Genomic DNA, 144179 nt, shown 5'->3' with positions numbered 1-144179 from the left:
GAAAGCCGTACTTGACCTAGCTTGTTGGGAACACAAAGATTCTTTTCAGTTTCAAACTCCAATCCATACATATATATGGGTAGGTAGTAGCTCCAACTCGTTTTTCCAGTGAAAACTGCAGGAAATTCAAACCGGCTCTAGGAATCAGGCTGAGATACCAGAGTAAATGTTTCCCCTTCAACCCGTTCTTTTGGTGCTAGATTAACTAACGTCTATCCACATGCTCAGTTCTGAGAGGTAAGTGTGTGTGAAAACCGTGCTTCACCTAGCTTGTTGGGAATACAAAGTTTCTTTTCAGGTGCAATCTCCACCCTATGCATATATAGGGGGAGGTACAAGATCCTACTCGGTTTTACAGTGAAAACTGCAGGAAATTCAAACCGGCACTAGGAAACAGAGTGAGAAAAAAGAGTAAAAGTTTATCCTGCAACCCTTTCCTTTTGTGCTAGTTGAACGAACTTCTCTCCACATGCTAAGTTCTGAGAGATATATGTGTGAATACCGTCCTTCAACTAGAATGTGGGGAACACAAAGATTCTTTTCAGTTGCAAACTCCACTCCATACATATATATGCGGAGGTACTAGCACCAACTCGGTTTTACAGTGAAAACTGCAGGAACTTCAAACTGGCACTAGGAAACACACTGAGAGACCAGAGTAAAAGTTTCTCCTGCAAACAGTTACCTTGGTGCTAGGTGAATAAACGTCTCTCCACATGCTCAATTCTGAGAGATAATTGTGTGTGAAAGCCGTCCTTCACATAGCTTGTTGGGAACACAATGCTTATTTTTAGATGCAAACTACAATCCATGCATATATACGGTGAGGTACTAGATCCAACTCGGTTTTACATTGAAAACTGCAGGAAATTCAAACCGTCACTAGGAAACAAACTGAGAAACCAGAGTAAAAGTTTCTCCTGCAACCCGTTCCGTTGGTGCTAGGTGAACGAACGTCTCTACACATGCTCAGTTCTGAGAGATATATGTGTGAAAACCGTACTTCACTTGCTTGTTGGGAACAGAAATTTTCTTTTCAGTTGCAAACTCCACTCCATATATATATGGGGAGGTACAAGCTCCAAATCGGTTTTACAGTGAAAACTGCAGGAACGTCAAAACGGCACTAGGAAAAAGACTGAGAAACCAGAGTAAAAGTTTCTCCTGCAACCCGTTCCCTTTGTGCTAGATGAACGAACGTCTCTCCACATGCTCAGTTCTGAGAGATAAGTGTGTGTGAAAGCTGTCCTTCACCTAGCTTGTTGGGAACACATAATTTCTTTTAAGTTGCAAACTCCACTCCATAAATGTATAAGGGGAGTTACTAGCTCCAACTCGGTTTTACAGTTAAAACTTCAGGAAATTCAAACCGGCACTAGGAAACAGACTGAGAAACCAGAGTAAAATTTTCCCGTGCAAACCGTTCACTTCGTGCTAGATGAACGAACGTCTCTCCACATGCTCAGTTCTAAGAGTTAAGTGTGTGTGAAAGTAGTCCTTCACGTAGTTTGTTGGGAACACAAAATTTCTTTCAGTTGCAAACTCCACTCCATACATATATATGGGCATGTACTAGCTCCAACTCGGTTTTACAGTGAAAACTGCTGGAAATTCAAACCGGCACTCGGAAACAGACTGAGAAACCATAGTAAATTTTTCTCCTGCAACACTTTCCCTTGGTGCTAGATGAACGAACGACTCTCCACATACCCAGTTCTGAGGTATAATTGTGTTTGAAAGCCGTCCTTCACGTATCTAGTTGGGAACACAAAGTTTCTTTTCAGTTGCAAACTCCACTCCATACATATATATGCGGAGGTACAAGCACCAACTCGGTTTTAAAGTGAAAACTGCAGGAACTTCAAACCGGCACTAGGAAACAGACTGAGAAACCAGAGTAAAAGTTTCTCCTGCAACCAGTTACCTTGTTGCTAGGTGAAAGAACGTCTCTCCACATGCTCAGTTCTGAGAGATAAGTGTGTGTGAAAGCCGTCTTTCACCTAGCTTGTTGGGAAAATTAAGTGTCTTTTCAGTTGCAAAATACACTCCATACATATATATATAGGTAGGTACTAGCACCAACACGGTTTTCCAGTGAAACCTGCAGGAAATTCCAACCGGCACTAGGAAACAGACTGAGAAACCAGAGTAAAAGTTTCTCTTGCAACCCGTTCCCTTGGTGCTAGATGAACGAACGTCTCTCCACATGCTCAGTTCAGAGAGATAAGTGTGTGTGAAAGACTTCCTTCCCCTAGCTTGTTGGAAACACAATGCTTATTTTCAGTTGCAAACCCCACTCCATGCATATATAGGGGGAGGTACTAGATCCAACACTGTTTTACAGAGAAAACTGCAGGAAATTCAAAACGGCACTAGGAAACAGACTGAGATATCAGAATAAAAGTTTCCCCTGCAACCGGTTCCCTTGGTGCTAGTTGAACGAACTTCTCTCCACATGCTCAGTTCTGAGAGATATATGTGTGAAAACCATCCTTCACCAAGCTTGTTGGGAACAAAAATTTTCTTTTCAGTTGCCAACTCCACTCCATACATATATATGGGGATGTACTAGCTCCAACTCTGTTTTACAGTGAAAACTGCATGAACTTCAAACCGGCACTAGGAAACAGACTGAGAAACCAGAGTAAAATTTACTCCTGCAACTCATTCCCTTGGTGCTAGATGAACGAACGTCTCTCCACATGCTTAGTTCTGAGAGATAAGTGTGTGTGAATGCCGTCATTCACCTAGCTTGTTGGGAACACAAAGTTTCTTTTCAGTTTCAAACTCCACTCCATACATATATATGGGGTGGTACTAGCTCCAACACAGTTTTACAGTGAAAACTGCAGAAACATCAAAACGGCACTAGGAAATAGACTGAAAAACCAGAGTAAAAGTTTGTCCGGCAAACCGTTCCCTTTGTGCTAGATGAACGAAAGTCTCTCCACATGCTAAGGTCTGAGAGATAAGTGTGTGTGAAAGCTGTACTTCACGTAGCTTGTTGGGAACACAAAATTTCTTTTAAGTTGCAAACACCACTCCATATAAATATATGGGGTGGTAGTAGTTCCAACTCGGTTTTACAGTGAAAACTGCAGGAACATCAAACCGGCAATTGGAAACAGACTGAGAAACCAGAGTAAAAGTTTCCCCTGCAACCCGTTCACTTCGTGCTAGATGAACGAACGTCTCTCCACATGCTCAGTTCTGAGAGATAAGTGTGTGTGAAAGCCGTCCTTCACCTAGCTTGTTGGGAACACAAAGTTTCTTTTCAGTTGCAAACTCCACTTCATACATATATATGGGTAGCTAGTAGCTCCAACTCGTTTTTCCAGTGAAAACTGCAGGAAATTCAAACCGGATCTAGGAAACAGAATGAGAACCCAGAGTAAAAGTTTCTCCTGCAACCCGTTACCTTTTTTCTAGGTGAACGAACGTCTCTCCACATGCTCAGTTCTGAGAGATAAGTGTGTGTGAAAGCCGTCCTTCACCTAGAATGTTGGGAACACAAAGTTTCTTTTCAGTTGCAAACTCCACTCCATACATATATATAGGTAGGGACTAGTACCAACTCGGTTTTCCAGTGAAAACTGCAGGAATTTCAAACCGGCACTAGGAAACAGACTGAGAAACCAGAGTAAAAGTTTCTCCTGCAACCCGTTCCCTGGGTGCTAGATGAACGAACGTCTCTCCACATGCTCATTTCTGAGAGATAAGTGTGTGTGAAAGCCGTCCTTCACATAGCTTGTTGGGAACACAATGCTTATTTTCAGTTGCAAACTCCACTCCATGCATATATACGGGGAGGTATTAGATCAAACTCGGTTTTACAGGGAAAAATGCAGGAAATTAAAACCGGCACTAGGAAACATAGAAACCAGATTAAAACTTTCTCCTGCAACCCGTTCCCTTGGTGCTAGTTGAACGACCGTCTCTCCACATGCTCAGTTCTGAGAGATAAGTGTGTGTGAAAGCTGTACTAAACCTAGCTTGTTGGGAACACAACAATTCTTTTAAGTTGCAAACTCCACTCCATACATATATATGGGGAGGTACTAGCTCCAACTCGGTGAAAACTGCAGGAACATCAAACCGGCTCTAGGAAACTGACTGAGAACCCAGAGTCAAAGTTTCTCCTTCAACCCGTTCCCTTGGTGCTATGTGAACGAACGTCCCTCCACATGCTCAGTTCTGAGAGATAAGTGTGTGTGAAAGCCGTCCTTCACCTAGAATGTTGGGAACACAAAGTTTCTTTTCAGTTGCAAACTCCACTCCATACATATATATAGGTAGGTACTATCACCAACTCGGTTTTCCAGTGAAAACTGCAGGAACTTCAAACCGGCACTATGAAACAGACTGAGAAACCAGAGTAAAAGTTTCTCCTGCAACCCGTTCCCTTGTTGCTAGGTGAATGAAAGTCTCTCCACATGCTCAGTTCTGAGAGATAAGTGTGTATGAAAGCCGTCCTTCACCTAGCTTGTTGGGAAAATAAAGTATCTTTTCAGTTGCAAATTCTACTCAATAAATATATATGGGTAGGTACAAGCTCCAACTCGGTTTTACAGTGAAAACTGCAGGAAATTCAAAACGGCACTAGGAAACAGAATGAGACAGCAGAGTAAAAGTTTCTCCTGCAAAACGTTCCCTTGGTGCTAGATGAACGAACGTCTCTCCACATGCTCAGGTCTGAGAGATATTTGTGTGAAAACCGTCCTTCACCTAGGTTGTTGGGAACACAAATATTCTTTTCAGTTGCCAACTCCACTCCATACATATATATGGGGAGGTACTAGCTCCAACTTGGTTTTACAGTGAAAACTGCCGGAATTTCAAACCGGCACTAGGAAACAGACTGAGAAACCAGATCAAAATTTACCCCTGCATCCCATTCCCTTGGTGCTAGATGAATGAACGTCTCTCCAAAATCTTAGTTCTGAGAGATAATTGTGTGTGAAAGCCGTCCTTCACATACCTTGTTTGGAACACAAAGTTTCTCTTCAGTTGCAAACTCCACTCCATACATATATATAGGTTGGTAGTAACTCTAACTCGGTTTTCCAGTGAAAATTGCAGGAACATCAAATGGGCACTAGGAAACAGACTGAGAAACCAGAGTAAAATTTTCCCCTGCAACCCGTTCACTTCGTGCTAGATGAACGAACGTCTCTCCACATGCTCAGTTCTGAGAGATAAGTGTGTGTGAAAGCCGAACTTCACCTAAAATTTTGGGAACACAAAGTTTCTTTTCAGTTGCAAACTCCACTCCATATATATATTTGGTGAGGTACTAGCTCCAAGTCGGTTTTACAGTGAAAACTACAGGAACTTCAAACCGGCACTAGGAAACAGACTGAGAAACCAGAGTAAAAGTTTCTCCTGCAACCCGTTCCCTTGGTGCTAGATGAACGAACGTGTCTCCACATGCTCAGTTCTGAGAGATAAGTGTGTGTGAATGCCGTTCTTCACCTAGCTTGATGGGAACACAATGTTTATTTTCAGTTGCAACACCATTCCTTGCATATATAGGGGTAGGTTCTAGATCCAACTCGGTTTTACAGTGAAAACTGCAGGAACTTCAAACCGACACTAGGAAACAGTCTGAGAAACCAAAGTAAAACTTTCCCCTGCAACCCGTTCCCTTGTTGATAGATGAACGAACGTCTCTCCACATGCTCATATCTGAAAGATAAGTGTGTGTGAAAGCCGTACTTCACCTAACTTGTTGGGAACACAATGCTTATTTTGAGTTGCATATTCCAATCCATGCATATATAGGGGGAGGTACTATATCCAACTCGGTTTAATAGTGAAAAATTCAGAAAATTCAAACCGGCACTAGAAAACAGAATGAGAAACCAGAGTAAAAGTTTCTCCTGCAAACCGTTCCCTTGGTTCTAGATGAACGAACGTCTCTACACATGCTCAGTTCTGAGAAATAAGTGTGTGTGAAAGCCGTTCCTCACCTAGCTTGTTGGGAACACAAAGTTTCTTTTCAGTTGCAAATTCCAATCCATAAATATATATGGGGAGGTACTAGCTCCAACTCGGTTTTATAGTGAAAACTGCAGGAACATCAAACCGGCACTAGGAAACAGACTGAGAAACCAGAGTAATAGTTTCACCTGCAACCCTTTCCCTTTGTGCTAGATGAACGAACGTCTCACCACATGCTCAGTTCTGAGAGATAACTGTGTGTGAAAGCCGTCCTTCACCTAGCTTGTTGGGAACACAAAATTTCTTTTCAGGTGCAAATTCCACTCCATATATATATATGGGGAGGTAGTAGCTCCAACACGGTTTTACAGTGAAAACAGCAGGAAATTCCAAACGGCACTAGGAAACAGGCTGAGATACCAGAGTAAAAGTTTCTCCTGCATTTTTTTTCTTGGTGCTAGATGAACGAACGTCTCTCCACATGCTCAGTTCTGAGAGATATGTGTGTTTGAAAGCCGTCCTTCAACTAGAATTTTGGGAACACAAAATTTCTTTTCAGGTGCAAACTCCACTCCATATATATATATGTGGAGGTAGTAGCTCCAACTCGGTTTTACAGTGAAAACTGCAGGAACATCAAACCGGCACTAGGAAACAGACTGAGAAACCAGAGTAAATGTTTCTCCTGCAAAATGTTCCCTTTGTGCTAGATGAACGAACGTCTCTCCACATGCTGAGTTCTGAGAGATAAGTGTGTGTGAAAGCCGTCCTTCAACTAGCTTGTAGGGAACACAAAGATTCTTTTCAGTTGCAAACACCAATCCATACATATATATGGGTAGGTAGTAGCTCCAACTCGTTTTTCCAGTGAAAACTGCAGGAAATTCAAACCGGCTCTAGAAATCAGGCTGAGATCCCAGAGTAAAAGTTTCCCCTTCAACCCGTTCTTTTGGTGCTAGTTTAACTAACGTCTATCCACATGCTCAGTTCTCAGACATAAGTTTGTGTGAAAGCCATGCTTTACCTAGCTTGCTGGGAATACAAAGTTTCTTTTCATTTGCTATCTCCACCCCATGCATATATAGGGGGAGGTACTAGATCCTACTCGGTTTTACAGTGAAAACTGCAGGAAATTCAAACCGGCACTAGAAAACAGAGTGAGAAAAAAGAGTAAAAGTTTCTCCTGCAACCCTTTCCTTTGGTGCTAGTTGAAAGAACTTCTCTCCACATGCACAATTCTGAGAGATATATGTGTGAAAACCGTCCTTTAACTAGAATGTGGGGAACACAAAGTTTCTTTTCAGTTGCAAACTCCACTCCATACATATATATGCGGAGGTACTAGCACCAACTCGGTTTTACTGTGAAAACTGCAGGAACTTCAAACTGGCACTAGGAAACACACTGAGAGACCAGAGTAAAAGTTTCTCCTGCAAACCGTTACCTTGGTGCTAGTTGAACGAACGTCTCTACACATGCTCAGTTTTGAGAGATATATGTGTGAAAACCGTTCTTCACTTGCTTGTTGGGAACAGAAATTTTCTTTTCAGTTGCAAACTCCACTCCATATATATATGGGGAGGTACAAGCTCCAAATCGGTTTTACAGTGAAAACTGCAGGAACATCAAAACGGCACTAGGAAACAGACTGAGAAACCAGAGTAAAAGTTTCTCCTGCAACCCGTTCCCTTTGTGCTAGATGAACGAACGTCTCTCCACATGTTCAGTTCTGAGAGATAAGTGTGTGTGAAAGCTGTCCTTCAACTAGCTTGTTGGGAACACATAAATTCTGTTAAGTTGCAAACTCCACTCCATAAATATATATGGGGTGTTACTAGCTCCAACTCGGTTATACAGTTAAAACTGCAGGAACGTCAAACCGGCACTAGGAAACAGACTGAGAAACCAGAGTAAAATTTTCCCCTGCAAAACGTTCACTTCGTGCTAGATGAACGAACGTCTCTCCACATGCTGAGGTCTGAGAGATAAGTGTGTGTGAAAGCCGTCCTTCAAGTAGCTTGTAGGGAACACAAAGATTCTTTTCAGTTGCAAACACCAAACCATATATATATATGGGTAGGTAGTAGCTCCAACACGTTTTTCCAGTCAAAACTGCAGGAAATTCAAACCGGCTCTAGGAATCAGGCTGAGATACCAGAGTAAAAGTTTCCCCTTCAACCCGTTCTTTTGGTGCTAAATTTACTGACGTCTATCCACATGCTCAGTTCTCAGAGATAAGTGTGTGTGAAAGCCGTGCTTCAACTAGCTTGTTGGGAATACAAAGTTTCTTTTCATTTGCCATTTCCAACCCATGCATATATAGGGGGAGGAACTAGATCCTACTCGGTTTTACAGTGAAAACTGCAGGAAATTCAAACCGGCACTAGGAAACAGAGTGAGAAAAAAGAGTAAAAGTTTCTCCTGCAACCCATTCCTTTGGTGCTAGATGAACGAACTACTCTCCACATGCTCAATTCTGAGAGGTATATGTGTGAAAACCGTCCTTCCACTAGAATGTGGGGAACACAAATTTTCTTTTCAGTTGCAAACTCCACTCCATACATATATATGTGGAGGTACTAGCACCAACTCGGTTTTACTGTGAAAACTGCAGGAAGTTCAAACTGGCACTAGGAAACACACTGAGAGACCAGAGTAAAAGTTTCTCCAGCAAACCGTAACCTTGGTGCTAGTTGAAAGAACGTCTCTACACATGCTCAGTTCTGAGAGATATATGTGTGAAAACCGTTCTTCACTTGCTTGTTGGGAACAGAAATTTTCTTTTCAGTTGTAAACTCCACTCCATATATATATGGGGAGGTACAAGCTCCAAATCGGTTTTACAGTGAAAACTGCAGGAACATCAAAACGGCACTAGGAAACAGACTGAGAAACCACAGTAAAACTTACTCAGGCAACCCACTCCCTTGGTGCTAGATGAACGAATGTGTCTCCACAAGCTTAGTTCTGAGAGATAAGTGTGTGTGAAAGCATTAATTCACCTAGCTTATTGGGAACACAAATTTTCTTTTCAGTTGCAAACACCACTCCATATATATATATGGGGAGGTACAAGCACCAACTCGGTTTTACAGTGAAAACTGCAGGAACATCAAAACGGCACTAGGTAACAGACTGAGAAACCAGAGTAAAAGTTTCTCCTGCAACCCGTTCCATATGTGCTAGATGAACGAACGTCTCTCCACATGCTCAGTTCTGAGAGATAAGTGTGTGTGAAAACTGTCCTTCACCTAGCTTGTTGGGAACACATAATTACTTTTCAGTTGCAAAATCCACTCCATAAATATATATGGGGAGTTACTAGCTCCAACTCGGTTTTACAGTTAAAACTTCAGGAAATTCAAACCGGCACTATTAAACAGACTGAGAAACCAGAGAAAAAGTTTCCCCTGCAACATGTTCACTTCGTGCTAGATGAACGAACGTCTCTCCACATGCTCAGTTCTAAGAGATAAGTGTGTGTGAAAGCCGCACTTCACGTTGTTTGTTGGGAACACAATTTTTCTTTTCAGTTGCAAACCCCACACCAAACATATATATGGGGATTTACTAGCTCCAACTCGGTTTTACAGTGAAAACTGCTGGAAATTCAAACCGGCACTAGGAAACAGACTGAGAAACCATAGTAAAGTTTTTCCTGCAACAATTTCCCTTGGTGCTAGATGAACGAACGTCTCTTCACATGCTCAGTTCTGAGCTATAATTGTGTTTGAAAGCCGTCCTTCATGTATCTAGTTGGGAACACAAAGATTCTTTTCATTTGCAAAATCCTCTCCATACATATATAAGGGGAGGTACAACCTCCAACTCAGTTTTACAGTGAAAACTGCAGGAACCTCAAACCGGAACTAGGAAACAGACTGAGAAACCAGAGTAAAAGTTTCTCCTGCAACCCGTTCCCTAGGTGCTACATGAACGAACGTCTCTCCACATGCTCAGTTCTGAGGGATATATGTGTGAAAGCCATCCTTCAGCAAGCTTCTTGGGAACACAAACTTTCTTTTCAGTTGCAAACCCCACTCCATTAATATATATGGGGAGGTACTAGCTCCAAATCTGTTTTACAGTGAAAACTGCAGGAACATGAAACCAGCACTAGGAAACACACTGAGAAACCAGAGTAAAATTTTCTCCTGCAACCCGTTCCCTTGGTGCTAGATGAGCGAACGTATCTCCATAAGCTTAGTTCTGAGATATAAGTGTATGTGAAAGCCTTCCTTCAACAATCTTGTTGGGAACACAAGTTTTCTTTTCAGTTGCAAACTCCACTCCATACATATATATGGGGAGGTACTAGCTCCGACTCTGTTTTACAGTGAAAACTGCAGGAACATCAAAACGGCACTAGGAAACAGACTGAGAAACCAGAGTAAAAGTTTCTCCTGCAAACCGTTCCCTTGGTGCTAGATGAACGAACGTCTCTCCACATGCTCAGTTCTGAGAGATAAGTGTGTGTGAAAGCCGTCCTTCACCTAACTTGTTGGGAACACAAAGTTTCTTTTCAGTTGCAAACTACAATCCATACATATATATGGGGAGGTAGTAGCTCCAACTCGGTTTTCCAGTGAAAACTGCAGGAACTTCAACCCGGCACTAGGAAACAGGCTGAGATACCAGAGTAAAAGTTTCTCCTGCATTATTTTTCTTGGTTCTAGATGAAAGAACGTCTCTCCACATGCTCAGTTCTGAGAGATATGTGTGTGTGAAAGCCGTTTTTCAACTAGAATGTTGGGAACACAAAGTTTCTTTTCAGTTGCAAACTCCACTCCATACATATATATGGGAAGGTACTAGCTCCAACTCGGTTTTACAGTGAAAACTGCAGGAACATAAAACCGGCATTAGGAAACAGACTGAGAAACCAGAGTAAAAGTTTCTCCTGCAAACCGTTCCCTTTGTGCTAGATGAACGAACGTCTCTACACATGCTGAGTTCTGAGAGATAAGTCTGTGTGAAAGCCGTCCTTCACCTAGCTTGTTGGGAACACAAAGATTCTTTTCAGTTGCAAACTCCACTCCATACACATATATGGGGAGGTACTAGTTCCAACTCTGATTTACAGTGAAAACTGCACGAAATTCAAACCGGTACTAGGAAACAGACTGAGAAACCAGAGTAAAAGTTTCTCCTACAACCCGTTTTCTTGGTGCTAGGTGAACGAACGTCTCACCACATACTCAGTTCTGAGAGATAAGTGTGTGTGAAAGCCGTACTTCAACTAGCTTGATGGGAAAACAAAGTTTCTTTTCAGATGCAAACTCCAATCCATACATATATATGGGGAAGTACAAGCTCCAACTCGTTTTACAGTGAAAACTGCAGAAAATTCAAACCGCCACTAGGATACAGACTGAGAACCCAGAGTAAATGTTTCTCCTTCAACCCGTTCTTTGGTGCTAGATTAACTAACGTCTATCCACATGCTCAGTTCTGAGAGATAAGTGTGCGTGAAAGCCGTGCTTCCCCTAGCTTTTTGGGAATACAAAGATTCTTTTCAGTGGCAAACTCCAACCCATGCATATATAGGGGGAGGTACTAGATCCTACTCTGTTTTACAGTGAAAACTGCAGGAAATTCAAACCGGCACTAGGAAACAGAGTGAGAATAAAGAGTAAAAGTTTCTCCTGCAACCCTTTCCTTTGGTGCTAGTTGAACGAACGTCTCTCCACATGCTAAGTTCTAAGAGATATATGTGTGAAAACAGTACTTCAACTAGAATGTGGGGAACACAAAGTTTCTTTTCAGTTGCAAACTCCACTCCATACATATATATGCGGAGGTACTAGCACCAACTCGGTTTTACAGTGAAAACTGCAGGAAATTCAAACCGGCACTAGGAAACACACTGAGAGACAAGAGTAAAAGTTTCTCCTGCAAACCGTTACCTTGGTGCTAGGTGAATGAACGTCTCTCCACATGCTCAATTCTGAGAGATATTTGTGTGCGAAAGCAGTCCTTCACATAGCTTGTTGGGAACACAATGCTTATTTTCATTTGCAAACATCAATCCATGCATATATAGGGGGAGGTACTAAATCCAACTCGGTTTTACAGTTAAAACTTCAGGAAATTCAATCCGGCACTAGGAAACAGGCTGAGAAACCAGAGTAAAAGTTTCCCCTGCAACACGTTCACTTCGTGCTAGATGAACGAACGTCTCTCCACATGCTCAGTTCTAAGAGATAAGTGTGTGTGAAAGCCGTACTTCACGTAGTTTGTTGGGAACACAAATTTTCTTTTCAGTTGCAAACTCCACTCCATACATATATATGGGGATGTACTAGCTCCAACTCGGTTTTACAGTGAAAACTGCTGGAAATTCTAACCAGCACTAGGAAACAGACTGAGAATCCATAGTAAAGTTTTCTCCTGCAACAATTTCCCTTGGTGCTAGATGAACGAACGTCTCTCCACATGCTGAGTTCTGAGGTTTAATTGTGTTTGAAAGCCGCCCTTCACGTATCTAGTTGAGAACACAAAGTTTCTTTTCAGTTACAAACTCCACTCCATACAGATATAAGGGGAGGTACTACCTCCAACTCGGTTTTACAGTGAAAACTGCAGGAACATCAAACAGGCACTAGGAAACAGACTGAGAACCAGAGTAAAAGTTTCTCCTTGAACCGGTTCCCTTGGTGCTAGATTAACTAACGTCTATCCACATGCTCAGTTCTGAGAGATAACTGTGGTGAAAGCCATGCTTCAACTAGCTTGTTGGGAACACAAAGTTTCTTTTAAGTTGCAAACTCCACTCCATGCATATATAGGGGGAGTTACTAGATCCTACTCGGTTTTACATTAAAAACTGCAGGAAATTCAAACCGACACTAGGAAACAGACTGAGAAACCAGAGTAAATGATTCTCCTGCAACCCGTTCTTTTGGTGCTAGTTGAACGAACGTCTCTCCACATGCTCAGTTCAGAGAGATATATGTGTGAAAACAGTCCTTCAACTAGAATGTGGGGAACACAAATTTTCTTTTCAGTTGCAAACACCACTCCATACATATATATGCGGAGGTACTAGAACCAACTCGGTTTTAAAGTGAAAACTGCAGGAAATTCAAACAGGAACTAGGAAAAAGACTGAGAAACCAGAGTAAAAGTTTCTCCTGCAAGTAGTTACCTTGTTCCTAAGTGAATGAACGTCTCTCCACATGCTCAGTTCTGAGAGGAAATTGTGAGTGAAAGCCGTCTTTCACCAAGCTTGTTGGAAAAATAAAGATTCTTTTCAGTTGCAAACTCCACTCCATACATATATATGGGGAGGTACAAGCTCCAACTCGGTTTTACAGTGAAAACTGCAGGAAATTCAAACCGGCACTAGGAAACAGACTGAGAAACGAGAGTAAAAATTTCTCCTTCAACCCGTTCCCTTTGTGCTAGATGAACGAACGTCTCTCCACATGCTGAATTCTGAGAGATAAGTGCGTGGTAAAGCCTTCCTTCACCTAGATTGCTGGGAACACAATGCTTATTTTCAGTTGCAAACTCCACTCCATGCATATATAGGGGAAGGTACTAGATCCAACTTGGTTTTACAGTGAAAACTGCAGGAAATTCAAACCGGCACTAGGAAACAGACTGAGAAACCAGAGTAAAAGTTTCTCCTGCCCCCCTTTCTCTTTGTGCTAGGTGAACGAACTTCTCTCCACATGCTCAGTACTGAGAGATATATGTGTGAAAAACGTTCTTCACCTAGCTTGTTGGGAACACAAATTTTCTTTTCAGTTGTAAACTCCACTCCATACATATATATGGGGAGGTACTAGCTCCAACTCGCTTTCACAGTGAAAACTGCAGGAACTTCATACCGTCACTAGGAAACAGACTGAGTAACCAGAGTAAAAGTTTCTCATGCAACCCGTTCACTTTGTGCTAGATGAACGAACTTCTCTCCACATGCTCAGTTCTGAGAGATAAGTGTGTGTGAAAGCCGTACTTCACCTAGCTTGTTGGGAAAATAAAGTATCTTTTAAGTTGTAAACTCCACTCCATAAATATATATGGGGAGGTACTAGATCCAACTCGATTTTACAGTGAAAATTGCAGGAATTTCAAAACGGCACTAGGAAACAGACAGAGAAACCAAAATGAAAGTTTCCCTGCAACCCGTTCCCTTGGTGCTAGATGAACGAACGTCTCTCCACATGCTCAGTTCTGAGAGATAATTGTGTGTGAAAGCCGTTCTTCACCTAGCTTCTTGGGAACACAAAGTTTCTTTTCAGTTACCAATACACTCCATACATATATATAGGTAGGTACTAGCAACAACTCGGTTTTCCAATGAAAACTGCAGGAAATTCAAAACGGCACTAGGAAACAGACTGAGAATCTAGAGTAATAGTTTCCCCTGCAACCCGTTCACTTCGTGCTAGATGAAAGAAATTCTCTACACATGCTCAGTTCTGAGGAATAAGTGTGTCTGAAAGCAGTCCTTCACCTAGCTTGTTGGGAACACAAAGTTTCTTTTCTGTTGCAAACCCAACTCCATACATATATATGGGTAGGTAGTAGCTCCAAATCGGTTTTCCAGTGAAAACTGCAGGAACTTGAAACCGGCTCTAGGAAACAGACTGAGAACCCAGAGTAAAGATTTCTCCTGCAACCCGTTCCCTTGGTGCTAGGTGAAAGAACGTCTCACCACATGCTCAGTTCTGAGAGATAACTGTGTGTGAAAGCCGTCCTTCACCTAGAATGTTGGGAACAAAAAGTTTCTTTTCAGTTGCAAACTCCAATCCATACATATATATAGCTAGGTACTAGCACCAACTCGTTTTTCCAGTGAAAACTGGAGGAATTTCAAACCGGCACTAGGAAACAGACTGAGAAACCAGAGTAAAAATTTCTCCTGCAACACGTTCCCTTGTTGCAAGGTGAATGAAAGTCTCTGCACATGCTCAGTTCTGAGAGAAAAGTGTGTGTGAAAGCCGTACTTCACCTAGCTTGTTGGGAAAATAAAGTATCTTTTCAGTTGTAAACTCCACTCCTTAAATATATATGGGGAGGTACTAGATCCAACTCGATTTTACAGTGAAAATTGCAGGAATTTCAAAACGGCACTAGGAAACAGACTGAGAAACCAAAATGAAAGTTTCCCTGCAACCCGTTCCCTTGGTGCTAGATGAACGAACGTCTCCCACATGCTCAGTTCTGAGAGATAAGTGTGTGTGAAAGCCGTCCTTCACCTAGCTTGTTGGGAACACAATGCTTATTTTCATTTGCAAACCCCAATCAATGCATATATAGGGGGAGGTACTAGATTAAACTCGGTTTTACAGTGAAAACTGCAGGAAATTCAAACCGGCACTAGGAAACAGACTGAGAAACCAGAGTAAAAGTTTCTTCTGCAATCCGTTACCTTTGTGCTAGGTGAATGAACGTCTCTCAACATGCTCAGTTCTGAGAGATAACTGTGTGTGAAAATCGTCCTTCACCTTGCTTGTTGGGAAAATAAAGTTTCTTTTCATTTGCAAACTCCAATCCATACATATATATGGGGAGGTACTAGTTCCAACTCATTTTTACAGTGAAAACAGCAGGAACATCAAAACGTCAGTAGGAAACAGACTGAGAAACCATAGTAAAAGTTTGTCCGGCAAACCGTTCCCTTTGTGCTTGATGAACGAAAATCTGTCCACATGCTCAGTTCTGAGAGATAAGTGTGTGTGAAAGCTGTTCTTCACCTAGCTGGTTGGGAACACAAAATTTCTTTTAAGTTGCCAACTCCTCTCCATACATATATATGGGGAGGTACTAGCTCCAAAACGGTTTTACAGTGAAAACTGCAGGAACATCAAACCGGCACTAGGAAACAGACTGAGAAACCAGAGTAAAAGTTTCCCATGCAACCCGTTCACTTCGTGCTAGATGAACGAACGTCTCAACAAATGCTCAGTTCTGAGAGATGAGTGTGTGTGAAAGACGACCTTCACCTAGCTTGTTAGGAACACAATGCTTATTTTCAGTTGCAAACCCCAATCCATGCATATATAGGGGGTGTTACTAGATCCAACTCGGTTTTACAGAGAAAACTGCAGGAAATTCAAAACAGCACTAGGAAACAGACTGAGAAACCAGAGTAATAGTTTCCCCTGCAACCCGTTCCTTTGGTGGTAGTTGAACGAACGTCTCTCCACATGCTCAGTTCTGAGAGATATATGTGTGAAAACTGTCCTTCACCTAGCTTGTTGGGAACACAAATTTTCTTTTCAGTTGCCAACTCCACTCCATACATATATATGGTGATATTTAAGCTCCAACTCGGTTTTACAGTGAAAACTGCATTAATTTCAAACCGCCTCTAGGAAACAGACAGAGAACCCAGAGTAAAAGTTTCCCCTGCAACCCGTTCCCTTGGTGCTAGGTGAACGAACGTCTCTCCACATGCTCATTTCTGAGAGATAAGTGTGTGTGAAAGCCGTCCTTCACCTAGAATTTTGGGAACACAAAGTTTCTTTTCAGTTACAAATACACTCCATACATATATATAGGTAGGTACAAGCACCAACTCGGTTTTCCAATGAAAACTGCAGGAAATTCAATACGGCACTAGGAAACAGACTGAGGATCAAGAGTAAAAGTTTCTCCTGCAACCCGTTCCCTTGTTGCTAGATGAACGAAAGTCTCTCCACATGCTCAGTTCTGAGAGATAAGTGTGTCTGAAAGCCGTCCTTCACCTAGCTTGTTGAGAACACAATGCTTATTTTCAGTTGCAAACTCCACTCCATGCATATATAGGGGGAGGTACTAGATCAAACACGGTTTTACAGTGAAAACTGCAGGAACTTCAAACTGGCACTAGGAAACATACTGAGAAACCAGAGTAAAAGTTAATCCTGCACCCGTTACCTTGGTGCTAGGTGAATGAACGTCTCTCCACATGCTCAGTTCTGAGAGATAAGTGTGTGTGAAAGCCGTCCTTCACCTAGCTTGTTGGGAAAATAAAGTTTCTTTTCAGTTGCAAACTCCAATCCATACATATATATGGGGAGGAACTAGCTCCAAATCGGTATTACAGTGAAAACTGCAGGAACTTCAAACCGGCACTAGGAAACTGACTGAGAAACCAGAGTAAAAGTTTCTCCTGCAACCCGTTCCATTGGTGCTAGATGAACGAACGTCTCTCCACATGCTGAGTTCTGAGAGATAAGTGTGTGTGAAAGCCGTCCTTCACATAGCTTGTTGGGAACACAAAGTTTCTTTTCAGTTGCAAACTCCACTCCATACATATATATGGGGAGGTGCTAGCTCCAACTCAGTTTTACAGTGAAAACAGCAGGAACATCAAAACGTCAGTAGGAAACAGACTGAGAAACCATAGTAAAAGTTTGTCCGGCAAACCGTTCGCTTTGTGCTAGATGAACGAAAGTCTGTCCACATGCTCAGTTCTGAGAGATAAGTGTGTGTGAAAGCTGTCCTTCACCTAGCTGGTTGGGAACACAAAATTTCTTATAAGTTGCAAACTCCTCTCCATAAATATATATGGGGAGGTACTAGCTCCAAAACGGTTTTACAGTGAAAACTGCAGGAACATCAAACCGGCACTAGGAAACAGACTGAGAAACCAGAGTAAATGTTTCCCATGCAACCCGTTCACGTCGTGCTAGATGAACGAACGTCTCACCACATGCTCAGTTCTGAGAGATAAGTGTGTGTGAAAGACGTCCTTCAATTAGCTTGTTGGGAACACAATGCTTATTTTCAGTTGCAAACTCCACTCCATTCATATATACGGGGAGGTACTAGCTCCAACTCGGTTTTACAGAGAAAACTGCAGGAAATTCAAAACGTCAGTAGGAAACAGACTGAGAAACCAGAGTAAAAGTTTCCCCAGCAACCCGTTCCCTTGGTGCAAGTTGAACGAACGTCTCTCCACATGCTCAGTTCTGAGAGATATATGTGTGAACACCGTCCTTCACCTAGCTTGTTGGGAACACAAATTTTCTTTTCAGTTGCCAACTCCACTAGATACATATATATGGGGAGGTACTAGCTCCAACTCGGTTTTACAGTGAAAACTGCAGGAACTTCAAAAAGGTACTAGGAAACAGACTGATAAACCAGAGTAAATTTTACTCCTGCAACTCATTCCCTTCTTGCTAGATGAACGAACGTGTCTCCACAAGCTAAGTTCTGAGAGATAAGTGTGTGTGAAAGCCGTCCTTCAACTAGCTTGCTGGGAACACAGTGTTTCTTTTCAGTTGCAAACTCCACTCCATATATTTATGTGTGGAGGTACTAGCTCCAACTCGTTTTTTCAGTGAAAAATGCAGGAACATCAAAACGGCACTAGGAAACAGACTGAGAAACCAGAGTGATAGTTTGTCCGGAAAACCGTTCCTTTTGTGCTAGATGAACGAAAGTCTCTCCACATGCTCAGATCAGAGAGATAAGTGTGTGTGAAAGCTGTCCTTCAGCTAGCTTGTTGGGAACACAATATTTCTTTTAAGTTGCAAACTCCACTCCATCCATATATATGGGGAGGAACTAGCTCCAACTCGGTTTACAGTGAAAACTGCAGGAACTTCAAAACGGCACTAGGAAACAGACTGAGAACCCAGAGAAAAAGTTTCTCCTGCAAACCGTTCCCTTGGTGCTAGGTGAACGAACTTCTCTCCCCATGCTCAGTTCTGAGAGATATTTGTGTGTGAAAGCCGTCCTTCAACTAGAATGTTGGGAACACAAAGTTTCTTTTCAGTTGCAAACCCACTAAATACATATATATAGGTAGGTACTAGCACCAACTCGGTTTTCCAATGAAAACTGCAGGAAGTTCAAACAGGCACTAGGAAACAGACTGAGAACCCAGAGTAAAAGTTTCTCCTGCAACCCGTTCTCTTGTTGCAAGGTGAATGAAAGTCTCTCCACATGCTCAGTTCTGAGAGTTAAATGTGTGTGAAAGCCTTACTTCACCTAGCTTGTTGGGAAAATAAAGTATCTTTTCAGTTGCAAACTCCATTCCATAAATATATATGGGTATGTACGAGCTCCAATTCGGTTTTACAGGGAAAACTGCAGGAAATTCAAAACGGCACTAGGAAACAGACTGAGAATCCAGAGTAAAAGTTTTTCTTGCCACCCGTTCCCTTGGTGCTAGGTGAACGAATGTCTCTCCACATGCTCAGTTCTGAGAGAAAAGTGTGTGTGAAAGCCGTCCTTCACCTAGAATTTTGGGAACACAAAGTTTCTTTTCAGTTACAAATACACTCCATACATATATATAGGTAGGTACTAGCACCAACTCGGTTTTCCAAAGAAAACTGCAGGAAATTCAAAACGGCACTAGGAAACAGACTGAGAAACCAGAGTAAAAGTTTATCCTGCAACCCGTTCCCTTGTTGCTAGATGAACGAAAGTCTCTCCACATGCTCAGTTCTGAGAGATAAGTGTGTCTGAAAGCCGTCCTTCACCTAGCTTGTTGTGAACCCAATGCTTATTTTCAGTTGCAAACTCCACTCCATGCATATATAGGGGGAGGTACTAGATCAAACACGGTTTTACAGTGAAAACTGCAGGAACTTCAAACCGGAACTAGGAAACAGACTGAGAAACCAGAGTAAAAGTTTATCCTGCACACGTTACCTTGGTGCTAGGTGAATAAACGTCACTCCACATGCTCAGTTCTGAGAGATAAGTGTGTGTGAAAGCCGTCCTTCACCTAGCTTGTTGGGAAAATAAAGTTTCTTTTCAGTAGCAAACTCCAATCCATACATATATATGGGGAGGTACTAGCTCCAAATCGGTATTACAGTGAAAACTGCAGGAAATTCAAACCGGCACTAGGAAACAGACTGAGAAACCAGAGTAAAAGTTTGTCCGGCAGACCGTTCCTTTGTGCTAGATGAACGAAAGTCTGTCCACATGCTCAGTTCTGAGAGATAAGTGTGTGTGAAAGCTGTTCTTCACCTAGCTGGTTGGGAACACAAAATTTCTTTTAAGTTGCCAACTCCTCTCCATACATATATATGGGGAGGTACTAGCTCCAAAACTGTTTTACAGTGAAAACTGCAGGAAAATCAAACCGGCACTAGGAAACAGACTGAGAAACCAGAGTAAAAGTTTCCCATGCAACCCGTTCACTTCGTGCTAGATGAACGAACGTCTCACCACATGCTCAGTTCTGAGAGATAAGTGTGTGTGAAAGACGACCTTCACATAGCTTGTTAGGAACACAATGCTTATTTTCAGTTGCAAACCCCAATCCATGCATATGTAGGGGGTGTTACTAGATCCAACTCGGTTTTACAGAGAAAACTGCAGGAAAATCAAAACGGCACTAGGAAACAGACTGATAAACCAGAGTAATAGTTTCCCCTGCAACCCGTTCCCTTGGTGCTAGTTGAACGAACGTCTCTCCACATGCTCAGTTCTGAGAGATATATGTGTGAAAACCGTACTTCACCTAGCTTGTTGGGAACACAAATTTTCTTTTCAGTTGCCAACTCCACTCCATACATATATATGGTGATATTTTAGCTCCAACTCGGTTTTACAGTGAAAACTGCATTAACTTCAAACCGGCTCTAGGAAACAGACAGAGAACCCAGAGTAAAAGTTTCCCCTGCAACCCGTTCCCTTGGTGCTAGGTGAACGAACGTCTCTCCACATGCTCAGTTCTGAGAGATAAGTGTGTGTGAAAGCCGTCCTTCACCTAGAATTTTGGGAACACAAAGTTTCTTTTCAGTTAAAAATACACTCCATACATATATTTAGGTAGGTACAAGCACCAACTCGGTTTTCCAATGAAAACTGCAGGAAATTCAAAACGGCACTAGGAAACAGACGGAGAATCCAGAGTAAAAGTTTCTCCTGCAACCCGTTCCCTAGTTGCTAGATGAACGAAAGTCTCTCCACATGCTCAGTTCTGAGAGATAAGTGTGTCTGAAAGCCGTCCTTCACCTAGCTTGTTGGGAACACAATGCTTATTTTCAGTTGCAAACTCCACTCCATGCATATATAGGGGGAGGTACTAGATCAAACACGGTTTTACAGTGAAAACTGCAGGAACTTCAAACTGGCACTAGGAAACATACTGAGAAACCAGAGTAAAAGTTAATCCTGCACCCGTTACCTTGGTGCTAGGTGAATGAACGTCTCTCCACATGCTCAGTTCTGAGAGATAAGTGTGAGTGGAAGCCGTCCTTCACCTAGCTTGTTGGGAAAATAAAGTTTCTTTTCAGTTGCAAACTGAAATCCATACATATATATGGGGAGGTACAAGCTCCAAATCGGTATTACAGTGAAAACTGCAGGAAATTCAAACCGGCACTAGGAAACAGACTGAGAAACCAGAATAAAAGTTTCTCCTGCAACCCGTTCCTTTGGTGCTAGATGAACGAACGTCTCTCCACATGCTGAGTTCTGAGAGATAAGTGTGTGTGAAAGCCGTCCTTCACATAGCTTGTTGGGAACACAAAGTTTCTTTTCAGTTGCAAACTCCACTCCATACATATATATGGGGAGGTGCTAGCTCCAACTCAGATTTACAGTGAAAACAGCAGGAACATCAAAACGTCAGTAGGAAACAGACTGAGAAACCATAGTAAAAGTTTGTCCGGCAAACCGTTCACTTTGTGCTAGATGAAAGAAAATCTGTCCACATGCTCAGTTCTGAGAGATAAGTGTGTGTGAAAGCTGTCCTTCACCTAGCTGGTTGGGAACACAAAATTTCTTTTAAGTTGCAAACTCCTCTCCATACATATATATGGGGAGGTACTAGCTCCAAAACGGTTTTACAGAGAAAACTGCAGGAAATTCAAAACGGCACTAGGAAACAGACTGAGAAACCAGAGTAAAAGTTTCCCCAGCAACCCGTACCCTTGGTGCTAGTTGAACGAACGTCTCTCCACATGCTCAGTTCTGAGAGATATATGTGTGAAAACCATCCTTCACCTAGCTTGTTGGGAACACAAATTTTCTTTTCAGTTGCCAACTCCACTAGATACATATATATGGGGAGGTACTAGCTCCAACTCGGTTTACAGTGAAAACTGCAGGAACTTCAAAACGGCACTAGGAAACAGACTGAGAAACCAGAGAAAAAGTTTCTCCTGCAAACCTTTCCCTTGGTGCTAGGTGAACGAACGTCTCTCCACATGCTCAGTTCTGAGAGATAATTGTGTGTGAAAGCCGTCCTTCAACTAGAATGTTGGGAACACAAAGTTTCTTTTCAGTTGCAAACCCACTCCATACATATATATAGGTAGGTACTAGCACCAACTGGGTTTTCCAATGAAAACTGCAGGAAGTTCAAACAGGCACTAGGAAACAGACTGAGAACCCAGAGTAAAAGTTTCTCCTGCAACCCGTTCTCTTGTTGAAAGGTTAATGAAAGTCTCTCCACATGCTCAGTTCTGAGAGTTAAATGTCTGTGAAAGCCTTACTTCAGCTAGCTTGTTGGGAAAATAAAGTATCTTTTCAGTTGCAAACTCCATTCCATAAATATATATGGGTAGGTACGAGCTCCAAATCGGTTTTACAGGGAAAACTGCAGGAAATTCAAAACGACACTAGGAAACAGACTGAGAATCCAGAGTAAAAGTTTGTCCTGCAACCCGTACCCTTTTTGCTAGATGAAAGAACGTCTCTCCACATGCTCAGTTCTGAGAGATAAGTGTGTGTTAAAGCCGTACTTCACCTAGCTTGTTGGGAACACAATGTTTATTTTCAGTTGCAAACTCCACTCCATGCATATATAGGGGGAGGTACTAGATCAAACTCGGTTTTACAGTGAAATCTGCAGGAATTTCAAACCGGCACTAGGAAACAGACTGAGAAACAAGAGTAAAAGTTCCACATGCACCCGTTACCTTGGTGCTAGGTGAATGAACGTCTCTCCACATAATAAGTTCTGAGAGATAAGTGTGTGTGAAAGCAGTCCTTCACCTAGCTTGTTGGGAAAATAAAGTTACTTTTCAGTTGCAAACTCCAATCCATACATATATGTGGGGAGGTACTGGCTCCAACTCGGATTTACAGTGAAAACTGCAGGAAATTCTAACCGGCACTAGGAAACGGACTGAGAAACCAGAGTAAAGTTTCTCCTGCAACCCGTTCCCTTATTGCTAGATGAACAAACGTCTCTCCACATGCTCAGTTCTGAGAGAATAGTGTGTGTGAAAGCCGACCTTCACCTATCTTTTTGGAATCACAATGCTTATTTTCATTTGCAAACCCCACTCCATGCATAAATAGGGGGTGGTACTAGATCCAACTCGGTTTTACAGTGAAAACTGTAGGAAATTCAAAACGGCACTAGGATACAGACTGAGAAACCAGAGTAAAAGTTTCCCCTGCAACCCGTTCCTTTGGTGCTAGTTGATCGAACGTCTCTCCACATGCTCAGTTCTGAGTGATATATGTGTGAAAACCGTCCTTCAACTAGCTTGTTGAGAGCACAAATTTTCTTTTCAGTTGCCAACTCCAATCCATCCATATATATGGGGAGGTAATAGCTCCAACACGGTTTACAGTGAAAACTGCAGGAACATCAAAACAGCACTAGGAAACAGACTGAGAACCCAGAGAAAAAGTTTCTCCTGCAAACCGTTCCCTTGGTGCTAGGTGAACGAACGTCCCTCCACATGCTCAGTTCTGAGAGATAATTGTTTGTCAAAGCCGTCCTTCAACTAGAATGTTTGGAACACTAAGTTTCTTTTCAGTTGCAAACCCACTCCATACATATATATAGGTAGGTACTAGCACCAACTCGGTTTTCCAATGAAAACTGCAGGAAGTTCAAACAGGCACTAGGAAAGAGACTGAGAACCCAGAGTTAAAGTTTCTCCTGCAACCCGTTCTCTTGTTGCAAGGTGAATGAAAGTCTCTCCACATGCTCAGTTCTGAGAGTTAAATGTGTGTGAAAGCCTTACTTCACCTAGCTTGTTGGGAAAATAAAGTATCTTTTCAGTTGCAAACTCCATTCCATAAATATATATGGGTAGGTACGAGCTCCAAATTGGTTTTACAGGGAAAACTGCAGGAAATTCAAAACGGCACTAGGAAACAGACTGAGAATCCAGAGTAAAAGTTTGTCCTGCAACCCGTACCCTTGTTGCTAGATGAACGAACGTCTCTCCACATGCTCAGTTCTGAGAGATAAGTGTGTGTTAAAGCCGTCCTTCACCTAGCTTGTTGGGAACACAATGTTTATTTTCAGTTGCAAACTCCACTCCATGCATATATAGGGGGAGGTACTAGATCAAACTCGGTTTTACAGTGAAAACTGCAGGAATTTGAAATCGGCACTAGGAAACAGACTGAGAAACAAGAGTAAAAGTTTCACATGCACCCGTTACCTTGGTGCTAGGTGAATGAACGTCTCTCCACATACTAAGTTCTGAGAGATAAGTGTGTGTGAAAGCAGTCCTTCACCTAGCTTGTTGGGAAAATAAAGTTACTTTTCAGTTGCAAACTCCAATCCATACATATATGTGGGGAGGTACTAGCTCCAACTCCGATTTACAGTGAAAATTGCAGGAAATTCAAACGGGCACTAGGAAACAGACTGAGAAACCAGAGTAAAGTTTCTCCTGCAACCCGTTCCCTTATTGCAAGATGAACAAACGTCTCTCCACAAGCTCAGTTCTGAGAGATTAGTGTGTGTTAAAGACGTCCTTCACCTATCTTGTTGGAATCACAATGCTTATTTTCATTGCAAACTCCACTCCATGCATATATAGGGGGTGGTACTAGATCCAACTCTGTTTTACAGTGAAAATTGTAGGAAATTCAAAACGGCACTAGGATACAGACTGAGAAACCAGAGTAAAAGTTTCCCCTGCAACCCGTTCCCTTGGTGCTAGTTGATCGAACGTCTCTCCACATGCTCAGTTCTGAGTGATATATGTGTGAAAACCGTCCTTCAACTAGCTTGTTGAGAACACAAATTTTCTTTTCAGTTGCCAACTCCACTCCATACATATATATGGGGAGGTACTAGATCCAACTCGGTTTTACAATTAAAACTGCAGGAACTTCAAACCGGCTCTAGGAAAAAGACTGAGAACCCAGAGTATAAGTTTCCCCTGCAAACCGTTCCCTTGGTGCTAGTTGAATGAACGTCTCTCCACATGCTCAGTTCTGAGAGATATGTGTGTGTGAAAGCCATCCTTCACCTAGCTTGTTGGGAAAATAAAGTATCTTTACAGTTGCAAAATCCACTCCATAAAAATATATGGGGAGGTACTAGCTCCAACTCGGTTTTACAGTGATAACTGCAGGAAATTCAAAACGGCACTAGGAAACAGTCTGAGAAACCAGAGTAAAAGTTTCTCCTGCAATCTTTTCCACTGGTGCTAGATGAACGAACGTCTGTCCACATGCTCAGGTCTGAGAAATAAGTGTGTCTGAAAGCCGTCCTTCACCTAACTTGTTAGGAACACAATGCTTATTTTAATTTGCTAACTCCACTGCATGCATATATAGGGGGAGATACTAGATGAAACTCAGTTTTACAGTGAAAACTGCAGGAACTTCAAACCGGCACTAGGAAACAGACTGAGAAACCAGAGTAAAAGTTTCTCCTGCAACCCATTACCTTGGTGCTAGGTGAATGAACGTCTATCCACATGCTCACTTCTGAGAGAAAAGTGTGTGTGAAAGCCGTCCTTCACCTAGCTTGTTGGGAAAATAAAGTTTCTTTTCAGTTGCAAACTCCAATCCATACATATATACGGGGAGGTACTATCTCCAACTTGGTTTTACAGTGAAAACTGCAGGAAATTCAAACCGGCACTAGGAAACAGACTGAGAATCCAGAGTAAAAGTTTCTCCTGCAACCCGTTCCCTTGGTGCTAGATGAACGAACGTCTCTCCACATGCTCAGTTCTGAGAGATAAGTGTGTGTGAAAGCCGTCCTTCACCTAGCTTGTTGGGAACACAATGCTTTTTTTCAGTTGCAAACTCCACTCCATGCATATATAGGGGGAGGTACTAGATCGAACTCGGTTTTACAGTGAAAACTGCAGGAAATTCAAACCGGCACTAGGAAACAGTCTGAGAAACCAGAGTAAAAGTTTCCCCTGCAACCCGTTCCCTTGTTGCTAGTTGAACGAACGTCTCTCCACATGCTCAGTTCTGAGAGATTTTTGTGTGAAAACCGTCCTTCACCTAGCTTGTTGGGAACACAAATTTTCTTTTCAGTTGCCAAATCCACTCCATACATATATATGGGGAGGTACTAGCTCCAAACCTGTTTTACAGTGAAAACTGCAGTAATTTCAAACCGGCACTAGGAAACAGACTGAGAAACCAGATTAAAATTTACCACTGCAACCCATTCCTTCGGTGCTAGATGAACGAACGTCTCTCCACAAGCTTAGTTCTGAGAGATAAGTGTGTGTGAAAGACGTCCTTCACATAGCTTGTTGGGAACCAAAGTTTCTTTTCAGTTGCAATCCCCAATCCATACATATATATGGGTAGGTACTAGCTCCAACTCGGTTTTACAGTGAAAACTGCAGGAACATCAAAACGGCACAAGGAAACATACTGAGATACCAGAGTAAAAGTTTGTCGGGCAAACCGTTCCCTTTCTGCTAGATGAACGAAAGTCTCTCCACATGCTCACTTCTGAGACATAAGTGTGTGTGAAAGCTGTCCTTCACCTAGCTTGTTGGGAACACAAAATTTCTTTTAAGTTGCAAACTACACTCCATAAATATATATGGGGAGGTACTAGCTCCAACACGGTTTTACAGTGAAAACTGCGGGAACATCAAACGGGCACTAGGAAACAGACTGAGAAACCAGAGTAAAATTTTCCCCTGCAACACGTTCACTTCGTGCTAGATGAATGAACGTCTCTCCACATGCTCAGTTCTGAGAGATAAGTGTGTGTGAAAGCCGTGATTCAACTAGCTTGTTGGGAACACAAAGTTTCTTTTCAGTTGCAAACTCCACTTCATACATATATATGGGTAGGTTCTAGCTCCAACACGGTTTTCCAGTGAAAATTGCAGGAACTTCAAAAGAGCTCTAGGAAACAGAATGAGAACCCAGAGTAAAAGTTTCTCCTGCAACCCGTTCCCTTGTTTCTAGGTGAACGAACGCCTCTCCACATGCTCAGTTCTGAGAAATAAGTGTGTGTGAAAGCCGTCCTTCACCTAGAATGTTGGGAACACAAAGTTTCTTTTCAGTTGCAAACTCCACTTCATACATATATATGGGTAGGTAGTAGCACCAACTAGGTTTTCCAGTGAAATCTGCAGGAACTTCAAACAGGCTCTAGGAAACATACTGAGAAACCAGAGCAAAGTTTCTCCTGCAAACCTTTCCCTGGGTGCTAAATGAACGAACGTCTCTCCACATGCTCAGTTCTGAGAGATAAGTGTGTCTGAAAGCCGTCCTTCAACTAGAATGTTGGGAACACAAAGTTTCTTTTCAGTTGCAAACCCACTCCATAAATATATATAGGTAGGTACTAGCACCAACTCGGTTTTCCAATGAAAACTGCAGGAATTTCAAACCGGCACTAGGAAACAGACTGAGATACCAGAGTAAAAGTTTCTCCAGCAACCCGTTCCCTTGGTGCTAGATGAACGAACGTCTCTCCACATGCTCAGTTCTGAGAGATAAGTGTGTGTGAAAGCCGTCCTTCTCCTAGCTTGTTGGGAACACAATGCTTATTTTCAGTTGCAAACTCCACTCCATGCATATATAGGGGGAGGTACTAGATCCAACTCGGTTTTACAGTGAAAACTGCAGGAAATTCAAACCGGCACTAGGAAACACACTGAGAAACCAGAGTAAAAGTTTCCCTGCAACCCGTTCCCTTGGTGCTAGTTGAACGAACGTCTCTCCACATGCTCAGTTCTGAGAGAAAAGTGAGTGTGAAAGCCGTCCTTCACATAGAATGTTGGGAACACAAAGTTTCTTTTCAGTTTCAAACTCCACTCCATACATATATATAGGTAGGTACTAGCACCAACTCGGTATTCCAGTGAAAACTGCAGGAATTTCAAAATGGCACTAGGAAACAGACTGAGAAACCAGAGTAAAATTTTCCCCTGCAACCCGTTCAATTCGTGCTAGATGAACGAACGTCTCTCCACATGCTCAGTTCTGAGAGATAAGTGTGTGTGAAAGCCGTCCTTCAACTAGCTCGTTGGGAACACAAAGTTACTTTTCAGTTGCAAACTCCACTTCATACATATATATGGGTAGGTACTAGCTCCAAATCGGTTTTCCAGTAAAATTGCAGGAACTTCAAACGAGCTCTAGGAAACAGCATGAGAACCCAGAGAAAAAGTTTCTCCTGCAACCCGTTCCCTTGTTTCTAGGTGAACGAACGCCGCTCCAAATGCTCAGTTTTGAGAGATAAGTGTGTGTGAAACCCGTCCTTCACCTAGAATGTTGGGAACACAAAGTTTCTTTTCAGTTGCAAACCCACTCCATATATATATATAGGTAGGTACAAGCACCAACTCGGTTTTCCAATGAAAACTGCAGGAAATTCAAACCGGCACTAGGAAACAGATTGAGAACCCAGAGTAAAAGTTTCTACTGCAACCCGTTCCCTTGGTGCTAGGTGAACGAACGTCTCTCCATATGCACAGTTCTGAGAGATAAGTGTGTGTGAAAGCCGTCCTTCACCTAGAATGTTGGGATCACAATGTTTCTTTTCAGTTGCAAACCCACTCCATATATATATATAGGTAGGTACAAGCACCAACTCGGTTTTCCAATGAAAACTGCAGGAATTTCAAACCGGCACTAGGAAACATACTGAGAAACCAGAGTAAAAGTTTCTACTGCAACCCATTCCCTTGTTGCTAGGTGAATGAAAGTCTCTCCACATGCTCAGTTCTGAGAGTTAAGTGAGTGTGAAAGCCGTCCTTCACCTAGCTAGTTGGGAAAATAAAGTATCTTTACAGTTGCAAAATCCACTCCATAAATATATATGGGGAGGTACTAGCTCCAACTCGGTTTTACGGTGATAACTGCAGGAAATTCAAAACGGCACTAGGGAACAGTCTGAGAAACCAGAGTAAAAGTTTCTCCTGCATACCATTCCACTGGTGGTAGATGAACGAACGTCTCTCCACATGCTCAGTTCTGAGAAATAAGTGTGTCTGAAAGCCGTCCTTCACCTAACTTGTTAGGAACACAATGTTTATTTTAATTTGCAAACTCCACTCCATGCATATATAGGGGGAGATACTAGATTAAACTCGGTTTTACAGTGAAAACTGCAGGAAATTCAAACCGGCACTAGGAAACAGACTGATAAACCAGAGTAAATTTTACTCCTGCAACTCATTCCCTTCTTGCTAGATGAACGAACGTGTCTCCACATCTTAGTTCTGAGAGATAAGTGTGTGTGAAAGCCGTCCTTCAACTAGCTTGCTGGGAACACAGTGTTTCTTTTCAGTTGCAAACTCCACTCCATATATTTATGTGTGGAGGTACTAGCTCCAACTCGTTTTTTCAGTGAAAAATGCAGGAACATCAAAACGGCACTAGGAAACAGACTGAGAAACCAGAGTAATAGTTTGTCCGGAAAACCGTTCCTTTTGTGCTAGATGAACGAAAGTCTCTCCACATGCTCAGATCAGAGAGATAAGTGTGTGTGAAAGTTGTCCTTCAGCTAGCTTGTTGGGAACACAATATTTCTTTTAAGTTGCAAACTCCACTCCATCCATATATATGGGGAGGAACTAGCTCCAACTCGGTTTACAGTGAAAACTGCAGGAACTTCAAAACGGCACTAGGAAACAGACTGAGAACCCAGAGAAAAAGTTTCTCCTGCAAACCGTTCCCTTGGTGCTAGGTGAACGAACTTCTCTCCACATGCTCAGTTCTGAGAGATATTTGTGTGTGAAAGCCGTCCTTCAACTAGAATGTTGGGAACACAAAGTTTCTTTTCAGTTGCAAACCCACTAAATACATATATATAGGTAGGTACTAACACCAACTCGGTTTTCCAATGAAAACTGCAGGAAGTTCAAACAGGCACTGGGAAACAGACTGAGAACCCAGAGTAAAAGTTTCTCCTGCAACCCGTTCTCTTGTTGCAAGGTGAATGAAAGTCTCTCCACATGCTAAGTTCTGAGAGTTAAATGTGTGTGAAAGCCTTACTTCACCTAGCTTGTTGGGAAAATAAAGTATCTTTTCAGTTGCAAACTCCATTCCATAAATATATATGGGTAGGTACGAGCTCCAATTCGGTTTTACAGGGAAAACTGCAGGAAATTCAAAACGGCACTAGGAAACAGACTGAGAATCCAGAGTAAAAGTTTCTCCTGCCACCCGTTCCCTTGGTGCTAGGTGAACGAATGTCTCTCCACATGCTCAGTTCTGAGAGACAAGTGTGTGTGAAAGCCGTCCTTCACCTAGAATTTTGGGAACACAAAGTTTCTTTTCAGTTACAAATACACTCCATACATATATATAGGTAGGTACTAGCACCAACTCGGTTTTCCAAAGAAAACTGCAGGAAATTCAAAACGGCACTAGGAAACAGATTGAGAAACCAGAGTAAAAGTTTATCCTGCAACCCGTACCCTTGTTGCTAGATGAACGAAAGTCTCTCCACATGCTCAGTTCTGAGAGATAAGTGTGTCTGAAAGCCGTCCTTCACCTAGCTTGTTGTGAACCCAATGCTTATTTTCAGTTGCAAACTCCACTCCATGCATATATAGGGGGAGGTACTAGATCAAACACGGTTTTACAGTGAAAACTGCAGGAACTTCAAACCGGAACTAGGAAACAGACTGAGAAACCAGAGTAAAAGTTTATCCTGCACACGTTACCTTGGTGCTAGGTGAATAAACGTCACTCCACATGCTCAGTTCTGAGAGATAAGTGTGTGTGAAAGCCGTCCTTCACCTAGCTTGTTGGGAAAATAAAGTTTCTTTTCAGTAGCAAACTCCAATCCATACATATATATGGGGAAGTACTAGCTCCAAATCGGTATTTCAGTGAAAACTGCAGGAAATTCAAACCGGCACTAGGAAACAGACTGAGAAACCAGAGTAAAAGTTTGTCCGGCAAACCGTTCCTTTGTGCTAGATGAACGAAAGTCTGTCCACATGCTCAGTTCTGAGAGATAAGTGTGTGTGAAAGCTGTTCTTCACCTAGCTGGTTGGGAACACAAAATTTCTTTTAAGTTGCCAACTCCTCTCCATACATATATATGGGGAGGTACTAGCTCCAAAACGGTTTTACAGTGAAAACTGCAGGAAAATCAAACCGGCACTAGGAAACAGACTGAGAAACCAGAGTAAAAGTTTCCCATGCAACCCGTTCACTTCGTGCTAGATGAACGAACGTCTCACCACATGCTCAGTTCTGAGAGATAAGTGTGTGTGAAAGACGACCTTCACATAGCTTGTTAGGAACACAATGCTTATTTTCAGTTGCAAACCCCAATCCATGCATATGTAGGGGGTGTTACTAGATCCAACTCGGTTTTACAGAGAAAACTGCAGGAAATTCAAAACGGCACTAGGAAACAGACTGATAAACCAGAGTAATAGTTTCCCCTGCAACCCGTTCCCTTGGTGCTAGTTGAACGAACGTCTCTCAACATTCTCAGTTCTGAGAGATATATGTGTGAAAACCGTACTTCACCTAGCTTGTTGGGAACACAAATTTTCTTTTCAGTTGCCAACTCCACTCCATACATATATATGGTGATATTTTAGCTCCAACTCGGTTTTACAGTGAAAACTGCATTAACTTCAAACCGGCTCTAGGAAACAGACAGAGAACCCAGAGTAAAAGTTTCCCCTGCAACCCGTTCCCTTGGTGCTAGGTGAACGAACGTCTCTCCACATGCTCAGTTCTGAGAGATAAGTGTGTGTGAAAGCCGTCCTTCACCTAGAATTTTGGGAACACAAAGTTTCTTTTCAGTTAAAAATACACTCCATACATATATATAGGTAGGTACAAGCACCAACTCGGTTTTCCAATGAAAACTGCAGGAAATTCAAAACGGCACTAGGAAACAGACGGAGAATCCAGAGTAAAAGTTTCTCCTGCAACCCGTTCCCTTGTTGCTAGATGAACGAAAGTCTCTCCACATGCTCAGTTCTGAGAGATATGTGTGTCTGAAAGCCGTCCTTCACCTAGCTTGTTGGGAACATAATGCTTATTTTCAGTTGCAAACTCCACTCCATGCATATATAGGGGGAGGTACTAGATCAAACACGGTTTTACAGTGAAAACTGCAGGAATTCCAAACCGGCACTAGGAAACAGACTGAGAAACCAGAGTAAAAGTTTATCCTGCACACGTTACCTTGGTTCTAGGTGAATGAACGTCTCTCCACATGCTCAGTTCTGAGTGATAAGTGTGAGTGGAAGCCGTACTTCACCTAGCTTGTTGGGAAAATAAAGTTTCTTTTCAGTTGCAAACTGAAATCCATACATATATATGGGGAGGTACAAGCTCCAAATCGGTATTACAGTGAAAACTGCAGGAAATTCAAACCGGCACTAGGAAACAGACTGAGAAACCAGAATAAAAGTTTCTCCTGCAACCCGTTCCATTGGTGCTAGATGAACGAACGTCTCTCCACATGCTGAGTTCTGAGAGATAAGTGTGTGTGAAAGCCGTCCTTCACATAGCTTGTTGGGAACACAAAGTTTCTTTTCAGTTGCAAACTCCACTCCATACATATATATGGGGAGGTGCTAGCTCCAACTCAGATTTACAGTGAAAACAGCAGGAACATCAAAACGTCAGTAGGAAACAGACTGAGAAACCATAGTAAAAGTTTGTCCGGCAAACCGTTCACTTTGTGCTAGATGAACGAAAGTCTGTCCACATGCTCAGTTCTGAGAGATAAGTGTGTGTGAAAGCTGTCCTTCACCTAGCTGGTTGGGAACACAAAATTTCTTTTAAGTTGCAAACTCCTCTCCATACATATATATGGGGAGGTACTAGCTCCAACTCGGTTTTACAGAGAAAACTGCAGGAAATTCAAAACGGCACTAGGAAACAGACTGAGAAACCAGAGTAAAAGTTTCCCCAGCAACCCGTACCCTTGGTGCTAGTTGAACGAACGTCTCTCCACATGCTCAGTTCTGAGAGATATATGTGTGAAAACCATCCTTCACCTAGCTTGTTGGGAACACAAATTTTCTTTTCAGTTGCCAACTCCACTAGATACATATATATGGGGAGGTACTAGCTCCAACTCGGTTTACAGTGAAAACTGCAGGAACTTCAAAACGGCACTAGGAAACAGACTGAGAAACCAGAGAAAAAGTTTCTCCTGCAAACCTTTCCCTTGGTGCTAGGTGAACGAACGTCTCTCCACATGCTCAGTTCTGAGAGATAATTGTGTGTGAAAGCCGTCCTTCAACTAGAATGTTGGGAACACAAAGTTTCTTTTCAGTTGCAAACCCACTCCATACATATATATAGGTAGGTACTAGCACCAACTCGGTTTTCCAATGAAAACTGCAGGAAGTTCAAACAAGCACTAGGAAACAGACTGAGAACCCAGAGTAAAAGTTTCTCCTGCAACCCGTTCTCTTGTTGCAAGGTTAATGAAAGTCTCTCCACATGCTCAGTTCTGAGAGTTAAATGTGTGTGAAAGCCTTACTTCAGCTAGCTTGTTGGGAAAATAAAGTATCTTTTCAGTTGCAAACCCCATTCCATAAATATATATGGGTAGGTACGAGCTCCAAATCGGTTTTACAGGGAAAACTGCAGGAAATTCAAACCGGCACTAGGAAACATACTGAGAAAACAGAGTAAAAGTTTCTCCTGCAAACCTTTCCCTGGGTGCAAAATGAACGAACGTCTCTCCACATGCTCAGTTCTGAGTGATATATGTGTGAAAACCGTCCTTCAACTAGCTTGTTGAGAACACAAATTTTCTTTTCAGTTGCCAACTCCACTCCATACATATATATGGGGAGGTACTAGATCCAACTCGGTTTTACAATTAAAACTGCAGGAACTTCAAACCGGCTCTAGGAAAAAGACTGAGAACCCAGAGTATAAGTTTCCCCTTCAAACCGTTCCCTTGGTGCTAGTTGAATGAACGTCTCTCCACATGCTCAGTTCTGAGAGATAAGTGTGTGTGAAAGCCGTCTTTCACATAGAATTTTGGGAACACAAAGATTCTTTTCAGTTGCAAATTCCACTCCATACATATATATAGGTAGGTAATAGCACCAACTCGGTTTCCAGTGAGAACTGCAGGAACTTCAAACCGGCACTAGGAAACAGACTGAGAAACAAGAGTAAAAGTTTCTCCTGCAACCCGTTCCCTTGTTGCTAGGTGAATGAAAGTCTCTCCACATGCTCAGTTCTGAGAGTTAAATGTGTGTGAAAGCCTTACTTCACCTAGCTTGTTGGGAAAATTAAGTATCTTTTCAGTTGCAAACTCCATTCCATAAATATATATGGGTAGGTACGAGCTCCAATTTGGTTTTACAGGGAAAACTGCAGGAAATTCAAAACGGCACTAGGAAACAGACTGAGAATCCAGAGTAAAAGTTTGTCCTGCAACCCGTACCCTTGTTGCTAGATGAACGAACGTCTCTCCACATGCTCAGTTCTGAGAGATAAGTGTGTGTTAAAGCCGTCCTTCACCTAGCTTGTTGGGAACACAATGTTTATTTTCAGTTGCAAACTCCACTCCATGCATATATAGGGGGAGGTACTAGATCAAACTCGGTTTTACAGTGAAAACTGCAGGAATTTCAAACCGGCACTAGGAAACAGACTGAGAAACAAGAGTAAAAGTTTCACATGCACCCGTTACCTTGGTGCTAGGTAAATGAACGTCTCTCCACATACTAAGTTCTGAGAGATAAGTGTGTGTGAAAGCAGTCCTTCACCTAGCTTGTTGGGAAAATAAAGTTACTTTTCAGTTGCAAACTCCAATCCATACATATATGTGGGGAGGTACTAGCTCCAACTCCGATTTACAGTGAAAATTGCAGGAAATTCAAACGGGCACTAGGAAACAGACTGAGAAACCAGAGTAAAGTTTCTCCTGCAACCCGTTCCCTTATTGCTAGATGAACAAACATCTATCCACATGCTCAGTTCTGAGAGATTAGTGTGTGTTAAAGACGTCCTTCACCTATCTTGTTGGAATCACAATGCTTATTTTCATTGCAAACTCCACTCCATGCATATATAGCGGGTGGTACTAGATCCAACTCTGTTTTACAGTGAAAACTGTAGGAAATTCAAAACGGCACTAGGATACAGACTGAGAAACCAGAGTAAAAGTTTCCCCTGCAATCCGTTCCCTTGGTGCTAGTTGATCGAACGTCTCTCCACATGCTCAGTTCTGAGTGATATATGTGTGAAAACCGTCCTTCAACTAGCTTGTTGAGAACACAAATTTTCTTTTCAGTTGCCAACTCCACTCCATACATATATATGGGGAGGTACTAGATCCAACTCGGTTTTACAATTAAAACTGCAGGAACTTCAAACCGGCTCTAGGAAAAAGACTGAGAACCCAGAGTATAAGTTTCCCCTGAAAACCGTTCCCTTGGTGCTAGTTGAATGAACGTCTCTCCACATGCTCAGTTCTGAGAGATAAGTGTGTGTGAAAGCCGTCTTTCACATAGAATTTTGGGAACACAAAGTTTCTTTTCAGTTGCAAATTCCAGTCCATACATATATATAGGTAGGTAATAGCACCAACTCGGTTTCCAGTGAGAACTGCAGGAACTTCAACCCGGCACTAGGAAACAGACTGAGAAACAAGAGTAAAAGTTTCTCCTGCAACCCGTTCCCTTGTTGCTAGGTGAATGAAAGTCTCTCCACATGCTCAGTTCTGAGAGATATGTGTGTGTGAAAGCCATCCTTCACCTAGCTTGTTGGGAAAATAAAGTATCTTTACAGTTGCAAAATCCACTCCATAAAAATATATGGTGAGGTACTAGCTCCAACTCGGTTTTACAGTGATAACTGCAGGAAATTCAAACCGGCACTGGGAAACAGACTGAGAAACCAGAGTAAAAGTTTCTCCTGCAATCTTTTCCACTGGTGCTAGATGAACGAACGTCTGTCCACATGCTCAGGTCTGAGAAATAAGTGTGTCTGAAAGCCGTCCTTCACCTAACTTGTTAGGAACACAATGCTTATTTTAATTTGCTAACTCCACTCCATGCATATATAGGGGGAGATACTAGATGAAACTCAGTTTTACAGTGAAAACTGCAGGAACTTCAAACCGGCACTAGGAAACAGACTGAGAAACCAGAGTAAAAGTTTCTCCTGCAACCCATTACCTTGGTGCTAGGTGAATGAACGTCTATCCACATGCTCACTTCTGAGAGAAAAGTGTGTGTGAAAGCCGTCCTTCACCTAGCTTGTTGGGAAAATAAAGTTTCTTTTCAGTTGCAAACTCCAATGCATACATATATATGGGGAGGTACTATCTCCAACTTGGTTTTACAGTGAAAACTGCAGGAAATTCAAACCGGCACTAGGAAACAGACTGAGAAACCAGAGTAAAAGTTTCACCTGCAACCCGTTCCCTTGGTGCTAGATGAACGAACGTCTCTCCACATGCTCAGTTCTGAGAGATAAGTGTGTGTGAAAGCCGTCCTTCACCTAGCTTGTTGGGAACACAATGCTTTTTTTCAGTTGCAAACTCCACTCCATGCATATATAGGGGGAAGTACTAGATCGAACTCGGTTTTACAGTGAAAACTGCAGGAAATTCAAACCGGCACTAGGAAACAGTCTGAGAAACCAGAGTAAAAGTTTCCCCTGCAACCCGTTCCCTTGTTGCTAGTTGAACGAACGTCTCTCCACATGCTCAGTTCTGAGAGATATTTGTGTGAAAACCGTCCTTCACCTAGCTTGTTGGGAACACAAATTTTCTTTTCAGTTGCCAACTCCACTCCATACATATATATGGGGAGGTACTAGCTCCAAACCTGTTTTACAGTGAAAACTGCAGGAATTTCAAACCGGCACTAGGAAACAGACTGAGAAACCAGATTAAAATTTACCACTGCAACCCATTCCTTTGGTGCTAGATGAACGACCGTCTCTCCACAAGCTTAGTTCTGAGAGATAAGTGTGTGTGAAAGACGTCCTTCACATAGCTTGTTGGGAACACAAAGTTTCTTTTCAGTTGCAATCCCCACTCCATACATATATATGGGTAGGTACTAGCTCCAACTCGGTTTTACAGTGAAAACTGCAGGAACATCAAAACGGCACAAGGAAACATACTGAGAAACCAGAGTAAAAGTTTGTCCGGCAAACCGTTCCCTTTCTGCTAGATGAACGAACGTCTCTCCACATGCTCACTTCTGAGACATAAGTGTGTGTGAAAGCTGTCCTTCAACTAGCTTGTTGGGAACACAAAATTTCTTTTAAGTTGCAAACTACACTCCATACATATATATGGGGAGGTACTAGCTCCACCACGGTTTTACAGTGAAAACTGCGGGAACATCAAACGGGCACTAGGAAACAGACTGAGAAACCAGAGTAAAATTTTCCCCTGCAACACGTTCACTTCGTGCTAGATGAACGAACGTCTCTCCACATGCTCAGTTCTGAGAGATAAGTGTGTGTGAAAGCCGTCCTTCACCTAGAATGTTGGGAACACAAAGTTTCTTTTCAGTTGCAAACTCCACTTCATACAAATATATGGGTAGGTAGTAGCACCAACTAGGTTTTCCAGTGAAATCTGCAGGAACTTCAAACAGGCTCTAGGAAACATACTGAGAAACCAGAGTAAAAGTTTCTCCTGCAAACCTTTCCCTGGGTGCTAAATGAACGAACGTCTCTCCACATGCTCAGTTCTGAGAGATAAGTGTGTCTGAAAGCCGTCCTTCACCTAGAATGTTGGGAACACAAAGTTTCTTTTCAGTTGCAAACCCACTCCATAAATATATATAGGTAGGTACTAGCACCAACTCGGTTTTCCAATGAAAACTGCAGGAATTTCAAACCGGCACTAGGAAACAGACTGAGATACCAGAGTAAAAGTTTCTCCAGCACCCGTTCCCTTGGTGCTAGATGAACGAACGTCTCTCCACATGCTCAGTTCTGAGAGATAAGTGTGTGTGAAAGCCGTCCTTCACCTAGCTTGTTGGGAACACAATGCTTATTTTCAGTTGCAAACTCCACTCCATGCATATATAGGGGGAGGTACTAGATCCAACTCGGTTTTACAGTGAAAACTGCAGGAAATTCAAACCGGCACTAGGAAACACACTGAGAAACCAGAGTAAAAGTTTCCCTGCAACCCGTTCCCTTGGTGCTAGTTGAACGAACGTCTCTCCACATGCTCAGTTCTGAGAGAAAAGTGAGTGTGAAAGCCGTCCTTCACATAGAATGTTGGGAACACAAAGTTTCTTTTCAGTTTCAAACTCCACTCCATACATATATATAGGTAGGTACTAGCACCAACTCGGTATTCCAGTGAAAACTGCAGGAACTTCAAAATGGCACTAGGAAACAGACTGAGAAACCAGAGTAAAAGTTTCTCCTGCAAACCTTTCCCTGGGTGCTAAATGAACGAACGTTTCTCCACATGCTCAGTTCTGAGAGATAAGTGTGTCTGAAAGCCGTCCTTCACCTTGAATGTTGGGAACACAAAGTTTCTTTTCAGTTGCAAACCCACTCCATAAATATATATAGGTAGGTACTAGCACCAACTCGGTTTTCCAATGAAAACTGCAGGAATTTCAAACCGGCACTAGGAAACAGACTGAGATACCAGAGTAAAAGTTTCTCCAGCACCCGTTCCCTTGGTGCTAGATGAACGAACGTCTCTCCACATGCTCAGTTCTGAGAGATAAGTGTGTGTGAAAGCCGTCATTCACCTAGCTTGTTGGGAACACAATGCTTATTTTCAGTTGCAAACTCCACTCCATGCATATATAGGGGGAGGTACTAGATCCAACTCGGTTTTACAGTGAAAACTGCAGGAAATTCAAACCGGCACTAGGAAACACACTGAGAAACCAGAGTAAAAGTTTCCCTGCAACCCGTTCCCTTGGTGCTAGTTGAACGAACGTCTCTCCACATGCTCAGTTCTGAGAGAAAAGTGAGTGTGAAAGCCGTCCTTCACATAGAATGTTGGGAACACAAAGTTTCTTTTCAGTTTCAAACTCCACTCCATACATATATATAGGTAGGTACTAGCACCAACTCGGTATTCCAGTGAAAACTGCAGGAACTTCAAAATGGCACTAGGAAACAGACTGAGAAACCAGAGTAAAATTTTCCCCTGCAACCCGTTCAATTCGTGCTAGATGAACGAACGTCTCTCCACATGCTCAGTTCTGAGAGATAAGTGTGTGTGAAAGCCGTCCTTCAACTAGCTCGTTGGGAACACAAAGTTACTTTTCAGTTGCAAACTCCACTCCATACATATATATGGGTAGGTACTAGCTCCAACTCGGTTTTCCAGTGAAAATTGCAGGAACTTCAAACGAGCTCTAGGAAACAGCATGAGAACCCAGAGAAAAAGTTTCTCCTGCAACCCGTTCCCTTGGTGCTAGGTGAACGAACGTCTCTCCATATGCACAGTTCTGAGAGATAAGTGTGTGTGAAAGCCGTCCTTTACCTAGAATGTTGGGAACACAAAGTTTCTTTTCAGTTGCAAACCCACTCCATATATATATATAGGTAGGTACAAGCACCAACTCGGTTTTCCAATGAAAACTGCAGGAATTTCAAACCGGCACTAGGAAACAGATCGAGAACCCAGAGTAAAAGTTTCTACTGCAACCCGTTCCCTTGGTGCTAGGTGAACGAACGTCTCTCCATATGCACAGTTCTGAGAGATAAGTGTGTGTGAAAGCCGTCCTTTACCTAGAATGTTGGGAACACAAAGTTTCTTTTCAGTTGCAAACCCACTCCATATATATATATAGGTAGGTACAAGCACCAACTCGGTTTTCCAATGAAAACTGCAGGAATTTCAACCCGGCACTAGGAAACAGACTGAGAAACCAGAGTAAAAGTTTCTACTGCAACCCATTCCGTTTTGCTAGGTGAATGAAAGTCTCTCCACATGCTCAGTTCTGAGACATAAGTGTGTGTGAAAGCTGTTCTTCAACTAGCTTGTTGGGAACACAAAATTTCTTTTAAGTTGCAAACTACACTCCATACATATATATGGGGAGGTACTAGCTCCAACTCGGTTTTACGGTGATAACTGCAGGAAATTCAAAACGGCACTAGGGAACAGTCTGAGAAACCAGAGTAAAAGTTTCTCCTGCATACCATTCCACTGGTGGTAGATGAACGAACGGCTCTCCACATGCTCAGTTCTGAGAAATAAGTGTGTCTGAAAGCCGTCCTTCACCTAACTTGTTAGGAACACAATGCTTATTTTAATTTGCAAACACCACTCCATGCATATATAGGGGGAGATACTAGATTAAACTCGGTTTTACAGTGAAAACTGCAGGAAATTCAAACCGGCACTAGGAAACAGACAGAGAAACCAGAGTAAAAGTTTCTCCTGCAACCCATTACCTTGGTGCTAGGTGAATGAACGTCTCTCCACATGCTCAGTTCTGAGAGAAAAGTGTGTGTGAAAGCCGTCCTTCACCTAGCTTGTTGGGAAAATAAAGTTTCTTTTCAGTTGCAAACTCCAATCCATACATATATGTGGGGAGGTACTATCTCCAACTCGGTTTTACAGTGATAACTGCAGGAAATTCAAACCGGCACTATAAAAAAGACTGAGAAACCAGAGTAAAGTTTCTCCTGCAACCCGTTCCCTTGGTGCTAGATGAACGAACGTCTCTCCACATGCTCAGTTCTGAGAGATAAGTGTGTGTGAAAGCCGTCCTTCACCTAGCTTGTTGGGAACACAATGCTTATTTTCAGTTGCAAACTCCACTCCATGAATATATATAGGGGGAGGTACTAGATCAAACTCGGTTTTACAGTGAAAACTGCAGGAAATTCAAACTGGCACTAGGAAACAGTCTGAGAAACCAGAGTAAAAGTTTCCCCTGCAACCCGTTCCCTTGGTGTTGGTTGAACGAACGTCTCTCCACATGCTCAGTTCTGAGAGGTATTTGTGTGAAAACCGTCCTTCACCTAGCTTGTTGGGAACAAAAATTTTCTTTTCAGTTGCCAAATCCACTCCATACATATATATGGGGAAGTACTAGCTCCAACTCTGTTTTACAGTGAAAACTGCAGGAATTTCAAACCGGTACTAGGAAACATACTGAGAAACCAGATTAAAATTTACACCTGCAACCCATTCCTTTGGTGCTAGATGAACGAACGTCTCTCCACAAGCTTAGATCTGAGAGATAAGTGTGTGTGAAAGCTGTCCTTCACCTAGCTTGTTGGGAACACAAAATTTCTTTTAAGTTGCAAACTCCACTCCATACATATATATGGGGAGGTACTAGCTCCAACACGGTTTTACAGTGAATACTGCGGGAACATAAAACGGGCATTAGGAAACAGACTGAGAAACCAGAGTAAAATTTTCCCCTGCAAACCGTTCACTTCGTGCTAGATGAACGAACGTCTCTCCACATACTCATTTCTGAGAGATAAGTGTGTGTGAAAGCTGTGATTCAACTAGCTTGTTGGGAACACAAAGTTTCTTTTCAGTTGCAAACTCTACTTCATACATATATATGGGTATTTACTAGCTCCAACTCGGTTTTCCAGTGAAAATTGCAGGAACTTCAAACCGGCTCTAGGAAACAGAATGAGAACCCAGAGTAAAAGTTTTTCCTGCAACCCGTTCCCTTGGTTCTATGTGAACGAACGTCTCTCCACATGCTCAGTTCTGAGAGATAAGTGTGTGTGAAAGCCGTCCTTCACCTAGAATGTTGGGAACACAAAGTTTCTTTTCAGTTGCAAACTCCACTTCATACATATATATGGGTAGGTAGTAGCACCAACTAGGTTTTCCAGTGAAATCTGCAGGAACTTCAAACAGGCTCTAGGAAACATACTGAGAAACCAGAGTAAAAGTTTCTCCTGCAAACCTTTCCCTGGGTGCTAAATGAACGAACGTCTCTCCACATGCTCAGTTCTGAGAGATAAGTGTGTCTGAAAGCCGTCCTTCACCTAGAATGTTGGGAACACAAAGTTTCTTTTCAGTTGCAAACCCACTCCATAAATATATATAGGTAGGTACTAGCACCAACTCGGTTTTCCAATGAAAACTGCAGGAATTTCAAACCGGCACTAGGAAACAGACTCAGATACCAGAGTAAAAGTTTCTCCAGCAACCCGTTCCCTTGGTGCTAGATGAACGAACGTCTCTCCACATGCTCAGTTCTGAGAGATAAGTGTGTGTGAAAGCCGTCCTTCACCTAGCTTGTTGGGAACACAATGCTTATTTTCAGTTGCAAACTCCACTCCATGCATATATAGGGGGAGGTACTAGATCCAACTCGGTTTTACAGTGAAAACTGCAGGAAATTCAAACCGGCACTAGGAAACACACTGAGAAACCAGAGTAAAAGTTTCCCTGCAACCCGTTCCCTTGGTGCTAGTTGAACGAACGTCTCTCCACATGCTCAGTTCTGAGAGAAAAGTGAGTGTGAAAGCCGTCCTTCACATAGAATGTTGGGAACACAAAGTTTCTTTTCAGTTTCAAACTCCACTCCATACATATATATAGGTAGGTACTAGCACCAACTCGGTATTCCAGTGAAAACTGCAGGAACTTCAAAATGGCACTAGGAAACAGACTGAGAAACCAGAGTAAAATTTTCCCCTGCAACCCGTACAATTCGTGCTAGATGAACGAACGTCTCTCCACATGCTCAGTTCTGAGAGATAAGTGTGGTTGAAAGCCGTCCTTCAACTAGCTCGTTGGGAACACAAAGTTACTTTTCAGTTGCAAACTCCACTTCATACATATATATGGGTAGGTACTAGCTCCAACTCGGTTTTCCAGTGAAAATTGCAGGAACTTCAAACGAGCTCTAGGAAACAGCATGAGAACCCAGAGAAAAAGTTTCTCCTGCAACCCGTTCCCTTGTTTCTAGGTGAACGAACGCCGCTCCAAATGCTCAGTTTTGAGAGATAAGTGTGTGTGAAACCCGTCCTTCACCTAGAATTTTGGGAACACAAAGTTTCTTTTCAGTTGCAAACCCACTCCATATATATATATAGGTAGGTACAAGCACCAACTCGGTTTTCCAATGAAAACTGCAGGAATTTCAAACCGGCACTAGGAAACAGATTGAGAACCCAGAGTAAAAGTTTCTACTGCAACCCATTCCCTTGTTGCTAGGTGAATGAAAGTCTCTCCACATGCACAGTTCTGAGAGTTAAGTGAGTGTGAAAGCCGTCCTTCACCTAGCTAGTTGGGAAAATAAAGTATCTTTACAGTTGCAAAATCCACTCCATAAATATATATGGGGAGGTACTAGCTCCAACTCGGTTTTACGGTGATAACTGCAGGAAATTCAAAACGGCACTAGGGAACAGTCTGAGAAACCAGAGTAAAAGTTTCTCCTGCATACCATTCCACTGGTGGTAGATGAACGAACGTCTCTCCACATGCTCATTTCTGAGAAATAAGTGTGTCTGAAAGCCATCCTTCACCTAACTTGTTAGGAACACAATGCTTATTTTAATTTGCAAACACCACTCCATGCATATATAGGGGGAGATACTAGATTAAACTCGGTTTTACAGTGAAAACTGCAGGAAATTCAAACCGGCACTAGGAAACAGACTGAGAAACCAGAGTAAAAGTTTCTCCTGCAACCCATTACCTTGGTGCTAGGTGAATGAACGTCTCTCCACATGCTCAGTTCTGAGAGAAAAGTGTGTGTGAAAGCCGTCCTTCACCTAGCTTGTTGGGAAAATAAAGTTTCTTTTCAGTTGCAAACTCCAATCCATACATATATGTGGGGAGGTACTATCTCCAACTCGGTTTTACAGTGATAACTGCAGGAAATTCAAACCGGCACTAGGAAAAAGACTGAGAAACCAGAGTAAAAGTTTCTCCTGCAACCCGTTCCCTTGGTGCTAGATGAACGAACGTCTCTCCACATGCTCAGTTCTGAGAGATAAGTGTGTGTGAAAGCCGTCCTTCACCTAGCTTGTTGGGAACACAATGCTTATTTTCAGTTGCAAACTCCACTCCATGAATATATATAGGGGGAGGTACTAGATCAAACTCGGTTTTACAGTGAAAACTGCAGGAAATTCAAACTGGCACTAGGAAACAGTCTGAGAAACCAGAGTAAAAGTTTCCCCTGCAACCCGTTCCCTTGGTGCTAGTTGAACGAACGTCTCTCCACATGCTCAGTTCTGAGAGGTATTTGTGTGAAAACCGTCCTTCACCTAGCTTGTTGGGAACACAAATTTTCTTTTCAGTTGCCAAAACCACTCCATACATATATATGGGGAAGTACTAGCTCCAACTCTGTTTTACAGTGAAAACTGCAGGAATTTCAAACCGGTACTAGGAAACATACTGAGAAACCAGATTAAAATTTACACCTGCAACCCATTCCTTTGGTGCTAGATGAACGAACGTCTCTCCACAAGCTTAGATCTGAGAGATAAGTGTGTGTGAAAGCTGTCCTTCACCTAGCTTGTTGGGAACACAAAATTTCTTTTAAGTTGCAAACTCCACTCCATACATATATATGGGGATGTACTAGCTCCAACACGGTTTTACAGTGAAAACTGCAGGAACATAAAACGGGCATTAGGAAACAGACTGAGAAACCAGAGTAAAATTTTCCCCTGCAACCCGTTCACTTCGTGCTAGATGAACGAACGTCTCTCCACATGCTCATTTCTGAGAGATAAGTGTGTGTGAAAGCCGTGATTCAACTAGCTTGTTGGGAACACAAAGTTTCTTCTCAGTTGCAAACTCTAATTCATATATATATATGGGTAGTTACTAGCTCCAACTCGGTTTTCCAGTGAAAATTGCAGGAACTTCAAACCGGCTCTAGGAAACAGAATGAGAACCCAGAGTAAAAGTTTTTCCTGCAACCCGTTCCCTTGGTTCTATGTGAACGAACGTCTCTCCACATGCTCAGTTCTGAGAGATAAGTGTGTGTGAAAGCCGTCCTTCACCTAGAATGTTGGGAACACAAAGTTTCTTTTCAGTTGCAAACTCCGCTCCATACATATATATTGGTAGGTAGTAGCACCAACTAGGTTTCCAGTGAAATCTGCAGGAATTTCAAACCGGCACTAGGAAACAGACTGAGAAACCAGAGTAAATGTTTCTCCTGCAACCCGTTCCCTGGGTGCTAGATGAACGAACGTCTCTCCACATGCTCAGTTCTGAGAGATAAGTGTGTCTGGAAGCCGTGCTTCACCTAGCTTGTTGGGAACACAATGCTTATTTTCAGTTGCAAACTCCACTCCATGCATATATAGGTGGAGGTATTAGATCAAACTCGGTTTTACAGGGAAAACTGCAGGAACTTCAAACCGGCACTAGGAAACAGACTGAGAAACCAGAATAAAAGTTTCCCCTGGAAACCGTTCCCTTGGTCCTAGTAGAACGAACGTCTCTCCACATGCTCAGTTCTGAGAAAAAATTGTGTGTGAAAGTTGTCCTTCACCTAGCTTGTTGGGAACACAAAATTTCTTTTAAGTTGCAAACTCCATTCCATAAATATATATGGAGAGGTACGTGCTCCAAATCGGTTTTACAGGGATAACTGCAGGAAATTCAAAACGGCACTAGGAAACAGACTGAGAATCCAGAGTAAATGTTTGCCCTGCAACCAGTTCCCTTGTTGCTAGATGAACGAAAGTCTCTCCACATGCTAAATTCTGAGAGATAGTTGTGTCTGAAAGCAGTCCTTCACCTATTTTGCTGGAAACACAATGCTTATTTTAAGTTGAAAGCTCCACTCCATGCATATATAGGGGGAGGTACTAGAACAAACTCGGTTTTACAGTGAAAACTGAAGGAAATTCAAACCGGCACTAGGAAACAGACTGAGAAACCAGAGTAAAAGTTTAACCTGCACCCGTTACCTTGGTGCTAGGTGAATGAACGTCTCTCCACATGCTCAGTTCTGAGAGATAAGTGTGTGTGAAAGCCGTCCTTCACCTAGCTTCTTGGGAACACAAAGTATCTTTTCAGTTGCAAACTCCACTCCATACATATATATGGGTAAGTACTAGCTCCAAATCGGTTTTACAGTGAAAACTGCAGGAACTTCAAACCGGCACTAGGAAACAGACTGAGAAACCAGAGAAAAAGTTTCTCCAGCAACCCGTTCCCTTGGAGCTAGATGAACGAACGTCTCTCCACATGCTCAGTTCTGAGAGATAAGTGTGTGTGAAAGCCGTCCTTCACCTAGCTTGTTGGGAACACAATGCTTATTTTCTGTTGCAAATTCCACTCCATACATATATAGGGGGTGGTACTAGATCCAACTCGGTTTTACAGTGAAAACTGTAGTAAATTCTAAACGGCACTAGGATACAGACTGAGAAACCAGAGTAAAAGTTTCCCCTGCAACCAGTTATCTTGGTGCTAGTTGATCGAACGTCTCTCCACATGCTCAGTTCTGAGAGATATATGTGTGAAAACCGTCCATCACATAGCTTGTTGGGAACACAAATTTTCTTTTCAGTTGCCAACTCCACTCCATACATATATATGGGGATGTACTAGCTCCAACTCAGTTTTACAGTTAAAACTGCAGGAACTTCAAACCGGCTCTAGGAAAAAGAATGAGAATCCAGAGTATAAGTTTCTCTTGCAACCCGTTCCTTTGGTGCTAGGTGAATGAACGTCTCTCCACATGCTCAGTTCTGAGCAATAAGTGTGTGTGAAAGCCGTCCTTCACCAAGAATGTTGGGAACACAAAGTTTCTTTTCAGGTGCAAACTCCACTCCATAAATATATATGGGGAGGTACTAGCTCCAACTCGGTTTTACAGAGAAAACTGCAGGAAATTCAAAACGGCACTAGGAAACAGACTGAGAAACCAGTGTAAAAGTTTCTCCTGCAAACCGTTCCCTTGGTGCTAGATGAACGAACGTCTCTCCACATGCTCAGTTCTGAGAGATAAGTGTGTGTGAAAGCCGTCCTTCACCTAGCTTGTTGGGAACACAGTGCTTATTTTCAGTTGAAAACTACAATCCATGCATATATAGGGGGAGGTACTAGATCCAACTCAGTTTTACAGTAAAAACTGCAGGAAATTCAAACCGGCACTAGGAAACACACTGAGAAACCAGAGTAAAAGTTTCCCCTGCAACCCGTTCCCTTGGTGCTAGTTGAACGAACGTCTCTCCACATACTCAGTTCTGAGAGATATTTGTGTGAAAACCGTCCTTCAACTAGCTTGTTGGGAACACAAATTTTCTTTTCAGTTGCCAACTACACTCCATACATATATATGGGGAGGTAATAGCTCCAACTCGGTTTTACATTGAAAACTGCAGGAACATCAAACCGGCACTAGGAAACAGACTGAGATACCAGAGTAAAAGTTTCTTCTGCATCCCATTCTCTTGGTGCTAGATGAACGAACATATCTCCACATGCTCAGTTCTGAGAGATAAGTGTGTGTGAAAGCCGTCCTTCACCTAGCTTGTTGGGAACACAATGCTTATTTTCATTTGCAAATTCCACTCCATGCATATATAGGGGGTGGTACTAAATCCAACTCGGTTTTACAGTGAAAACTGTAGGAAATTCTAAACGGCACTAGGATACAGACTGAGAAACCAGAGTAAAAGTTTCCCCTGCAACCAGTTCCCTTGGTGCTAGTTGATTGAACGCCTCTCCACATGCTCAGTTCTGAGAGATATATGTGTGAAAACCGTCCTTCAACTAGCTTGTTGGGAACACAAATTTTCTTTTCAGTTGCCAACTCCACTCCATACATATATATGGGGATGTACTAGCTCCAACTCGGTTTTACAGTTAAAACTGCAGGAACTTCAAACCGGCTCTAGGAAAAAGACTGAGAACCCAGAGTATAAGTTTCGCCTGCAACACGTTCCCTTGGTGATAGGTGAATGAACGTCTCTCCACATCCTCAGTTCTGAGAAATAAGTGTGTGTGAAAGCCGTCCTTAACCTAGAATGTTGGGATCACAAAGATTCTTTTCAGTTGCAAACTCCACTCCATACATATATATAGGTAGGTACAAGCACCAACTCGGTTTTCCAGTGAAAACTGCAGGAAATTCAAACCGGCACTAGGAAACAGACTGAGAAAACAGAGTAAAAGTTTCTCCTGCAACCCGTTCTCTTGTTGCTAGGTGAATGAATGTCTCTCCACATGCTTAGCTCTGAGAGATAATAGTGTGTGAAAGCCGTCCTTCACATAGCTTGTTGGGAAAATAAAGTATTTTTCAGTTGCAAACTCCACTCCATAAATATATATGGGGAGGTACTAGCTCCAACACGATTTTAGAGTGAAAACTCAGGAAATCCAAAACGGCACTAGGAAACAGACTGAAAAACCAGAGTAAAAGTTTCTCCTGCAAACCTTTCCCTTTGTGCTAGATGAACGAACGTTTCTCCACATGCTCAGTTCTGAGAGATAAGTGTGTGTGAAAGCCGTCCTTCACCTAGCTTGTTGGGAACACAATGCTTATTTTCATTCGCAAACTCCACTCCATGCATATATAGGGGAAGTTACTAGATTAAACTCGGTTTTACAGTGAAAACTGCAGGAACTTCAAACCGGCACTACGAAACAGACTGAGAAACCAGATTAAAATTTACCCCTGCAACCCATTCCCTTGGTGCTAGATGAACGAACGTCTCTCCACAAATTTAGTTCTGAGAGATAAGTGTCTGTGAAAGCCGTCCTTCACATAACTTGTTGGGAACACAAAGTTTCTTTTCAGTTGCAAACACCACTCCATACATATAAATGGGGAGGTACTAGTTCCAACTCGGTTTTAAAGTGAAATCTGCAGGAACATCAAAACGGCACTAGGAAACAGTGTGAGAAACCAGACTAACAGTTTGTCCGGCAACCCATTCCCTTTGTGCTAGATGAAAGAAAGTCTCACCACATGCTCACTTCTGTGAGATAATTGAGTGTGAAAGCTGTCCTTCACCTAGCTTGTTGGGAACACAAAATTTCTTTTAAGTTGCAAACTCCAATCCTTACATATATATGAGGAGGTACTAGTTCCAACTCGGTTTTACAGTGAAACCTGCAGGAACATCAAACAGGCACTAGGAAACAGACTGAGAAACCAGAGTAAAATTTTCACCTGCAACCTGTTCAATTCATGCTAGATGAACGAACGTCTCTCCACATGCTCAGTTCTGAGAGACAATTGTGTGTGAAAGCCGTCTTTCACCTAGCTTGTTGGGAACACAAACTTTCTTTTCAGTTGCAAACTCCACTTCCTACGTATATATGTGTAGGTAGAAGCTCCAACTCGATTTTCCAGTGAAAACTGCAGGAACTTCAAACCGGCTCTAGGAAACAGAATGAGAACCTAGAGTAAAATTTCTCCTGCAACCCGTTCCCTGGGTGCTAGATGAACGAACTTCTCTCCACATGCTCATTTCTGAGAGATAAGTGTGTCTGAAAGCCGTCCTTCACCTAGCTTGTTGGGAATACAATGCTTATTTTCAGTTGCAAACTCCACCCCATGCATATATAGGGGGAGGTATTAGATCAAACCCGGTTTTACACTGAAAACTGCAGGAACTTCAAACCGGCACTAGGAAACAGACTGAGAATCCAGATTAAAAGATTCTCCTGCAACCCGTTCCCTTGGTGCTAGTTGAACGAACGTCTCTCCACATGCTCAGTTCTGAGAGATATATGTGTGAAAACCATCCTTCACCTAGCTTGTTGGGAACACAAAGTTTCTTTTCAGTTGCAAACTCCACTCCATACATATATATGGGAAGGTACTAGCTCCAAATCGGTTTTACAGTGAAAACTGTAGGAACTTCCATACGGCACTAGGAAACATACTGAGAAACCAGAGTAATAGTTTCTCCTGCAACCCGTTCCCTTGTTGCTAGGTGAACGGACGTCTCTCCACATGCTCAGTTCTCAGAGATAATTGTGTGTGAATGCCGTCGTTCACCTAGCTTGATGGGAACACAAAGTTTCTTTTCAGTTGCAAACACCACTCCATATATTTATATGGGGAGGTACAAGCTCCAACTCTGTTTTACAGTGAAAACTGCAGGAAATTCAAACCTGCACTAGGAAACAGACTGAGAAACCAGAGTAAAATTTCTTCTGCAACCCATTCCCTTGGTGCTAGATGAATGAACATCTGTCCACATGCTCAGTTCTGAGAGATAAATGTGTGTGAATCCCTTCCTTCACCTAGCTTGTTGGGAACACATAGTTTCTTTTCAGTTGCAAACTCCACTCCATACATATATAGGGTGAGGTACTACCTCCAAATCAGTTTTACAGTGAAAACTGCAGGAATTTCTATACGGCACTAAGAAACAGACTGAGAAACCAGAATAAAAGTTCCCCATGCAACCCTTTCCCTTTTTGTTAGATGAACGAACGTCTCTCCACATGCTCATTTCTGAGAGATAAGTGTGTGTGAAAGCCGTCCTTCACCTAGCTTGTTGGGAACACAATGTTTATTTTTATTTGCATACTCCATTCCATGCATATATAGGGGGAGGTACTAGATCCAACTCGGTTTTCCAGTGAAAATTGCAGGAACTTCAAACCGGCACTAGGAAACAGGCTGAGATACCAGAGTAAAAGTTTCTTCTGCAACATGTTCCCTTGGTGCTAGTTGAACGAACGTCTCTCCACATGCTAAGTTCAGAGAGATATTTGTGTGTGGACGCCGTCCTTCACCTAGCCTGTTGGGAACACAAAGTTTCCATTCAGTTGCAAACACCACTCCATAAATATATAGGGGGAGGTACAAGCTCCAACACGGTTTTACAGAGAAAACTGGAGGAACTTCAAACCGGCACTTGGAATCAGAATGAGAAACCAGACTAAAAGTTTCTCCTACAACCCGTTCCCTTGGTGCTAGGTGAACGAACGTCTCTCCAGATGCTCAGTACTGAGAGATAAGTGTGTGTGAAAGCCGTCCTTCAACTAGCTTGTTGGGAACAAAAAGTTTCTTTTCAGTTGCCAACTCCATTGCATACATATATATGGGGAGGTACAAGCACCAACTCGGTTTTACAGTGAAAACTGCAGGAACTTCAAACCGGCACTAGGAAACAGACTGAGAAACCAGAGTAATAGTTTCTCGTGCAACCCGTTCCCTTGGTGCTAGGTGAACGAAGGTCTCTCCACATGCTCAGTTCTCAGAGATAAATGTGTGTGAAAGCCGTCCTTCACCTAGCTTGTTGGGAACACAAAGTTTCTTTTCAGTTGCAAACTCCACTCCATACATATATATGGGGAGGTACTAGCTCCAACTCTGTTTTACAGTGAAAACTGCAGGAAATTAAAACCGGCAATAGGAAAAAGACTGAGAAACCAGAGTTAAAGTTGCCCCAGCAACCCGTTCCCTTAGTGCTAGATGAACGAACGTCTCTCCACATGCTCAGTTTTGAGAGATAAGTGTGTGTGAAAGCTGTCCTTCACCTAGCTTGTTGGGAACACAAAGTTTCTTTTAAATTGCAAACTCCACTCCATATATATATATGGGGAAGTACTAGCTCCAACTCGGTTTTAAAGTGAAAAATGAAGGAACATCAAACCGGCACTAGGAAACAGACTGAGAAACCAGAGTAAAAGTTTCCCCTGCAGACTGTTCACTTTGTGCTAGATGAACGAAAATTTCTCCACATGCTCAGTTCTGAGAAATAAGTGTGTCTGAAAGCCGTCCTTCACCTAACTTGTTAGGAACACAATGCTTATTTTAATTTGCTAACTCCACTCCATGCATATATAGGGGAAGATACTAGATGAAACTCAGTTTTACAGTGAAAACTGCAGGAACTTCAAACCGGCACTAGGAAACAGACTGAGAAACCAGAGTAAAAGTTTCTCCTGCAACCCATTACCTTGGTGCTAGCTGAATGAACGTCTATCCACATGCTCACTTCTGAGAGAAAAGTGTGTGTGAAAGACGTCCTTCACCTAGCTTGTTGGGAAAATAAAGTTTCTTTTCAGTTGCAAACTCCAATCCATACATATATATGGGGAGGTACTATCTCCAACTCGGTTTTACAGTGAAAACTGCAGGAAATTCAAACCGGCACTAGGAAACAGACTGAGAAACCAGAGTAAAAGTTTCTCCTGCAACCCGTTCCCTTGGTGCTAGATGAACGAACGTCTCTCCACATGCTCAGTTTTGAGAGATAAGTGTGTGTGAAAGCCGTCCTTCACCTAGCTTGTTGGGAACACAATGCTTATTTTCAGTTGCAAATTCCACTCCATGCATATATAGGGGGAGGTACTAGATTAAACTCGGTTTTACAGTGAAAACTGCAGGAAATTCAAACCGGCACTAGGAAACAGACTGAGAAACCAGAGTAAAAGTTTCTCCTGCAACCCATTACCTTGGTGCTAGGTGAATGAACGTCTCTCCACATGCTCAGTTCTGAGAGATAAGTGTGTGTGAAAGCCGTCCTTCACCTAGCTTGTTGGGAAAATAAAGTTTCTTTTCAGTTGCAAACTCCAATCCATACATATATGTGGGGAGGTACTATCTCCAACTCGGTTTTACAGTGATAACTGCAGGAAATTCAAACCGGCACTAGGAAAAAGACTGAGAAACCAGAGTAAAAGTTTCTCCTGCAACCCGTTCCCTTGGTGCTAGATGAACGAACGTCTCTCCACATGCTCAGTTCTGAGAGATAAGTGTGTGTGAAAGCCGTCCTTCACCTAGCTTGTTGGGAAAACAATGCTTATTTTCAGTTGCAAACTCCACTCCATGAATATATATAGGGGGAGGTACTAGATCAAACTCGGTTTTACAGTGAAAACTGCAGGAAATTCAAACTGGCACTAGGAAACAGTCTGAGAAACCAGAGTAAAAGTTTCCCCTGCAACCCGTTCCCTTGGTGCTAGTTGAACGAACGTCTCTCCACATGCTCAGTTCTGAGAGGTATTTGTGTGAAAACCGTCCTTCACCTAGCTTGTTGGGAACACAAATTTTCTTTTCAGTTGCCAAAACCACTCCATACATATATATGGGGAAGTACTAGCTCCAACTCTGTTTTACAGTGAAAACTGCAGGAATTTCAAACCGGTACTAGGAAACATACTGAGAAACCAGATTAAAATTTACACCTGCAACCCATTCCTTTGGTGCTAGATGAACGAACGTCTCTCCACAAGCTTAGATCTGAGAGATAAGTGTGTGTGAAAGCTGTCCTTCACCTAGCTTGTTGGGAACACAAAATTTCTTTTAAGTTGCAAACTCCACTCCATACATATATATGGGGATGTACTAGCTCCAACACGGTTTTACAGTGAAAACTGCAGGAACATAAAACGGGCATTAGGAAACAGACTGAGAAACCAGAGTAAAATTTTCCCCTGCAACCCGTTCACTTCGTGCTAGATGAACGAACGTCTCTCCACATGCTCATTTCTGAGAGATAAGTGTGTGTGAAAGCCGTGATTCAACTAGCTTGTTGGGAACACAAAGTTTCTTCTCAGTTGCAAACTCTAATTCATATATATATATGGGTAGTTACTAGCTCCAACTCGGTTTTCCAGTGAAAATTGCAGGAACTTCAAACCGGCTCTAGGAAACAGAATGAGAACCCAGAGTAAAAGTTTTTCCTGCAACCCGTTCCCTTGGTTCTATGTGAACGAACGTCTCTCCACATGCTCAGTTCTGAGAGATAAGTGTGTGTGAAAGCCGTCCTTCACCTAGAATGTTGGGAACACAAAGTTTCTTTTCAGTTGCAAACTCCGCTCCATACATATATATTGGTAGGTAGTAGCACCAACTAGGTTTCCAGTGAAATCTGCAGGAATTTCAAACCGGCACTAGGAAACAGACTGAGAAACCAGAGTAAATGTTTCTCCTGCAACCCGTTCCCTGGGTGCTAGATGAACGAACGTCTCTCCACATGCTCAGTTCTGAGAGATAAGTGTGTCTGGAAGCCGTGCTTCACCTAGCTTGTTGGGAACACAATGCTTATTTTCAGTTGCAAACTCCACTCCATGCATATATAGGTGGAGGTATTAGATCAAACTCGGTTTTACAGGGAAAACTGCAGGAACTTCAAACCGGCACTAGGAAACAGACTGAGAAACCAGAATAAAAGTTTCCCCTGGAAACCGTTCCCTTGGTCCTAGTAGAACGAACGTCTCTCCACATGCTCAGTTCTGAGAAAAAATTGTGTGTGAAAGTTGTCCTTCACCTAGCTTGTTGGGAACACAAAATTTCTTTTAAGTTGCAAACTCCATTCCATAAATATATATGGAGAGGTACGTGCTCCAAATCGGTTTTACAGGGATAACTGCAGGAAATTCAAAACGGCACTAGGAAACAGACTGAGAATCCAGAGTAAATGTTTGCCCTGCAACCAGTTCCCTTGTTGCTAGATGAACGAAAGTCTCTCCACATGCTCAATTCTGAGAGATAGTTGTGTCTGAAAGCAGTCCTTCACCTATTTTGCTAGAAACACAATGCTTATTTTAAGTTGCAAGCTCCACTCCATGCATATATAGGGGGAGGTACTAGAACAAACTCGGTTTTACAGTGAAAACTGAAGGAAATTCAAACCGGCACTAGGAAACAGACTGAGAAACCAGAGTAAAAGTTTAACCTGCACCCGTTACCTTGGTGCTAGGTGAATGAACGTCTCTCCACATGCTCAGTTCTGAGAGATAAATGTGTGTGAAAGCCGTCCTTCACCTAGCTTCTTGGGAACACAAAGTATCTTTTCAGTTGCAAACTCCACTCCATACATATATTTGGGTAAGTACTAGCTCCAAATCGGTTTTACAGTGAAAACTGCAGGAACTTCAAACCGGCACTAGGAAACAGACTGAGAAACCAGAGAAAAAGTTTCTCCAGCAACCCGTTCCCTTGGTGCTAGATGAACGAACGTCTCTCCACATGCTCAGTTCTGAGAGATAAGTGTGTGTGAAAGCGGTCCTTCACCTAGCTTGTTGGGAACACAATGCGTATTTTCAGTTGCAAATTCCACTCCATACATATATAGGGGGTGGTACTAGATCCAACTCGGTTTTACAGTGAAAACTGTAGGAAATTCTAAACGGCACTAGGATACAGACTGAGAAACCAGAGTAAAAGTTTCCCCTGCAACCAGTTATCTTGGTGCTAGTTGATCGAACGTCTCTCCACATTCTCAGTTCTGAGAGATATATGTGTGAAAACCGTCCATCACATAGCTTGTTGGGAACACAAATTTTCTTTTCAGTTGCCAACTCCACTCCATACATATATATGGGGATGTACTAGCTCCAACTCAGTTTTACAGTTAAAACTGCAGGAACTTCAAACCGGCTCTAGGAAAAAGAATGAGAATCCAGAGTATAAGTTTCTCTTGCAACCCGTTCCTTTGGTGCTAGGTGAATGAACGTCTCTCCACATGCTCAGTTCTGAGCAATAAGTGTGTGTGAAAGCCGTCCTTCACCAAGAATGTTGGGAACACAAAGTTTCTTTTCAGGTGCAAACTCCACTCCATAAATATATATGGGGAGGTACTAGCTCCAACTCGGTTTTACAGAGAAAACTGCAGGAAATTCAAAACGGCACTAGGAAACAGACTGAGAAACCAGTGTAAAAGTTTCTCCTGCAAACCGTTCCCTTGGTGCTAGATGAACGAACGTCTCTCCACATGCTCAGTTCTGAGAGATAAGTGTGTGTGAAAGCCGTCCTTCACCTAGCTTGTTGGGAACACAGTGCTTATTTTCAGTTGAAAACTACAATCCATGCATATATAGGGGGAGGTACTAGATCCAACTCAGTTTTACAGTAAAAACTGCAGGAAATTCAAACCGGCACTAGGAAACACACTGAGAAACCAGAGTAAAAGTTTCCCCTGCAACCCGTTCCCTTGGTGCTAGTTGAACGAACGTCTCTCCACATACTCAGTTCTGAGAGATATTTGTGTGAAAACCGTCCTTCAACTAGCTTGTTGGGAACACAAATTTTCTTTTCAGTTGCCAACTACACTCCATACATATATATGGGGAGGTAATAGCTCCAACTCGGTTTTACATTGAAAACTGCAGGAACATCAAACCGGCACTAGGAAACAGACTGAGATACCAGAGCAAAAGTTTCTTCTGCATCCCATTCTCTTGGTGCTAGATGAACGAACATATCTCCACATGCTCAGTTCTGAGAGATAAGTGTGTGTGAAAGCCGTCCTTCACCTAGCTTGTTGGGAACACAATGCTTATTTTCATTTGCAAATTCCACTCCATGCATATATAGGGGGTGGTACTAAATCCAACTCGGTTTTACAGTGAAAACTGTAGGAAATTCTAAACGGCACTAGGATACAGACTGAGAAACCAGAGTAAAAGTTTCCCCTGCAACCAGTTCCCTTGGTGCTAGTTGATTGAACGCCTCTCCACATGCTCAGTTCTGAGAGATATATGTGTGAAAACCGTCCTTCAACTAGCTTGTTGGGAACACAAATTTTCTTTTCAGTTGCCAACTCCACTCCATACATATATATGGGGATGTACTAGCTCCAACTCGGTTTTACAGTTAAAACTGCAGGAACTTCAAACCGGCTCTAGGAAAAAGACTGAGAACCCAGAGTATAAGTTTCGCCTGCAACACGTTCCCTTGGTGATAGGTGAATGAACGTCTCTCCACATCCTCAGTTCTGAGAAATAAGTGTGTGTGAAAGCCGTCCTTAACCTAGAATGTTGGGATCACAAAGATTCTTTTCAGTTGCAAACTCCACTCCATACATATATATAGGTAGGTACAAGCACCAACTCGGTTTTCCAGTGAAAACTGCAGGAATTTCAAACCGGCACTAGGAAACAGACTGAGAAAACAGAGTAAAAGTTTCTCCTGCAACCCGTTCTCTTGTTGCTAGGTGAATGGATGTCTCTCCACATGCTTAGCTCTGAGAGATAAGAGTGTGTGAAAGCCGTCCTTCACATAGCTTGTTGGGAAAATAAAGTATCTTTTCAGTTGCAAACTCCACTCCATAAATATATATGGGGAGGTACTAGCTCCAACACGATTTTAGAGTGAAAACTCAGGAAATCCAAAACGGCACTAGGAAACAGACTGAAAAACCAGAGTAAAAGTTTCTCCTGCAAACCGTTCCCTTTGTGCTAGATGAACGAACGTTTCTCCACATGCTCAGTTCTGAGAGATAAGTGTGTGTGAAAGCCGTCCTTCACCTAGCTTGTTGGGAACACAATGCTTATTTTCATTCGCAAACTCCACTCCATGCATATATAGGGGAAGTTACTAGATTAAACTCGGTTTTACAGTGAAAACTGCAGGAACTTCAAACCGGCACTAGGAAACAGACTGAGAAACCAGATTAAAATTTACCCCTGCAACCCATTCCCTTGGTGCTAGATGAACGAACGTCTCTCCACAAGTTTAGTTCTGAGAGATAATTGTCTGTGAAAGCCGTCCTTCACATAACTTGTTGGGAACACAAAGTTTCTTTTCAGTTGCAAACACCACTCCATACATATAAATGGGGAGGTACTAGTTCCAACTCGGTTTTAAAGTGAAATCTGCAGGAACATCAAAACGGCACTAGGAAACAGTGTGAGAAACCAGACTAACAGTTTGTCCGGCAACCCGTTCCCTTTGTGCTAGATGAAAGAAAGTCTCACCACATGCTCACTTCTGTGAGATAATTGAGTGTGAAAGCTGTCCTTCACCTAGCTTGTTGGGAACACAAAATTTCTTTTAAGTTGCAAACTCCAATCCTTACATATATATGAGGAGGTACTAGTTCCAACTCGGTTTTACAGTGAAACCTGCAGGAACATCAAACAGGCACTAGGAAACAGACTGAGAAACCAGAGTAAAATTTTCACCTGCAACCTGTTCAATTCGTGCTAGATGAACGAACGTCTCTCCACATGCTCAGTTCTGAGAGACAATTGTGTGTGAAAGCCGTCTTTCACCTAGCTTGTTGGGAACACAAACTTTCTTTTCAGTTGCAAACTCCACTTCCTACGTATATATGTGTAGGTAGAAGCTCCAACTCGGTTTTCCAGTGAAAACTGCAGGAACTTCAAACCGGCTCTAGGAAACAGAATGAGAACCTAGAGTAAAATTTCTCCTGCAACCCGTTCCCTGGGTGCTAGATGAACGAACTTCTCTCCACATGCTCATTTCTGAGAGATAAGTGTGTCTGAAAGCCGTCCTTCACCTAGCTTGTTGGGAATACAATGCTTATTTTCAGTTGCAAACTCCACCCCATGCATATATAGGGGGAGGTATTAGATCAAACCCGGTTTTACACTGAAAACTGCAGGAACTTCAAACCGGCACTAGGAAACAGACTGAGAATCCAGATTAAAAGATTCTCCTGCAACCCGTTCCCTTGGTGCTAGTTGAACGAACGTCTCTCCACATGCTCAGTTCTGAGAGATATATGTGTGAAAACCGTCCTTCACCTAGCTTGTTGGGAACACAAAGTTTCTTTTCAGTTGCAAACTCCACTCCATACATATATATGGGAAGGTACTAGCTCCAAATCGGTTTTACAGTGAAAACTGTAGGAACTTCCATACGGCACTAGGAAACATACTGAGAAACCAGAGTAATAGTTTCTCCTGCAACCCGTTCCCTTGTTGCTAGGTGAACGGACGTCTCTCCACATGCTCAGTTCTCAGAGATAATTGTGTGTGAATGCCGTCGTTCACCTAGCTTGATGGGAACACAAAGTTTCTTTTCAGTTGCAAACACCACTCCATATATTTATATGGGGAGGTACAAGCTCCAACTCGGTTTTACAGTGAAAACTGCAGGAAATTCAAACCGGCACTAGGAAACAGACTGAGAAACCAGAATAAAAGTTCCCCATGCAACCCTTTCCCTTTTTGTTAGATGAACGAACGTCTCTCCACATGCTCATTTCTGAGAGATAAGTGTGTGTGAAAGCCGTCCTTCACCTAGCTTGTTGGGAACACAATGTTTATTTTTATTTGCATACTCCACTCCATGCATATATGGGGGGAGGTACTAGATCCAACTCGGTTTTACAGTGAAAACTTCAGGAAATTCAAACCGGCACAAGAATACAGACTGAGAAACCAGAGAAAAAGTTTCTCCTGCAACCCGTTCCATTTGCGCTAGATAAACGAACGTCTCTCCACATGCTCAGTTCTAAGAGATAAGTGTGTGTGAAAGCCGTAATTCACCAAGCTTTTTGGAAACACAAAGTTTCTTTTCAGTTGCAAACTCCAATCCATACATATATATGGGGAGGTAGTAGCTCCAACTCGGTTTTCCAGTGAAAATTGCAGGAACTTCAAACCGGCACTAGGAAACAGGCTGAGATACCAGAGTAAAAGTTTCTTCTGCAACATGTTCCCTTGGTGCTAGTTGAACGAACGTCTCTCCACATGCTAAGTTCAGAGAGATATTTGTGTGTGAAAGCCGTCCTTCACCTAGACTGTTGGGAACACAAAGTTTCCATTCAGTTGCAAACACCACTCCATAAATATATAGGGGGAGGTACAAGCTCCAACACGGTTTTACAGTGAAAACTGCAGGAACTTCAAACCGGCACTTGGAATCAGAATGAGAAACCAGAGTAAAAGTTTCTCCTACAACCCGTTCCCTTGGTGCTAGGTGAACGAACGTCTCTCCAGATGCTCAGTACTGAGAGATAAGTGTGTGTGAAAGCCGTCCTTCAACTAGCTTGTTGGGAACAAAAAGTTTCTTTTCAGTTGCCAACTCCATTGCATACATATATATGGGGAGGTACAAGCACCAACTCGGTTTTACAGTGAAAACTGCAGGAACTTCAAACCGGCACTAGGAAACAGACTGAGAAACCAGAGTAATAGTTTCTCGTGCAACCCGTTCCCTTGGTGCTAGGTGAACGAAGGTCTCTCCACATGCTCAGTTCTCAGAGATAAATGTGTGTGAAAGCCGTCCTTCACCTAGCTTGTTGGGAACACAAAGTTTCTTTTCAGTTGCAAACTCCACTCCATACATATATATGGGGAGGTACTAGCTCCAACTCTGTTTTACAGTGAAAACTGCAGGAAATTAAAACCGGCAATAGGAAAAAGACTGAGAAACCAGAGTTAAAGTTGCCCCAGCAACCCGTTCCCTTAGTGCTAGATGAACGAACGTCTCTCCACATGCTCAGTTTTGAGAGATAAGTGTGTGTGAAAGCTGTCCTTCACCTAGCTTGTTGGGAACACAAAGTTTCTTTTAAATTGCAAACTCCACTCCATATATATATATGGGGAAGTACTAGCTCCAACTCGGTTTTAAAGTGAAAAATGAAGGAACATCAAACCGGCACTAGGAAACAGACTGAGAAACCAGAGTAAAAGTTTCCCCTGCAGACCGTTCACTTTGTGCTAGATGAACGAAAATTTCTCCACATGCTCAGTTCTGAGAAATAAGTGTGTCTGAAAGCCGTCCTTCACCTAACTTGTTAGGAACACAATGCTTATTTTAATTTGCTAACTCCACTCCATGCATATATAGGGGAAGATACTAGATGAAACTCAGTTTTACAGTGAAAACTGCAGGAACTTCAAACCGGCACTAGGAAACAGACTGAGAAACCAGAGTAAAAGTTTCTCCTGCAACCCATTACCTTGGTGCTAGGTGAATGAACGTCTATCCACATGCTCACTTCTGAGAGAAAAGTGTGTGTGAAAGACGTCCTTCAACTAGCTTGTTGGGAAAATAAAGTTTCTTTTCAGTTGCAAACTCCAATCCATACATATATATGGGGAGGTACTATCTCCAACTCGGTTTTACAGTGAAAACTGCAGGAAATTCAAACCGGCACTAGGAAACAGACTGAGAAACCAGAGTAAAATTTTCTCCTGCAACCCGTTCCCTTGGTGCTAGATGAACGAACGTCTCTCCACATGCTCAGTTTTGAGAGATAAGTGTGTGTGAAAGCCGTCCTTCACCTAGCTTGTTGGGAACACAATGCTTATTTTCAGTTGCAAATTCCACTCCATGCATATATAGGGGGAGGTACTAGATCGAACTCGGTTTTACAGTGAAAACTGCAGGAAATTCAAACCGGCACTAGGAAACATTCTGAGAAACCAGAGTAAAAGTTTCCCCTGCAACCCGTTCCCTTGGTGCTAGTTGAACGAACGTCTCTCCACATGCTCAGTTCTGAGAGATATTTGTGTGAAAACCGTCCTTCACCTAGCTTGTTGGGAACACAAATTTTCTTTTCAGTTGCCAACTCCACTCCATACATATATATGGGGAGGTACTAGCTCCAACCCTGTTTTACAGTGAAAACTGCAGGAATTTCAAACCGGCACTAGGAAACAGACTGAGAAACCAGATTAAAATTTACCACTGCAACCCATTCCTTTGGTGCTAGATGAACGAACGTCTCTCCACAAGCTTAGTTCTGAGAGATAAGTGTGTGTGAAGGACGTCTTTCACATAGCTTGTTGGGAACACAAAGTTTCTTTTCAGTTGCAAACTCCACTCCATACATATATATGGGGAGGTACAAGCTCCAAAAACGTTTTACAGTGAAAACTGCAGGTACTTCAAACCGGCACTAGGAAACAGACTGAGAAACCAGAGTAAAAGTTTCTCCTGCAACCCGTTCCCTTGTTGCTAGGTGAATGAAAGTCTCTCCACATACTCATTTCTGAGAGATATGTGTATGTGAAAGCCGTACTTCACCTAGATTGTTGGGAAAATAAAGTATCTTTCAGTTGCAAACTCCATTCCATAAATATATATGGAGAGGTACGTGCTCCAAATCGGTTTTACAGGGATAACTGCAGGAAATTCAAAACGGCACTAGGAAACAGACTGAAAATCCAGAGTAAATGTTTGCCCTCAACAAGTTCCCTTGTTGCTAGATGAACGAAAGTCTCTCCACATGCTCAATTCTGAGAGATAGTTGTGTCTGAAAGCAGTCCTTCACCTATTTTGCTGGAAACACAATGCTTATTTTCAGTTGCAAGCTCCACTCCATGCATATATAGGGGGAGGTACTAGAACAAACTCGGTTTTACAGTGAAAACTGAAGGAAATTCAAACCGGCACTAGGAAACAGACTGAGAAACCAGAGTAAAAGTTTAACCTGCACCCGTTACCTTGGTGCTAGGTGAATGAACGTCTCTCCACATGCTCAGTTCTGAGAGATAAGTGTGTGTGAAAGCCGTCCTTCACATAGCTTCTTGGGAACACAAAGTTTCTTTTCAGTTGCAAACTCCACTCCATACATATATATGGGTAGGTACTAGCTCCAACTCGGTTTTACAGTGAAAACTGCAGGAAATTCAAAACGGCACTAAGAAACAGACTGAGAAACCAGAGAAAAAGTTTCTCCTGCAACCCGTTCCCTTGGTGCTAGATGAACGAACGTCTCTCCACATGCTCAGTTCTGAGAGATAAGTGTGTGTGAAAGCCGTCCTTCACCTAGCTTGTTGGGAACACAATGCTTATTTTCAGTTGCAAATTCCACTCCATACATATATAGGGGGTGGTACTAGATCCAACTCGGTTTCACAGTGAAAACTGTAGGAAATTCTAAACGGCACTAGGATACAGACTGAGAAACCAGAGTAAAAGTTTCCCCTGCAACCAGTTATCTTGGTGCTAGTTGATCGAACGCCTCTCCACATGCTCAGTTCTGAGAGATATATGTGTGAAAACCGTCCATCACATAGCTTGTTGGGAACACAAATTTTCTTTTCAGTTGCCAACTCCACTCCATACATATATATGGGGATGTACTAGCTCCAACTCAGTTTTACAGTTAAAACTGCAGGAACTTCAAACCGGCTCTAGGAAAAAGAATGAGAACCCAGAGTATAAGTTTCTCTTGCAACCCGTTCCTTTGGTTCTAGGTGAATGAACGTCTCTCCACATGCTCAGTTCTGAGAAATAAGTGTGTGTGAAAGCCGTCCTTCACCAAGAATGTTGGGAACACAAAGTTTCTTTTCAGGTGCAAACTCCACTCCATAAATATATATGGGGAGGTACTAGCTCCAACTCGGTTTTACAGAGAAAACTGCAGGAAATTCAAAACGGCACTAGGAAACAGACTGAGAAACCAGTGTAAAGTTTCTACTGCAAACCGTTCCCTTGGTGCTAGATGAACGAACGTCTCTCCACATGCTCAGTTCTGAGAGATAAGTGTGTGTGAAAGCCGTCCTTCAAATAGCTTGTTGGGAACACAATGCTTATTTTCAGTTGCAAATTCCACTCCATACATATATAGGGGGTGGTACTAGATCCAACTCGGTTTTACAGTGAAAACTGTAGGAAATTCTAAACGGCACTAGGATACAGACTGAGAAACCAGAGTAAAAGTTTCCCCTGCAACCAGTTATCTTGGTGCTAGTTGATCGAACGCCTCTCCACATGCTCAGTTCTGAGAGATATATGTGTGAAAACCGTCCATCACATAGCTTGTTGGGAACACAAATTTTCTTTTCAGTTGCCAACTCCACTCCATACATATATATGGGGATGTACTAGCTCCAACTCAGTTTTACAGTTAAAACTGCAGGAACTTCAAACCGGCTCTAGGAAAAAGAATGAGAACCCAGAGTATAAGTTTCTCTTGCAACATGTTCCTTTGGTTCTAGGTGAATGAACGTCTCTCCACATGCTCAGTTCTGAGAGATAAGTGTGTGTGAAAGCCGTCCTTCACCTATCTTGTTGGGAACACAGTGCTTATTTTCAGTTGAAAACTACAATCCATGCATATATAGGGGGAGGTACTAGATCCAACTGGGTTTTACAGTAAAAACTGCAGGAAATTCAAACCGGCACTAGGAAACACACTGAGAAACCAGAGTAAAAGTTTCCCCTGCAACCCGTTCCCTTTTTGCTAGTTGAACGAACGTCTCTCCACATACTCAGTTCTGAGAGATATTTGTGTGAAAACCGTCCTTCAACTAGCTTGTTGGGAACACAAATTTTCTTTTCAGTTGCCAACTACACTCCATACATATATATGGGGAGGTAATAGCTCCAACTCGGTTTTACATTGAAAACTGCAGGAACATCAAACCGGCACTAGGAAACAGACTGAGATACCAGAGTAAAAGTTTCTTCTGCATCCCATTCTCTTGGTGCTAGATGAACGAACATATCTCCACATGCTCAGTTCTGAGAGATAAGTGTGTGTGAAAGCCGTCCTTCACCTAGCTTGTTGGGAACACAATGCTTATTTTCAGTTGCAAATTCCACTCCATGCATATATAGGGGGTGGTACTAAATCCAACTCGGTTTTACAGTGAAAACTGTAGGAAATTCTAAACGGCACTAGGATACAGACTGAGAAACCAGAGTAAAAGTTTCCCCTGCAACCAGTTCCCTTGGTGCTAGTTGATTGAACGCCTCTCCACATGCTCAGTTCTGAGAGATATATGTGTGAAAACCGTCCTTCAACTAGCTTGTTGGGAACACAAATTTTCTTTTCAGTTGCCAAATTCACTCCATACATATATATGGGGATGTACTAGCTCCAACTCGGTTTTACAGTTAAAACTGCAGGAACTTCAAACCGGCTCTAGGAAAAAGACTGAGAACCCAGAGTATAAGTTTCCCCTGCAACAGGTTCCCTTGGTGATAGGTGAATGAACGTCTCTCCACATCCTCAGTTCTGAGAAATAAGTGTGTGTGAAAGCCGTCCTTAACCTAGAATGTTGGGATCACAAAGATTCTTTTCAGTTGCAAACTCCACTCCATACATATATATAGGTAGGTACAAGCACCAACTCGGTTTTCCAGTGAAAACTGCAGGAAGTTCAAACCGGCACTAGGAAACAGACTGAGAAAACAGAGTAAAAGATTCTCCTGCAACCCGTTCTCTTGTTGCTAGGTGAATGAATGTCTCTCCACATGCTTAGCTCTGAGAGATAAGTGTGTGTGAAAGCCGTCCTTCACATAGCTTGTTGGGAAAATAAAGTATCATTTCAGTTGCAAACTCCACTCCATAAATATATATGGGGAGGTACTAGCTCCAACACGATTTTAGAGTGAAAACTCAGGAAATCCAAAACGGCACTAGGAAACAGACTGAAAAACCAGAGTAAAAGTTTCTCCTGCAAACCGTTCCCTTTGTGCTAGATGAACGAACGTTTCTCCACATGCTCAGTTCTGAGAGATAAGTGTGTGTGAAAGCCGTCCTTCACCTAGCTTGTTGGGAACACAATGCTTATTTTCATTCGCAAACTCCACTCCATGCATATATAGGGGAAGTTACTAGATTAATCTCGGTTTTACAGTGAAAACTGCAGGAACTTCAAACCGGCACTAGGAAACAGACTGAGAAACCAGATTAAAATTTACCCCTGCAACCCATTCCCTTGGTGCTAGATGAACGAACGTCTCTCCACAAGTTTAGTTCTGAGAGATAAGTGTCGGTGAAAGCCGTCCTTCAAATAACTTGTTGAGAACACAAAGTTTCTTTTCAGTTGCAAACACCACTCCATACATATAAATGGGGAGGTACTAGTTCCAACTCGGTTTTAAAGTGAAAACTGCAGGAACATCAAAACGGCACTAGGAAACAGAGTGAGAAACCAGACTAACAGTTTGTCCGGCAACCCGTTCCCTTTGTGCTAGATGAACGAAAGTCTCACCACATGCTCACTTCTGTGAGATAATTGAGTGTGAAAGCTGTCCTTCACCTAGCTTGTTGGGAACACAAAATTTCTTTTAAGTTGCAAACTCCAATCCTTACATATATATGGGGAGGTACTAGTTCCAACTCGGTTTTACAGTGAAACCTGCAGGAACATCAAACCGGCACTAGGAAACAGACTGAGAAACCAGAGTAAAATTTTCACCTGCAACCTGTACAATTCGTGCTAGATGAACGAACGTCTCTCCACATGCTCAGTTCTGAGAGACAATTGTGTGTGAAAGCCGTCTTTCACCTAGCTTGTTGGGAACACAAACTTTCTTTTCAGTAGCAAACTCCAATTCCTACGTATATATGTGTAGGTAGAAGCTCCAACTCGGTTTTCCAGTGAAAACTGCAGGAACTTCAAACCGGCTCTAGGAAACAGAATGAGAACCCAGAGTAAAATTTCTCCTGCAACCCGTTCCCTGGGTGCTAGATGAACGAACTTCTCTCCACATGCTAATTTCTGAGAGATAAGTGTGTCTGAAAGCCGTCCTTCACCTAGCTTGTTGGGAATACAATGCTTATTTTCAGTTGCAAACTCCACCCCATGCATATATAGGGGGAGGTATTAGATCAAACCCGGTTTTACACTGAAAACTGCAGGAACTTCAAACCGGCACTAGGAAACAGACTGAGAATCCAGATTAAAAGATTCTCCTGCAACCCGTTCCCTTGGTGCTAGTTGAACGAACGTCTCTCCACATGCTCAGTTCTGAGAGATATATGTGTGAAAACCGTCCTTCACCTAGCTTGTTGGGAACACAAAGTTTCTTTTCAGTTGCAAACTCCACTCCATACATATATATGGGAAGGTACTAGCTCCAAATCGGTTTTACAGTGAAAACTGTAGGAACTTCCATACGGCACTAGGAAACATACTGAGAAACCAGAGTAATAGTTTCTCCTGCAACCCGTTCCCTTGTTGCTAGGTGAACGAACGTCTCTCCACATGCTCAGTTCTCAGAGATAATTGTGTGTGAATGCCGTCGTTCACCTAGCTTGTTGGGAACACAAAGTTTCTTTTCAGTTGCAAACACCACTCCATATATTTATATGGGGAGGTAAAAGCTCCAACTCGATTTTACAGTGAAAACTGCAGGAAATTCAAACCGGCACTAGGAAACAGACTGAGAAACCAGAGTAAAAGTTTCTTCTGCAACCCATTCCCTTGGTGCTAGATGAATGAACATCTGTCCACATGCTCAGTTCTGAGAGATAAATGTGTGTGAATCCCTTCCTTCACCTAGCTTGTTGGGAACACAAAGTTTCTTTTCAGTTGCAAACTCCACTCCATACATATATAGGGGGAGGTACTACCTCCAAATCAGTTTTACAGTGAAAACTGCAGGAATTTCTATACGGCACTAAGAAACAGACTGAGAAACCAGAATAAAAGTTCCCCATGCAACCCTTTCCCTTTTTGTTAGATGAACGAACGTTTCTCCACATGCTCATTTCTGAGAGATAAGTGTGTGTGAAAGCCGTCCTTCACCTAGCTTGTTGGGAACACAATGTTTATTTTTATTTGCATATTCCACTCCATGCATATATAGGGGGAGGTACTAGATCCAACTCGGTTTTACAGTGAAAACTTCAGGAAATTCAAACCGGCACAGGAATACAGACTGAGAAACCAGAGAAAAAGTTTCTCCTGCAACCCGTTCCATTTGCGCTAGATAAACGAACGTCTCTCCACATGCTCAGTTCTAAGAGATAAGTGTGTGTGAAAGCCGTAATTCACCAAGCTTTTTGGAAACACAAAGTTTCTTTTCAGTTGCAAACTCCAATCCATACATATATATGGGGAGGTAGTAGCTCCAACTCGGTTTTCCAGTGAAAATTGCAGGAACTTCAAACCGGCACTAGGAAACAGGCTGAGATACCAGAGTAAAAGTTTCTTCTGCAACACGTTCCCTTGGTGCTAGTTGAACGAACGTCTCTCCACATGCTCAGTTCAGAGAGATAATTGTGTGTGAAAGCCGTCCTTCACCTAGCCTGTTGGGAACACAAAGTTTCCATTCAGTTGCAAACTCCACTCCATAAATATATAGGGGGAGGTACAAGCTCCAACACGGTTTTACAGAGAAAACTGGAGGAACTTCAAACCGGCACTTGGAATCAGAATGAGAAACCAGAGTAAAAGTTTCTCCTACAACCCGTTCCCTTGGTGCTAGGTGAACGAACGTCTCTCCAGATGCTCAGTACTGAGAGATAAGTGTGTGTGAAAGCCGTCCTTCAACTAGCTTGTTGGGAACAAAAAGTTTCTTTTCAGTTGTCAACTCCATTGCATACATATATATGGGGAGGTACAAGCACCAACTCGGTTTTACAGTGAAAACTGCAGGAACTTCAAACCGGCACTAGGAAACAGACTGAGAAACCAGAGTAATAGTTTCTCGTGCAACCCGTTCCCTTGGTGCTAGGTGAACGAAGGTCTCTCCACATGCTCAGTTCTCAGAGATAAATGTGTGTGAAAGCCGTCCTTCACCTAGCTTGTTGGGAACACAAAGTTTCTTTTCAGTTGCAAACTCCACTCCATACATATATATGGGGAGGACCTAGCTCCAACTCTGTTTTACAGTGAAAACTGCAGGAAATTAAAACCGGCAATAGGAAAAAGACTGAGAAACCAGAGTTAAAGTTGCCCCAGCAACCCGTTCCCTTAGTGCTAGATGAACGAACGTCTCTCCACATGCTCAGTTCTGAGAGATAAGTGTGTGTGAAAGCCGACCTACAACTAGATTGTTGGGAACACAAACTTTCTTTTCAGTTGCAAACTCCACTCCATACATATATATTGGGAGGTACTAGCTCCAACTCAGTTTTATAGTGAAAACTGCAGGAACTTCTAACCGGCACTAAGAAACAGACTGAGAAACCAGAGTTAAAGTTTCTCCTGCAAACAGTTCCCTTGGAGCTAGATGAACGAACGTCTCTCCACATGCTCAGTTTTGAGAGATAAGTGTGTGTGAAAGCTGTCCTTCACCTAGCTTGTTGGGAACACAAAGTTTCTTTTAAATTGCAAACTCCACTCCATATATATATATGGGGAAGTACTAGGTCCAACTCGGTTTTAAAGTAAAAAATTAAGGAACATCAAACCGGCACTAGGAAACAGACTGAGAAACCAGAGTAAAAGTTTCTCTTGCAAACCGTTCCCTTGGTGCTAGGTGAATGAACGTCTCTCCACATGCTCAGTTCTGAGAGAAAAGTGTGTGTGAAATCCGAACTTCACCTAGCTTGTTGGGAAAATAAAATTTCTTTTTAGGTGCAAACTCCACTCCATACATATATATGAGGAGGTAATAGCTCCAAATCGGTTTTAGAGTGAAAACTGCAGGAAATTCAAACCGGCACTTGGAAACAGTCTGAGAAACCAGAGTAATAGTTTCTCCTGCAAACCGTTCCCTTGGTGCTAGATGAACGAACGTCTCTCCACATGATCAGTTCTCAGAGATAAGTGTGTGTGAAAGCCTCCCTTCAACTAGCTTGTTGGGAACACAATGCTTATTTTCAGTTGCAAAATCCACTCCATGCATATATAGGGGGAGGTACTAGATCCAACTCGGTTTTACAGTGAAAACTGCAGGAACTACAAACCGGCACTAGGAAACATACTGAGAAACCAGAGTAAAAGTTTCTCCTGCAACCCGTTCCCTTGTTGCAAGGTGAAAGAACGTCTCTCAACATGCTCAGTTCTCAGAGATAAGTGTGTGTGAAAGCCGTACTTCAACTAGCTTTTTGGGAACACAAAGATTCTTTTAAGTTGCAATCTCCACTCCATACATATATATGGGAAGGAACTTGCTCCAACTCGCTTTTACAGTGAAAACTGCAGGAACTTCAAACCGGCACTAGGAAACAGACTGAGAAACCAGAGTACAAGTTTCCCCTGCAGACATTTCACTTTGTGCTAGATGAACGAACGTTTCTCCACATGCTCAGTTCTGAGAAATAAGTGTGTGTGAAAGCCGTTCTTCACCTAGATTGTTGGGAACACAAAGTTTCTTTTCAGTTGCAAATTCCGCTCCAAAAATATATATGGGGAGGTACTAGCACCAAATCGGTTTTACAGTGAAAACTGCAGGAAATTCAAACCGGCACTAGGAAACAGACTGAGAAACCAGAGTAAAATTTTCTCCTGCAAACCGTTCCCTTGGTGCTAGGTGAATGAACGTCTCTCCACATGCTCAGTTCTGAGAGAAAAGTGTGTGTGAAATCCGAACTTCACCTAGCTTGTTGGGAAAATAAAGTTTCTTTTCAGGTGCAAACTCCACTCCATACATATATATGAGGAGGTAATAGCTCCAAATCGGTTTTAGAGTGAAAACTGCAGGAAATTCAAACCGGCACTTGGAAACAGACTGAGAAACAAGAGTAATAGTTTCTCCTGCAAACCGTTCCCTTGGTGCTAGATGAACGAACGTCTCTCCACATGCTCAGTTTTGAGAGATAAGTGTGTGTGAAAGCTGTCCTTCACCTAGCTTGTTGGGAACACAAAGTTTCTTTTAAATTGCAAACTCCACTCCATATATATATATGGGGAAGTACTAGCTCCAACTCGGTTTTAAAGTAAAAAATTAAGGAACATCAAACCGGCACTAGGAAACAGACTGAGAAACCAGAGTAAAAGTTTCTCTTGCAAACCGTTCCCTTGGTGCTAGGTGAATGAACGTCTCTCCACATGCTCAGTTCTGAGAGAAAAGTGTGTGTGAAATCCGAACTTCACCTAGCTTGTTGGGAAAATAAAATTTCTTTTTAGGTGCAAACTCCACTCCATACATATATATGAGGAGGTAATAGCTCCAAATCGGTTTTAGAGTGAAAACTGCAGGAAATTCAAACCGGCACTTGGAAACAGTCTGAGAAACCAGAGTAATAGTTTCTCCTGCAAACCGTTCCCTTGGTGCTAGATGAACGAACGTCTCTCCACATGATCAGTTCTCAGAGATAAGTGTGTGTGAAAGCCTCCCTTCAACTAGCTTGTTGGGAACACAATGCTTATTTTCAGTTGCAAAATCCACTCCATGCATATATAGGGGGAGGTACTAGATCCAACTCGGTTTTACAGTGAAAACTGCAGGAACTACAAACCGGCACTAGGAAACATACTGAGAAACCAGAGTAAAAGTTTCTCCTGCAACCCGTTCCCTTGTTGCAAGGTGAAAGAACGTCTCTCAACATGCTCAGTTCTCAGAGATAAGTGTGTGTGAAAGCCGTCCTTCAAATAGCTTTTTGGGAACACAAAGATTCTTTTAAGTTGCAATCTCCACTCCATACATATATATGGGAAGGAACTTGCTCCAACTCGCTTTTACAGTGAAAACTGCAGGAACTTCAAACCGGCACTAGGAAACAGACTGAGAAACCAGAGTACAAGTTTCCCCTGCAGACATTTCACTTTGTGCTAGATGAACGAACGTTTCTCCACATGCTCAGTTCTGAGAAATAAGTGTGTGTGAAAGCCGTTCTTCACCTAGATTGTTGGGAACACAAAGTTTCTTTTCAGTTGCAAATTCCGCTCCAAAAATATATATGGGGAGGTACTAGCACCAAATCGGTTTTACAGTGAAAACTGCAGGAAATTCAAACCGGCACTAGGAAACAGACTGAGAAACCAGAGTAAAATTTTCTCCTGCAAACCGTTCCCTTGGTGCTAGGTGAATGAACGTCTCTCCACATGCTCAGTTCTGAGAGAAAAGTGTGTGTGAAATCCGAACTTCACCTAGCTTGTTGGGAAAATAAAGTTTCTTTTCAGGTGCAAACTCCACTCCATACATATATATGAGGAGGTAATAGCTCCAAATCGGTTTTAGAGTGAAAACTGCAGGAAATTCAAACCGGCACTTGGAAACAGACTGAGAAACAAGAGTAATAGTTTCTCCTGCAAACCGTTCCCTTGGTGCTAGATGAACGAACGTCTCTCCACATGATCAGTTCTCAGAGATAAGTGTGTGTGAAAGCCTCCCTTCAACTAGCTTGTTGGGAACACAATGCTTATTTTCAGTTGCAAAATCCACTCCATGCATATATAGGGGGAGGTACTAGATCCAACTCGGTTTTACAGTGAAAACTGCAGGAACTACAAACCGGCACTAGGAAACATACTGAGAAACCAGAGTAAAAGTTTCTCCTGCAACCCGTTCCCTTGTTGCAAGGTGAAAGAACGTCTCTAAACATGCTCAGTTCTCAGAGATATGTGTGTGTGAAAGCCGTCCTTCAACTAGCTTTTTGGGAACACAAAGATTCTTTTAAGTTGCAATCTCCACTCCATACATATATATGGGAAGGAACTAGCTCCAACACGCTTTTACAGTGAAAACTGCAGGAACTTCAAACCGGCACTAGGAAACAGACTGAGAAACCAGAGTACAAGTTTCCCCTGCAGACAGTTCAATTTGTGCTAGATGAACGAACGTTTCTCCACATGCTCAGTTGTGAGAAATAAGTGTGTGTGAAAGCCGTTCTTCACCTAGATTGTTGGGAACACAAAGTTTCTTTTCAGTTGCAAATTCCGCTCCAAAAATATATATGGGGAGGTACTAGCACCAAATCGGTTTTACAGTGAAAACTGCAGGAAAATCAAACCGGCACTAGGAAACACACTGAGAAACTAGAGTAATAGTTTATCCTGCAACCCGTTCCATTGTTGCTAGGTGAACCAACGTCTCTCCACATGCTCATTTCTGAGAGATAAGTGTGTGTGAAAGCCGTCCTTCACCTATCTTGTTGGGAACAAAAAGTTTCTTTTCAGTTGCAAACTTAAATCCATATATATATAAGGGGAGATTCTTATTCCAACTAGGTTTTCCAGTGAAAATTGCAGGAACTTCAAACAGGCACTAGGAAACAGACTGAGAAAGCAGAGAAAAATTGTCTCCTGCAACCCGTTCCCTTGGTGCTAGATGAACGAACGTCTCTCCACATGCTCAGTTCTGAGAGATAAGTGTGTGTGAATACCGTCCTTCACCTAGCTTGTTGGGAACACAAAGTTTCTTTTCAGTTGCAAACTCCACTCCATACATATATATGGGGAGGTACGAGCTCCAACTCGGTTTTACAGTGAAAACTGCAGGAACTTCAAACCGGCACTAGGAAACAGACTGAGAAACCAGAATAAAAGTTTCTCCTGCAACCCGTTCCCTTTGTGCTAGATGAACGAACGTCTCTCCACATGCTGAGTTCTGAGAGATAAGTGTGTGTGGAAGCCGTTCTTCACCTAGCCTGTTGGGAAAACAAAGTTGCTTTTCAGTTGCAAACACCTCTCCTTATATATATATGGGGAGGTACTAGCTCCAAATCGGTTTTACAGTGAAAAATGCAGGAACTTCATACCGGCACTAGGAAACAGACTGAGAAACCAGAGAAAAAGTTTCTCCTGCAAACCGTTCCCTTTGTGCTAGATAAATGAACGTCTCTCCACATGCTGAGTTCTGTGATATAAGTGTGTGTGAAAGCAATTCTTCACCTATCTTGTTGGGAACACATAGTTTCTTTTCAGTATCAAACAACTTTCCATACATATATATGGAGAGGTCCTAGCTCCAACTCGGTTTTACAGTGAAAAATGCATGAACATCAACCCGGCACTAGGAAACAGACTGAGAAACCAGAGTAAAAGATTCTACTGCTTCCCGTTCCCTTTGTGCTAGATGAACGAACGTCTCACTACATGCTCAGTTCTGAGAAATAAATGTGTGTGAAATCCGTTCTTCACCTAGTTTGTTGGGAAAACAAAGTTTGTTTTCATTTGCAAACACCTCTCCTTATATATATATTGAGAGGTTCTAGCTCCAACTCGGTTTTACAGTGAAAACTGCAGGAACTTCAAACCGGCACTAGGAAACAAACTGAGAAACCAGAGTAAAAGTTTCTCCTGCAACCCATTCCCTTTGTGCTAGATGAACCAACGTCTCTCCACATGCTCAGTTCTGAGAGATAAGTGTGTGTGAAAGCCGTTCTTCACCTAGCTTATTGGGAACACAAAGTTTCTTTTCAGTTGTAAACTCCAGTCCATACATATATATGGGGAGGTACTAGCTCCAACTCGGTTTTACAATGAAAACTGCCCGAACTTCCAAGCGGCACTAGCAAACAGACTGAGTAACCAGACTAAAAGTTTCCCTGTAAACCGTTCCCTTTGTGCTAGATGAACGAACGTCTCACCACATGCTCAGTTCTGAGAGATAAGTTTGTGTGAAAGCAATTCTTCACCTATCTTGTTGGGACCACAAAGTTTCTTTTCAGTTGCAAACAACTCTCCATACATATATAAGGAGAGGTACTAGCTCCAACTCTGTTTTACAGTGAAAACTGCAGGAACTTCAAACCGGCACTAGGAAACAGACTGAGAAACCAAAGTAATAGTTTCTCCTTCAACCCGTTCCTTTTGTGCTAGATGAACGAACGTCTTTCCTCATGCTCAATTCTGAGAGAAAAGTGTGTGTGAAAGCCGTCCTTCACCTAACTTGTTGGGAACACAAAGTTTCTTTTAAGTTGCAAACTCCACTCCATACATATATAAGGGGAGGTACAAACTCCAAATCGGTTTTACATTGAAAACTGCAGGAACGTCAAAACGGCACTAGGAAACAGTCTAAGAAACCTGAGTAAAAGTTTCCCTGCAACCCATTCCCTTTGTGGTAGATGAACGAACATCTCTCCACATGCTCAGTTCTGAGAGATATGTGTGTGTGAAATCCGTCCTTCACCTAGCTTGTTGGGAATACAAAGTTTCTCTTCAGTTGCAAACCCCACCCCACACATATATAAGGGGTGGTAATAGTTCCAACTCGGTTTTACAGTTAAAACTGCAGGAACTTCAACCCGGCACTAGGAAACAGACTGAAAAACCAGAGAAAAAGTTTCTCCTGCAACTCGTTCCCTTTGTGTTAGATGAACGAACGTCTGTACACATGCTCAGTTCTGAGAGATAATTGTGTGTGAAAACAATCCTTCACCTATCTTGTTGGGAACAGAAAGTTTCTTTTCATTTGCAAACAACTATCCATACATATATATGGAGAGGTACTAGCACCAAAACGGTTTTACAAAGAAAACTGAAGGAACTTCAAACCGGCACTAGGAAACAGACTGAGAAACCAGAGTAAAAGTTTCTCCTGCAACCCGTTCCCTTTGTGCTAGATGAACGAACGTCTCTCCACATGCTGAGTTCTGAGAGATAAGTGTGTGTGGAAGCCGTCCTTCACCTAGCCTGTTGGGAAAACAAAGTTGCTTTTCAGTTGCAAACACCTCTCCTTATATATATATGGTGAGGTACTAGCTCCAAATCGGTTTTAAAGTGAAAACTGCAGGAACTTCATATCGGCACTAGGAAACAGACTGAGAAACCAGAGAAAAAGTTTTTCCTGCCACCCGTTCCCTTGGTGCTAGGTGAACGAACGTTTTTCCACATGCTCAGTTCTGAGAGATATGTGTGTGTGAAAGCCGTTCTTCAACTAGCTTGTTGGGAACACAATGCTTATTTTCAGTTGCAAACTCCACTCCATGCATATATAGGGGGAGGTACTAGATACAACTCGGTTTTACAGTGAAAACTGCAGGAACTTTAAACCGACACTAGGAAACAGGCTGAGAAACCAGTAAAAGTTTGACCTGCTACACTTTCCCTTGGAGCTAGGTGAACGAATGACTCTCCACATGCTCAGTTCTGAGAGAGATGTGTGTGTGAAACCGTAATTCACTTAGCTTGTTGGGAACAGAATGTATATTTTCAGTTGCAAATTCCACTCCTTACATATATATGGGGAGATAATAGCTAAAACTCTGTTTTACTGTGAAAACTGCAGGAATTTCAAACCGGCTCTTAGAAACAGACTAAGATGCTAGAGTAAAATTTCTCGTACACCAAGTTCCCTTGGTGCTAGGTGAACGAACGTCTCTCCACCTGCTCAGTTCTGAGATATAAGTGTGTGTGAAAGCTGTCCTTCACCTAGCTTGTGGGGAACACAAAGTTTCTTTTCAGATGCAAACTCCACTCCATACATATATATGGGGAGGTACAAGCTCCAACTCAATTTTACAGTGAAAACTGCAGGAACTTCAAACCGGCACTAGGAAACAGATTCACAAACCAGAGTAAAAGTTTCTCCTGCAACCCGTTCCCTTTGTGCTAGATGAACGAACTTTTCTCCACATGCTCAGTTCTGAGAGTTATTTGTGTGAAAGCCGTCCTTCAACTAGCTTGTTGGGAACAAAAATTTCTTTTCCGTTTCAAACTCCACTCCATAAATATACATGGGGAGGTACTTACTCCAACTCGGTTTTCCAGTGAAAACTGCAGGAACTTCAAACCGGCACTAGGAAACAGACTGAGAAACCAGAGTAAAAGTTCCTACTGCAACACGTTCACATGGTGCTAGTTTAATGAACGTCTCTCCAAATGCTCAGTTTTGAGAGATATGCGTGTGAAAGCCGTCCTTAACCTACCTTGTTGGGAACACAAAGTTTCTTTTCAGTTGCAAACTCCACTCCATACATATATATGGGGAGGTACTAGCTCCAACTCGGTTTTACAGAGAAAACTGCAGGAAATTCAAACCGGCACTAGGAAACAGGCTGAGATACCAGCGTAAAATTTTCTCCTGCATCCCGTTCCCTTGGTGCTAGATGAACGAACGTCTCTCCACATGCTCAGTTCTGAGAGATAAGTGTGTGTGAAAGCCGTCTTTCACCTAGCTTTTTGGGAAAACAAAGTTTCTTTTCAGTTGCAAACACCTCTCCTTATATATATATGGGGAGGTACTAGCTCCAACTCGGTTTTACAGTGAAAACTGCAGGAACTTCAAACCGGCTCTAGGAAACAACTGAGAAACCAGAGTAAAAGTTTCTCCTGCAACCGGTTCCCATTGTGCTAGATGAACGAACGTCTATCCACATGCTCAGTTCTGAGAGATAAGTGTGTGTGAAAGCCGTCCTTCACCTAGCTTGTTGGGAACACAATGTTTATTTTCAGTTGCCAACTCCACTCCACACATATATAGGGGGAGGTAATAACTACAACTCGGTTTTACAGTGATAAGTGCAGGAATTTCAAACCGGCACTAGGAAACAGACTGAGAAACAAGAGTAAAAGCTTGACCTGCAACCCGTTCCCTTGGTGCTAGGTGAACTAACGTCTCTCCATATGCTCAGTTCTGAGAGATAAGTGTGTGTGAAATCCGTTTTTCACATAGCTTGTTGGGAACACAAAGTTTCTCTTCAGTTGCAAACTCCACTCCACACATATATATGGGAGGTACTTGTTCCAACTCGGTTTTACAGTGGAAAGTGCTGGAACTTCACACCGGCACTAGGAAACAGACTGAGAAACCAGAGCAAAAGTTTCTCCTGCAACCCGTTCCCTTTGTGCTAGATGAACGAACGTCTGTCCACATGCTGATTTCTGAGAGGTAAGTGTGTGTGAAAGCAATCCTTCACCTATTTGTTGGGAACAGAAAGTTTCTTTTCATTTGCAAACAACTATCCATACATATATATGGAGAGGTACTAGCACCAAAACGGTTTTACAAAGAAAATTGAAGGAACTTCAATCCAGCACTAGGAAACAGACTGAGAAACCTAAGTAAAAGTTTCTCCTGCAAACCGTTCCCTTTGTGCTAGATGAATGAACGTCTCTCCACATGCTGAGTTCTGAGAGATAAGTGTGTGTGGAAGCCGTCCTTCACCTAGCCTGTTGGGAAAACAAAGTAGCTTTTCAGATGCAAACACCTCTCCTTATATATATATGGGGAGGTACAAGCTCCAAATCGATTTTACAGTGAAAACTGCAGGAACTTCATACCGTCACTAGGAAACAGACTGAGAAACCAGAGAAAAAGTTTCTCCTGCAACCCCTTCCCTTTGTGCTAGATAAATGAACGTCTCACCACATGCTAGGTTCTGTGATATAAGTGTGTGTGAAAGCAATTCTTCACCTATCTTGTTGGGAACACAATGTTTCTTTTCAGTTTCAAACAACTTTCCATACATATATATGGAGAGGTCCTAGCTCCAACTCGGATTTACAGTGAAAACTGCAGGAACTTCAAACCGGCACTAGGAAACAGAATGTGAAACCAGAGTAAAAGTTTCTACTGCTTCCCGTTCCCTTTGTGCTAGATGAACGAACGTCTCACCACATGCTCAGTTCTGTGAAATAAATGCGTGAAATCCGTCCTTCACCTAGCTTGTTGGGAACACGAAGTTTCTTTTCAGTTGCAAACAACTCTCCTTACATATATATGGGGATGTACTAGCTCCAAATCGTTTTTACAATGAAAAATGCAGGAACTTCAAACCGGCACTAGGAAACAGACTGAGAAACCAAAGTAAAAGTTTCTCCTGCAACCCGTTCCATTTTTGCTAGATGAACGTACGTCTCTCCACATGCTCAGTTCTGAGAGATAAGTGTGTGTGAAAGCAATTCTTCACCTAAATTGTTGGGAACACAAAGTTTCTTCTCAGTTGCAAACAACTCTCCATACATATATATGGAGAGGAACTAGCTCCAACTCGGTTTTACAGTGAAAACTGCAAGAACTTCAAACCGGCACTAGGAAACACACTGAGAAACCAGAGTAATAGTTTCTCCTTCAACCCGTTCCCATTGTGCTAGATGAACGAACGTCTCTCCATATGCTCAGTTCTGAGAGATAAGTGTGTGTGAAAGCCTTTCTTCACCTAGCTTATTGGGAACACAAAGTTTCTTTTCAGTTGCAAACTCCACTCCATACATATATATGGGGAGGTACTAGCTCCAACTCGGTTTTACAATGAAAACTGCACGAACTTCAAACCGGCACTAGGAAACAGACTGAGAAACCAGACTATAAGTTTCCCTGTAAACCGTTCCCTTTGTGCTAGATGAACAAATGTCTCTCCACATGCTCAGTTCTGAGAGATAAGTGTGTGTGAAAGCCGTAATTCACCTAGCTTGTTGGGAACACAAAGTTTCTTTTTAGTTGCAAACACCTCTCCTTACATATATATGGGGAGGTTCTAGCACTAAATCGGTTTTACAAAAAACCTGAAGGAACTTCAAACCGGCACTAGGAAACAGACTGGGAAACCAGAGTAAAATTTCTCCTGCAACCCGTTCCCTTTGTGCTTGATGAAGGAACGTCTCTCCACATGCTGAGTTCTGAGAGATAAGTGTGTGTGGAAGCCGTCCTTCACTAAGCTTGTTGGGAAAACAAAGTTTCTTTTCAGTTGCAAACACCTCTCCTTATATATATATGGGGAGGTACTAGCTCCAACTCGGTTTTACAGTGAAAACTGCAGTAACTTTAAACAGGCACTAGGAAACAGACTGAGAAACCAGAGTAAATATTTCACCTGCAACCCGTTCCCTTTGTGCTAGATGAACGAACGTCTCTCCACATGCTCATTTCTGAGAGATAAGTTTGTGTGAAAGCAAATCTTCACCTATCTTTTTGGGAACACAAAGTTTCTTTTAAGTTTCCAACAACTCTCCTTACATATATATGGAGAGGTAGTAGCTCCAAATCGATTTTACAGTGAAATCTGCAGGAATTTCAAACCGGCACTAGGAAACAGACTGAGAAACCAGAGTAAAATTTTCTACTGCATCCCGTTCCCTTTATGTTAGATGAACGAACTTCTCACCACGTGCTCAGTTCTGAGAGATACGTGTGTGTGAAATCCGTTCTTCACCTAGCTTGTTGGGAACACAAAGTTTCTTTTCAGTTGCAAACACCTCTCCTTTCATATATATGGGGAGGTACTAGCTCCAAATCTGTTTTACAATGAAAACTGCAGGAACTTCAAACCGGCACTAGGAAACAGACTGAGAAACCAGAGTAAATGTTCCTCCTGCAACCCGTTCCCATGGTGCTGGTTTAATGAACGTCTCTCCACATGGTCAGTTCTGAGAGATATATGTGTGGAAGCCGTCCTTCACCTACCTTGTTGGGAAAATAAAGTATCTTTTCAGTTGCAAACTCCACTCCTTACATATATATGGGGAGGTACTAGCTCCAACACGATTTTACAGAGAAAACTGCAGGAAATTCAAACCGGCACTAGGAAACAGGCTGAGATTCCAGCGTAAAATTTTCCCCTGAACCCGTTCCCTTGGTGCTGGATGAACGAACGTGTCTCCACATGCTCAGTTCTGAGAGATAATTGTGTGTGAAAGCCGAACTTCACCTAGCTTGCTGGGAAAACAAAGTTTCTTTTAAGTTGCAAACACCTCTCCTTATATATATATGGGGAGGTACTAGCTAAAACTCGGTTTTACAGTGAAAACTGCAGGAAATTCACACCGGCACTAGGAAACAGACTGAGAAACCAGAGCGAAATTTCTCCTGCAACCCGTTCCGTTTGTGCTAGATGAACGAACGTCTCACCACATGCTCAGTTCTGAGAGATAAGTGTGTGTGAAAGCAATTCTTCACCTATCTTGTTGGGAACAGATAGTTTCTTTTCAGTTGCAAACAACTCTCCATACATATATATGGATAGGTACTAGCTCCAACTCGGTTTTACAGTGAAACCTGCAGGATTTTTAACCCGGCACTAGGAAACAGACTGAGAAACCAGAGAAAAGTTTCTCCTGCAACCCGTTCCCTTCGTGCTAGATGAACGAACGTCTCAACACATGCTCATTTCTGAGAGATAAGTATGCGTGAAATCCTTCCTTCACCTAGCTTGTTGGGAATAAAAGATTCTTTTCAGTTGCAAACACCTCTCCTTAAATATATATGTGGTGGTACTAGCACCAAATAGGTTTTACAAAGAAAACTGAAGGAACTTCAAACCGGCACTAGGAAACAGACTGAGAAACCAGAGTAATAGTTTCCCCTGCAACCCGTTCCCTTTGTGCTAGGTGAATGAACGTCTCTCCACATGCTGAGTTCTGAGAGATAAGTGTGTGTGAAAGCCGTCCTTCACTTAACTTGTTGGGAACACAAAGTTTCTTTTAAGTTGCAAACTCCACTCCATACATATATATGGGGAGGTACTAACTCCAAATCGTTTTTACAATGAAAACTGCAGGATCTTCGAACCGGCACTAGGAAACAGACTGATAAACCAGAGTAAAAGTTTCTCCTGCAACCCTTTCCCTTTGTGGTAGATGAACGAACGTCCATCCACATGCTCAGTTCTGAGAGTTATGTGTCTGTGAAATCCGTCCTTCACCTAGCTTGTTGGGAATACAGAGTTTCTCTTCAGTTGCAAACTCCACTCCACACATATATATGGGGAGGTACAAGTTCCAACTCGGTTTTACTGTGAAAACTGCAGGAACTTCACACTGGCACTAGGAAACAGACTGAGAAACCAGAGCAAAAATTTTCTCCTGCAACCCGTTCCATTTGTGCTAGATGAACGAACGTCTGTACACATGCTCAGTTCTGAGAGATAAGTGTGTGTGAAAGCAATCCTTCACCTATCTTGTTGGGAACATAAAGTTTCTTTTCAGTTGCAAACAACTCTCCATACATATATATGGATAGGTACTAGCTCCAACTCGGTTTTACAGTGAAAACTGTAGGATATTTAAACCGGCACTAGGAAACAGATTGAGAAAACAGAGAAAACTTTCTCCTGCAACCCATTCCCTTTGTGCTAGATGAACGAACGTCTCAACACATGCTCATTTCTGAGAGATAATTATGTGTGAAATCCTTCCTTCACCTAGCTTGTTGGGAACACAAAGATTCTATTCAGTTGCAAACACCTCGCCTTACATATATATGGGGAGGTACTAGCACCAAATCGGTTAAAAAAGAAAACTGAAGGAAATTCAAACCGGCACTAGGAAACAGACTGAGAATCCAAAGTAAATGTTTCTCCTGCAACCCGTTCCCTTTGTGCTAGATGAACGAAAGTCTCTCCACATGCTGAGTTCTGAAAGAGAAGTGTGTGTGGAAGCCGTCCTTCACCTAGCTTGTTGGGAAAACAAAGTTTCTTTTCAGTTGCAAACACCTCTCCTTATATATATATGGGGAGGTACTAGCTCCAACTCGGTTTTACAGTGAAAAGTGCAGGAACTTCAAACCGGCACTAGGAAACAGACTGAGAAACCAGAGTAAAAGTTTCTGCTGCAACCTGTTCCCTTTGTGCTAGATGAATGAACGTCTCTCCACATGCTCAGTTCTGAGAGATAAGTGTGTGTGAAAGAAATTCTTCACCTATCTTGTTGGGAACACAAAGTTTCTTTTCAGATTCAAACAACTTTCCATACATATATAAGGAGAGGTCCTATTTCCAACTCGGTTTTACAGTGAAAAGTGCAGGAACTTCAAACCGGCACTAGGAAACAGACTGAGAAACCAGAGTGAAATTTTCTACTGCATCCCGTTCCTTTTGTGCTAGAAGAACGAACGTCTCACCCCATACTCAGTTCTGTGAGATAATTGTGTGTGAAAGCCGTACTTCACCTAGCTTGTTGGGAACACAAAGTTTCTTTTCAGTTGCAAACCCCTCTCCTTACATATATATGGGGAGGTACTAGCACCAAAACGGTTTTACAAAAACTGAAGGAACTTCAAACCGGCACTAGGAAACAGACTGGGAAACCAGAGTAAAATTTCTCCTGCAACCCGTTCCCATTGTGCTAGATGAACGAACGTCTCTCCACATTCTCAGTTCTGAGAGATAAATGTGTATGAAAGCAAATCTTCACCTATCTTGTTGGGAACACAAAGTTTCTTTTCAGTTGCAAACACCTCTCCTTATATATATATATGGGGAGGTACTAGCTCCAACTCGGTTTTACAGTGAAAAGTGCAGGAACTTCATACCGGCACTAGGAAACAGACTGAGAAACCAGAGTAAAAGTTTCTACTGCAACCTGTTCCCTTTGTGCTAGATGAATGAACGTCTCTCCACATGCTCAGTTCTGAGAGATAAGTGTGTGTGAAAGAAATACTTCACCTATCTTGTTGGGAACACAAAGTTTCTTTTCAGTTTCAAACAACTTTCCATACATATATAAGGAGAGGTACTAGCTCCAACTCGGTTTTACAGTGAAAACTGCAGGAACTTCAAACCGGCACTAGGAAACAGACTGAGAAACCAGAGTAAAAGTTTCTACTGCATCCCGTTCCTTTTGTGCTAGATGAACGAACGTCTCACCACATGCTCAGTTCTGAGAGATAAGTGTGTGTGAAAGCCATCCTTCACCTAGCTTGTTGGGAACACAAAGTTTCTTTTCAGTTGCAAACACCTCTCCTTACATATATATGGGGAGGTACTAGCACCAAATCGGTTTTACAAAAAACTGAAGGAACTTCAAACCGGCACTAGGAAACAGACTGGGAAACCAGAGTAAAATTTCTCCAGCAACCCGTTCCCTTTGTGCTAGATGAACGAACGTCTCTCCACATGCTGAATTCTGAGAGATAATTGTGTGTGGAAGCTGTCCTTCACCTAGCTTGTTGGGAAAACAAAGTTTCTTTTAAGTTGCAAACTCCATTCCATACATATATATGGGGAGGTACTAACTCCAAATCGTTTTTACAATGAAAACTGCAGGATCTTCAAACCGGCACTAGGAAACAGACTGAGAAACCAGAGTAAAAGTTTCTCCTGCAACCCGTTCCCTTTGTGGTAGATGAACGAACGTCCCTCCACATGCTCAGTTCTGAGAGATATGTGTGTGTGAAATCCGTCCTTCACCTAGCTTGTTGGGAATACAGAGTTTCTCTTCAGTTGCAAACTCCACTCCACACATATATATGGGGAGGTACTAGTTCCAACTCGGTTTTACAGTGAAAACTGCAGGAACTTCACACCGGCACTAGGAAACAGACTGAGAAACCAGAGCAAAAGTTTCTCCTGCAACCCGTTCCCTTTGTGCTAGATGAACGAACGTCTGTACACATGCTCAGTTCTGAGAGATAAGTGTGTGTGAAAGCAATCCTTCACCTATCATGTTGGGAACAGAAAGTTTCTTTTAGGTTGCAAACAACTCTTCATACATATATATGGATAGGTACTAGATCCAACTTGGTTTTACAGTGAAAACTGCAGGATCTTTAAACCGGCACTAGGAAACATACTGAGAAACCAGAGAGAAGTTTCTCATGCAACCGGTTCCCTTTGTGCTAGATGAACGAACGTCTCAACCCATGCTCATTTCTGAGAGATAATTATGTGTGAAATCCTTCCTTCACCTAGCTTGTTGGGAACACAAAGATTCTATTCAGTTGCAAACACCTCGCCTTACATATATATGGGGAGGTACTAGCACCAAAACGGTTTAAAAAGAAAACTGAAGGAACTTCAAACCGGCACTAGGAAACAGACTGAGAAACCAGAGTAAAAGTTTCCCCTGCAACCCGTTCCCTTTGTGCTAGATGAAAGAACGTCTCTCCACATGCTGAGTTCTGAGAGATAAGTGTGTGTGGAAGCCGTCCTTCACCTAGCTTGTTGGGAAAACAAAGTTTCTTTTCAGTTGCAAACACCTCTCCTTATATATATATGGGGAGGTACTAGCTCCAACTCGGTTTTACAGTGAAAAGTGCAGGAACTTCAAACCGGCACTAGGAAACAGACTGAGAAACCAGAGTAAAATTTTCTACTGCATCCCGTTCCTTTTGTGCTAGAAGAACGAACGTCTCACCACATACTCAGTTCTGTGAGATAATTGTGTGTGAAAGCCGTCCTTCACCAAGCTTGTTTGGAACACAAAGTTTCTTTTCAGTTGCAAACACCTCTCCTTACATATATATGGGGAGGTACTAGCACCAAATCGGTTTTACAAAAACTGAAGGAACTTCAAACCGGCACTAGGAAACAGACTGGAAAACCAGAGTAAAATTTCTCCTGCAACCCGTTCCCATTGTGCTAGATGAACGAACGTCTCTCCACATGCTCAGTTCTGAGAGATAAGTGTGTGTGAATGCAATTCTTCACCTATCTTGTTGGGAACAGATAGTTTCTTTTCAGTTGCAAACAACTCTCCATACATATATATGGATAGGTACTAGCTCCAACTCGGTTTTACAGTGAAACCTGCAGGATTTTTAACCCGGCACTAGGAAACAGACTGAGAAACCAGAGAAAAGTTTCTCCTGCAACCCGTTCCCTTCGTGCTAGATGAACGAACGTCTCAACACATGCTCATTTCTGAGAGATAAGTATGCGTGAAATCCTTCCTTCACCTAGCTTGTTGGGAATAAAAGATTCTTTTCAGTTGCAAACACCTCTCCTTAAATATATATGTGGTGGTACTAGCACCAAATAGGTTTTACAAAGAAAACTGAAGGAACTTCAAACCGGCACTAGGAAACAGACTGAGAAACCAGAGTAATAGTTTCCCCTGCAACCCGTTCCCTTTGTGCTAGGTGAATGAACGTCTCTCCACATGCTGAGTTCTGAGAGATAAGTGTGTGTGAAAGCCGTCCTTCACTTAACTTGTTGGGAACACAAAGTTTCTTTTAAGTTGCAAACTCCACTCCATACATATATATGGGGAGGTACTAACTCCAAATCGTTTTTACAATGAAAACTGCAGGATCTTCGAACCGGCACTAGGAAACAGACTGATAAACCAGAGTAAAAGTTTCTCCTGCAACCCTTTCCCTTTGTGGTAGATGAACGAACGTCCATCCACATGCTCAGTTCTGAGAGTTATGTGTCTGTGAAATCCGTCCTTCACCTAGCTTGTTGGGAATACAGAGTTTCTCTTCAGTTGCAAACTCCACTCCACACATATATATGGGGAGGTACAAGTTCCAACTCGGTTTTACTGTGAAAACTGCAGGAACTTCACACTGGCACTAGGAAACAGACTGAGAAACCAGAGCAAAAATTTTCTCCTGCAACCCGTTCCATTTGTGCTAGATGAACGAACGTCTGTACACATGCTCAGTTCTGAGAGATAAGTGTGTGTGAAAGCAATCCTTCACCTATCTTGTTGGGAACATAAAGTTTCTTTTCAGTTGCAAACAACTCTCCATACATATATATGGATAGGTACTAGCTCCAACTCGGTTTTACAGTGAAAACTGCAGGATATTTAAACCGGCACTAGGAAACAGATTGAGAAAACAGAGAAAACTTTCTCCTGCAACCCATTCCCTTTGTGCTAGATGAACGAACGTCTCAACACATGCTCATTTCTGAGAGATAATTATGTGTGAAATCCTTCCTTCACCTAGCTTGTTGGGAACACAAAGATTCTATTCAGTTGCAAACACCTCGCCTTACATATATATGGGGAGGTACTAGCACCAAATCGGTTAAAAAAGAAAACTGAAGTAAATTCAAACCGGCACTAGGAAACAGACTGAGAATCCAAAGTTAAAGTTTCTCCTGCAACCCGTTCCCTTTGTGCTAGATGAACGAACGTCTCTCCACATGCTGAGTTCTGAAAGAGAAGTGTGTGTGGAAGCCGTCCTTCACCTAGCTTGTTGGGAAAACAAAGTTTCTTTTCAGTTGCAAACACCTCTCCTTATATATATATGGGGAGGTACTAGCTCCAACTCGGTTTTACAGTGAAAAGTGCAGGAACTTCAAACCGGCACTAGGAAACAGACTGAGAAACCAGAGTAAAAGTTTCTGCTGCAACCTGTTCCCTTTGTGCTAGATGAATGAACGTCTCTCCACATGCTCAGTTCTGAGAGATAAGTGTGTGTGAAAGAAATTCTTCACCTATCTTGTTGGGAACACAAAGTTTCTTTTCAGATTCAAACAACTTTCCATACATATATAAGGAGAGGTCCTATTTCCAACTCGGTTTTACAGTGAAAAGTGCAGGAACTTCAAACCGGCACTAGGAAACAGACTGAGAAACCAGAGTAAAATTTTCTACTGCATCCCGTTCCTTTTGTGCTAGAAGAACGAACGTCTCACCCCATACTCAGTTCTGTGAGATAATTGTGTGTGAAAGCCGTACTTCACCTAGCTTGTTGGGAACACAAAGTTTCTTTTCAGTTGCAAACCCCTCTCCTTACATATATATGGGGAGGTACTAGCACCAAATCGGTTTTACAAAAACTGAAGGAACTTCAAACCGGCACTAGGAAACAGACTGGGAAACCAGAGTAAAATTTCTCCTGCAACCCGTTCCCATTGTGCTAGATGAACGAACGTCTCTCCACATTCTCAGTTCTGAGAGATAAATGTGTATGAAAGCAAATCTTCACCTATCTTGTTGGGAACACAAAGTTTCTTTTCAGTTGCAAACACCTCTCCTTATATATATATGGGGAGGTACTAGCTCCAACTCGGTTTTACAGTGAAAAGTGCAGGAACTTCATACCGGCACTAGGAAACAGACTGAGAAACCAGAGTAAAAGTTTCTACTGCAACCTGTTCCCTTTGTGCTAGATGAATGAACGTCTCTCCACATGCTCAGTTCTGAGAGATAAGTGTGTGTGAAAGAAATACTTCAACTATCTTGTTGGGAACACAAAGTTTCTTTTCAGTTTCAAACAACTTTCCATACATATATAAGGAGAGGTACTAGCTCCAACTCGGTTTTACAGTGAAAACTGCAGGAACTTCAAACCGGCACTAGGAAACAGACTGAGAAACCAGAGTAAAAGTTTCTACTGCATCCCGTTCCTTTTGTGCTAGATGAACGAACGTCTCACCACATGCTCAGTTCTGAGAGATAAGTGTGTGTGAAAGCCATCCTTCACCTAGCTTGTTGGGAACACAAAGTTTCTTTTCAGTTGCAAACACCTCTCCTTACATATATATGGGGAGGTACTAGCACCAAATCGCTTTTACAAAAAACTGAAGGAACTTCAAACCGGCACTAGGAAACAGACTGGGAAACCAGAGTAAAATTTCTCCAGCAACCCGTTCCCTTTGTGCTAGATGAACGAACGTCTCTCCACATGCTGAATTCTGAGAGATAATTGTGTGTGGAAGCTGTGCTTCACCTAGCTTGTTGGGAAAACAAAGTTTCTTTTCAGTTGCAAACACCTATCCTTATATATATATGGGGAGGTACTAGATCCAAATCGGTTTTACATTGAAAACTGCAGGAACTTCAAACAGGCACTAGGAAAGAAACTGAGAAACCAGAGTGACAGTTTATCCTGCAACCCGTTCCAATTGTGCTAGATGAACGAACGTCTCTCCACATGCGCAGTTCTGAGAGATAAGTGTGTGTGAAAGCCTTCCATCACCTAACTTGTTGGGAACACAAAGTTTCTTTTAAGTTGCAAACTCCATTCCATACATATATATGGGGAGGTACTAACTCCAAATCGTTTTTACAATGAAAACTGCAGGATCTTCAAACCGGCACTAGGAAACAGACTGAGAAACCAGAGTAAAAGTTTCTCCTGCAACCTGTTCCCTTTGTGGTAGATGAACGAACGTCCCTCCACATGCTCAGTTCTGAGAGATATGTGTGTGTGAAATCCGTCCTTCACCTAGCTTGTTGGGAATACAGAGTTTCTCTTCAGTTGCAAACTCCACTCCACACATATATATGGGGAGGTACTAGTTCCAACTCGGTTTTACAGTGAAAACTGCAGGAACTTCACACCGGCACTAGGAAACAGACTGAGAAACCAGAGCAAAAGTTTCTCCTGCAACCCGTTCCCTTTGTGCTAGATGAACGAACGTCTGTACACATGCTCAGTTCTGAGAGATAAGTGTGTGTGAAAGCAATCCTTCACCTATCTTGTTGGGAACAGAAAGTTTCTTTTAGGTTGCAAACAACTCTTCATACATATATATGGATAGGTACTAGATCCAACTTGGTTTTACAGTGAAAACTGCAGGATCTTTAAACCGGCACTAGGAAACATACTGAGAATCCAGAGAAAAGTTTCTCATGCAACCGTTTCCCTTTGTGCTAGATGAACGAACGTCTCAACCCATGCTCATTTCTGAGAGATAATTATGTGTGAAATCCTTCCTTCACCTAGCTTGTTGGGAACACAAAGATTCTATTCAGTTGCAAACACCTCGCCTTACATATATATGGGGAGGTACTAGCACCAAAACGGTTTAAAAAGAAAACTGAAGGAACTTCAAACCGGCACTAGGAAACAGACTGAGAAACCAGAGTAAAAGTTTCCCCTGCAACCCGTTCCCTTTGTGCTAGATGAACGAACGTCTCTCCACATGCTGAGTTCTGAGAGATAAGTGTGTGTGGAAGCCGTCCTTCACCTAGCTTGTTGGGAAAACAAAGTTTCTTTTCAGTTGCAAACACCTCTCCTTATATATATATGGGGAGGTACAAGCTCCAACTCGGTTTTACAGTGAAAAGTGCAGGAACTTCAAACCGGCACTAGGAAACAGACTGAGAAACCAGAGTAAAAGTTTCTACTGCATCCCGTTCCTTTTGTGCTAGATGAACGAAAGTCTCACCACATGCTCAGTTCTGAGAGATAAGTGTGTGTGAAAGCCATCCTTCACCTAGCTTGTTGGGAACACAAAGTTTCTTTTCAGTAGCAAACACCTCTCCTTACATATATCTCGGGAGGTACTAGCACCAAATCGGTTTTACAAAAAACTGAAGGAACTTCAAACCGGCACTAGGAAACAGACTGGGAAACCAGAGTAAAATTTCTCCAGCAACCCGTTCCCTTTGTGCTAGATGAACGAACGTCTCTCCACATGCTGAATTCTGAGAGATAATTGTGTGTGGAAGCTGTCCTTCACCTAGCTTGTTGGGAAAACAAAGTTTCTTTTCGGTTGCAAACACCTATCCTTATATATATATGGGGAGGTACTAGATCCAAATCGGTTTTACATTGAAAACTGCAGGAACTTCAAACCGGCACTAGGAAACAAACTGAGAAACCAGAGTGATAGTTTATCCTGCAACCCGTTCCAATTGTGCTAGATGAACGAACGTCTCTCCACATGCGCAGTTCTGAGAGATAAGTGTGTGTGAAAGCCTTCCATCACCTAACTTGTTGGGAACACAAAGTTTCTTTTAAGTTGCAAACTCCATTCCATACATATATATGGGGAGGTACTAACTCCAAATCGTTTTTACAATGATAACTGCAGGATCTTCAAACCGGCACTAGGAAACAGACTGAGAAACCAGAGTAAAAGTTTCTCCTGCAACCATTTCCCTTTGTGGTAGATGAACGAACGTCCCTCCACATGCTCAGTTCTGAGAGATATGTGTGTGTGAAATCCGTCCTTCACCTAGCTTGTTGGGAATACAGAGTTTCTCTTCAGTTGCAAACTCCACTCCACACATATATATGGGGAGGTACTAGTTCCAAATGGGTTTTACAGTGAAAACTGCAGGAACTTCACACCGGCACTAGGAAACAGACTGAGAAACCAGAGCAAAAGTTTCTCCTGCAACCCGTTCCCTTTGTGCTAGATGAACGAACGTCTGTACACATGCTCAGTTCTGAGAGATAAGTGTGTGTGAAAGCAATCCTTCACCTATCTTGTTGGGAACAGAAAGTTTCTTTTAGGTTGCAAACAACTCTTCATACATATATATGGATAGGTACTAGATCCAACTTGGTTTTACAGTGAAAACTGCAGGATCTTTAAACCGGCACTAGGAAACATACTGAGAAACCAGAGAAAAGTTTCTCCTGCAACCGGTTCCCATCATGCTAGATGAACGAACGTCTCAACCCATGCTCATTTCTGAGAGATAATTATGTGTGAAATCCTTCCTTCACCTAGCTTGTTGGGAACACAAAGATTCTATTCAGTTGCAAACACCTCGCCTTACATATATATGGGGAGGTACTAGCACCAAAACGGTTTAAAAAGAAAACTGAAGGAACTTCAAACCGGCACTAGGAAACAGACTGAGAAACCAGAGTAAGAGTTTCCCCTGCAACCCGTTCCCTTTGTGCTAGATGAACGAACGTCTCTCCACATGCTGAGTTCTGAGAGATAAGTGTGTGTGGAAGCCGTCCTTCACCTAGCTTGTTGGGAAAACAAAGTTTCTTTTCAGTTGCAAACACCTCTCCTTATATATATATGGGGAGGTACTAGCTCCAACTCGGTTTTACAGTGAAAACTGCAGGAACTTCAAACCGGCACTAGGAAACAGACTGAGAAACCAGAGTAAAATTTTCTACTGCATCCCGTTCCTTTTGTGCTAGAAGAACGAACGTCTCACCACATACTCAGTTCTGTGAGATAATTGTGTGTGAAAGCCGTCCTTCACCTAGCTTGTTGGGAACACAAAGTTTCTTTTCAGTTGCAAACACCTCTCCTTACATATATATGGGGAGGTACTAGCACCAAATCGGTTTTACAAAAACTGAAGGAACTTCAAACCGGCACTAGGAAACAGACTGGGAAACCAGAGTAAAATTTCTCCTGCAACCCGTTCCCATTGTGCTAGATGAACGAACGTCTCTCCACATTCTCAGTTCTGAGAGATAAATGTGTATGAAAGCAAATCTTCACCTATCTTGTTGGGAACACAAAGTTTCTTTTCAGTTGCAAACACCTCTCCTTATATATATATGGGGAGGTACTAGCTCCAACTCGGTTTTACAGTGAAAAGTGCAGGAACTTCATACCGGCACTAGAAAACAGACTGAGAAACCAGAGTAAAAGTTTCTACTGCAACCTGTTCCCTTTGTGCTAGATGAATGAACGTCTCTCCACATGCTCAGTTCTGAGAGATAAGTGTGTGTGAAAGAAATACTTCACCTATCTTGTTGGGAACACAAAGTTTCTTTTCAGTTTCAAACAACTTTCCATACATATATAAGGAGAGGTACTAGCTCCAACTCGGTTTTACAGTGAAAACTGCAGGAACTTCAAACCGGCACTAGGAAACAGACTGAGAAACCAGAGAAAAGTTTCTCCTGCAACCGGTTCCCTTTGTGCTAGATGAACGAACGTCTCAACCCATGCTCATTTCTGAGAGATAATTATGTGTGAAATCCTTCCTTCACCTAGCTTGTTGGGAACACAAAGATTCTATTCAGTTGCAAACACCTCGCCTTACATATATATGGGGAGGTACTAGCACCAAAACGGTTTAAAAAGAAAACTGAAGGAACTTCAAACCGGCACTAGGAAACAGACTGAGAAACCAGAGTAAAAGTTTCCCCTGCAACCCGTTCCCTTTGTGCTAGATGAACGAACGTCTCTCCACATGCTGAGTTCTGAGAGATTAGTGTGTGTGGAAGCCGTCCTTCACCTAGCTTGTTGGGAAAACAAAGTTTCTTTTCAGTTGCAAACACCTCTCCTTATATATATATGGGGAGGTACTAGCACCAAATCGGTTTTACAAAAAACTGAAGGAACTTCAAACCGGCACTAGGAAACAGACTGGGAAACCAGAGTAAAATTTCTCCAGCAACCCGTTCCCTTTGTGCTAGATGAACGAACGTCTCTCCACATGCTGAATTCTGAGAGATAATTGTGTGTGGAAGCTGTCCTTCACCTAGCTTGTTGGGAAAACAAAGTTTCTTTTCAGTTGCAAACACCTATCCTTATATATATATGGGGAGGTACTAGATCCAAATCGGTTTTACATTGAAAACTGCAGGAACTTCAAACCGGCACTAGGAAACAAACTGAGAAACCAGAGTGATAGTTTATCCTGCAACCCGTTCCAATTGTGCTAGATGAACGAACGTCTCTCCACATGCGCAGTTCTGAGAGATAAGTGTGTGTGAAAGCCTTCCATCACCTAACTTGTTGGGAACACAAAGTTTCTTTTAAGTTGCAAACTCCATTCCATACATATATATGGGGAGGTACTAACTCCAAATCGTTTTTACAATGATAACTGCAGGATCTTCAAACCGGCACTAGGAAACAGACTGAGAAACCAGAGTAAAAGTTTCTCCTGCAACCCTTTCCCTTTGTGGTAGATGAACGAACGTCCCTCCACATGCTCAGTTCTGAGAGATATGTGTGTGTGAAATCCGTCCTTCACCTAGCTTGTTGGGAATACAGAGTTTCTCTTCAGTTGCAAACTCCACACCACACATATATATGGGGAGGTACTAGTTCCAAATCGGTTTTACAGTGAAAACTGCAGGAACTTCACACCGGCACTAGGAAACAGACTGAGAAACCAGAGCAAAAGTTTCTCCTGCAACCCGTTCCCTTTGTGCTAGATGAACGAACGTCTGTACACATGCTCAGTTCTGAGAGATAAGTGTGTGTGAAAGCAATCCTTCACCTATCTTGTTGGGAACAGAAAGTTTCTTTTAGGTTGCAAACAACTCTTCATACATATATATGGATAGGTACTAGATCCAACTTGGTTTTACAGTGAAAACTGCAGGATCTTTAAACCGGCACTAGGAAACATACTGAGAAACCAGAGAAAAGTTTCTCCTGCAACCGGTTCCCATCATGCTAGATGAACGAACGTCTCAACCCATGCTCATTTCTGAGAGATAATTATGTGTGAAATCCTTCCTTCACCTAGCTTGTTGGGAACACAAAGATTCTATTCAGTTGCAAACACCTCGCCTTACATATATATGGGGAGGTACTAGCACCAAAACGGTTTAAAAAGAAAACTGAAGGAACTTCAAACCGGCACTAGGAAACAGACTGAGAAACCAGAGTAAGAGTTTCCCCTGCAACCCGTTCCCTTTGTGCTAGATGAACGAACGTCTCTCCACATGCTGAGTTCTGAGAGATAAGTGTGTGTGGAAGCCGTCCTTCACCTAGCTTGTTGGGAAAACAAAGTTTCTTTTCAGTTGCAAACACCTCTCCTTATATATATATGGGGAGGTACTAGCTCCAACTCGGTTTTACAGTGAAAACTGCAGGAACTTCAAACCGGCACTAGGAAACAGACTGAGAAACCAGAGTAAAATTTTCTACTGCATCCCGTTCCTTTTGTGCTAGAAGAACGAACGTCTCACCACATACTCAGTTCTGTGAGATAATTGTGTGTGAAAGCCGTCCTTCACCTAGCTTGTTGGGAACACAAAGTTTCTTTTCAGTTGCAAACACCTCTCCTTACATATATATGGGGAGGTACTAGCACCAAATCGGTTTTACAAAAACTGAAGGAACTTCAAACCGGCACTAGGAAACAGACTGGGAAACCAGAGTAAAATTTCTCCTGCAACCCGTTCCCATTGTGCTAGATGAACGAACGTCTCTCCACATTCTCAGTTCTGAGAGATAAATGTGTATGAAAGCAAATCTTCACCTATCTTGTTGGGAACACAAAGCTTCTTTTCAGTTGCAAACACCTCTCCTTATATATATATGGGGAGGTACTAGCTCCAACTCGGTTTTACAGTGAAAAGTGCAGGAACTTCATACCGGCACTAGAAAACAGACTGAGAAACCAGAGTAAAAGTTTCTACTGCAACCTGTTCCCTTTGTGCTAGATGAATGAACGTCTCTCCACATGCTCAGTTCTGAGAGATAAGTGTGTGTGAAAGAAATACTTCACCTATCTTGTTGGGAACACAAAGTTTCTTTTCAGTTTCAAACAACTTTCCATACATATATAAGGAGAGGTACTAGCTCCAACTCGGTTTTACAGTGAAAACTGCAGGAACTTCAAACCGGCACTAGGAAACAGACTGAGAAACCAGAGTAAAAGTTTCTACTGCATCCCGTTCCTTTTGTGCTAGATGAACGAACGTCTCACCACATGCTCAGTTCTGAGAGATAAGTGTGTGTGAAAGCCATCCTTCACCTAGCTTGTTGGGAACACAAAGTTTCTTTTCAGTTGCAAACACCTCTCCTTACATATATATGGGGAGGTACTAGCACCAAATCGGTTTTACAAAAAACTGAAGGAACTTCAAACCGGCACTAGGAAACAGACTGGGAAACCAGAGTAAAATTTCTCCAGCAACCCGTTCCCTTTGTGCTAGATGAACGAACGTCTCTCCACATGCTGAATTCTGAGAGATAATTGTGTGTGGAAGCTGTCCTTCACCTAGCTTGTTGGGAAAACAAAGTTTCTTTTCAGTTGCAAACACCTATCCTTATATATATATATGGGGAGGTACTAGATCCAAATCGGTTTTACATTGAAAACTGCAGGAACTTCAAACCGGCACTAGGAAACAAACTGAGAAACCAGAGTGATAGTTTATCCTGCAACCCGTTCCAATTGTGCTAGATGAACGAACGTCTCTCCACATGCGCAGTTCTGAGAGATAAGTGTGTGTGAAAGCCTTCCATCACCTAACTTGTTGGGAACACAAAGTTTCTTTTAAGTTGCAAACTCCATTCCATACATATATATGGGGAGGTACTAACTCCAAATCGTTTTTACAATGAAAACTGCAGGATTTTCAAACCGGCACTAGGAAACAGACTGAGAAACCAGAGTAAAAGTTTCTCCTGCAACCCGTTCCCTTTGTGGTAGATGAACGAACGTCCCTCCACATGCTCAGTTCTGAGAGATATGTGTGTGTGAAATCCGTCCTTCACCTAGCTTGTTGGGAATACAGAGTTTCTCTTCAGTTGCAAACTCCACTCCACACATATATATGGGGAGGTACTAGTTCCAACTCGGTTTTACAGTGAAAACTGCAGGAACTTCACACCGGCACTACGAAACAGACTGAGAAACCAGAGCAAAAGTTTCTCCTGCAACCCGTTCCTTTTGTGCTAGATGAACGAACGTCTGTACACATGCTCAGTTCTGAGAGATAAGTGTGTGTGAAAGCAATCCTTCACCTATCTTGTTGGGAACAGAAAGTTTCTTTTAGGTTGCAAACAACTCTTCATACATATATATGGATAGGTACTAGATCCAACTTGGTTTTACAGTGAAAAATGCAGTATCTTTAAACCGGCACTAGGAAACATACTGAGAAACCAGAGAAAAGTTTCTCCTGCAACCGGTTCCCTTTGTGCTAGATGAACGAACGTCTCAACCCATGCTCATTTCTGAGAGATAATTATGTGTGAAATCCTTCCTTCACCTAGCTTGTTGGGAACACAAAGATTCTATTCAGTTGCAAACACCTCGCCTTACATATATATGGGGAGGTACTAGCACCAAAACGGTTTAAAAAGAAAACTGAAGGAACTTCAAACCGGCACTAGGAAACAGACTGAGAAACCAGAGTAAAAGTTTCCCCTGCAACCCGTTCCCTTTGTGCTAGATGAACGAACGTCTCTCCACATGCTGAGTTCTGAGAGATAAGTGTGTGTGGAAGCCGTCCTTCACCTAGCTTGTTGGGAAAACAAAGTTTCTTTTCAGTTGCAAACACCTCTCCTTATATATATATGGGGAGGTACTAGCTCCAACTCGGTTTTACAGTGAAAAGTGCAGGAACTTCAAACCGGCACTAGGAAACAGACTGAGAAACCAGAGTAAAATTTTCTACTGCATCCCGTTCCTTTTGTGCTAGAAGAACGAACGTCTCACCACATACTCAGTTCTGTGAGATAATTGTGTGTGAAAGCCGTCCTTCACCTAGCTTGTTGGGAACACAAAGTTTCTTTTCAGTTGCAAACACCTCTCCTTACATATATATGGGGAGGTACTAGCACCAAATCGGTTTTACAAAACCTGAAGGAACTTCAAACCGGCACTAGGAAACAGACTGTGAAACCAGAGTAAAATTTCTCCTGCAACCCATTCCCATTGTGCTAGATGAACGAACGTCTCTCCACATGCTCAGTTCTGAGAGATAAATGTGTATGAAAGCAAATCTTCACCTATCTTGTTGGGAACACAAAGTTTCTTTTCAGTTGCAAACACCTCTCCTTATATATATATGGGGAGGTACTAGCTCCAACTCGGATTTACAGTGAAAAATGCAGGATCTTCATACCGGCACTAGGAAACAGACTGAGAAACCAGAGTAAAAGTTTCTACTGCAACCTGTTCCCTTTGTGCTAGATGAATGAACGTCTCTCCACATGCTCAGTTCTGAGAGATAAGTGTGTGTGAAAGAAATACTTCACCTATCTTGTTGGGAACACAAAGTTTCTTTTCAGTTTCAAACAACTTTCCATACATATATAAGGAGAGGTACTAGCTCCAACTCGGTTTTACAGTGAAAACTGCAGGAACTTCAAACCGGCACTAGGAAACAGACTGAGAAACCAGAGTAAAAGTTTCTACTGCATCCCGTTCCTTTTGTGCTAGATGAACGAACGTCTCACCACATGCTCAGTTCTGAGAGATAAGTGTGTGTGAAAGCCATCCTTCACCTAGCTTGTTGGGAACACAAAGTTTCTTTTCAGTTGCAAACACCTCTCCTTACATATATATGGGGAGGTACTAGCACCAAATCGGTTTTACAAAAAACTGAAGGAACTTCAAACCGGCACTAGGAAACAGACTGGGAAACCAGAGTAAAATTTCTCCAGCAACCCGTTCCCTTTGTGCTAGATGAACGAACGTCTCTCCACATGCTGAATTCTGAGAGATAATTGTGTGTGGAAGCTGTCCTTCACCTAGCTTGTTGGGAAAACAAAGTTTCTTTTCAGTTGCAAACACCTATCCTTGTATATATATGGGGAGGTACTAGATCCAAATCGGTTTTACATTGAAAACTGCAGGAACTTCAAACCGGCACTAGGAAACAAACTGAGAAACCAGAGTGATAGTTTATCCTGCAACCCGTTCCAATTGTGCTAGATGAACGAACGTCTCTCCACATGCGCAGTTCTGAGAGATAAGTGTGTGTGAAAGCCTTCCATCACCTAACTTGTTGGGAACACAAAGTTTCTTTTAAGTTCCAAACTCCATTCCATACATATATATGGGGAGGTACTAACTCCAAATCGTTTTTACAATGATAACTGCAGGATCTTCAAACCGGCACTAGGAAACAGACTGAGAAACCAGAGTAAAAGTTTCTCCTGCAACCATTTCCCTTTGTGGTAGATGAACGAACGTCCCTCCACATGCTCAGTTCTGAGAGATATGTGTGTGTGAAATCCGTCCTTCACCTAGCTTGTTGGGAATACAGAGTTTCTCTTCAGTTGCAAACTCCACTCCACACATATATATGGGGAGGTACTAGTTCCAACTCGGTTTTACAGTGAAAACAGCAGGAACTTCACACCGGCACTAGGAAACAGACTGAGAAAACAGAGCAAATGTTTCTCCTGCAACCCGTTCCGTTTGTGCTAGATGAACGAACGTCTGTACACATGCTCAGTTCTGAGAGATAAGTGTGTGTGAAAGCAATCCTTCACCTATCTTGTTGGGAACAGAAAGTTTCTTTTCAGTTGCAAACAACTCTTCATACATATATATGGATAGGTACTAGATCCAACTTGGTTTTACAGTGAAAACTGTAGGATATTTAAACCGGCACTAGGAAACATACTGAGAAACCAGAGAAAAGTTTCTCCTGCAACCGGTTCCCTTTGTGCTAGATGAACGAACGTCTCAACCCATGCTCATTTCTGAGAGATAGGTATGTGTGAAATCCTTCCTTCACCTAGCTTGTTGGGAACACAAACATTCTTTTCATTTGCAAACACCTCTCCTTACATATATATGGGGATGTACTAGCTCCAACTCGGTTTTACAGTGAAAACTGCAGGAACTTCAAACCGGCACTAGGAAACATACTGGGAAACCAGAGTAAAATTTCACCTGCAACCCGTTCCCTTTTTTCTAGATGAACGTACGTCTCTCCACATGCTCAGTTCTGACAGATAAGTGTGTGTGAAAGCAATTCTTCACCTAAATTGTTGGGAACAAAAAGTTTCTTCTCAGTTGCAAACAACTTTCCATACATATATATGGAGAGGTACTAGCTCCAACTCGGTTTTACAGTGAAAAATGCAAGAACTTCAAACCGGCACTAGGAAACAGACTGAGAAACCAGAGTAATAGTTTCTCCTGCAACCCGTTCCCTTTGTGCTAGATGAATGAACGTCTCTCCACATGCTCAGTTCTGAGAGATAAGTGTGTGTGAAAGCCGTTCTTCACCTAGCTTATTGGGAACACATAGTTTCTTTTCAGTTGCAAACTCCACTCCATAAATATATATGGGGAGGTACTAGCTCCAACTCGGTTTTACAATGAAAACTGCACGAACTTCAAACCGGCACTAGGAAACAGACTGAGAAACCAGACTAAAAGTTTCCCTGTAAACCGTTCCATTTTGCTAGATGAACGAATGTCTCTCCACATGCTGATTTCTGAGAGACAAGTGTGTGTGAAAGCCGTCCTTCACCTAGCTTGTTGGGAACACAAAGTTTCTTTATAGTTGCAAACACCTCTCCTTACATATATATGGGGAGGTTCTAGCACCAAATCGATTTTACAAAAAACTGAAGGTACTTCAAACCGGCACTAGGAAACAGACTGGGAAACCAGAGTAAAATTTCTCCTGCAACCCGTTCCCTTTGTGCTAGTTGAACGAACGTCTCTCCACATGCTGAGTTCTGAGAGATAAGTGTGTGTGGAAGCCGTCCTTCACCTAGCTTGTTGGGAAAACAAAGTTTCTTTTCAGTTGCAAACACCTCTCCTTATATATATATGGGGAGGTACTAGCTCCAACTCGGTTTTACATTGAAAACTGCAGGAACTTTAAACAGGCGCTAGGAAACAAACTGAGAAACCAGAGTAAAAGTTTCTCCTGCAACCCTTTCCTATTGTGCTAGATGAACGAACTTCTCTCCACATGCTCATTTCTGAGAGATAAGTTTGTGTGAAAGCAAATCTTCACCTATCTTTTTGGGAACACAAAGTTTCTTTTAAGTTTCAAACAACTCTCCTTACATATATATGGAGAGGTACTAGCTCCAAATCGATTTTACAGTGAAAACTGCAGGAATTTCAAACCGGCACTAGGAAACAGACTGAGAAACCAGAGTAAAAATTTCTACTGCATCCCGTTCCCTTTATGTTAGATGAACGAACTTCTCACCACATGCTCAGTTCTGAGAGATACGTGTGTGTGAAATCCATGCTTCACCTAGCTTGTTGGGAACACAAAGTTTCTTTTCAGTTGCAAACACCTCTCCTTTCATATATATGGGGAGGTACTAGCTCCAAATCTGTTTTACAAAGAAAACTGCAGAAACTTCAAAACGGCACTACGTAACAGACTGAGAAACCAGAGTAAATGTTTTTCCTGCAACCCGTTCCCTTTGTGATAGATGAACGAACGTCTCTCCACATGCTCAGTTCTGAGAGATATGTGTGTGTGTAAGCCATCCTTCACCTAGCTTGTTGGGAACACAAAGTTTCTTTTCAGTTGCAAACACCTCTCCTTTTAAATATATGGGGAGGTACTAGCTCCAAATCGGTTTTACACTGAAAACAGCAGGAACTTCAAACCGGCACTAGGAAACAGACTGAGAATACAGAGTTAAAATTTCCCCATCAAACCGTTCACTTTGTGGTAGATGAACGAACGTCTCTCCACATGCTCAGTTCTGAGAGATAAGTTTGTGTGAAAGCAATACTTCACCTATCTTGTTGGGACCACAAAGTTTGTTTTCAGTTGCAAACAACTCTCCATACATATATAAGGAGGGGTACTAGCTCCAACACTGTTTTACAGTGAAAACTGCAGGAACTTCAAACCGGCACTAGGAAACAGACTGAGAAACCAGAGTAATAGTTTCTCCTGCAAACCGTTCCCTTTGTGCTAGATGAACGAACGTCTTTACACATGCTCAGTTCTTATAGAAAATTGTGTGTGAAAGCCGTCCTTCACCTAACTTGTTGGGAACACAAAGTTTCTTTTAAGTTGCAAACTGCACTCCATACATATATATGGGGAGGTACTAACTCCAAATCGGTTTTACAAAGAAAACTGCAGGAACTTCAAACCGGCACTAGGAAACAGACTGAGAAACCAGAGTAAAAGTTTCTCCTGCAACCCTTTCCCTTTGTGGTAGATGAACGAACGTCCCTCCACATGCTCAGTTCTGAGAGATATGTGTGTGTGAAATCCGTCCTTCACCTATCTTATTGGGAATACAAAGTTTCTCTTCAGTTGCAAACTCCACTCCACACATATATATGGGGAGGTTCTAGTTCCAACTCGGTTTTACAGTGAAAACTGCAGGAACTTCAAACCGGCACTAGGAAACAGACTGAGAAACCAGAGTAATAGTTTCTCCTGCAAAACGTTCCCTTTGTGGTAGATGAACGAACGTCTTTACACATGCTCAGTTCTTATAGAAAATTGTGTGTGAAAACCGTCCTTCACCTAACTTGTTGGGAACACAAAGTTTCTTTAAGTTGCAAACTGCACTCCATACATATATATGGGGAGGTACTAACTCCAAATCAGTTTTACAAAGAAAACTGCAGGAACTTCAAACCGGCACTAGGAAACAGACTGAGAAACCAGAGTAAAAGTTTCTCCTGCAACCCTTTCCCTTTGTGGTAGATGAACGAACGTCCCTCCACATGCTCAGTTCTGAGAGATATGTGTGTGTGAAATCCGTCCTTCACCTAGCTTATTGGGAATACAAAGTTTCTCTTCAGTTGCAAACTCCACTCCACACATATATATGGGGAGGTTCTAGTTCCAACTCGGTTTTACAGTGAAAACTGCAGGAACTTCACACCGGCACTAGGAAACAGACTGAGAAACCAGAGCAAAAGTTTCTCCTGCAACCCGTTCCCTTTGTGCTAGATGAACGAACGTCTGTACACATGCTCAGTTCTGAGAGATAAGTGTGTGTGAACGCAATCCTTCACCTATCTTGTTGGGAACAGAAAGTTTCTTTTCAGTTGCAAACAACTCTCCATACATATATATGGAGAGGTACTAGCTCCAACTCTGTTTTACAGTGAAAACTGCAGGAACTTCAAAACGACGCTAGGAAACAGACTGAGAAACCAGAGTAAAAGTTTCTCCTGCAAACCTTTCCCTTTGTGCTAGATGAACGAACGTCTCTCCACATGCTGAGATCTGAGAGAAAAGTGTGTATGGAAGCCGTCCTTCACCTAGCTTGTTGGGAACACAAAGTTACTTTTCAGTTGCAAACACCTCTCCTTATATATATATGGGGAGATACTAGCTCCAACTCGGTTTTACAGTGAAAACTGCAGGAACTTCAAACCGGCACTAGGAAACAGACTAGGAAACCAGAGTAAAAGTTCCCCCTGCAACCCGTTCCCATGGTGCTAGTTTAATGAACGTCTCTCCACATGCTCAGTTCTGAGAGATATGTGTGTGAAAGCTGCACTTCACCTACCTTGTTGGGAAAATAAATTATCTTTTCATTTGCAAACTCCACTCCATACATATATATGGGGAAGTACTAGCTCCAACTCGGTTTTACAGAGAAAACTGCAGGAAATTCAAACCGGCACTAGGAAACAGGCTGAGATACCAGCGTAAAATTTTCTCCTGCAACCCGTTCCCTTGGTGCTAGATGAACGAACGTCTCTCCACATGCTCAGTTCTGAGAGATAATTGTGTGTGAAAGCCGTCCTTCACCTACCTTGTTGGGAAAACAAAGTTTCTTTTCAGTTGCAAACACCTCTCCTTATATATATATGGGGAGGTACTAGCTCCAACTCGGTTTTACAGTGAAAACTGCAGGAAATTCACACCGGCACTAGGAAACAGACTGAGAAACCAGAGCGAATTTTCTCCTGCAAACCGTTCCGTTTGTGCTAGATGAACGAACGTCTGTACACATGCTCAGATCTGAGAGATAAGTGTGTGTGAAAGCAATTCTTCACCTATCTTGTTGGGAACAGAAAGTTTCTTTTCAGTTGCAAACAACTCTCCATACATATATATGGATAGGTACTAGCTCCATCTCGGTTTTACAGTGAAAACTGCAGGATCTTTAACCCTGCACCATGAAACAGACTGAGAAACCAGAGAAAAGTTTCTCCTGCAACCCGTTCCCTTTGTGCTAGATGAACGGAAGTCTCTCCACATGCTCAGTTCTGAGAGATATTTGTGTGTGAAAGCTGTCCTTCACCTAGCTTGTTGGGAACACAAAATTTCTTTTAACTTGCAATCTCCACTCCATACATATATATGGGGAGGTACTAGCTCCAACTCTGTTTTACAGTGAAAACTGCAGGGACATCAAACCGGCACTAGGAAACAGAATCAGAAACCAGAGTAAAATTTTCCACTGCAACCCGTTCACTTCGTGCTAGATGAACGAACGTCTCTCCACATGCTCAGTTCTGTGAGATAAGTGTGTGTGAAAGCCGTCCTTCACCTATCTTGTTGGGAACACAAAGTTTCTTTTCAGTTGCCAACTCCACTCCATACATATATAGGGGGAGGTAATACCTCCAACTCAGTTTTACAGTGAAAACTGCAGGAATTTCAATACGGCACTAGGAAACAGTCTGAGAACCCAGAGTAATAGTTCCCCCTGCATCCTGCACCCTTTTTGCTAGATGAACGAACGTCTCTCCACATGCTCATTTCTGAGAGATAAGTGTGTGTGAAAGCCGTCCTTCACCTAGCTTGTTGGGACCACAATGCTTATTTTCATTTGCATACACCACTCCATGCATATATAGGGTAAGGTACTAGATCCAACCCGGTTTTACAGTGAAAACTTCAGGAAATTCAAACCGGCACTAGAATACAGACTGCAAACCAGAGTAAAAGTTTCTCCTGCAAAACGTTCCCTTGGTGGTAGATGAACGAAAGTCTCTCTACATGCTCAGTTCTGAGAGATAAGTGTGTGTGAAAGCCGTCCTTCACCTAGCTTGTTGGGGACACAAAGTTTCTTTTCAGTTGCAAACTCTACTCCATACATATCTATGGGGAGGTACTAGCTCCAACTCGGTTTTACAGTGAAAACTGCAGGAACTTCCAACCGGCACAAGGAAACACACTGAGAAACCAGACTAAAAGTTTCTCCTGCAACACGTTCCCTTGGTGCTAGATGAACGAACGTATCTCCACAATCTTATTTCTGAGATATAACTGTGTGTGAAAGCCGTATTTCACCTAGCTTGTTGGGAACACAAAGTTTCTTTTCAGTTGCCAACTCCACTCCATACATATATATGGGGAGGTAGTAGCTCCAACTCGGTTTTCCAGTGAAAATTGCAGGAACTTCAAACCGGCACTAGGAAACAGACTGAGATACCAGAGTAAAAGTTTCTGCTGCAACCCGTTCCCTTGGTGCTAGGTGAACGAACGTCTCTCCATAAGCTGATTCCTGAGAGATTATTGTGTGTGAAAGCCGTCCTTCACCTAGCTTGTTGGGAACACAAAGTTCCTTTTCAGTTGCAATCTCCACTCCATACATATATATGGGGAGGTACTAGCTCCAACTCAGTTTTACAGTGAAAACTGCAGGAAATTCAAACCGGCACTAGGAAACAGACTGAGATACCAGAGTAAAAGTTTCTCCTGCAACCCGTTCCCTTGGTGCTAGATGAACGAACGTCTCCCCACATACTCAGTTCTGAGAGATAAGTGTGTGTGAAAGCCGTCCTTCAAATAGGTTGTTGGGAACACAAAGTTTATTTTCAGTTGCAAACTCCTATCCATGCATATATAGGGGGTGGTACTAGCTCCAACTCGGTTTTACAGTGAAAACTGCAGGAACTTCAAACCGGCACTAGGAAACAGACTGAGAAACCAGAGTAAAACTTTATCCCGCAAAACTTTCCCTTGCTGCTAGGTGAAAGAATGTCTCTCCACATGCACAGTTTTGAGAGATATGTGTGTGTGAAAGCCGTCCTTCACCTAGCTTTTTGGGAACACATAGTTTCTTTTCAGTTGCAACTCAACTGCATACATATATAAGTGGAGGTACTAGCTCCAACTCGGTTTTAAAGTGAAAACTGCAAAATTCAAACCGGCACTAGGAAACAGACTGAGAAACCAGAGTAAAAGTTTCTCCTGCAACCCGTTTCCTTGGTGCTAGATGAACGAACATATCACCACATGCTCAGTTCTGAGAGATAAGTGTGTGTGAAAGCCGTCCTTTACCTAGCTTGTTGGGAACACAATGCTTATTTTCAGTTGCTAACTCAACTTCATGCATATATAGGGGGAGGTACTAAATCCAAATCGGTTTTACAGTGAAAACTGCAGGAAATTCAAACAGGCACTAGGAAAAATTCTGAGAATCCAGAGTAAAAGTTTTTCCCGCAAACCGTTTCCTTGGTGCTAGGTGAACCAACGTCTATCCACATGCTCAGTTCTCAGAGATAAGTGTGTGTGAAAGCCGTCCTTCAACTAGCTTGATGGGAACCCAAAGTTTTTTCAGTTGCAAACTCCACTCCATACATATATATGGGGACGTTCTTACTCCAACTCGGTTTTCCAGTGAAAACTTCAGAAATTCAAAACGGCACTAGGAAAGAGACTGAGAACCCAGAGTAAAAGTTTGTCCTACAATCCTTTCCATTGATGCTAGTTGAAGGAACGTCTCTTCACATGCTCAATTCTGAGAGATATTTGTGTGAAAGCTGTCCTTCAACTTGCTTGTTGCGAACACAAAGTTTCATTTCAGTTACAAACACCACTCCATAAATATATATGGGGAGCTACTAGCTCCAACTCGGTTTTACAGTGAAAAATGCAGGAACTTCAAACCGGCACTAGGAAACAGACTGAGAAACCAGAGTAAAAGTTTCTCCTGCAACCCGATCCATTGGTGCAAGGTGAACGACCGTCTCTCCACATGCTCAGTTCTCAGAAATAAGTGTGTGTGAAAGCCGTCCTTCACCAAGCTTGTTGGGAACACATAGTTTCTTTTAAGTTGCAAACTAAACTCCATAAATATATATGGGCAGGAACTAGCTCCAACTCGGTTTTACAGTGATAACTGCAGGAAATTCAAACAGGCACTAGGAAACAGACTGAGATACAAGAGTAAAAGTTTGACCTGCAACATGTTCCCTTGGCGCTATGTGAATGAACGTCTCTCCACATGCTCAGTTTTGAGAGATAAGTGTGTGTGAAAGCCGTCATTCAACTAGCTTGTTGGGAACACAAAGCTTATTATCAGTTGCAAAATCCACTCCATGCATATATAGGGGGATATACTAGCTCCAAATCGATTTTACAGTGAAAACTGCAGGAACTTCAAACCGGCACAAGGAAACAGACTGAGAGACCAGAGTAAAAGTTTCCCCTGCAACCCGTTTGCTTGGTGCTAGGTGAACGAACGTCTCTCCACATGCTCAGTTCTGAGAGATAAGTGTGTGTGAAAGCCGTACTTCACATAGAATCTTGGGAACACAAAGTTTCTTTTCAGTTGCCAACCCCGATTCATAAATATATATGGGGAAGTAATAGCACCAACTCGGGTTTACAGTAAAATTGCAGGAACTTCAAACCGGCACTAGGAAACAGACTGAGAAACTAGAGTAAAAGTTTCCCCTGCAACACGTTCCCTTGGTTCTAGGTGAACGAACGTCTCCCACATGCTCAGTTCTGAGAGATAAGTGTATGTGAAAGCCGTCCTTCACCTAGCTTGTTGGGAACACAAAGTTCCTTTTCAGTTGCAATCTCTACTCCATACATATATATGGGGAGGTACTAGCTCCAACTCGGTTTTACAGTGAAAACTGCAGGAAATTCAAACCGGCACTAGGAAACAGACTGAGATACCAGAGTAAAAGTTTCTCCTGCAACCCGTTCCCTTGGTGCTAGATGAACGAACGTCTCAACACATGCTCAGTTCTGAGAGATAAGTGTGTGTGAAAGCCGTCCTTCAACTAGGTTGTTGGGAACACAAAGTTTATTTTCAGTTGCTAACTCCTATCCATGCATATATAGGGGGAGGTACTAGCTCCAACTCGGTTTTACAGTGAAAACTGCAGGAACTTCAAACCGGCACTAGGAAACAGACTGAGAAACCAGAGTAAAACTTTATCCTGCAACACGTTCCCTTGCTGCTAGGTGAAAGAATGTCTCTCCACATGCTCAGTTTTGAGAGATAAGTGTGTGTGAAAGCCGTCCTTCACCTAGCTTTTTGGGAACACATAGTTTCTTTTCAGTTGCAACTCCACACCATACATATATATGTGGAGGTACTAGCTCCAACTCGGTTTTAAAGTGAAAACTGCAAAATTCAAACCGGCACTAGGAAACAGACTGAGAAACCAGAGTAAAAGTTTCTCCTGCAACCCGTTTCCTTGGTGCTAGATGAACGAACATATCACCACATGCACAGTTCTGAGAGATAAGTGTGTGTGAAAGCCGTCCTTTACATAGCTTGTTGGGAACACAATGCTTATTTTAAGTTGAAAATTCAACTTCATGCATATATAGGGGGAGGTACCAAATCCAAATCCGTTTTACAGTGAAAACTGAAGGAAATTCAAACAGGCACTAGGAAAAATACTGAGAATCCAGAGTAAAAGTTTTTCCTGAAAACCGTTTCCTTGGTGCTAGTTGAACCAACGTCTCTTCACATGCTCAGTTCTGAGAGATAAGTGTGTGTGAAAGCCGTCCTTCAACTAGCTTGATGGGAACCCAAAGTTTTTTTCAGTTGCAAACTCCACTCCATACATATATATATGGAAATTCTTACTCCAACTCGGTTTTACAGTGAAAACTGCAGAAATTCAAAACGGCACTAGGAAAGAGACTGAGAACCCAGAGTAAAAGTTTGTCCTGCAATCCTTTCAATTGATGCTAGTTGAAGGAACGTCTCTTCACATGCTCAATTCTGAGAGATATGTGTGTGAAAGCTGTCCTTCAACTAGCTTGTTGCGAACACAAAGTTTCATTTCAGTTACAAACTCCACTCCATAAATATATATGGGGAGCTACTAGCTCCAACTCGGTTTTACAGTGAAAACTGCAGGAACATCAAACCGGCACTAGGAAACAGACTGAGAAACCAGAGTAAAAGTTTGTCCTGCATCCGGATCCATTGGTGCTAGGTGAACGATAGTCTCTCCAGATGCTCAGTTCTTAGAAATAAGTGTGTGTGAAAGCCGTCCTTCACATAGCTTGTTGGGAACACAAAGTTTCTTTTAAGTTGCAAACTCCACTCCATACATATATATGGGGAGGTACTAGCTCCAACTCGGTTTTACAGTGATAACTACAGGAAATTCAAACAGGCACTAGGAAACAGACTGAGATACAAGAGTAAATGTTACCCCTGCAATCCGTTCCCTTGGTGCTAGGTGAACGAACGTCTCTCCACATGCTCAGTTTTGATAGATAAGTGTGTGTGAAAGCCGTCTTTCACCTAGCTTGTTGGGAACACAATGTTGATTTTCAGTTGCCAACTCCACACCATACATATATAGGGGGAGGTACTAGCTACAAATCGGTTTTACAGTGATAACTGCAGGAATTTCAAACCGGCACTAGGAAACAGACTGAGAAACCAGAGTAAAAGTTTGACCTGCAACCTGTTCCCTTGGCGCTAGGTGAATGAACGTCTCTCCAATTGCTCAGGTCTGAGAGTTAAGTGTGTGTGAAAGCCGTCCTTCAGCTAGAATTTTGGGAACACAATGCTTATTATCAGTTGCAAAATCCACTCCATGCATATATAGGGGTATGTACTAGCTCCAACTCGATTTTACAGTGAAAACTGCAGGAACTTCAAACCGGCACTTGGAAACAGACTGAGAAACCAGAGTAAAAGTTTCCCCTGCAAACCGTTCGCTTGGTGCTAGGTGAACGAACGTCTCTCCACATGCTCAGTTCTGAGAGATAAGTGTGTGTGAAAGCCGTCCTTCACCTAGCTTGTTGGGAACACAAAGTTTCTTTTCAGGTGCAATCTCCAGTCCATACATATATATGGGGAGGTACTAGCTCCAACTCGGTTTTACAGTAAAAACTGCAGGAAATTCAAACCGGCACTAGGAAACAGACTGAGATACCAGAGTAAAAGTTTCTCCTGCAACCCGTTCCCTTGGTGCTAGATGAACGAACGTCTCAACACATGCTCAGTTCTGAGAGATAAGTGTGTGTGAAAGCCGTCCTTCAACTAGGTTGTTGGGAACACAAAGTTTATTTTTAGTTGCAAACTCCTATCCATGCATATACAGGGGGAGGTACTAGCTCCAACTCGGTTTTACAGTGAAAACTGCAGGAACTTCAAACCGGCACTAGGAAACAGACTGAGAAACCAGAGTAAAACTTTATTCTGCAACACGTTCCCTTGCTGCTAGGTGAAAGAATGTCTCTCCTCATGCTCAGTTTTGAGAGATAAGTGTGTGTGAAAGCCGTCCATCACCTAGCTTTTTGGGAACACATAGTTTCTTTTCAGTTGCAACTCCACTCCATACATATATATGTGGAGGTACTAGCTCCAACTCGGTTTTAAAGTGAAAACTGCAAAATTCAAACCGGCACTAGGAAACAGACTGAGAAACCAGAGAAATAGTTTCTCCTGCAACCCGTTCCCTTGGTGCTAGATGAACGAACATATAACCACATGCTCAGTTCTGAGAGATAAGTGTGTGTGAAAGCCGTCCTTTACCTAGCTTGTTGGGAACACAATGCTTATTTTCAGTTGCAAACTCAACTTCATGCATAAATAGGGGGAGGTACTAAATCCAAATCGTTTTTACAGTGAAAACTGCAGGAAATTCAAACAGGCACTAGGAAAAATACTGAGAATCCAGAGTAAAAGTTTTTCCTGCAAAATGTTTCCTTGGTGCTAGGTGAACCAACGTCTCTCCACATGCTCAGTTCTGAGAGATAAGTGTGTGTGAAAGCCGTCCTTCAACTAGCTTGATGGGAACCCAAAGTTTTTTTCAGTTGCAAACTCCACTCCATACATATATATGGGGAGGTTCTTACTCCAACTCGGTTTTCCAGTGAAAACTGCAGAAATTCAAAACGGCACTAGGAAAGAGACTGAGAACCCAGAGTAAAAGTTTGTCCTGCAATCCTTTCCATTGATGCTAGTTGAAGGAACGTCTCTTCACATGCTCAATTCTGAGAAATATGTGTGTGAAAGCTGTCCTTCAACTAGCTTGTTGCGAACACAAAGTTTCTTTTCAGTTACAAACTCCACTCCATAAATATATATGGGGAGCTACTAGCTCCAACTCGGTTTTACAGTGAAAACTGCAGGAACTTCAAACCGGCACTAGGAAACAGACTGAGAAACCAGAGTAAAAGTTTCTCCTGGAACCCGATCCATTGGTGCTAGGTGAACGATCGTCTCTCCACATGCTCAGTTCTGAGAAATAAGTGTGTGTGAAAGCCGTCCTTCACCTAGCTTGTTGGAAACACAAAGTTTCTTTTAAGTTGCAAACTCCACTCCATACATATATATGGGGAGGTACTAGCTCCAACTCGGTTTTACAGTGATAACTGCAGGAAATTCATACAGGCACTAGGAAACAGACTGAGATACAAGAGTAAATGTTACCACTGCAATCCGTTCCCTTGGTGCTAGGTGAACGAACGTCTCTCCACATGCTCAGTTTTGAGAGATAAGTGTGTGTGAAAGTCGTCTTTCACCTAGCTTGTTGGGAACACAATGTTTATTTTCAGTTGCCAACTCCACTCCATACATATATAGGGGGAGGTACTAGCTACAACTCGGTTTTACAGTGATAACTGCAGGAATTTCAAACTGGGACTAGGAAACATACAGAGAAACCAGAGTAAAAGTTTGACCTGCAACCTGTTCCCTTGGCGCTAGGTGAATGAACGTCTCTTCAATTGCTCAGTTCTGAGAGAAAAGTGTGTGTGAAAGCCGTCCTTCACCTAGCTTGATGGGAACCCAAAGTTTTTTTCAGTTGCAAACTCCACTCCATACATATATATGGGGAGGTTCTTACTCCAACTCTGTTTTCCAGTGAAACCTGCAGAAATTCAAAACGGCACTAGGAAAGAGACTGAGAACCCAGTGTAAAAGTTTCTCCTGCAATCCTTTCCATTGATGCTAGTTGAAGGAACGTCTCTTCACATGCTCAATTCTGAGAGATATGGGTGTGAAAGCTGTCCTTCACCTAGCTTGTTGCGAACACAGAGTATCTTTTCAGTTAAAACCTCCAATCCATAAATATATACGGGGAGGTTCTAGCTCCGACTCGGTTTTACAGTGAAAACTGCAGGAAATTCAAACCGGCACTAGGAAACAGACTGAGATACAAGAGTAAATGTTACCCCTGCAACCCGTTCCCTTGGTGCTAGGTGAACGAAAGTCTCTCCACATGCTCAGTTTTGAGAGATAAGTGTGTGTGAAAGCCGTCCTTCACCTAGCTTGTTGGGAACACAATGTTTATTTTCAGTTGCCAACTCCACTCCATACATATATAGGGGGAGGTACTAGGTACAACTAGGTTTTACAGTGATAACTGCGGGAATTTCAAACCGGCACTAGGAAACAGACTGAGAAACCAGAGTAAAAGTTTGACCTGCAACCCGTTCACTTGGCGCTAGGTGAACGAACGTCTCTCCACATGCTCAGTTCTGAGAGATAATGTGTGTGAAGCCGTCCTTAACTTAGCTTGTTGTGAACACAATGTTTATTTTCAGTTGCAAATACCACTCCATACATATATATGGGGAGGAAATAGCTCCAACGCGGTTTTACATTGAAAACTGAAGGAACTTCAAACCGGCACTAGGAAACAGACTGAGAAACCAGAGAAAAAGTTTCTCCTGCAACCCGTTCCATTTGTGCTTGGTGAACGAACGTCTCTCCACATGCTAAGTTCTGAGAGAAAAGTGTGTGTGAAAGCCGTACTTCACCTAGAATTTTGGGAACATAAAGTTACTTTTCAGTTGCAAATTCCACTCCACACATATATATGGGGAGTTACTATCACCAACTCGGTTTTACAGTGAAAACTGTAGGAACTTCAAACCGGCACTAGGAAACAGACTGAGAAACCAGAGTAAAAGTTTCTCCTGGAACCCTTTCCCTTGGTGCTAGGTGAACGAACGCCTCTCCACATGATCAGTTCTGAGAGATAAGTGTGTGTGAAAGCCGTCCTTCACAAACCTTGTTGGGAAAACAAAGCTTCTTTCCAGTTGCAAACTCCACTCCATACATATATATGGGTAGCTACAAGCTCCAACTCGGTTTTACAGTGAAAACTGCAGGAACTTCACACTGGCACTAGGAAACAGTCTGAGAAACAAAGTAAAAGTTTCCCCTGCAGAACTTTCCCTTGGTTCTAGGTGAAAGAAAGTCTCTCCACATGCTCAGTTCTGAGAGATAAGTGTGTGTGAAAGCCGTCCTTCAACTAGCTTCTTGGGAACACAAAGTTTCTTTTCAGTTGCAAACTCCACTCCATACATATATATGGGGAGGTACTAGCTCCAACTCGGTTTTACAGTGAAAACTGCAGGAAATTCAAACCGGCACTAGGAAACAGACTGAAAAACCAGATAAAAGTTTCTCCTGCAACCCGTTCCCTTGGTGCTAGGTGAACGAACGTTTTTCCACATGCTCAGTTCTGAGAGATATGTGTGTGTGAAAGCCGTCCTTCAAGTAGCTTGTTGGGAACACAATGCTTATTTTCAGTTGCAAACACCAATCCATGCATATATAGGGGGAGGTACAAGATACAACTCGGTTTTACAGTGAAAACTGCAGGAAATTTAAACCGGAACTAGGAAACATTCTGAGAAACAAAGTAAAAGTTTCTCCTGCAAACCGTTCCCTTGGGGCTAGGTGAAAGAAAGTCTCTCCACATGCTCAGTTCTGAGAGATATGTGTGTGGGAAAGCCGTCCTTCACCTAGCTTTTTGGGAACACAAAATTTCTTTTCAGTTGCAAAATCAACTCCATACATATATATGGGGAGGTACTAGCTCCAACTCGGTTTTAAAGTGAAATCTGCAGGAAATTCAAACCGGCACTAGGAAACAGACTGAGAAACCAGAGTAAAAGTTTCTCCTGAAACCCGTTCCCTTGGTGCTAGGTGAACGAACTTTTTTCCACATGCTCTGTTCTGAGAGTTATGTGTGTGTGTAAGCCGTCCTTCAACTAGCTTGTTGGGAACACAATGCTTATTTTCAGTTACAAACTCCAATCCATGCATATATATGTGGAGGAACTAGATCCAAAACGGTTTTACATTGAAAAATCCAGGAACTTCAAACCGGCACTAGGAAACATACTGAGAAAACAGAGAAATACTTTTACCTGCAATCCGTTCCCTTGGTGCTAGTTGAACCAAAGTCTCTCCACATGCTTAGTTCTGAGAGATAAGTGTGTGTGAAAGCCGTCCTTCACCTAGCTTGTTGGGAACACAAAGTTTCCTTTCAGTTGCAAACTCCACTCCATACATATATATGGGGAGGTTCTTACTCCAACTCAGTTTTCCAGTGAAAACTGCAGGAACTTCAAACCAGCACTAGGAAAGGGACTGAGAACCCAGAGTAAAAGTTCCACCTGCAACCCGTACACTTGGTGCTAGTTGAACGAACGTCTCTTCACATGCTCAGTTCTGAGAGATTTGTGTGTGAAAGCTGTAATTCAACTTGCTTGTTGCGAACACAAAGTTTCTTTTCAGTTACAAACTCCACTCCATACATATATATGGGGAGATAGTAGCTCCAACTCGGTTTTATAGAGAAAACTGCAGGAACTTCAAACCGGCACTAGGAAACAGACTGAGAAACCAGAGTAAAAGTTTCTGCTGCAACCCGTTCCCTTGGTGCTAGATGAACGAACATATCACCACATGCTCAGTTCTGAGAGATAAGTGTGTGTGAAAGCCGTCCTTTACCTAGCTTGTTGGGAACACAATGCTTATTTTCAGTTGCAAACTCAACTTCATGCATAAATAGGGGGAGGTACTAAATCCAAATCGGTTTTACAGTGAAAACTGCAGGAAATTCAAACAGGCACTAGGAAAAATACTGAGAATCCAGAGTAAAAGTTTTTCCTGCAAACTGTTTCCTTGGTGCTAGGTGAACCAACGTCTTTCCACATGCTCAGTTCTGAGAGATAAGTGTGTGTGAAAGCCGTCCTTCAACTAGCTTGATGGGAACCCAAAGTTTTTTTCAGTTGCAAACTCCACTCCATTCATATATATGGGGAGGTTCTTACTCCAACTCGGTTTTCCAGTGAAAACTGCAGAAATTCAAAACGGCACTAGGAAAGAGACTGAGAACCCAGAGTAAAAGTTTGTCCTGCAATCCTTTCCATTGATGCTAGTTGAAGGAACGTCTCTTCACATGCTCAATTCTGAGAAATATGTGTGTGAAAGCTGTCCTTCAACTAGCTTGTTGCGAACACAAAGTTCCTTTTCAGTTACAAACTCCACTCCATAAATATATATGGGGAGCTACTAGCTCCAACTCGGTTTTACAGTGAAAACTGCAGGAACTTCAAACCGGCACTAGGAAACAGACTGAGAAACCAGAGTAAAAGTTTCTCCTGCAACCCGATCCATTGGTGCTAGGTGAACGATCGTCTCTCCACATGCTCAGTTCTGAGAAATAAGTGTGTGTGAAAGCTGTCCTTCACCTAGCTTGTTGGGAACACAAAGTTTCTTTTAAGTTGCAAACTCCACTCCATACATATATATGGGGAGGTACTAGCTCCAACTCGGTTTTACAGTGATAACTGCAGGAAATTCATACAGGCACTAGGAAACAGACTGAGATACAAGTGTAAATGTTACCCCTGCAATCCGTTCCCTTGGTGCTAGGTGAACGAACGTCTCTCCACATGCTCAGTTTTGAGAGATAAGTGTGTGTGAAAGTCGCCTTTCACCTAGCTTGTTGGGAACACAATGTTTATTTTCAGTTGCCAACTCCACTCCATACATATATAGGGGGAGGTACTAGCTACAACTCAGTTTTACAGTGATAACTGCAGGAATTTCAAACTGGGACTAGGAAACATACTGAGAAACCAGAGTAAAAGTTTGACCTGCAACCTGTTCCCTTGGCGCTAGGTGAATGAACGTCTCTTCAATTGCTCAGTTCTGAGAGAAAAGTGTGTGTGAAAGCCGTCCTTCACCTAGCTTGATGGGAACCCAAAGTTTTTTTCAGTTGCAAACTCCACTCCATACATATATATGGGGAGGTTCTTACTCCAACTCTGTTTTCCAGTGAAACCTGCAGAAATTCAAAACGGCACTAGGAAAGAGACTGAGAACCCAGTGTAAAAGTTTCCCCTGCAATCCTTTCCATTGATGCTAGTTGAAGGAACGTCTCTTCACATGCTCAATTCTGAGAGATATGGGTGTGAAAGATGTCCTTCAACTAGCTTGTTGCGAACACAGAGAATCTTTTCAGTTAAAACCTCCAATCCATAAATATATACGGGGAGGTACTAGCTCCAACTCGGTTTTACAGTGAAAACTGCAGGAAATTCAAACCGGCACTAGGAAACAGACTGAGATACAAGAGTAAATGTTACCACTACAACCCGTTCCTTTTGAGCTAGATGAACAAAAGTCTCTCCACATGCTCAGTTCTGAGAGATAAGTGTGTGTGAAAGCCGTCCTTCAAATAGCTTGTTGGGACCACAAGGTTTCTTTTCAGTTGTAAACTCCACCCCATACAGAAATATATGGGGATGTACTAGCTCCAACTCGGTTTTACAGTGAAAACTGCAGGAACTTCAAACCGGCACTAGGAAACAGACTGAGAAACCAGAGTAAAAGTTTCTCCTGCAACCCGTTCCTTTGTGCTAGATGAACGAACGTCTCTCCACATGCTCAGTTCTGAGAGATAAGTGTGTGTGAATACCGTCCTTCACCTAGTTTGTTGGGAACACAAAGTTTCTTTTCAGTTGCAAAATCCACTCCATACATATATATGGGAGGGACGAGCTACAACTCGGTTTTACAGTGAAAATTGCAGGAACTTCAAACCGACACTAGGAAACAGGCTGAGACACCAGAGTAAAAGTTTTCCTGCAACCCGTTCCCTTTGTGTTAGATGAACGAAAGTCTCTACACATGCTCAGTTCTGAGAGATAAGTGTGTGTGAAAGCCGTCCTTCACCTAGCTTGTTGGGAACACAAGGTTTCTTTTCAGTTGCAAACTCCACTCCATACAGAAATATATGGGGAGGTACTAGCTCCAACTCGGTTTTACAGTGAAAACTGCAGGAACTTCAAACCGGCACTAGGAAACAGACTGAGAAACCAGAGTAAAAGTTTCTCCTGCAACCCGTTCCTTTGTGCTAGGTGAACGAACGTCTCTCCACATGCTCAGTTCTGAGAGATAAGTGTGTGTGAATACCGTCCTTCACCTAGCTTGTTGGGAACACAAAGTTTATTTTAAGTTGCAAACTCCACTCCATACATATATATGGGGAGGTAGTAGCTCCAACTCGGTTTTACAGTGAAAATTGCAGGAACTTCAAACCGGCACTAGGAAACAGACTGAGAAACCAGAGTAAAAGTTTTCCTGCATCCCGTTCCCTTTGTGCTAGATGAACGAACGTCTCTCCACATGCTTAGTTCTGAGAGATAAGTGTGTGTGAAAGCCTTCCTTCACCTAGTTTGTTGGGAACACAAAGTTTCTTTTCAGTTGCAAACTCCACTCCATACATATATATGGGGATGTACTAGCTCCAACTCTGTTTTACAGTGAAAACTGCAGGAACTTCAAACCGGCACTAGGAAACAGACTGAGAACCCAGAGTAAAAATTTCTTTTGCAACCTGTTCCCTTTGTGCTAGATGAACGAACGTCTTTCCACATGCTCAGTTATGAGGGATAATTGTGTGTGAAAGCCGTCCTTCACCTAGCTTGTTAGGAACACAAGGTTTCTTTTCAGTTGAAAACTCCACTCCATACAGAAATATATGGGGAGGTACTAGCTCCAACTCGGTTTTACAGTGAAAACTGCAGGAACTTCAAACCGGCACTAGGAAACAGACTGAGAAACCAGAGTAAAAGTTTCTCCTGCAACCCGTTCCTTTGTGCTAGATGAACGAACGTCTCTCCACATGCTCAGTTCTGAGAGATAAGTGTGTGTGAAAGCCGTCCTTCACCTAGCTTGTTGGGAACACAAGGTTTCTTTTCAGTTGCAAAATGCACTCCATACATATATAAGGGGAGGTACTAGCTCCAACTCGTTTTTACAGTGAAAACTGCAGGAACTTCAAACCGGCACTAGGAAACAGACTGAGAAACCAGAGTAAAAGTTTTTTCTGCAACCCGTTCCCATTGTGCTAGATGAACGAACGTCTCTCCACATGCTCAGTTCTGAGAGATAATTGTAGGTGAAAGCCGTCCTTCACCTAGTTTGTTGGGAACACAAAGTTTCTTTTCAGTTGCAAACTCCAATCCATACATATATATGGGGAGGTACTAACTCCAACTCGGTTTTACAGTGAAAACTGTAGGAACTTCAAACCGGCACTAGGAAACAGACTGAGAAACCAGAGAAAAGGTTCTACTGCAACCCGTTCCCTTTGTGCTAGATGAACGAACGTCTCTCCACATGCTCATTTCTGAGGGATAAGTGTGTGTGAAAGCCGTCCTTCAAATAGCTTGTTGGGAACACAAGGTTTCTTTTCAGTTGCAAACTCCACTCCATACAGAAATATATGGGGAGGTACTAGCTCCAACTCGGTTTTACAGTGAAAACTGCAGGAACTTCAGTCCGGCACAAGGAAACAGACTGAGAAACCAGAGTAAAAGTTTCCCCTGCAACCCGTTCCTTTGTTCTAGATGAAAGAACGTCTCTCCACATGCTCAGTTCTGAGAGATAAGTGTGTGTGAAACCCGTCCTTCACCTAGCTTGTTGGGAACAAAAGGTTTCTTTTCAGTTGCAAAATCCACTCCATACATATATATGGGGAGGTAGTAGCTCCAACTCGGTTTTACAGTGAAAACTGCAGGAACTTCAAACCGACAGTAATAAACAGACTGAGAAACCAGAGTAAATGTTTCTCCTGCAACTTGTTCCCTTTGTGCTAGATGAACGAACGTCTCTCCACATGCTCAGTTCTTAGAGATATGTGTGTGTGAAAGCCGTCCTTCAACTAGCTTGTTGGGAACACAAAGTTTCTTTTCAGTTGCAAACTGTACTCCATACATATATATGGGTAGGTACTAGCTCAAACTCGGTTTTACAGTGAAAACTGCAGGAACTTCAAACCGGCACTAGGAAACAGACTGAGAAACCAGAGTAAAAGTTTCTCCTGCAAACTGTTCCCTTTGTGCTAGATGAACGAACGTCTCTCCACATGCTCAGTTATGAGGGATACGTGTGTGTGAAAGCCGTCCTTCACCTAGCTTGTTGGGAACACAAGGTTTCTTTTCAGTTGCAAACTCCACTCCATACAGAAATATATGGGGAGGTACTAACTCCAACTCGGTTTTACAGTGAAAACTGCAGGAACTTCAAACCGGCACTACGAAACAGACTGACAAACCAGAGTAAAAGTTTCTCCTGCAACCCGTTCCTTTGTGCTAGATGAACGAACGTCTCTCCACATGCTCAGTTCTGAGAGATAAGTGTGTGTGAAAGCCATCATTCACCTAGCTTGTTGGGAACACAAGGTTTCTTTTCAGTTGCAAAATCCACTCCAAACATATATATGGGGAGGTACTAGCTCCAACTCGTTTTTACAGTGAAAACTGCAGGAACTTCAAACCGGCACTAGGAAACAGACTGAGAAACCAGAGTAAAAGTTTTTTCTGCAACCCGTTCCCTTTGTGCTAGATGAACGAACGTCTCTCCACATGCTCAGTTCTGAGAGGTAATTGTAGGTGAAAGCCGTCCTTCACCTAGTTTGTTGGGAACACAAAGTTTCTTTTCAGTTGCAAACTCCAATCCATACATATATATGGGGAGGTACTAGCTCCAACTCGGTTTTACAGTGAAAACTGTAGGAACTTCAAACCGGCACTAGGAAACAGACTGAGAAACCAGAGAAAAGTTTCTACTGCAACCCGTTCCTTTTGTGCTAGATGAACGAACGTCTCTCCTCATGCTCAGTTCTGAGGGATAAGTGTGTGTGAAAGCCGTCCTTCAAATAGCTTGTTGGGAACACAAGGTTTCTTTTCAGTTGCAAACTCCACTCCATACAGAAATGTATGGGGAGGTACTAGCTCCAACTCGGTTTTACAGTGAAAACTGCAGGAACTTCAATCTGGCACTAGGAAACAGACTGAGAAACCAGAGTAAAAGTTTCTCCTGCAACACGTTCCTTTGTTCTAGATGAAAGAACGTCTCTCCACATGCTCAGTTCTGAGAGATAAGTGTGTGTGAAACCCGTCCTTCACCTAGCTTGTTGGGAACAAAAGGTTTCTTTTCAGTTGCAAAATCCACTCCATACATATATATGGGGAGGTAGTAGCTCCAACTCGGTTTTACAGTGAAAACTGCAGGAACTTCAAACCGACAATAATAAACAGACTGAGAAACCAGAGTAAATGTTTCTCCTGCAACTTGTTCCATTTGTGCTAGATGAACGAACGTCTCTCCACATGCTCAGTTCTTAGAGATATGTGTGTGTGAAAGCCGTCCTTCAACTAGCTTGTTGGGAACACAAAGTTTCTTTTCAGTTGCAAACTGTACTCTATACATATATATGGGGAGGTACTAGCTCAAACTCGGTTTTACAGTGAAAACAGCAGGTACTACAAACCGGCACTACGAAACAGACTTAGAAACCAGAGTAAAAGATTCTCCTTCAACCCGTTCCCTTTTTGCTAGATGAACGAACGTCTCTCCACATGCTCCGTTCTGAGAGATAAGTGTGTGTGAAAGCCGTCCTTCACATAGCTTTTTGGGAACAAAAAGTTTCTTTTCATTGCAAACTCCACTCCATACATATATATGGGGAGGTACTAGCTCCAACTCGGTTTTACAGTGAAAATTGCAGGAACTTCAAACCGGCACTAGGAAACAGACTGAGAAACCAGAGCAAAAGTTTCTCCTGCAACCCGTTCCTTTTGTGCTAGATGAACGAATGTCTCTCCACATGCTCAGTTCTCAGAGATATGTGTGTGTGAAAGCCGTCCTTAACCTAGTTTGTTGGGAACACAAAGTTTCTTTTCAGTTGCAAACTCCACTCCATACATATATACGGGGAGGTACTAGCTCCAACTCGGTTTTACAGTGAAAACTGCAGGAACTTCAAACCGGCACTAGGAAACAGACTGAGAAACCAGAGTAAAAGTTTGCCCTGCAAACCGTTCCTTTTGAGCTAGATGAACAAACGTCTCTCCACATGCTCAGTTCTGAGAGATAAGTGTGTGTGAAAGCCGTCCTTCACCTAGCTTGTTGGGAACACAAGGTTTCTTTTCATTTGCAAACTCCACTCCATACAGAAATATATGGGGAAGTACTAGCTCCAACTCGGTTTTACAGTGAAAACTGCAGGAACTTCAAACCGGCACTAGGAAACAGACTGATAAACCAGAGTAAAAGTTTCTCCTGCAACCCGTTCCCTTTTTCCTAGATGAAAGAACGACTCTCCACATGCGCTGTTCTAAGAGATAAGTGTGTGTGAAAGCCGTCCTTCATCTAGCTTGTTGGGAATACAAGTTTTCTTTTCAGTTGCAAACTCCACTCCATACATATATATGGGGAGGTACTAGCTCAAACACGGTTTTACAGTGAAAACTGCAGGAACTACAAACCGGCACTATGAAACAGACTTAGAAACCAGAGTAAAAGATTCTCCTTCAACCCGTTCCCTTTGTGCTGGATGAACGAACGTCTCTCCACATGCTCAGTTCTTAGAGATAAGTGTGTGTGAAACCCGTCCTTCACCTACCTTGTTGGGAACACATGGTTTCTTTTCAGTTGCAAACTCCACTCCATACATATATATGGGGAGGTACGAGCTCCAACTCGGTTTTACAGTGAAAACTGCAGGAACTTCAAACCGGCACTAGGAAACAGACTGAGAAACCAGAGTAAAAGTTTCTCCTGCAACCCGTTCACTTTGTGCTAGATGAACGAACGTCTCTCCACATGCTCCGTTCTGAGAGATAAGTGTGTGTGAAAGCCGTCCTTCACCTAACTTGTTGGGAACACAAAGTTTCTTTTCATTGCAAACTCCACTCCATACATATATATGGGGAGGCACTAGCTCCAACTCGGTTTTACAGTGAAAATTGCAGGAACTTCAAACCGGCACTAGGAAACAGACTGAGAAACCTGAGTAAAAGTTTCTCCTGCAACCCGTTCCTTTTGTGCTAGATGAACGAATGTCTCTCCACATGCTCAGTTCTAAGAGATAAGTGTGTGTGAAAGCCGTCCTTCACCTAGCTTGTTGGGAACACAAGGTTTCTTTTCAGTTGCAAACTCCACTCTTTACAGAAATATATGGGGAGGTACTAGCTCCAACTCGGTTTTACAGTGAAAACTGCAGGAACTTCAAACCGGCACTAGGAAACAGACTGAGAAACCAGAGTAAAAGTTTCTCCTGCAACCTGTTCCCTTTGTGCTAGATGAACGAACGTCTCTCCACATGCTCAGTTCTGAGGGATAAGTGTGTGTGAAAGCCGTCCTTCACCTAGCTTGTTGGGAACACAAGGTTTCTTTTCAGTTGCAAACTCCACTCCATACAGAAATATATGGGGAGGTACTAGCTCCAACACGGTTTTACAGTGAAAACTGCAGGAATTTCAAACCAGCACAAGGAAACAGACTGAGAAACCAGAGTAAAAGTTTCTCCTGCAACCCGTTCCTTTTGAGCTAGATGAACGAACGTCTCTCCACATGCTCAGTTCTGAGAGATAAGTGTGTGTGAAACCCGTCCTTCACCTAGCTTGTTGGGAACACAAGGTTTCTTTTCAGTTGCAAACTCCACTCCATACATATATATGGGGAGGTACTAGCTCCAACTCGGTTTTACAGTGAAAACTGCAGGAACTTCAAACCGGCACTAAGAAACAGACTGAGAAACCAGAGTAAAAGTTTCTCCTGCAACCCGTTCCCTTTGTGCTAGATGAACGAACGTCTCTCCACGTGCTCAGTTCTGAGAGATAAGTGTGTGTGAAAGCCGTACTTCAACTAGCTTGTTGGGAACACAAAGTTTCTTTTCAGTTGCAAACTGTACTCCATACATATATATGGGGAGGTACTAGCTCCAACTCGGTTTTACAGTGAAAACTGCAGGAACTACAAACCGGCACTAGGAAACAGACTGAGAAACCAGAGTAAAAGTTTCTCCTGCAACCCGTTCCTTTTGTGCTAGATGAACGAACGTCTCTCAACATGCTCCGTTCTGAGAGATAAGTGTGTGTGAAAGCCGTCCTTCACCTAGCTTGTTGGGAACACAAATTTCTTTTCATTGCAAACTCCACTCCATACATATATATGGGGAGGTACTAGCTCCAACTCGGTTTTACAGTGAAAATTGCAGGAACTTCAAACCGGCACTAGGAAACAGACTGAGAAACCAGAGTAAAAGTTTCTCCTGCAACCCGTTCCTTTTGTGCTAGATGAACGAATGTCTCTCCACATGCTCAGTTCTCAGAGATATGTGTGTGTGAAAGCCGTCCTTAACCTAGTTTCTTGGGAACACAAAGTTTCTTTTCAGTTGCAAACTCCACTCCATACATATATATGGGGAGGTACGAGCTCCAACTCGGTTTTACAGTGAAAACTGCAGGAACTTCAAACCGGCACTAGGAAACAGACTGAGAAACCAGAGTAAAACTTTCTCCTGCAACCCGTTCCCTTTGTGCTAGATGAACGAACGTCTCTCCACATGCTCAGTTCTGAGAGATAAGTGTGTGTGAAAGCCGTCCTTCACCTAGCTTGTTGGGAACACAAGGTTTCTTTTCAGTTGCAAACTCCACTCCATACAAATATATGGGGAGGTACTAGCTCCAACTCCGTTTTACAGTGAAAACTGCAGGAACTTCAAACCGGCACTAGGAAACAGACTGAGAAACCAAAGTAAAAGTTTCTCCTGCAACCCGTTCCTTTTGGGCTAGATGAACGAACGTCTCTCCACATGCTCCGTTCTGAGAGATAAGTGTGTGTGAAAGCCGCCCTTCACCTAACTTGTTGGGAACACAAAGTTTCTTTTCATTGCAAACTCCACTCCATACATATATATGGGGAGGTACTAGCTCCAACTCGGTTTTACAGTGAAAATTGCAGGAACTTCAAACCGGCACTAGGAAACAGACTGAGAAACCAGAGTAAAAGTTTCTCCTGCAACCCGTTCATTTTGTGCTAGATGAACGAATGTCTCTCCACATGCTCAGTTCTAAGAGATAAGTGTGTGTGAAAGCCGTCCTTCACCTAGCTTGTTGGGAACACAAGGTTTCTTTTCAGTTGCAAACTCCACTCTTTACAGAAATATATGGGGAGGTACTAGCTCCAACTCGGTTTTACAGTGAAAACTGCAGGAACTTCAAACCGGCACTAGGAAACAGACTGAGAAACCAGAGTAAAAGTTTCTCCTGCAAACTGTTCCATTTGTGCTAGATGAACGAACGTCTCTCCACATGCTCAGTTCTGAGGGATATGTGTGTGTGAAAGCCGTCCTTCACCTAGCTTGTTGGGAACACAAGGTTTCTTTTCAGTTGCAAACTCCACTCCATACAGAAATATATGGGGAGGTACTAGCTCCAAATCGGTTTTACAGTGAAAACTGCAGGAACTTCAAACCGGCACTAGGAAACAGACTGAGAAACCAGAGTAAAAGTTTCTCCTGCAACCCGTTCCTTTTGAGCTAGATGAACGAACGTCTCTCCACATGCTCAGTTCTGAGAGATAAGTGTGTGTGAAACCCGTCCTTCACCTAGCTTGTTGGGAACACAAGGTTTCTTTTCAGTTGCAAAATCCACTCCATACATATATATGGGGAGGTAGTAGCTCCAACTCGGTTTTACAGTGAAATCTGCAGGAACTTCAAACCGACAGTAGGAAACAGACTGAGAAACCAGAGTAAATGTTTCTCCTGCAACCGGTTCCCTTTGTGCTAGATGAACGAACGTCTCTCCACATGCTCAGTTCTAAGAGATAAGTGTGTCTGAAAGCCGTCCTTAACCTAGTTTGTTGGGAACACAAAGATTCTTTTCCGTTGCAAACTCCACTCCATACATATATATGGGGAGGTACTAGCTCCAACTCGGTTTTACAGTGAAAACTGCAGGAACTTCAAACCGGCACTAAGAAACAGACTGAGAAACCAGAGTAAAAATTTCTCCTGCAACCCGTTCCCTTTGTGCTAGATGAACGAACGTCTCTCCACATGCGCTGTTCGAAGAGATAAGTGTGTGTGAAAGCCGTCCTTCATCTAGCTTGTTGGGAATACAAGGATTCTTTTCAGATGCAAACTCCACTCCATACATATATATGGGGAGGTACTAGCTCAAACTCGGTTTTACAGTGAAAACTGCAGGAACTACAAACCGGCACTACGAAACAGACTTAGAAACCAGAGTAAAAGATTCTCCTTCAACCCGTTCCCTTTTTGCTAGATGAACGAACGTCTCTCCACATGCTCCGTTCTGAGAGATAAGTGTGTGTGAAAGCCGTCCTTCACCTAGCTTGTTGGGAACACAAAGTTTCTTTTCATTGCAAACTCCACTCCATACATATATATGGGGAGGTACTAGCTCCAACTCGGTTTTACAGTGAAAATTGCATGAACTTCAAACCGGCACTAGGAAACAGACTGAGAAACCAGAGTAAAAGTTTCTCCTGCAACCCGTTCCTTTTGTGCTAGATGAACGAATGTCTCTCCACATGCTCAGTTCTCAGAGATATGTGTGTGTGAAAGCCGTCCTTAAACTAGTTAGTTGGGAACACAAAGTTTCTTTTCAGTTGCAAACTCCACTCCATACATATATATGGGGAGGTACTAGCTTCAACTCGGTTTTACAGTGAAAACTGCAGGAACTTCAAACCGGCACTAGGAAACAGATTGAGAAACCAGAGTAAAAGTTTCTCCTGAAAACCGTTCCTTTTGAGCTAGGTGAACAAACGTCTCTCCACATGCTCAGTTCTGAGAGATAAGTGTGTGTGGAAGCTGTCCTTCACCTAGCTTGTTGGGAACACAAGGTTTCTTTTCATTTGCAAACTCCAATCCATACAGAAATATATGGGGAGGTACTAGCTCCAACTCGGTTTTATAGTGAAAACTGCAGGAACTTCAAACCGGCACTAAGAAACAGACTGAGAAACCAGAGTAAATGTTTCTCCTGCAACCTGTTCCCTTTGTGCTAGATGAACGAACGTCTCTCCACATGCTCAGTTCTTACAGATATGTGTGGGTTAAAGCCGTCCTTCACCTAGCTTGTTGGGAACACAAGGTTTCTTTTCAGTTGCAAAAACCACTCCATACATATATATGGGGAGGTACTAGCTCCAACTCTGTTTTACAGAGAAAACTGCAGGAACTTCAAACCGGCACTAGGAAACAGACTGAGAAACCAGAGTAAAAGTTTATCCTGCAACCCGTTCCCTTTGTGCTAGATGAACCAACGTCTCTCCACATGCTCCGTTCTGAGAGATAAGTGTGTGTGAAAGCCGTCCTTAACCTAGTTTGTTGGGAACACAAAGTTTCTTTTCAGTTGCAAACTCCACACCATACATATATATGGGGAGGTACTAGCTCCAACTCGGTTTTACAGTGAAAACTGCAGGAACTTCAAACCGGCACTAGGAAACAGATTGAGAAACCAGAGTAAAAGTTTCTCCTGTAACCCGTTCCTTTTGAGCTAGATGAACAAACGCCTTCCACATGCTCAGTTCTGAGAGATAAGTGTGTGTGAAAGCCGTCCTTCACCTAGCTTGTTGGGAACACAAAGTTTCTTTTCAGTTGCAAACTCCACTCCATACAGAAATATATGGGGAGGTACTAGCTCCAACTCGGTTTTACAGTGAAAACTGCAGGAACTTCAAACCGGCACTAGTAAACAGACTGAGAAACCAGAGTAAAAGTTTCTCCTGCAACCCGTTCCTTTGTGCTAGATGAACGAACGTCTCTCCACATGCTCAGTTATGAGAGATAAATGTGTGTGAAAGCCTTCCTTCACCTATTTTGTTGGGAACACAAAGTTTCTTTTCAGTTGCAAACTCCAATCCTTACATATATATGGGGATGTACTAGCTCCAACTCTGTTTTACAGTGAAAACTGCAGGAACTTCAAACCGGCACTAGGAAACAGACTGAGAAACCAGAGTAAATGTTTCTCCTGCAACCTGTTCCCTTTGTGCTAGATGAACGAACGTCTCTCCACATGCTCAGTTCTGAGGGATAAGTGTGTGTGAAAGCCATCCTTCACCTAGCTTGTTGGGAACACAAGGTTTCTTTTCAGTTGCAAACTCCACTCCATACAGAAATATATGGGTAGGTACTAGCTCCAACTCGGTTTTACAGTGAAAACTGCAGGAACTTCAAACCAGCACTAGGAAACAGACTGAGAAACCAGAGTAAAAGTTTCTCCTGCAACCCGTTCCTTTGTGCTAGATGAACGAACGTCTCTCCACATGCTCAGTTCTGAGAGATAAGTGTGTGTGAAACCCGTCCTTCACCTAGCTTGTTGGGAACACAAGGTTTCTTTTCAGTTGCAAAATCCACTCCATACATATATATGGGGAGGTAGTAGCTCCAACTCGGTTTTACAGTGAAAACTGCAGGAACTTCAAACCGACAGTAGGAAACAGACTGAGAAACCAGAGTAAATGTTTCTCCTGCAAACTGTTCCCTTTGTGCTAGATGAACGAACGTCTCTCCACATGCTCAGTTCTTAGAGATATGTGTGTGTGAAAGCCGTCCTTCAAATAGCTTGTTGGGAACACAAAGATTCTTTTCAGTTGCAAACTTTACTCCATACATATATATGGGGAGGTACAAGCTCCAACACGTTTTTACAGTGAAAACTGCAGGAACTTCAAACCGGCACTAGGAAACAGACTGAGAAACCAGAGTAAAAGTTTTTTCTGCAACCCGTTCCCCTTGTGCTAGATGAACGAACGTCTCTCCACATGCTCAGTTCTGAGAGATAATTGTGGGTGAAAGCCGTCCTTCACCTAGTTTGTTGGGAACACAAAGTTTCTTTTCAGTTGCAAACTCCAATCCATACATATATATGGGGAGGTACTAGCTCCAACTCGGTTTTACAGTGAAAACTGTAGGAACTTCAAACCGGCACTAGGAAACAGACTGAGAAACCAGAGAAAAGTTTCTCCTGCAACCCGTTCCCTTTGTGCTAGATGAACGAACGTCTCTCCACATGCTCAGTTCTGAGAGATAAGTGTGTGTGAAAGCCGTCCTTCACCTAGCTTGTTGGGAACACAAGGTTTCTTTTCAGTTGCAAACTCCACTCCATACATATATATGGGGAGGTACTAGCTCCAACTCGGTTTTACAGTGAAAACTGCAGGAACTTCAAACCGGCACTAAGAAACAGACTGAGAAACCAGAGTAAAAGTTTCTCCTGCAACCCATTCCCTTTGTGCTAGATGAACGAACGTCTCTCCACATGCTCAGTTCTGAGAGATAAGTGTGTGTGAAAGCCGTCCTTCACCTAGCTTGTTGGGAACACAAAGTTTCTTTTCAATTGCAAACTCCAATCCATACATATATATGGGGAGGTACTAGCTCCAACTCGGTTTTACAGTGAAAACTGCAGGAACTTCAATCCGGCACTAAGAAACAGACTGAGAAAACAGAGTAAAAATTTCTCCTGCAACCCGTTCCCTTTGTGCTAGATGAACGAACGTTTCTCCACATGCGCTGTTCGAAGAGATAAGTGTGTGTGAAAGCCGTCCTTCATCTAGCTTGTTGGGAATACAAGGTTTCTTTTCAGTTGCAAACTCCACTCCATACATATATATTGGGAGGTACTAGCTCAAACTCGGTTTTACAGTGAAAACTGCAGGAAATACAAACCGGCACTACGAAACAGACTTAGAAACCAGAGTAAAAGATTCTCCTTGAACCCGTTCCCTTTGTGCTAGATGAACGAACGTCTCTCCACATGCTCAGTTCTGAGAGATAAGTGTGTGTGAAAGCCGTCCTTCACCTAGCTTGTTGGGAACACAAGGTTTCTTTTCAGTTGCAAACTCCACTCCATACATATATATGGGGAGGTACTAGCTCCAACTCGGTTTTACAGTGAAAACTGCAGGAACTTCAAACCGGCACTAAGAAACAGACTGAGAAACCAGAGTAAAAGTTTCTCCTGCAACCCATTCCCTTTGTGCTAGATGAACGAACGTCTCTCCACATGCTCAGTTCTGAGAGATAAGTGTGTGTGAAAGCCGTCCTTCACCTAGCTTGTTGGGAACACAAAGTTTCTTTTCAATTGCAAACTCCAATCCATACATATATATGGGGAGGTACTAGCTCCAACTCGGTTTTACAGTGAAAACTGCAGGAACTTCAATCCGGCACTAAGAAACAGACTGAGAAAACAGAGTAAAAATTTCTCCTGCAACCCGTTCCCTTTGTGCTAGATGAACGAACGTTTCTCCACATGCGCTGTTCGAAGAGATAAGTGTGTGTGAAAGCCGTCCTTCATCTAGCTTGTTGGGAATACAAGGTTTCTTTTCAGTTGCAAACTCCACTCCATACATATATATTGGGAGGTACTAGCTCAAACTCGGTTTTACAGTGAAAACTGCAGGAAATACAAACCGGCACTACGAAACAGACTTAGAAACCAGAGTAAAAGATTCTCCTTGAACCCGTTCCCTTTATGCTAGATGAACGAACGTCTCTCCACATGCTCCGTTCTGAGAGATAAGTGTGTGTGAAAGCCGTCCTTCACCTAGCTTGTTGGGAACAAAAAGTTTCTTTTCATTGCAAACTCCACTCCATACATATATATGGGGAGGTACCAGCTCCAACTCGGTTTTACAGTGAAAATTGCAGGAACTTCAAACCGGCACTAGGAAACAGACTGAGAAACCAGAGTAAAAGTTTCTCCTGCAACCCGTTCCTTTTGTGCTAGATGAATGAATGTCTCTCCACATGCTCATTTCTCAGAGATATGTGTGTGTGAAAGCCGTCCTTAACCTAGTTTGTTGGGAACACAAAGTTTCTTTTCAGTTGCAAACTCCACTCCATACGTATATATGGGGAGGTACTAGCTCCAACTCGGTTTTACAGTGAAAACTGCAGGAACTTCAAACCGGCACTAGGAAACAGATTGAGAAACCAGAGTAAAAGTTTCTCCTGCAAACCGTTCCTTTTGAGCTAGATGAACAAACGTCTCTCCACATGCTCAGTTCTGAGAGATAAGTGTGTGTGAAAGCCGTCCTTAACCTAGCTTGTTGGGAACACAAGGTTTCTTTTCAGTTGCAAACTCCACTCCATATAGAAATATATGGGGAGGTACTAGCTCCAACTCGGTTTTACAGTGAAAACTGCAGGAACTTCAAATCGGCACTAGGAAACAGACTGAGAAACCAGAGTAAAAGTTTCTCCTGCAACCCGTTCCTTTGTGCTAGATGAACGAAAGTCTCTCCACATGCTCAGTTCTTACAGATATGTGTGGGTGAAAGCCGTCCTTCACCTAGCTTGTTGGAAACACAAAGTTTCTTTTCAGTTGCAAACTCCACTCCATACATATATATGGGGAGGTACTAGCTCCAACTCGGTTTTACAGTGAAAACTGCAGGAACTTCAAACCGGCACTAGGAAACAGACTGAGAAACCAGAGTAAAAGTTTCTCCTGCAACCCGTTTCTTTGTGCTAGATGAACGAACCTCTCTCCACATGCTCAGTTCTGAGATATAAGCGGGTGTTGAAGCCGTCCTTCACCTAGCTTGTTGGGAACACAAAGTTTCTTTTCAGTTGCAAACTCCACTCCATACAAATATATGGGGAGGTACTAGCTCCAACTAGGTTTTACAGTGAAAACTGCAGGAAATTCAAACAGGCACTAGGAAACAGACTGAGAAACCAGAGTAAAAGTTTCTCCTGCAACCCGTTCCCTTTGTGCTAGATGAACGAACGTCTCACCACATGCTCCGTTCTGAGAGATAAGTGTGTGTGACTGCCGTCCTTCACCTAGCTTGTTGGGAACACAAAGTTTCTTTTCATTGCAAACTCCACTCCATACATATATATGGGGAGGTAGTAACTCCAACTCGGTTTTACAGTGAAAATTGCAGGAACTTCAAACCGGCACTGGAAAACAGACTGAGAAACCAGAGTAAAAGTTTCTCCTGCAACCCGTTCCCTTTGTGCTAGATGAACGAATGACTCTCCACATGCTCAGTTCTAAGAGATAACTGTGTGTGAAAGCCTTCCTTCACCTAGTTTGTTGGGAACACAAAGTTTCTTTTCTGTTGCAAACTCCATTCCATACATATATATGGGGAGGTACGAGCTCCAACTCGGTTTTACACTGAAAACTGCAGGAACTTCAAACCGGCACTAGGAAACAGATTGAGAAACCAGAGTAAAAGTTTCTCCTGCAACCCGTTCCCTTTGTGCTAGATGAACGAACGTCTCTCCACATGCTCAGTTCTGAGAGATAAGTGTGTGTGAAAGCCGTCCTTCACCTAGCTTGTTGGGAACACAAAGTTTCTTTTCAGTTGCAAACTCGACTCCATACATATATATGGGGAGGTACTAGCTCCAACTCGGTTTTACAGTGAAAACTGCAGGAACTTCAAACCGGCACTAGGAAACAGACTGAGAAACCAGAGTAAAAGTTTCTCCTGCAACCCGTTCCCTTTGTGCTAGATGAACGAACGTCTCTCCACATGCTCAGTTCTGAGAGATATGTGTGTGTGAAAGCCTTCCTTCACTTACCTTGTTGGGAACACAAAGTTTCTCTTCAGTTGCAAACCCCACTCGATACATATATATGGGTAGGTCCAAGCTCCAACTCGGTTTTACAGTGAAAACTGCAGGAACTTCAAACCGGCACTAGGAAACAGACAGAGAAACCAGAGTAAAATTTTCTCCTGCAACCCGTTCCCATTGTGCTAGATGAACGAAAGTCTCTCCACATGCTCATTTCTGAGATATAAGTGTGTGTGAAAGCCGTCCTTCACCTAGCTTTTTGGGAACACAAAGTTTCTTTTCATTGCAAACCCACTCCATACAAATATATGGGGAGGTACAAGCTCCAACTCGGTTTTACAGTGAAAACTGCAGGAAATTCAAACCGGCACTAGGAAACAGACTGAGAAGCCAGAGTAAAAGTTTCTCCTGCAACCCGTTCCCTTTGTGCTAGATGAACGAACGTCTCTCCACATGCTCATTTCTGGGAGATAAGTGTGTGTGAAAGCCGTCCTTCACCTAGCTTGTTGAAAACACAAGGTTTCTTTTCAGTTGCAAACTCCACTCCATATAGAAATATATGGGGAGGTACTAGCTCCAACTCGGTTTTACAGTGAAAACTGCAGGAACTTCAAACCGGCAGTAGGAAACAGACTGAGAAACCAGAGTAAAAGTTTCTCCTGCAACCCGTTCCTTTGTGCTAGATGAACGAACGTCTCTCCACATGCTCAGTTCTGAGAGATAAGTGTGTGTGAAAGCCGTCCTTCACCTAGCTTGTTGGGAACACAAGGTTTCTTTTCAGTTGCAAAAACCACTCCATACATATATATGGGGAGGTACTAGCTCCAACTCGATTTTACAGTGAAAACTGCAGGAACTTCAAACCGGCACTAAGAAACAGACTGAGAAACCAGAGTAAAAATTTCTCCTGCAACCCGTTCCCTTTGTGCTAGATGAACGAACGTCTCTCCTCATGCGCTGTTCGAAGAGATAAGTGTGTGTGAAAGCCGTCCTTCATCTAGCTTGTTGGGAATACAAGGTTTCTTTTCAGTTGCAAACTCCACTCCATACATATATATTGGGAGGTACTAGCTCAAACTCGGTTTTACAGTGAAAACTGCAGGAAATACAAACCGGCACTACGAAACAGACTTAGAAACCAGAGTAAAAGATTCTCCTTCAAACCGTTCCCTTTTTGCTAGATGAACGAACGTCTCTCCACATTCTCCGTTCTGAGAGATAAGTGTGTGTGAAAGCCGTCCTTCACCTAGCTTGTTGGGAACACAAAGTTTCTTTTCATTGCAAACTCCACTCCGTACATATATATGGGGAGGTACTAGCTCCAACTCGGTTTTACAGTGAAAACTGCAGGAACTTCAAACCGGCACTAAGAAACAGACTGAGAAACCAGAGTAAAAGTTTCTCCTGCAACCCGTTCCCTTTGTGCTAGATGAACGAACGTCTCTCCACATGCTCATTTCTGGGAGATAAGTGTGTGTGAAAGCCGTCCTTCACCTAGTTTGTTGGGAACACAAAGTTTCTTTTCTGTTGCAAACTCCACTCCATACATATATATGGGGAGGTACGAGCTCCAACTCGGTTTTACAGTGAAAACTGCAGGAAATTCAAACAGGCACTAGGAAACAGACTGAGAAACCAGAGTAAAAGTTTCTCCTGCAACCCGTTCCCTTTGTGCTAGATGAACGAACGTCTCACCACATGCTCCGTTCTGAGAGATAAGTGTGTGTGACTGCCGTCCTTCACCTAGCTTGTTGGGAACACAAAGTTTCTTTTCATTGCAAACTCCACTCCATACATATATATGGGGAGGTAGTAACTCCAACTCGGTTTTACAGTGAAAATTGCAGGAACTTCAAACCGGCACTGGAAAACAGACTGAGAAACCAGAGTAAAATTTTCTCCTCCAACCCGTTCCCTTTGTGCTAGATGAACGAATGACTCTCCACATGCTCAGTTCTAAGAGATAACTGTGTGTGAAAGCCTTCCTTCACCTAGTTTGTTGGGAACACAAAGTTTCTTTTCTGTTGCAAACTCCACTCCATACATATATATGGGGAGGTACGAGCTCCAACTCGGTTTTACACTGAAAACTGCAGGAACTTCAAACCGGCACTAGGAAACAGATTGAGAAACCAGAGTAAAAGTTTCTCCTGCAACCCGTTCCCTTTGTGCTAGATGAACGAACGTCTCTCCACATGCTCAGTTCTCAGAGATAAGTGTGTGTGAAAGCCGTCCTTCATCTAGCTTGTTGGGAACACAAAGTTTCTTTTCAGTTGCAAACTCGACTCCATACATATATATGGTGAGGTACTAGCTCCAACTCGGTTTTACAGTGAAAACTGCAGGAACTTCAAACCGGCACTAGGAAACAGACTGAGATACCAGAGTAAAAGTTTCTCCTGCAACCCGTTCCCTTTGTGCTAGATGAACGAACGTCTCTCCACATGCTCAGTTCTGAGAGATATGTGTGTGTGAAACCGTCCTTCACCTAGCTTTTTGGGAACACAAAGTTTCTTTTCATTGCAAACCCACTCCATACATATATATGGGGAGGTACAAGCTCCAACTCGGTTTTACAGTGAAAACTGCAGGAAATTCAAACCGGCACTAGGAAACAGACTGAGAATCCAGAGTAAAAGTTTCTCCTGCAACCCGTTCCCTTTGTGCTAGATGAACGAACGTCTCTCCACATGCTCATTTCTGGGAGATAAGTGTGTGTGAAAGCCGTCCTTCACCTAGCTTGTTGAAAACACAAGGTTTCTTTTCAGTTGCAAACTCCACTCCATATAGAAATATATGGGGAGGTACTAGCTCCAACTCGGTTTTACAGTGAAAACTGCAGGAACTTCAATCCGGCACTAGGAAACAGACTGAGAAACCAGAGTAAAAGTTTCTCCTGCAACCCGTTCCTTTGTGCTAGATGAACGAACGTCTCTCCACATGCTCAGTTCTGAGAGATAAGTGTGTGTGAAAGCCGTCCTTCACCTAGCTTGTTGGGAACACAAGGTTTCTTTTCAGTTGCAAAAACCACTCCATACATATATATGGGGAGGTACTAGCTCCAACTCGATTTTACAGTGAAAACTGCAGGAACTTCAAACCGGCACTAAGAAACAGACTGAGAAACCAGAGTAAAAATTTCTCCTGCAACCCGTTCCCTTTGTGCTAGATGAACGAACGTCTCTCCTCATGCGCTGTTCGAAGAGATAAGTGTGTGTGAAAGCCGTCCTTCATCTAGCTTGTTGGGAATACAAGGTTTCTTTTCAGTTGCAAACTCCACTCCATACATATATATTGGGAGGTACTAGCTCAAACTCGGTTTTACAGTGAAAACTGCAGGAAATACAAACCGGCACTACGAAACAGACTTAGAAACCAGAGTAAAAGATTCTCCTTCAAACCGTTCCCTTTTTGCTAGATGAACGAACGTCTCTCCACATTCTCCGTTCTGAGAGATAAGTGTGTGTGAAAGCCGTCCTTCACCTAGCTTGTTGGGAACACAAAGTTTCTTTTCATTGCAAACTCCACTCCGTACATATATATGGGGAGGTACTAGCTCCAACTCGGTTTTACAGTGAAAACTGCAGGAACTTCAAACCGGCACTAAGAAACAGACTGAGAAACCAGAGTAAAAGTTTCTCCTGCAACCCGTTCCCTTTGTGCTAGATGAACGAACGTCTCTCCACATGCTCATTTCTGGGAGATAAGTGTGTGTGAAAGCCGTCCTTCACCTAGTTTGTTGGGAACACAAAGTTTCTTTTCTGTTGCAAACTCCACTCCATACATATATATGGGGAGGTACGAGCTCCAACTCGGTTTTACAGTGAAAACTGCAGGAAATTCAAACAGGCACTAGGAAACAGACTGAGAAACCAGAGTAAAAGTTTCTCCTGCAACCCGTTCCCTTTGTGCTAGATGAACGAACGTCTCACCACATGCTCCGTTCTGAGAGATAAGTGTGTGTGACTGCCGTCCTTCACCTAGCTTGTTGGGAACACAAAGTTTCTTTTCATTGCAAACTCCACTCCATACATATATATGGGGAGGTAGTAACTCCAACTCGGTTTTACAGTGAAAATTGCAGGAACTTCAAACCGGCACTGGAAAACAGACTGAGAAACCAGAGTAAAATTTTCTCCTGCAACCCGTTCCCTTTGTGCTAGATGAACGAATGACTCTCCACATGCTCAGTTCTAAGAGATAACTGTGTGTGAAAGCCTTCCTTCACCTAGTTTGTTGGGAACACAAAGTTTCTTTTCTGTTGCAAACTCCACTCCATACATATATATGGGGAGGTACGAGCTCCAACTCGGTTTTACACTGAAAACTGCAGGAACTTCAAACCGGCACTAGGAAACAGATTGAGAAACCAGAGTAAAAGTTTCTCCTGCAACCCGTTCCCTTTGTGCTAGATGAACGAACGTCTCTCCACATGCTCAGTTCTCAGAGATAAGTGTGTGTGAAAGCCGTCCTTCACCTAGCTTGTTGGGAACACAAAGTTTCTTTTCAGTTGCAAACTCGACTCCATACATATATATGGGGAGGTACTAGCTCCAACTCGGTTTTACAGTGAAAACTGCAGGAACTTCAAACCGGCACTAGGAAACAGACTGAGAAACCAGAGTAAAAGTTTCTCCTGCAACCCGTTCCCTTTGTGCTAGATGAACGAACGTCTCTCCACATGCTCAGTTCTGAGAGATATGTGTGTGTGAAAGCCTTCCTTCACTTACCTTGTTGGGAACACAAAGTTTCTCTTTAGTTGCAAACCCCACTCGATACATATATATGGGTAGGTCCAAGCTCCAACTCGGTTTTACAGTGAAAACTGCAGGAAATTCAAACCGGCACTAGGAAACAGACAGAGAAACCAGAGTAAAAGTTTCTCCTGCAACCCGTTCCCTTTGTGCTAGATGAACGAACGTCTCTCCACATGCTCATTTCTGAGATATAAGTGTGTGTGAAAGCCGTCCTTCACATAGCTTGTTGGGAACACAAAATTACTTTTCAGTTGCAAACTCCACTCCATACATATATATGAGGAGGTACTAGCTCCAACTCGGTTTTACAGTGAAAACTGCAGGAACTTCAAACCGGCACTAGGAAACAGATTGAGAAACCAGAGTAAAAGTTTCTCCTGCAACCCGTTCCTTTTGAGCTAGATGAACAAACGTCTCTCCACATGCTCAGTTCTGAGAGATATGTGTGTGTGAAAGCCGTCCTTCACCTAGCTTGTTGAAAACACAAGGTTTCTTTTCAGTTGCAAACTCCACTCCATATAGAAATATATGGGGAGGTACTAGCTCCAACTCGGTTTTACAGTGAAAACTGCAGGAACTTCAAACCGGCACTAGGAAACAGACTGAGAAACCAGAGTAAAAGTTTCTCCTGCAACCCGTTCCTTTGTGCTAGATGAACGAACGTCTCTCCACATGCTCAGTTCTGAGAGATAAGTGTGTGTGAAAGCCGTCCTTCACCTAGCTTGTTGGGAACACAAGGTTTCTTTTCAGTTGCAAAAACCACTCCATACATATATATGGGGAGGTACTAGCTCCAACTCGGTTTTACAGTGAAAACTGCAGGAACTTCAAACCGGCACTAAGAAACAGACTGAGAAACCAGAGTAAAAATTTCTCCTGCAACCCGTTCCCTTTGTGCTAGATGAACGAACGTCTCTCCTCATGCGCTGTTCGAAGAGATAAGTGTGTGTGAAAGCCGTCCTTCATCTAGCTTGTTGGGAATACAAGGTTTCTTTTCAGTTGCAAACTCCACTCCATACATATATATTGGGAGGTACTAGCTCAAACTCGGTTTTACAGTGAAAACTGCAGGAAATACAAACCGGCACTACGAAACAGACTTAGAAACCAGAGTAAAAGTTTCTCCTTCAAACCGTTCCCTTTTTGCTAGATGAACGAACGTCTCTCCACATTCTCCGTTCTGAGAGATAAGTGTGTGTGAAAGCCGTCCTTCACCTAGCTTGTTGGGAACACAAAGTTTCTTTTCATTGCAAACTCCACTCCGTACATATATATGGGGAGGTACTAGCTCCAACTCGGTTTTACAGTGAAAATTGCAGGAACTTCAAACCGGCACTAGGAAGCAGATTGAGAAACCAGAGTAAAAGTTTCTCCTGCAAACCGTTCCTTTTGTGCTAGATGAACAAACGTCTCTCCACATGCTCAGTTCTGAGAGATAAGTGTGTGTGAAAGCCGTCCTTCACCTAGCTTGTTGGGAACACAAGGTTTCTTTTCATTTGCAAACTCCACTCCATACAGAAATATATGGGGAAGTACTAGCTCCAACTCGGTTTTATAGTGAAAACTGCAGGAACTTCAACCCGGCACTAAGAAACAGACTGAGAAACCAGAGTAAATGTTTCTCCTGCAACCTGTTCCCTTTGTGCTAGATGAACGAACGTCTCTCCACATGCTAAGTTCTTACAGATATGTGTGGGTGAAAGCCGTCCTTCACCTAGCTTGTTGGAAACACAAAGTTTCTTTTCAGTTTCAAACTCCACTCCATACATATATATGGGGAGGTACTAGATCCAACTCGGTTTTACAGTGAAAAATGCAGGAACTTCAAACCGGCACTAGGAAACAGACTGAGAAACCAGAGTAAAATTTTCTCCTGCAACCCGTTTCTTTGTGCTAGATGAACGAACGTCTCTCCACATGCTCAGTTCTGAGATATAAGCGGGTGTTAAAGCCGTCCTTCACCTAGCTTGTTGGGAACACAAAGTTTCTTTTCAGTTGCAAACTCCACTCCATACAAATATATGGGGATGTACTAGCTCCAACTCTGTTTTACAGTGAAAACTGCAGGAACTTCAAACCGGCACTAGGAAACAGACTGAGAAACCAGAGTAAAAGTTTCTCCTGCAACCTGTTCCCTTTGTGCTAGATGAACGAACGTCTCTCCACATGCTCAGTTCTGAGGGATAAGTGTGTGTGAAAGCCGTCCTTCACCTAGCATGCTGGGAAAACAAGGTTTCTTTTCAGTTGCAAACTCCACTCCATACAGAAATATATGGGGAGGTACTAGCTCCAACTCGGTTTTATAGTGAAAACTGCAGGAACTTCAAACCGGTACTAAGAAACAGACTGAGAAACCAGAGTAAATGTTTCTCCTGCAACCTGTTCCCTTTGTGCTAGATGAACGAACGTCTCTCCACATGCTAAGTTCTTACAGATATGTGTGGGTGAAAGCCGTCCTTCACCTAGCTTGTTGGAAACACAAAGTTTCTTTTCAGTTGCAAACTCCACTCCATACATATATATGGGGAGGTACTAGCTCCAACTCGGTTTTACAGTGAAAACTGCAGGAACTTCAAACCGGCACTAGGAAACAGACTGAGAAACCAGAGTAAAAGTTTCTCCTGCAACCCGTTTCTTTGTGCTAGATGAACGAACGTCTCTCCACATGCTCAGTTCTGAGATATAAGCGGGTGTTAAAGCCGTCCTTCACCTAGCTTTTTGGGAACACAAAATTTCTTTTCAGTTGCAAACTCCACTCCATAAACTTATATGGCGATGTACTAGCTCCAACTCTGTTTTACAGTGAAAACTGCAGGAAATTCAAACAGGCACTAGGAAACAGACTGAGAAACCAGAGTAAAAGTTTCTCCTGCAACCCGTTCCCTTTGTGCTAGATGAACGAACGTCTCTCCACATGCTCATTTCTGAGGGATAAGTGTGTGTGAAAGCCGTCCTTCACCTAGCTTGTTGGGAACACAAGGTTTCTTTTCAGTTGCAAACTCCACTCCATACAGAAATATATGGGGAGGTACTAGTTCCAACACGGTTTTACAGTGAAAACTGCAGGAACTTCAAACCGGCACTAGGAAACAGACTGAGAAACCAGAGTAAAAGTTTCTCCTGCAACCCGTTCCTTTGTGCTAGATGAACGAACGTCTCTCCACATGCTCAGTTCTGAGAGATAAGTGTGTGTGAAACCCGTCCTTCACCTAGCTTGTTGGGAACACAAGGTTTCTTTTCAGTTGCAAAATCCAATCCATACATATATATGGGGAGGTTGTAGCTCCAACTCGGTGTTACAGTGAAAACTGCAGGAACTTCAAACCGACAGTAGGAAACAGACTGAGAAACCAGAGTAAATGTTTCTCCTGCAACCTGTTCCCTTTGTGCTAGATGAACGAACGTCTCTCCACATGCTCAGTTCTTAGAGATATGTGTGTGTGAAAGCCGTCCTTCAAGTAGCTTGTTGGGAACACAAAGTTTCTTTTCAGTTGCAAACTTTACTCCATACATATATATGGGGAGGTACTAGCTCCAACTAGTTTTTACAGTGAAAACTGCAGGAACTTCAAACCGGCACTAGGAAACAGACTGAGAAACCAGAGTAAAAGTTTTTTCTGCAACCCGTTCCCCTTGTGCTAGATGAACGAACGTCTCTCCACATGCTCAGTTCTGAGAGATAATTGTGGGTGAAAGCCGTCCTTCACCTAGTTTGTTAGGAACACAAAGTTTCTTTTCAGTTGCAAACTCCAATCCATACATATATATGGGGAAGTACTAGTTCCAACTCGGTTTTACATTGAAAACTGTAGGAACTTCAAACCGGCACTAGGAAACAGACTGAGAAACCAGAGAAAAGTTTCTACTGCAACCCGTTCCCTTTGTGCTAGATGAACGAACGTCTCTCCACATGCTCAGTTCTTAGAGATAAGTGTGTGTGAAAGCCGTCCTTCACCTAGCTTGTTGGGAAAACAAGGTTTCTTTTCAGTTGCAAACTCCACTCCATACATATATATGGGGAGGTACCAGCTCCAACTCGGGTTTACAGTGAAAACTGCAGGAACTTCAAACCGGCACTAAGAAACAGACTGAGAAACCAGAGTAAAAGTTTCTCCTGCAACCCGTTCCCTTTGTGCTAGATGAACGAACGTCTCTCCACATGCTCAGTTCTGAGAGATAAGTGTGTGTGAAAGCCGTCCTTCACCTAGCTTGTTGGGAACACAAAGTTTCTTTTCAGTTGCAAACTCCAATCCATACATATATATGGGGAGGTACTAGCTCCAACTCGGTTTTACAGTGAAAACTGCAGGAACTTCAAACCGGCACTAGGAAACAGACTGAGAAACCAGAATGAAAGTTTCTCCTGCAACCCGTTCCCTTTGTGCTAGATGAACGAACGTCTCTCCACATGCTCCGTTCTGAGAGATAAGTCTGTGTGAAAGCCGTCCTTCACCTAGCTTGTTGGGAACACAAAGTTTCTTTTCATTGCAAACTCCACTCCATACATATATATGGGGAGGTACTAGCTCCAACTCGGTTTTACAGTGAAAATTGCAGGAACTTCAAACCGGCACTAGGAAACAGACTGAGAAACCAGAGTAAAAGTTTCTCCTGCAACCCGTTCCTTTTGTGCTAGATGAACGAACGTCTCTCCACATGCTCAGTTCTAAGAGATAAGTGTGTGTGAAAGCCGTCCTTAACCTAGTTTGTTGGGAACACAAAGTTTTTTTTCAGTTGCAAACTCCACTCCATACATATATATGGGGAGGTACTAGCTCCAACTCGGTTTTACAGTGAAAACTGCAGGAACTTCAAACCGGCACTAGGAAACAGATTGAGAAACCAGAGTAAAAGTTTCTCCTGCAAACCGTTCCTTTTGAGCTAGATGAACAAACGTCTCTCCACATGCTCAGTTCTGAGAGATAAGTGTGTGTGAAAGCCGTCCTTCACCTAGCTTGTTGGGAATACAAGGTTACTTTTCATTTGCAAACTCCACTCCATACAGAAATATATGGGGAAGTACTAGCTCCAACTTGGTTTTATAGTGAAAAATGCAGGAACTTCAAACCGGCACTAAGAAACAGACTGAGAAACCAGAGTAAATGTTTCTCCTGCAACCTGTTCCCTTTGTGCTAGATGAACGAACGTCTCTCCACATGCTCAGTTCTTACAGATATGTGTGGGTGAAAGCCTTCCTTCACCTAGCTTGTTGGAAACACAAAGTTTCTTTTCAGTTGCAAACTCCACTCCATACATATATATGGGGAGGTACAAGCTCCAACTCGGTTTTACAGTGAAAACTGCAGGAACTTCAAACCGGCACTAGGAAACAGACTGAGAAACCAGAGTAAAAGTTTCTCCTGCAACCCGTTTCTTTGTGCTAGATGAACGAACGTCTCTCCACATGCTCAGTTCTGAGATATAAGCGGGTGTTAAAGCCGTCCTTCAACTAGCTTGTTGGGAACACAAAGTTTCTTTTCAGTTGCAAACTCCACTCCATACAAATATATGGGGATGTACTAGCTCCAACTCTGTTTTACAGTGAAAACTGCAGGAACTTCAAACCGGCACTAGGAAAGAGACTGAGAATGCAGAGTAAAAGTTTCTCCTGCAACCTGTTCCCTTTGTGCTAGATGAACGAACGTCTCTCCACATGCTCAGTTCTGAGGGATAAGTGTGTGTGAAAGCCGTCCTTCACCTAGCATGTTGGGAACACAAGGTTCCTTTTCAGTTGCAAACTCCATTCCATACAGAAATATATGGGGAGGTACTAGCTCCAACTCGGTTTTATAGTGAAAACTGCAGGAACTTCAAACCGGCACTAAGAAACAGACTGAGAAACCAGAGTAAATGTTTCTCCTGCACACTGTTCCCTTTGTGCTAGATGAACGAAAGTCTCTCCACATGCTCAGTTCTTACAGATACGTGTGGGTGAAAGCCGTCCTTCACCTAGCTTGTTGGAAACACAAAGTTTCTTTTCAGTTGCAAACTCCACTCCATACATATATATGGGGAGGTACTAGCTCCAACTCGGTTTTACAGTGAAAACTGCAGGAACTTCAAACGGGCACTAGGAAACAGACTGAGAAACCAGAGTAAAAGTTTCTCCTGCAACCCGATTCTTTGTGCTAGATGAACGAACGTCTCTCCACATGCTCAGTTCTGAGATATAAGCGGGTGTTAAAGCCGTCCTTCACCTAGCTTGTTGGGAACACAAAGTTTCTTTTCAGTTGCAAACTCCACTCCATACACATATATGGGGAGGTACTAGCTCCAACTCTGTTTTACAGTGAAAACTGCAGGAAATTAAAACCGGCACTAGGAAACAGACTGAGAAACGAGAGTAAAAGTTTCTCCTGCAACCCGTTCCCTTTGTGCTAGATGAACGAACGTCTCTCCACATGCTCAGTTCTGAGGGATAAGTGTGTGTGAAAGCCGTCCTTCACCTAGCTTGTTGGGAACACAAGGTTTCTTTTCAGTTGCAAACTCCACTCCATACAGAAATATATGGGGAGGTACTAGCTCCAACACGGTTTTACAGTGAAAACTGCAGGAACTACAAACCGGCACTAGGAAACAGACTGAGAAACAAGAGTAAAAGTTTCTCCTGCAAACTGTTCCCTTTGTGCTAGATGAACGAACTTCTCTCCACATGCTCAGTTCTTAGAGATATGTGTGTGTGAAAGCCGTCCTTCAACTAGCTTGTTGGGAACACAAAGTATCTTTTCAGTTGCAAACTTTACTCCATACATATATATGGGGAGGTACTAGCTCCAACTCGTTTTTACAGTGAAAACTGCACGAACTTCAAACCGGCACTAGGAAACAGACTGAGAAACCAGAGTAAAATTTCTCCTGCAACCGGTTCCCTTTGTGCTAGATGAACGAACGTCTCTCCACATGCTCAGTTCTGAGAGATAAGTGTGTGTGAAAGCCGTCCTTCACCTAGCTTGTTGGGAACACAAAGTTTCTTTTCAGTTGCAAACTCCAATCCATACATATATATGGGGAGGTACTAGCTCCAACTCGGTTTTACAGTGAAAACTGCAGGAACTTCAAACCGGCACTAGGAAACAGACTGAGAAACCAGAATGAAAGTTTCTCCTGCAACCCGTTCCCTTTGTGCTAGTTGAACGAACGTCTCTCCACATGCTCAGTTCTGAGAGATAAGTGTGTGTGAAAGCCGTCCTTCACCTAGCTTGTTGGGAACACAAAGTTTCTTTTCAGTTGCAAACTCCACTCCATACAAATATATGGGGAGGTACTACCTCCAACACGGTTTTACAGTGAAAACTGCAGGAACTTCAAACCGGCACTAGGAAACAGACTGAGAAAAAAGAGTAAAAGATTCTCTTTCAACCCGTTCCCTTTCTGCTAGATGAACGAACGTCTCTCCACATGCTCCGTTCTGAGAGATAAGTGTGTGTGAAAGCCGTCCTTTACCTAGCTTGTTGGGAACACAAAGTTTCTTTTCATTGCAAACTCCACTCCATACATATATATGGGGAGGTACTAGCTCCAACTCGGTTTTACAGTGAAAATTGCAGGAACTTGAAACCGGCACTAGGAAACAGACTGAGAAACCAGAGAAAAGTTTCTACTGCAACCCGTTCCTTTTGTGCTAGATGAACGAACGTCTCTCCACATGCTCAGTTCTGAGAAATAACTGTGTGTGAAAGCCGTCCTTCACCTAGCTTGTTTGGAACACAAGGTTTCTTTTCAGTTGCAAACTCCACTCCATACATATATATGGGGAGGTACTAGCTCCAACTCGATTTTACAGTGAAAACTGCAGGAACTTCAAACCGGCACTAAGAAACAGACTGAGAAACCAGAGTAAAATTTCTCCTGCAACCGGTTCCCTTTGTGCTAGATGAACGAACGTCTCTCCACATGCTCAGTTCTGAGAGATAAGTGTGTGTGAAAGCCGTCCTTCACCTAGCTTGTTGGGAACACAAAGTTTCTTTTCAGTTGCAAACTCCAATCCATACATATATATGGGGAGGTACTAGCTCCAACTCGGTTTTACAGTGAAAACTGCAGGAACTTCAAACCGGCACTAGGAAACAGACTGAGAAACCAGAATGAAAGTTTCTCCTGCAACCCGTTCCCTTTGTGCTAGTTGAACGAACGTCTCTCCACATGCTCAGTTCTGAGAGATAAGTGTGTGTGAAAGCCGTCCTTCACCTAGCTTGTTGGGAACACAAGGTTACTTTTCATTTGCAAACTCCACTCCATACAGAAATATATGGGGAGGTACTAGCTCCAACTCGGTTTTATAGTGAAAACTGCAGGAACTTCAAACCGGCACTAAGAAACAGACTGAGAAACCAGAGTAAATGTTTCTCCTGCAACCTGTTCCCTTTGTGCTAGATGAACGAACGTCTCTCCACATGCTCAGTTCTTACAGATATGTGTGGGTGAAAGCCGTCCTTCACCTAGCTTGTTGGAAACACAAAGTTTCTTTTCAGTTGCAAACTCCACTCCATACATATATATGGGGAGGTACTAGCTCCAACTCGGTTTTACAGTGAAAACTGCAGGAACTTCAAACCGGCACTAGGAAACAGACTGAGAAACCAGAGTAAAAGTTTCTCCTGCAACCCGTTTCTTTGTGCTAGATGAACGAACGTCTCTCCACATGCTCAGTTCTGAGATATAAGCAGGTGTTAAAGCCGTCCTTCAACTAGCTTGTTGGGAACACAAAGTTTCTTTTCAGTTGCAAACTCCACTCCATACAAATATATGGGGATGTACTAGCTCCAACTCTGTTTTACAGTGAAAACTGCAGGAACTTCAAACCGGCACTAGGAAAGAGACTGAGAATGCAGAGTAAAAGTTTCTCCTGCAACCTGTTCCCTTTGTGCTAGATGAACGAACGTCTCTCCACATGCTCAGTTCTGAGGGATAAGTGTGTGTGAAAGCCGTCCTTCACCTAGCATGTTGGGAACACAAGGTTTCTTTTCAGTTGCAAACTCCATTCCATACAGAAATATATGGGGAGGTACTAGCTCCAACTCGGTTTTATAGTGAAAACTGCAGGAACTTCAAACCGGCACTAAGAAACAGACTGAGAAACCAGAGTAAATGTTTCTCCTGCACACTGTTCCCTTTGTGCTAGATGAACGAAAGTCTCTCCACATGCTCAGTTCTTACAGATACGTGTGGGTGAAAGCCGTCCTTCACCTAGCTTGTTGGAAACACAAAGTTTCTTTTCAGTTGCAAACTCCACTCCATACATATATATGGGGAGGTACTAGCTCCAACTCGGTTTTACAGTGAAAACTGCAGGAACTTCAAACGGGCACTAGGAAACAGACTGAGAAACCAGAGTAAAAGTTTCTCCTGCAACCCGATTCTTTGTGCTAGATGAACGAACGTCTCTCCACATGCTCAGTTCTGAGATATAAGCGGGTGTTAAAGCCGTCCTTCACCTAGCTTGTTGGGAACACAAAGTTTCTTTTCAGTTGCAAACTCCACTCCATACA

This window comes from Camelus bactrianus, unplaced genomic scaffold, assembly GCF_048773025.1.
Source record: "Camelus bactrianus isolate YW-2024 breed Bactrian camel unplaced genomic scaffold, ASM4877302v1 HiC_scaffold_41, whole genome shotgun sequence".
In the NCBI taxonomy this organism is placed as follows: Eukaryota; Metazoa; Chordata; class Mammalia; order Artiodactyla; family Camelidae; genus Camelus; species Camelus bactrianus.
This window is presented reverse-complemented; position numbering follows the sequence as displayed.